Here is a 144,179-nt window from a genome sequence, read left to right on the forward strand (position 1 = left end):
AATAAACAGGGAAATTTGGACCCAGGTTGGGAAAGAGCCTTGTCATTGAAGTAGGAGTGCTCAATATGCCAAACACACAATCTCTGAGAAGGAATAGCAGAAAAAAGTCTCCAATTTTAATGAAAGTCTTCTCTAAGAAGTCATTGGCTGAATAGTGTGGAGGTTTGAACACAGCCAGCAGCCAAATGCCACATGGCTGGCCCTTCACCTCTCCCTTTCCCCTTTGATAAGATAGGGAGGGGGACAAAAGAAGAGAATTCATGGCTTGAATAAAAAAAAGAATTTACTAAATATAACAAGAGAACAACAGTAACAAAATAGTGAGTTCAAAAAGAAAAAGGGTAAAAAGCAACAGTGGCTTACCAAACGCTGCAGCTGGCATTACATCACATGGTACTAAATACACCAATGAAAATTAACTCCATCCTGGTCAAAACCAGGACAATGGACACAAATCTGTGACTAGGACACAGCACCACTCACTCGTGCCTGGAAAGAGAGGCCCTGGGAGGCACTTGTCTCCTTGTCTGAATTAGAGCCCTGCAGGGGTGAGGAGCACTCCATTCATACAAACCTACTCCAGCAAGAAGGATTAATCACTGTGGCTCACTGTGCTTAAATTCTGATGACTCTTACAGCATCTTTAAGTGTCCAGGAATTGTATTATATGTAGATAGATATATGCGTCTGTATAAAAGATGCTTCCATAAATGCTAGAGGAAACTGCTTCCATTTGCATAGAGGAAGAAAAATGTTCTTGCCCTGCAGTCTGATAAAACTTGTAAAAGCTATAGGAGATTATTTCTCTTCCTCATTGCAGTTCATGTTTCCTAAACCATTACATTTTCGTCCATGAGCAAAACCCTGCTAATAGGATACTACTGCTGTTTGGTAGCAAACCACATGGTTTACATCCTGCATATGGTCTTAGCGGTGTTTGGTCCATCCCTGGCACACCTCAGGGAGGTTAGAAGAGAGGACACAGCTTGCAGCACCTGGCAGAATCTGGAAGGGATCAATGGCACCTGATGGACACCTGGGCTGTCTGCAGGAGGTGCTGAGAGACTTGAAGCACGCAAGAACCTGAGGCATCTCCACAGAGCTGCCTCGTTTATTACCTGCCCCACTGCCCACCCAGGCTTCACACCAGGAAAGGGAGATGGGTCAAGACAAAAGTCTTATGCACCCATGGACACTGCACACACTCATCTTTTTGTCTTGCTCGGGATGATTAAAGCCTGGTCTTTCCTAGCTTTCCACAAAGCTGGCTTTGCAAAATACCAAATATACACAATTCTCTCCTTTTAAAGATAGCTAATCTACAAAAGAGATGCAGAAGGCTCAGCAATAGTGTCCTTTCCAGTGCTGAGGCTGCTGGAAAAATCCTTAGTGGCAGCCACAGCTTAGGGCAGTTTTGCTCAGAACACACACCGGGGAGATTTACTGCATGGTATGGAGCAGTGTTCAAGGCAGGCTGTGTGGGTGCAGCACTCATCCTGCTGGCATCAACTGCCTCCTTTGTTACAACTTCAAAATAACTCAGAAATTAAAACAACCTCATTGTTACTTTGTTACATGGCTGGAGCAGGTAGGGACAGCCTTAATTAGGGTAGATAATGCCACAAGAATAAAATCCTGACATAACATAATGTCTCTTGGTGGTACATAAATGTCAAGACATTCATGGAAGACAAGTGCTGCAGCAAAACAAATGCCTGTATTTTCATTATACTGAGTGATGGATGAAGATGCAAATGTCACCATATGGCTGAAGGGTGCTGTGCAGATGAGTGGAGGTGGCTCACTCGCAGCGTGCTGCCCGAGCTGCTGTGCACCACTGCTCCCGGGAACGGGCCACCCTGGGCAATTTGTGCCAGAGCTGCCCAGGAGGGTGTGCCACCACTGGGCTTTGGTCGTGTATGCTGTGGGGTGCACCTCTGCAGCTCTTCCCTCAGTGCTGGCTCCACCTGATGCAATATCTGCCTTGCTCAAAAAGCATGCATAAGTAAGAGAAAAGCACAGCTCCTCAGAGGAAGAAATAAGGAAAGAGAGGCAGACTGGACCCTCTTCCGTAAGACCTTCACACAATGAGTATCTGGACTCCAAGGCACATTGATGGTAACAGGATATAACCTAGACACAGATTCAGTTTGAAGATAATATGACTTTAAATAAAATTAGCCTTTATGTTCCATTCAAATCATATTCTAATTTCACATTTTCAGAAGTCTCCAACACTACACACAGCAGTAATACATTAAAAACACAAATGATGAGCTAATAAATGAAGAACTTCTTTCTCCTTTTTGCCTCATTTTCACTGTTGGCTTTGAAAGATACTTGTTATTTCAGGGTTTTTAAACATGGGCTCAGGTTTCGTCAGCACATGTAGCTCCAGCCACTGAACACTGCAGGGCCTCTAGGTCCTTGGCATGGCCCTGTGCAGCCTCCCAGCACCCTGCCAGAACAGGAACAGCCAGAGCCCCGGTCCTAAGTCTGCTAGACACAGCACACAAACACAAACATGTGTGAAAGAGGTTCACATGCTCTATTTTCTGTTTGGCTGAGGCCAATTTTCTTTCACTTCCCATCTGCTAAATGAGAACCCAATATCAGTATGAAGACCCTACTAAGATCTTGCAGTTGGAAGATCTTACAGTTTTATATAGCTGCTGAATCCCTCAGACAGTATCCTGGAGTAGGAAAAAACGTATGTACCTTTTCTTCAGCCACAAAGGGATTCACATGAGAGATGCTACAACAGAGGAATACCCACCCTCCTGATGATGCCAAGAAAACTGTTGAGATATAACTTAAACAGACTACAATCCCACATTATTCAAAACCAATTCCTGTGAAAAGCAGAGGTTTTAGGAGCAGCCAGCTTAGGCAATAAATGAATGATTAAAAACACCAGTTAATGGGTTTCTGCTAAGAAATGACAGATTAGACTGGAAGACACTGTAACTTAGACATGTTAAAACAGACTCTAGAAAAAAATCAATCGAACGTTTTCTTGCTACACATTAATGACATCCATTCCTTCAGCAGGATTTTTCAGCAGTGCCCCACACCGTGGTGAAACTGCAATATATGAATCTATTTTCCAAGTAGGTGATTTAAAAGCAGTATTAAAGTAAGACAGAGCCAAATAGTTACATTTCTTTCCTCTAAAGGACCAGAGGTCAATCTTCCTTACTGTCAACATCTTCATCTTTAACGCATTTATCTTCTTAAGATCTTTTTCCTTTTTAAATCAGATAAACCTTTAGATAGAATAGTCTGATATTTGCAGATAATGCTGCTCCAGAAGGCAAGAATTTTTTATTCCTTTCTCCTGTCTCTGTACGTCTCCTACAGCAAGCACCCTCCCGCAGGACCTGCACATGAGCATGCCTGTGAGCTGCGGGTGGGAGAGAAAAGTGATTAATGAAATGCAGTCTGTGTGCAAATGCACACACCCAGCCAGGTGGGAATACAGCTCCAGTTTTGCCCACTTCCAAGAACCTGAGTTTATCTGAAGACAGTCCTGTCCCATGCACAGCAGAAATGTGTTTGTCAAGCTGATCATGTCCCATTGAAGAGAAGGGCAGGCCACATTTTGGGGATACAGCCATCACTCGCTCAAGAGCACAGGAGGCTGTAGGAAACTGGTAAAACCAGTACAGTGAACAAAGCCTGGAAAGAAAGGACCAGCCTGCAGGGTGCAGTAGGGAGCAAAGGGGGTCTTTGGTGAGTTTTTTGTTCTCTGGTGGGGTTTTTTTGTTATTAAGCTCTTATTTCTTTCTGTCTCACTTCGAGGTTTTTCTTCAGTTTTCAGAGTTTGTTGCTCAAGCTCTTAGATTCAAAGCCTTTTGGTGTCCTTAGCAGCCATGGAAAGAGAGAAATGCTGCAGCTACCCTCAGAGCTGCCACTGGCTGGAGGACCACCACAGCCATTCACCAGGGAGAAAGGGGGACCAAGCCATAGACCATTTCATTTTTGCTCAAAGAAAATATGAAGGAGCTTAAGAGATAAAAAGAATGCTTACCTTTCTAAAAGCTCATCATTTGTAATATCACAGGACGGGTGTAGTGGGAAGGCATCTCTGGAGGTCAAGTCAAACCCCCCTGCTCAAACAGGTCACTCAGAGCAGGTTGCTCACAGCAGCATCCAGTCAGCTTTTGAACCTCTCCAAGGATGGAGACTGCACACCCTCTCTGGGCTGCCCAAGGCATCGGGCATGATATCACCACCACAGGTAGTTCAGTTTCAGCTTTTCTAACATGTGGCAATGTAAAAAGTATCTCTGTCTAGATCATTGAGTCCAACTCAAGAGACACAGATGAAAGAATACAAAGAACTGGAAAGTGTCTGCTCCTGTGTGTAACCCATAATTCCTCTTGCACGAAAATACTTTCAGCAGCAGCCAACCCCTCTCTGAAGCCCTGGGGCAAGCAGGGCAGGTTGCCCTTTGCATGCACAGATTCTGTGGTGCCCAAGCACATCACCATGACCTGTTGAGATCCTACACATAAGTTTATTAGGCCAAGCAGACCACACACACACACACACCACATTTTGTCTTTTGCTCAGGCTTGCCCTTTCCAAATATTAATGCCTCCATTATTCACTGAATTAGCTTACAATGAGACTTAAACATCAGCAAACACTACATGGTACCAACCAGGGAGGACCAGTTATCCCCTGCCGCATGCGTGGTGGCTGCAGCCTTGCTGGTCTCCCCATTAAATCCGTGCCTGCAGTAGACCAAATCCTGCCAGCTTCCCTGCAGCACCCAGCCACCCCTGCTGCCACACAGAGCAGCCACAGGGGGAACTACCAGCTGATATTTCACAGTCTGTTGCAGGAGCACTGCCCCAAACACTGGGAAAGGCGTTTAACAGTGTTCCTGGCAGATGCCCAGTACTGTGCTGCATCCCCAATGGTTCAGGCCAGCCCCTGGGAGCAGCTGCTCAGACAGAGCAGTCTGGGAGGTTTGCAGCCTGGGCATCAGTGCAGAGCCTGGGCAGAGCCCTTGCAGTGGATATCACCCAGTAAAGGCAAGGCCCTAGGTCTGTGAGTTTAGGATCATCTTTCCTTATCTTTTCCTTGGCTTCTTCACCTGCAGGGGAAGGGATGCTTGAAGCAAGCACAGCAGGGGCTAACACATCCATCCTTCTACTGCTCTCCCCAGAGCCATCCCAAACACACCAGCTCTGCTGCATCTGATCAGTGTCATCACTACCCTTATATTACCTAATGCAGCTGGTCTGCTTAGAATCCTCTTTGGTGTTCATTTAGTTCACTAATACTATCTAAATTCCCAGGGCTGACATGTGAGCACTTCCAGGTGAATACCAGGGGAGAAGACAAACTTCTCAGTGTTTTACTGCTCATTGGCACATCTTTGCCACACCTGATGGATGTGCAGGAGTATGTGACTCCTGAAAAAAGCTTCTGAGGCTTAGTTCTGAGTTAAAAGAAGGGTCTTTCTGCCTGGCATGGGGGGCAGGTGCCTTCTCTGAGAGACCCCTGACGGGCCTAGTGCAGCTGCTGCTCTTTTAGCTTGCAGAACAGCCCCTTCCAGGGACTGGAGTGCAGAAGCTGGTGGGGAGCAGTAACATTTAGGACAGTTTGCCTCCTGCTTCACAGGATGCTGAGTCTGGAGCAGGCACAGCACCTCCATCAGATCCCAGTATGCTTCAAGCTCCAGCTGGTGCCTTATCATTTGCTGTGGTTTTATTTGCTCCCCCCCCCCCCCCCCGGGATCTTTTAATTTAGTGTTTTTACAAAGAGGAGGAAGGGAGAAACAAAAGCCACAGAAAGGAGTTATGCCCTTGCCTTCAAATTTGGACAAGGCAGTACCTGAGCCTCGAGTTATTTATGTACCTGTCCTGATTCCTGCTTCCCTGAGATGTTCTACCACATCCCTTTGTAGAAAGCTATTTGGACTTATTAAAATAACAAGAGCATCTGCCCTGTCCCCCCTGCTCTAACATATCCAGCAATTATAGGTCAGAGATGGGTTTGAGCTCCCCTGGATATAAAAATCATGGTCTCAGTTTCTACTTTTACAAACCCAGTGCTACAACATTCTCTTGCTGTGCAATAACTCACATTGTGGATGAGGTAGCCCATATTTATGTGGAGAAAAATCAATTAATTTCTTACTGCATGCAGATATGCAACACCACAGCTTTAACTTACTTCTTTTAGAAACATTTCTGAGTACATGAAGGGAGTGAAAGAACAGGTAACCCTTATGACTGTTGCTTTTTATGACCCAAATCCCAAGTATCAAGAATCACCAATTATCCCAGAGGAAAATGAAGAGGCAAGGTTTAAAGAGGAACTGAAGATGCACCACCTGATCTTGTTCTTCACCGAATAGTGCACAGTTGCAGTAAATAAAGGGAAATTTGTCTTAAAGAAAAGGGCAGCAAGGGGCAGCAGGTAAGTGCATCAGGGCCCTGTAGTGAGGGCAAGTCTCACTTAGCAAATATTCAGTGGGAAGCAGCCAGTTACCTTCACCAGGTGTCTGGGAGGTTGCACCCATGCCGGCAGGATTAGTGCCTAGCTCATCTTGTGCCTCAGAACATCCTTACAACATCTCAAAGTTGAGCCCAATCTTCAGTGTGATTTTCAGAAGTGCAGAGATCCTGCAGCTTTGTTTCTCTGGAGGTTGCATTGTGTTTCAAGTTTGAGTGCTCACCTACACTCTTTAGCACAATCCCTGTTTCAGCTGCCCCCTTTCCCGTTTTGTAAGTATGATCATCATTTGAAAATGCATGTGCTTTTGTTGTTTAGTTGCATAGAGTGAACAAATTCAACCCTATTGAAATTGTGCATAATGCTTTCAGATAAGTTCTCCAGAAATCAAGGAATATTAAACAATAACATGTTTTAAAACATTTCTGTGCATTCATTATTGTTTTGTTAACTCTTGTCACTCAGCCAATAACATATATATCTTAAAGTTCAACTTATAATTGAGTTTCAGTGAGGTTTTTTAATACTTTTTATCACACCACTTTTTTCTTATTGTATTGTGGCCCCAATAATACTGTTCAGAGTTCTCTTACAGATTTGCATGGTTTGTAGGAAGATTCATGATACACACTTTTTTTAAAAAAAAAAAAAAACTAAAAAAAACAAACCCACAAAAACACAGGGTCAGACAGCCAAAGCTTCAGCAAATCTTAATAACTGGGCAAAAATTTTTGGCTTCCTGTTTCTCACTGGTACTTCCTATTTTCTCTTGAAATATCCAAATTTGGATCATTGCACATTAGAAACTTAATGGGAAGCGCCAACCCCACCAGTTTTGGATACACAGAAAATAATCTCAAAAGCTAACAAAAAATAACTCTTCCAATCACTCAAACTAAATAGACATCCCTCAGAAAATGAGAAAGAGCTGTTGTGGAGCCAGAGGGAAGAGCAGGTGAAATTCAACAGCAAAAACTGGAAAGGAGTGAAACCAACACAAGAAAATAAGCCCAGTACATCAGGGGATCCTCTCATGGCAGGAGGGTAGTTAAGAAAACTGAATATTGCATAGAAATTTCATTTACTTCCATCAGTCATTGTTACAGCGGATGACTACCCATCACATCACACCACATCATCAGCACATCACTGGCACCTAGGAGTTGAGATGGCAATTTTTGTGCTCTGTCTGTAGCATGCACCACTGTAGGATGGTACCTGTCACCATGACATGCTGGTAAGCTGTGTTGAACCTTGTCTACCTTTAAATGACAAACCAGAAGAGCAGGCACTCACTGTGCTTAGAAGAGCTTTACCCCGAGTGCTTCACACCCCTCCATGGTGCCCATCAGTAGGCACGTCCCTCCCGGATTTCAGGTTTCCTCGAGTCCTGAGTCATGCTAACTCGATCTTCTGAAAGTGCACCAAGCTTCCCCAGGCAATCATGGCTCTTCTCAATTTATTTCACTGTTATTGTGATAAAAATACTTCCTTTTTCTCCAAACATCACCCATGAACCAGGTATTCACAGGCATAGGTGAATGATGGCCACAGACACATCTGCTCTCCATCCTGGTGGTGATTACCAACAAAACAGTCTGTTGCTGTAAGCAGAAAGTTTGGTTCATGCCAACCTTACCCTGGCTAATATGTTAAGAGATAGATAAACATGAGTTCGGTGAAGATATCCAGTGGATTGCAATGATTTCCTCACACCAGTGAGTAAACAGGTTGGCAGCATATTCCCAAGTTCTTTTCCATCAGTGTCAGGTGATGACACTGCTCCCAAGAGGGAAAATCTTAGAAGGAATATCAAGTGTGGAAGAAAAAGGCAAATAGTGTCTGTGGGATTTCCTAGCATCTAGAGAGCTGATGCCCAGTGTGGCTGGGAAAAACCCTGAAAAAGGTGAACAGTGAAGCGCTGATGTTTGTAGTGACACCAGTCAGTCATGGCTGAGGAGGTCATTGGGGCTGAGAAAACCAAGGGGCTGGCCAAACTCTGCCAGCTGCAGGGACACCTGTGCCCAGGACCCACAGCTGCACCCTGGACTGCCATGAGAAGCTCAGCAAAAACCTTTGTGGTGTGTGCAAAAGGGAATACATCTCCTCAAATGATGTTTGTATAGAAAGTCTCCTGCTTTGTGGGATATATCAGTCAGTGGTTGAGGGAGGTTTAGGGAGTCGCTGGGCATGTTATTGCAAGTTTATAGCCATAGAAATTTTGTGTATGTGGGAAGTAGTACTATTTCAACAAAAATCAGTTTCAAAACACAATTTAGTGCAAAACCCCAACAGGGGTGCTCTCATAGAAATGTATTCTAGATATAATAATTTAGCTGAAATGGACTCCTTACCAAACTGAACAAGGCGTGTTATGGTTTTGATGCAGAAGTTACAAAAGAAAGTGGAGTTCACACATATGAAATGGTGTCAACCCTTTTTGATCTCCAAACGCTATGCATGGTGTCCAAACCTGATTTCAGAGTGCTCAGCTGGGACCTCAAACTTCTGAACACATCACTTTTGAAAGTGTTACACTGAGTGGGGTGCACATTTGCAGAGAGGCCAGGTAAAGCACTGGTGTCTTGGGAAGGCAAGAGACCAGGTAACAGTGGGGAGCGCCAGCAATTTGTCTGTCCCACCACCTCAGTACACTGTCCAGCATAGGCTGTCCAGAAAGCCCCTGTGTCCAAGGCTAAACTGTGCTTTTCAGGTTCAAAACCTCAGCTACTGAATCGTTACTTTAAAAAAAAAAAAAAAGCCAGAGTTTTTTCAATGTGGAAAGAAAATTTTAAAAATCCGTTTGTTCCCCTGCCTTTTGGAAGTTGATCAAAATCTCTCCAGCACTGGGGAGGGAGAACTTCAGCATTTTTTGCTTGAGTGTCTGAAACAATTTGCTGCCTGCCTTTGCCTTCTGGTTTGCCTGAGGAGGTAGCCTACAAGAAGGTGCCAGGAACTTGGCTGGGGAGAAGGCAGCTTGAAAGCCAGTCAGCCTGTGAAAACAAAACTTTCCAGAGAATACCTAGAAGCTCCTTATTTTATTTTGCTGAAAATACACTGAAAATAGATGTTTCAGTTGCAGTGAGAAGGAACATTTAGATATTTTTTATTCTTAAGTAGCTTTTCATTCTGAAGTGTTTTATTTTGTATTGCACATTATTGAAAACAGAAAAATGATTTCACTAAAACAAAATGTTTTAAATGGTTGATTTGAAATTAATTGGTTTTTTATCTTGTTTTGTAGAGGAAACTTCGATGCTTTGGGCTTTCTTTTCATTTTGCTATGAAAAAAAATAGCAATGTCTTGGAGATTTCCCAGGAAAAGAAATACTGAATTTCAACCAGATGTTAAAAATCTCAGTTGTTATATTCACAAGCACATGAATTGCAGAGTTTTGTCTGTATCTTTAAAAACAAAATTATTTTTTAATTCCATTTTTCCTGGAGTTAACAAAGATTTGTGAGCTAGAGAAGAGGATGGGGAAGAGTCTAATTTGTTGATTCTTAATAATATTAATGTAAAACATTATCTACATCCCTATTTACAGCTAATAGCAAGATAACATACCCTAGAGACAAATCATAGGCTCTTTAAAGTGCTTGTTAGCTCAGAAACACAGCACCCCACAGTATTCAGCAAATAACAAAGGTTTGCATTGTTGATTTTATTGTTAGAGAGTAAAGATGATGTGAATGGACACAGGACTATAAAAAATATCATTTCATGAAAGGCCACAGAGAAAAAAAAAAATAAACTGGCACCTTTGCGACCACAGCAGCAAACAGGGGTGAAGCCCTGCAGAGGGTGACAGAGGAGGGTCCTGGACCAGCTTCTTTGAAAGTTGGTGGGAGGCGCTCAATCACTCCAGTGACCTTCACTAAAAGGAAGAAAACAGTCTGAAATCCCCATCGTTTGTCTTCAGTATTTGTTCCCTGGCTTTTACCAGGGTTGCAGTTTCCCTGGGAATTATTTCTTTGTTGCTGAACCACGTGCTGGAGACGCATGAGATTCCAGGCATGGCTGAGGAGGGTCAGTACCCAAAATGAGGCAACGCAACTTCAGCAGGGCTGAAGTCTTTTGGCTTTGTTAAGGAAAAAATCACGAATTTTTTACATTTCCTGCTGAGATCAGTCCTGATTTGACAGACTAGAGCCCTTCCCTCTCATGTTATCTTGAGGCAGAGCAGGTCCCTTCTCTGCAAGAAACTGCCCTTGCTGAGAATTCAGAAACATGTGCCTCTCCCCGTGTTTCATGCAGCACTTCCCTCTGGCCCTACAGTACTCTTCGCAGCATGATGAATTCCAAAAACTAGTTGTGTAATAGCCTCATCTTTTTCCAGGGTTACTTGAGGACTTCATCATGAGCAGCCTGGGAAATTGTCTCAAACAATGCTATCCTTTTGCCGTAAACATCAGAGAAATGATCCCATTATAGGGACATGGGTGAAGGCTGAACCATCTCTCATGGCTGCTATCTTGGAACAGGTTTACTCTCATCAAAACAATGGTTGCCTTGGAATGAACAGCTACTGTGCCAGACCTACCACCCCTGGGAGAGTTACTGTATAATTTCTTACGGAAAAAGCATTTAATAGGGGGTATATACAGAAGGTTAAACCTTCTTTACACTCATGAAGAGCTGAAGTGAAGGCTGAGAGAGAGGATGAACTTTTAATGATGCTGTCAGATAGGAGGTAAAAAAAATAACTTTTCTGGTAACAGGAAAACTACCACTATTGGCCAAAAATTTCCTTTAAAACTAGTTTCACAAGACTTCTTCCAGCCACAGGCAATGAACAAACCATTCTCCTGGCCTTAGGAGTATGGCAACTGCTCCTCTCCAAAACTTCATCTAAATTTTAAAATTAGCTGGTTGTCCTAGATATTCTCACATTATCCTTTGTTTTTTAGTGTACCAAGGTCCTCTGGAATAGTTATTCCAGAGCCTGATTAAAAGCTAAAGCCCTCTAAGTGCACACAGAGAAAGCATCCTTGCCCCAGCCCCACAGCAGGTCCCTGCCTGCATGCAGGCTCAGCTGGCCCAAGGGCAGCAGGGGCCTCAAGCTCATATCAGTAGCCCCAGCCCTGGCATCACACACATTCCCCATTTTGCAAACAGCAATTACTTTCACCTGTCCAAAAACAACCTGTGGTGCATAATGCACATCTCCACTACTAAAACCAGATCTTGTCCTGCCATCACTTCACATGCTCTGTCAGCCCTACCATTGTCCAAAACACTAATTGGCAAATTTTATGCTCTTTGGCTATCTAAATACTCTGAGACTCTGAAAGTTGAATATGGACCTGCTGCCTTGCTGTTCCCTCATTTCAAGTGGCTTCAACAGCAAAGCACAGGATTTTCAGGCACTACGGCTCATAACATGTGCAGTCCCTTTTCCAGGACCCGTAACAGGACAGTGAACTGGACAAAGAGATTTTAAATTATCCTTAAACCACAGCATTGCTAGCCCCATGCCACTTAGTATCACTGTAACATATTTGACTGCCATCTTCTCCCTCTTTATCTTACGCTCAAACCGATGCACACATGCTGAGGATCCCAATACTATTCTGTCAGCATCTGAGGAAGAAAAGGTACCAAAAAAACATGTTTCTCTTATTCCAAGAAAATTTTTTCTTTTTTTTTTCTTTTTTTTTTTTTTTTCCCCCACATAGGGTAAAGGATGAAAAAGAAATATTGGTTTTGAACATGACTGTGAGGGAAGAAAAACTGTGGGGAACGGTGTGGGAAAGCCAATTCTGCCTGTGCTTTCTCAAGATGGTTCTCAGCTTTTTGTTTTCTGGGACTAGCAAACATCTCTGCAATCTTTCTTTGAACCACTCGAATAGAAGAGCACTCTGCTTTGAATAATATCTCTGCCACGGCTGCATTTCATGCTTAAAGTCCTCCATTGTTTTGTGATGCCTTAAAAGATAGTAATGGCAACAAAAGTGGCAGAAAGGTACTGATGGGAGTGGGCTGGTTATCTGCAACCGAGACACTCACAACTGAGGGCAGTGACCAAATCCCAGAGCACACACCACCCCAGCACACCATGCTTTGGAGAGGAATTAATGCTCATTTTAGACTGCCAACTTAATTACCTAAGAGGACACAGCAGCTTTCCTACTCTGTGGTCCTGGGCTTTTGTGCAAGAAACCAGCTAAAAATTGACTTTTTTTTCTGTCATTTCAGCCCATATGGATATCACCCCTCTGTGGGTGAGGTTGTGCCCAGTGCACCATTTCCAGCCATCTTTGCAGCCCCCCCACTGCTCACCTGGGTGATTACACAGGCCTGGTCATGGGACACCAACTTCCTCCTCCTGCCATAATACAGGTAACCATATTCCCCAGCAGAGATGACAGTGCTGATTTATTCAGCAAACCCAGTTATCTTTCTTTCATTTTCCACCTTAAAGGTTCAATATAATTAGTGAGACTCAAATTATACTCATTTTTGTCAAAAGCTTCACTTGCAAATAGGGGTGGCAGAATTAGAGCTTGTTTCCTCTTATCTAGCCCCCAGTAATTATGCATATGAATGGCTGCTGCTGGGTTTGATTTGCCCAAGTTCTCTTAAACTGTAAAGCACTGTGTGAATGTTTGAAGTTTTGAGTGCTAAGTGGCAAGAAAGTCATGGGAAAGCTCTTCTTCTGCACTCTTTATTTACTAGATTTTTACAGAAACTCTCAAATATAGTTGTTAGACTGTATTATTATTAGATTATTTCTAGATTTTAGTGCAGCCTGTCTCAATACTTGAAAGCCACAGGCTTAAAACATTTACTGTGACTCGATGGTGAGAGCCCACACCTGGGAGCACTAATTCTGGGATTCTTAGGCCACAATCACACTAAATGAATACGTGTTTAGTAGTTAATGCTTAACTAGCTAAAACTGTGCTGGGCAACCTCCACACACATGCCCAAACATGCCTGCCCCAGCCAGAGCATCATGCTGTGCATAGAATTGTCTTGTACTAGGAACTGATCTCCCTTTGGGGTAAAAGTGTCAGCTCCTGCCAAAATTTGTCACGTTAGAAGAACTGTTCTGTATATGATAGCCCTCAGATGTGCACCATGCAAACCAGGGTTCAGCACTCGGCACTTCAGGGAAAAGATGCAAAATCTCTGCAAAACAGGCTGAAGTGCCTCCCCTTTACGTGCACAGCATCGATCAGACTTTGAGAAGGGGATTAACAGCAGGCAGGCAGGCGGCTGTTGCACTTACCCGCTCTCCCGACCCACCCACACTTGCTCTGCGGTGAGCACAGCAGCATGTCCTGCACACACTGCAAACAAACGCCCCGGCCTCTGGCAGGTCCCGCCTGGCCACACTCTGCTGGAGGCAAGAAGCCCTTTCAGGTCAGGATACCTGTTGTCCGCCTTAAGTCTGTGCCCCCGAAGGTCCCCAAGCACAGTTTAAATCTGATGAGATCTGAAGCTGTGCATAAAATAACATGTAGAGTTCACCCAAAAGAGGATCTCATCCAAAATGAGTAGCCACAAGCAGTGGCTGCAGCGGGTGGGTTTGTTGTCCCGGGACCCTCTGTGCCACGATGCGATGCGTGGGGCCATTTGTCTGCGAGCTCCCTGTCCGCTGCACCCGGTTTACTGCTCCCTGATCCCTCTAGCCCTTTGAGCTCCGCTGTAAAAATAATCTGCTGCACAGTTAAAATCCCCATAGAAACAAGCTCTCAGGTTGGTGTGTTCTCAAAGTGACTGTTTTGCGAAGGGCCAAACAGCTTGTTAGGTAGAGACATACAACAGTGGTGATTTGGATAATTACCAGCCATGACCTCTCCCACTTTTGAAGTGAAACCATAGGTGATTCTCACCATTTCTCTGTGACAATATAGATTACCTCTAGGTTTTTTCCTCGTTTAACATATGGAGATTTTTTTTTCCCCATTGGATGAGTTTTGCAGCCTCACATCCAAACAAGTCTGTGATGTTTTCTTTGTAACTATTGACCTGCCAAAGTACCCAGAATGACTTTAATGACTTTCCTGCACAACTTCGGGTAAGTACTTTGGAAATTATGAATGGCATTCTGCGAGGCTGTGGTTTTCTTTGTATTGATCTGCATCCTCTTCTCCTCACTGCAGCAGTTAACATGTCCTAAAAATGCTGAATTGCTCTTGATGAGAACCTGGATATACTGTTGCAGACTAATTTCACCATCCTTCAGTTTTATAGCTAGCAGATTTATGCAGTTGCCTTTGCCTTTTTTTTTTTTTTTTTTTTTTTTTCCCACCCCAGGCTGTAGGTTGCCTGGAGAAGAATCTGAAAATGTCAGTATTAATCGATACAGCAGCAGAGAATCAGCAAATACCAGCCTGTAAACGCAGAGAAGAAGGAAGTATTAGCAATACTATGAGAAGCATCTCTTCATGGAACTGAACTTTTCAGGACCAGTTCTGTCATGCAGGACAGAGAAGTGGTTTTGTGCCATTTCAGTCCCAGATCTCAGCCCTGTGTTTTGCTCCTAATAAGCCCTGAGCCATTCTCTGCCAAGGCTGAGACGTGGTACTACAGCCCTGTCTGCCACCACTGTAAGCATGGCCCATGTAATGAGCATCTACAGTCTGAGGAGAGCCGTTCCCAAACCTATTGTCTGTCCTAGCCCCGGTGGGTGTGGCAGCCAGGAGCATGCTCGGGGCTTGGGCTAGACAATAGAATTCATTCCATCATAGAATCATTTAGGTTGACCTTTAAGATCATGAAGTCCAACCATTAACCTAACACTGCCAAGTCCACCACTAAACCACATCCCTAAGCACCACAGCTACATGTCTTTTAAAATATCTCCAGGTATGGTAACTGAATCACTTTCCTGGGCAGCCTGTTCCAGTGCTTGACAACCCTTTCAGTGAATAAATTCTTCCTAATATCCAATCTAAACCTTCCCTGCTGCAACTTTAGGCCATTTCCTCTCATCCTATCACTTGCTACTTGGGAAAAGAGACCAACACTCACCTCGCTACTAAGTGATAGGACAAGAGGGAATGGCCTCAAGTTGCACCAGGGAAGGTTTAGACTGGATATCAGGAAGCATTTCTTTCCAGAAGGGGTTGTCAGGCGTTGGAATGGGCTGCCCAGGGCAGTGGTGGAGTCCCCATCCCTGGAGGTGTTTAAGAGTTGAGTCAACATAGTGCTGAGGGATATGGTGTAGTTGGGAACTGTTAATGTTGGGTTGATGGTTGGACTGGGTGATCTTCAAGATCTTTTCCAACCTAGACAGTTCTGTGATTCTGTGAAGACATGTCCACTTCACAGGGATGCATAATTTTCATTTTTCAAACACAAGCATCCATGTGATCTCCAAATTAAAATGAAATTAAAAACAAAGAGAAGAACATGCCATGCATTTTTTTTTTGCCCAGCAGGAAGTGCATGAGTATCAGTGCATTAGAAACAGGCCAGCAAACCAGACGTGGTGATGCTCACCAGTTGCTCAGCAGTAGCTCTGTAACTGTGCCATTCCCCAGCACCATCTCTGCCCACACCATCCATCACAGCCACATTTTGGCTGAGAGGAGCCAGATCGAGCAGTGCTCCCCCGCAGCCACCAGCAGAGCGTAGTGCACACCAGCTCTGCTCTTCTGGTCTCAGTTCCCCTGCTGCCATGGCTCAGCCAACACATGGACACACACTTCTATCTCCTCGTCTTCACCCAGTAACAAGCCCAGGCAAGAGGAAAACTGCTGAAATTTGAGCAGTCTTCCTTGGGAAGGGGTGTTACTCCTCTAGGATCAGCAGGATGCCAGGAGGACAGCACAGGTTATGGGTTTTATTGGAACAAATACAAGATGGAACTAGACGGCAATGACTAGCAAGCCAGAGTGCCAGGTTATAGCTTTAAAGTTTGTATTTTTAGGGATATTTATTGGACAAGACAACTTTGTCTGCTATAGGCTCACAGAACTTTCTTTATTCTTGGACAGATCTGAGAGAAAGCACTAATTGCTCATGCAGACAGATTTTCCAAAGGGATGGGGGAAGCACAACTTTGCAGGATATGCCACCAGACCCAATTTACGGTCTTTATGCACTCACTGCCTAAACAGATGAGATTGAATTAGTCCTGGAATGAATGTATACTTTCTGTAGGTGGTACCAATGTGTTTTTTCTTTGGCTTGCCTTTCTTTTTTTGGGGTAATGTCTAAATTTGCTTTTCACATTGCTTTTGCTCAGATTATGAAAACTGATTTTCCTCCTGGCTGCAGTTTTTGTTTTTCCTGTAACATGTTTTCCCTGCATTTACAAAAGTTTTTAATTCCCTTTTAATTTAATTAAAAAGATTTTCTACCTATGTGTTACATACTTTCCAGCTAAAAAGGTTTTCTACCTATGTGTTACATACTTTCCAGCTGACAGAACCAAAGAGAATATTCAGAAACTTATCCAAAAATTAAAAGAAATTGACATAGGCACCTACAACAGAATGTTATTTAGACAATCCAATTTTAAAAGGGAAAATCCCACTTTGTACCCCACTGAGGTGCCAGAGCACCATACTGCCTGATCTGCCAGTTCTCTAGGTGCCTACGTTTTTGTTGGTCAGTAGCACTTAGGGATATGGTGTAGTTGAGAACTGTCAGTGCTAGGTTAACGGTTAGACAAGATGATCCTCAAGATCCTTTCCAACCTAGTTGATTCTGTGATTCTGTGCCCAGAAACACCTGGCTTAATGCAGGTAGCTGCCTACATGCAGGGGAGCCAGCAAGGAGGGGAAGCAAGTTGCTTACATAGTTTAAAGTCTGTGTTAAAAAAGCACCATTCTTCAAAGGATAATTCAGACCTTGCAGCTGCTGGGTGAATGACTTACATGGTATCTGACCGTCTCCTGCTCCTTCTTGACTTCTTTATTCACAGCCTTGCAGGCCTTGCGATCCTTTCAGATTTCCCCCCAAAACAGCGGTCTCTCCCAGCTCACCCCACAGTGTGGTGGGTTAGGTGCTTTCCTGGAACACGGAAATGTGCTTTGAATCTTCCTGGACAGAGCCAGGGACTGAAACTTCACACTCTCCTTGCTGAGTTAATACAGGGAAAGAAGCATCGTTGCCACTGTTTGAAGGAGCTGCGGCTGTGCCACTTCTGTGTTGAAAACTGCACAAACCTACACACTTGGTGAGACCTTTCAGCAGTCAGGTGGATGGAGACCAGCTTGAGAATGTCAAACAGGCACAGGCCTGTGACAAACGAAGTGATCTGCAGTGCACTGAGGGCAGCACTTCTCACCCTGTGCAACAGCAGCAGCGTCAGTGCCCGAAAGCAGCAGCTGCAGTCTAAACATCTACCACAGCTTTCTCTGATTGCATGCTCAGGGAACAGCTTTAAGAGCATGAAAATAGAAATTCTTGATTTAGACTCTACTATGCCCACAAACAAGTAATGTCCTACTTGCTTTTGCAAGCCAGTACAATAATAAAATACAGTAAATAAAATCTACATACTGTGGGGCAGATGGAGAACCCATTGGCCTTGAAGGCAAGAATTTCTTCCAAGCTCTCACTTCTTCTAAATATGTACATAAAATATGTGAACCACGCACAACACAAACACAATAGCTACTTTTACCATTGCTGGAGCCTCAAAAATCTGATGTTTTGTAAATACAATCAGGAAAGGAATTTCTTTACAATCCCACTAAGTGTCCCTTGAAGTTCTTCCATTAAAACTGCCACACATCATGCGGTGTAGGTATATTTAAAGCTAAGACTGTGGCCTACAGTAGCAGACAGATAGGGACAGAAGAGCTCAGAATATTGCAGTGCATCAAAGAAACAATGGAATATTGTAACACAGGCAACAACAGAAGATACACAAGATATAACAAAACTGCTCAGATATGCCTGCAACCAACTCTCTCCTCTTGTCAGAGAAAAACTTTACCTTCTACCTTTGTATGAGTGGATTTTAGAGCTGCAAGACGGATGTATTATCTCAGTGGTTTTAGAACTTACCTTGTACTCCCCTTCACACGGGTGACAGACTGTTGGATTTTGACCGTGCATATGAATTACTGCAGAGTTTAATCTCAGAGCAAATCATCAAAGCTTTTTTCTGAGGCTAAACATTTTTCTTCACATTTATCAACCTGCTTTACAATGATACGGAAGATAAAATGATACTATGACATATTTACTCATAACCTTATGACATGTATGGAAGGATGACCCTACTACCCACAGACAAGCATTTTCATCACTTTGCAATCATCTACTTTATCATTCACCAGGTGGTTAATGGAATTTGTCTTCATGTGTCATCTAGTACTATTTTCAGAGTGCAGCCACACACTAACATCAATGATTAACATCTCAAATGCTATCATTTCTACAGCAGTTTTAATCAAAAGGTAAAAAAATCAGTTCTCTAAGGACTACATATGTAGTCCATTATTTGACTTGACTGAAAAACAAGTAATTATGAAAATGAATGTGATAATTATGTTTGAGATTGACCCAACAGAGACATCAGTGAGAAGAGAGAACATGGAGAATCCAGCTGTTAGCTGAGTTCTGTGCTTCATTATTTCTGTTTATCAAGTCCCTTCCACCTTCAGCCAAGACCTTGAGTTTTTCGCGTGTGCTGAGGTGTGACATGCTGGTGTGAATGTGAGCTAATCTTTTACTGCTCCTAATGGCAGAACAGAACACCATGAAAAATGGTAATAATAGATGAAATTTGAGATTTTTAATCTTAACTTTATTGTTTTGCAAATACATAGAAGGACTTTGACATTTAGTTTGCAGAGCTTACAGTACAACTACATTTTCTATAGTATTTCATTTTTTTGCTTTTTCAGGGACAAAAGTCAGTAAAATATAAAGTGAAATAAGTCCAATGTGATAATATTGAAGACTCATCATCTTATTCGGGAGAAAGAGTATCAACTGTCCTTGTCTTGTGAAGTGCTGTCAAACAGAGGATAATCTCAGCAATGTCCCAATAAACCTTCACACATACCATCAACCACCAAAGAGGAACGAGAAGCTCTCGTCCCTGTAATACCAACCATTGCAACTAGTGCTCAGAGTATACCTTACCTGTGAACAACGCTTGCGTCCACAGAGAGGGAAATACTTAGGAGTGCTTTAATTTCTAATCCTACTTTACTAATCAGTTTAAAAATTGGAGTCACACCTTGTTGCAAATAGCTTGTGTGGACATGTTATGTTTCATAACAATACCAATATTTTACCACAATACAGTCCTCATGATAAAAATATTCAAGTGTGACATATAGACATTTGCACCACTGTTGTATACGGAGAGAGCCTGTTCTCCTTTATTCCCCAGTTTTCAGCACCATATTGACTTTTGCTCTCTTGCATTAACACTGATACAAATAAGAGAAGACACAGAACTCAAATATCCAGCATGTATGACAGTCTTCAAGTACTCTTCCACACTCTTGATCAAGTGTGATCTCCAAGCTAAAGAGAAAAAATCACCTGTTGCACAGACCTTAGCTGGTTACTCCTCACAACATCTCTGTGAGGTAGCAAGAAAACAAGAAAAACATCCCCTTTTTCAGCAACAGGAGACAAGGCAGAGGGCACAGATGACATTTCTCAAAACAGTAAGTGGAGACCTGGAAAAGCTGAAACTCAGGAGTACTTGGCTTCTAATTCTTTGCTTCAGAAACCAAGGTGCTGAACTCCCAGACATTACCAGGTCATTAGTCTTTTTACAGCCATATGTTAATGACAACAATGGCTTCTGTGCGTACTCCAGCAAAGCATAGTTCTATGGCAGAAGCAGAATAAACCTGATGCTGCCCTCAGACACTTCTCTACTTTATATATGTCAACAAATGATCAATGTAATTAACTAATCAATCCTACAACTAATGTAGCATAAGTAATAGCAACAGATCAACATTTCATTTTAGATTTGTTTAAGACTTCCAGAGCTATTTATATATCTATTTTTTTTCCTCTGGATAAGTTAATAGTAACTCCCTTCACCTGTTTTACTTTTTATACTCCTCTCCTAAAACCAGCATCCATTCTGGGTACTCTCTATGGGAGCTTTGAGTGATGATGAACAAGACACCTTCAGGCATCACACCTATCCCCTCAGAGTAGCTTTTCACCCATCGTTGGCCCTGAAGGCAAAGATAGGCACTTTTTGCTGTGTACAGCACCACAAGGGTCAGAAATGTCACTGAAGTGCCTTTATGGACTGAGTAAGAGGTCTCTGGGCTGCTCTATCTGAAACCAAAACTGTTCCATTCTGTGCCAAAATAAGAGTCAACTTTTATCATGTAGAGACTTTTTAATCTGCAAAACCTCTGTGAGCAGAACTTCAGTCCACCTCCACAGCAATAGAAATGGCCAAACTTTAAAAAAGTAACTTGTCTGGAATGAGTGAATAACATAGGGAATACACCTAAACAGAGAAAACAGGCAAAAACTAAAGCCAGGTAAAAATGAACTTGTGCTAATCCTAGGTTAAGATACCACTTTGATCAATGTAGTCTCAAATCTTGCCTGCAAATTACTTGTCAACCAAATCACTTGTATATGTTTAATTACAAAATTAGCACTAGTTTTCGTACAACATGTTTCTTTCCCATGGGCTCAGCATCAGATCTTGCCTACACATCCAGGCTACAGAACGGCCTACCACCCATAAATTCAGGTCACACAAGTCAGTATTATGGGAGTACTTTTGTACCAGCATAAAGGTACTTACAAAGGCATTTTGTTTATTCCTTTGTGGGAAGAAAGATCACCTACACTGGTTTTGGCAAAAGATTTTAAAAATTGTTTAGAATAAGTGCAGCTAAACAAAATAATCTATAATCGAACCAGTTTTACTTCTATAAAACCCATACGCGGATCAAGACAAATTTTGTAACTGTCCCATGAAAGAGAAGCATTTCTTATTTTAGAGTGGAAAAATGCAGTACAAGGACTATTGCAGAAGATAAATACTGCAGGATTTTCCTATCTGGTTCCCTAGAAATGTGTTACATTCCTTCCACAGCACACACTGACTATGGTGAATACCTCATCCACCTATTATTAGAATGCCTTTCCATAACCATATTCCAACACTGTTTATCACATGTATGATAGGTACATATATATATATATTTATTTATGCACCTACATTTTTGCATGTTTTTCATCACTTAATCTGCTCTAGTCCTGATGTTAAACATGTCAGGAATAATTTCAACTGAAGTGTTTTATGTGTTCCTATTTATATGAATGACAGAAAACATTATACTTGGAGAGAACACTGTATTTTGGTAAATGTGGATTTCCAGTCAATTCATGCTCTGTATAATAAATATTGTGCTGATTTGGGATGTGAGATCCAATGTTGTCATATTAACTATCTGCAAAAATAACAGTCATTTTGTAATTAATAACAGGGAAAGGAAGATCTTTATCAAATAGCAGAACCAGTATGAGAGAACGACTTCATTTTGATTGTCTCATGGCATTCATTCTAGTTATGGTATCATGAGTTTGGGTTCCAAACGCTAATTTTTGCCGATGCCTTGATCAGTAAATGGTGCAAACTTACAGCTTTAACCCTAAACCAACTGTATTCTCTTCAGAAGGAATCTTCCAAGTGTCTGTAACATTCTCCCTGTTTCTCTATGTTAACACTGGAAGGACAGATCTCACTCCAGAAACAATCTTCACTTGCCTTTGAATATGGGCTGGGGAAAAGGATTGTATCTGGAGAGTAAAAGCAGTTCATGCAGGACAACTGTACAGATATCACCTGTCTGTACAGGGACAGAGACTTTCTAATCTTCCTCCTTCATACTAGCCCCATTCTAGTTTGTATGATTTAAACAGAAGGGGTCAGAGTTGGACTTTGGGAAGTGTAGGCTTCTTAATGCCAACGGAGAGCCCAGCATTCTGGGCTAAGGACACAGTTATTTCCACTGGTAAAAAGTTTTCTCACAGATTCATTAAAAGGTTTGAGAAAATGGAAGTCCGTATTTCTGATGTCTCTCTACAGCTGCATACATTTGCTATAGAGCACTCCAGAAACAAACCCCACACCTTTACAGGAGAATAGACATGGTAAGTGCTGTAGTTCCAGAGCAATGGAGTGGTTTGTAAGTTTAATGACATAAGGAAAAGCAGAGGCAATCATAAGTTTTGCATGGTCATTTTCTGAATCTCTGTAAAAGATGTATTTGGCAGACAGAATACAAGGCATTTTTTTGACAACGTTCATTAACATTTTAGTATAACATTATTCACTATTTAGGGAATAAATTCACCCTTCCATTAAAATTGGTAATGTTATGAAAGTAAAATGCAATTTAGGCTGATAGTCACAGTATGAATTTAACTATCTGGAAACTACTTACAAAGCCCTTTGAAAAAAAAAAAAAAAGAGAGCAGGAAAATTGCAAAACTGTCACTGATTCCTCTTCACTGAGCTTCATCTGGAAGCAAGCCTTCTGGCAAGTTAAGCCCAGTCTGTATTTCACTTTAAATCTGCCTCATAGGCATCAGTTTTGGCGAAACCTGGTAAAAAGGAGGGAAAAAACACAACAGCTGGCATACAGATATAGCAGTACAGCCCAACATTCACTTCCACCTCTATCAACTGTGCCACCGAAGACTAGAGACACTGTATTTATATAAGCTGATATGTTTGCAGTATTTCAGAGATAAACACTGCCACAACTAAATTTTGTGATACAAGAATACAGTGTATGTGTGGTGCTAGTACCCAGCCTCTAAACTTAATTTATTTTGAGTTTGATTATTTATTTAAGAATGCAAGCAGATTAAACTTGGACAGCTGAACCTGTACTTGCTACTGCTAATTGCATGGTCTTCTATGGGTCCCGATGCCAGCAGAAGGGATAGCTGAACTCAATCGAAGCAGCTCCTCAATTATACGCTGTACAAGATGGCACACAAATGTAACTCAAAAATAGAGCATGGCTTAGTTAATACACTGGCCCATAAATAGTCATAGCTTGTGTACAGTGGGGTTGTACTTTCCATGGAAGCAAGAGGAGAGATAGCTGCAGATCGACAACAGCTTCAGCCATCACCTTCTAATCCACTTGCATTCACACACCAATACACTGAATGATGTAGAGGCAACAAAACAGATTATATTCAACACATGATTTAATTGCCACTGCAGTACTGAAATAAGTATACCAAGGAATCTTAAACTGATGATTTCCCTTCTTTGCTCAATAGCCGAGTTCATTCTGCTTTTCCTCCCTACGCACCAGGAGATAGGATGCTGTCTGTCAATGCTGGAGCAGTCAACTGAATTTTGCAACACATACTGTACCTATAGTTGTCCTGGTTTCAGCTGGGATAGAGTGAATTTTTCTACTTAGTATCTAGAATGGTGATATACTTTGGATTCAGTATGGGATTTGGTATGAGAGATAACACACTGATGTTTTTGGTTGTTGCTAAGAGATCAAGGACTTTTCAACTTCCCATGTCGTGTTCGTGTGCAGGTACACAAGAAGCTGGGAGGGAGCAGAGCCAGAGCACTGGACCCAAATCAGCCAATGTAATATTCCATATCATGTAAGGTCATGCTCAGTATATAGAGGAGGGTCAGCTGGGAAGGACAGCGTTCTTCTTTTCAAGATTGTGGTTTCAGGATCTTAGCTTCTCCAGGACTGCTAGCTGGGAATGGGCTGGGCATCAGCTGGCAGGTTGTGAGCAACCACATTGTGCATTTGTACTTTCTATTACTGTTATTAGTCGTTTATTTTATTTCAATTCAATTATTAAACTGTTTTTATCTCAACCTATGAGTCTCCCTACCTCTACTTCTCCAATTCTCTTCCCCATCCCCCAGGTAGGGGAAGGTGAACAAGCGGCTGCTGGTATTTGGCTGCCAGACAGGTTTAAACCACAAAACCAGTATATGTATATATTTGTTTTGATGATTTGTTTGATGATTATATAATTCAACACTTCTAATTTTACCTTTTTTAATTTAAATTTGCCTTTTTCCATTCACATTCATTTTTGTGTGAGGACTTACTTATGTATTTTTTTGGGGGGTTTTAACTCCATATACTGATAAAAATCGATTAGTGATATTATATTATGAGACCAAAAATAAAACACAGTAAGCCTAAATAGGAAACTAGATGAGGAAAGAAGGTGTAAATGGGAACAATACAGAAAAGACTTTGAAGAGTAGCAATGGTTAACACTTGATTGAACCTTGACTACAGTTCTGCACAAGCACCCTGAGTATAAGCTCTCCACAGAAGATCCAAGCGTCTTCAAATATCTCCTGTTCCCAGTCCTACTTAAATAGGTGCCCCAGGATGAAGATCAAAAATAACTCATGTGATCTTACTTGTTCAGGATGAAAACAGTTCCACAAATAATCGGGCTCCTAGTTGATTAATGTGTCCCACTGAAACATCATATACTGCACTCCTGCCTCCTTATCCCATCTTTTTCACTTAACAGTACTGAACAAGCTAACTCATGGAAGAATGATATATAAGGGCCTTTCCAAGCATTAAAGCCTCTTTCTTTTAGAGGTACAGGGCTGTATTTCCTGTACTAGTTACATTTCTGTTATCCTTCCTCCAGCCACTATATATCATCATTTATAAGCTTATGAGAATAGCCACCAAGGAAAGCTTAGTTCATGAAGAATGTGTTTACTGTATGAAATGCTAATGAAATGTTTCCAGTGGATGGAAACTGTTCATTGATTTTTCAAAGTTGTGTATGAAGTAGGATAATAAATAGATGTAATAGTACAAGTGTAGAGGAGCTGAAGAAACTCCCTGAGTGCACCAGAATTCCTGGACTAGTTCCAGAAATGTTTCAACATTTCTGAGTCCAAGTGCCTATGTGCCTCACTTAATTTAGGCCTATTTCTGCCTTACGCAGGGATGGTTCCATTGAAGTAAAAGCAAAAACTGGAGGACGAAGATAGCACCATTAAAATACGTATTCTCCAAATAATGACAAAAGGCAATTACGGGAGGAGATTATTGTTTTTCTGCTGTTGTAGATTTTGGTGCCATCAAAACCTCCAGTGTTTTATATTTGAATGAGCATATTACTTTAAATGTAATTTCTGCACATCTGATGCTAACAGCTGTCATTTGTGTGTACCACTATCTGCCTCAGAAAGGGTCTGATCCCCATGAGTGCTGAAACGCCACAATGCCTGCTGAAGATAACAGAGGTGGCAAGAGTCCAGCACCACTCAGAACTGGACCAAAATAAAACTGTTTGCTCTAAATAAAATGTGATTAAATAAGCAGAAAAATGCTAACGTAACAAAGGAGATGGTTTGTGCTTGGAAAACAAGGAGCAATCAAGTCTGAAATGCAGAAAGCCCCCTGAGGCCACTGCTTTAAACCACACTAGAGTCAGTCAATCTGGTAATGCCCTGTGCTAAGAGTGCAGCATTCGGTAAGGGCTGAATGTGCTTAATGAAAACTATTTTACAGTACACAACCACAGAGTTGCTACTTTCTTACAGCACCTCCTGAACAATACATTAATAATATTATTTCATTTACAGGACGAATATCTTATCTTGGAAGTTTCAAAATACTCTGCTAACATTGAACAGGTAAGCATACCGAGAGGAGTTTGCCTGGACAGGACTGTATGCAATCTCTTAACTGGTAAGAGGACACATGGCCTCAGGGACTCCATGCAACTCAAGCTGGTTGACTCTCTCATTTCCAAACCTAAACCACCCTTTTCAGCTATACAAACAGCCCTATGCTTATTTCATTATGTTTCTTTATGGCAAGCAGTTCTTTCAAAGCCTGATTCCAAAAGATGTTGAGTCCTAATAACTTCTAATGACCTTATCAGGTGTGCAAAAGCAAGTTAAGTTCAAAAATGTAAAAACAGCCCCTTAAAAAAAATGATGACCAGTGTTAGTAAATTTGTTAAAATAACAGAAGTTGCTTATACATTATTAACGCCCAATTATCTGAAACTGCACATAAAAGCAAACCACAATTACATCAGCTTTTGTACAGAAATCTGTTCCTAATGTGGCTCTTCAGTGGGGGTGATTGACCAGGAAAACACAACACCCATTTAAAAATGGACTTAATCCTGTAACAACAACCTGCTTCCTCAAAGTAAAATGTACTTCCAGAAAATAAAACCATATCCTCTGTTATTTTGTACTCACTAGCTTGAACTTGGACAATTTCTTTTTAAACACACACTAGTCAATTGCTATTCAACTACCTAATGTTTTCTTAACATGCTTTTCTTAAAATCCATGTTATCTTTTAAGATAATTTTGTAAAACTGAGCTTTTACATTAAGGAAAAAAAAAAAGGAGGGGATGGAGACTTTTTACCCAGACAGACTTCTCCTGATTATTTTTATAATGAAATACATCTGCAAAAGTATGGTTCTCAATCTGTTCCGTCATGGTCTCATCAACAGCATAAACCAGTATTAGCCCAAACAGATTACCTGCCAAGGTGATCTATATGCTAGGTTACAGCAAAACTGATTTAAACATGGAAGATAAGCCAACACTTTGTCTTCACAACATAGTAAAATCAAGGGTGAATTGTTTATTTTTGATATGATGCTAGTCTATAATGAAGATTGTTGACTCTAAATCACGTTTTCCTTGGCATTTTGTTGTTGCAAATGTCCTTTAGGAGATGTTTCTCCAAATAAGCAGGCTGTGAAAATGGGTCTGTATAACCAAATGTGTCTCAAAGAAAGCCATACAGGCAATAAAGTTCTCTCCAAAAAGGAGCAGTCTGCATGAGGATAGTTATACATAAAGGTACAGACATCCCATAAAATCTCATTTGTAATGAACCTAGAGAGATGTTTGTTTTAGTTCAGATCATTCATTGCATCCACTGAAAAATGCTGCCAGAAAAGGGTCAGCTCCTCATTTTCCACCCATTAGTTCTGTTTCAAACTAGCAAAACATATAATCCAAAAAACCTGCTTTTACTGTAGCAATGCAGTATCACTAAAGTTCCTGTCACCGATATAAACAAGAACAAGATGTCTCATTCAGTGAACATAAATAATCACAAGCACACCTGTTAATCTTGCAAGGAAACCTGAGGCAGAGTCTTGAAATGTGGGGAAAAAAAGGGATCAAGGATGCTGCTTTCTGAACAAATGCCTATCACACACTCAAATCTCTATATTCTGAACTCCAAAACTAAGTAAAAAAGCTGCAGGTGTTCACTGTGTATGAAAATCAGGCCATCAAGGGTCCAATATGACACAACACTGACCCAGTCTTTCTGTCACAGATGTCAGTAGAAGTCTGGATAAGGATTTCAGTGAGAGGAGGACTGGGTCACTGTGGCCTGGAAACATTCTTTAGAGAAGGAAAAAAAAGAAGAGCTAGTACTCTTCCATGCCACAGATTTAATAAACAAATCATTGTGGTTCATGTCTTCCATCTGCAGCGCTATAAAGATTTCAGGCACTACCAATCAGTAGGTAGCACTGACCCCCACGCATACTTGGCAGAGGTACATGCTTTGCAAGCAAGCACAGCTTTGCAAGCATTTATTCAAGCCGCATTATTTCAAGGTAAGTATATGAAAGTGCATAAACCAAGCAGCATCCACATCTTTCATGTCCATGGGTCCTTTAGTGCAGCTTGTGATTTCATGACCATGGCAGCCATACAAAGCAGGCTGCACTGGAGTTTGCTTTCAGGAGAACTAGGAAATGGTGCCTGTTAAGTGTCCCTTCCTCATCCTAGTAGGACAGATCCTAGGAATCTAGACTGTGGATGGACTGTTGCAATATCTCTCATCAACTGCTCACTTCAGGCTATCCTGAAGATTTAAAATTTATACCATTCCTTTATGACATTTACAGGAAGGCACTAAGGGACAGCGAGTGGTGCTTTTACTTGGTCCTAATAGTCTTGCCCTATCATATCCACTGTGCTGCTGCAGAACTTAATCTTGTAGTCCATAATTTTAAGCTTATCATTTCTCTCTCTGAATTCTTTGGTCACTTCTGCTTTCACTGCCTTGAGCACAGACTGCTGGACTTCACTTTGAGTAATACAAGCTCAATTAAATGCATACATATTGGTCACCTGAATCAAAAAGAAACCAACTCTTCGCAAACAAGCAGGTTTGGAACATGTAAGGACTGGTGTCTTCTGACAACAAAAGTCTTTTCCTGTAGTTTCAGTCTATCTAAATGCTTACTAAACATGGCACCTTCAAACTAATCATGAAGTTAATCCTCAAATTAAATATGCAAGAACAAACTGAAGTGACTGACTGCAGTAGATACAAATGTACAAGGTCCTATTTATGTTTTAATTTTGGATGCTAGCTGTTTGACAGGCTGATCAGCCAAACAAAAAGAAGTCTTGACATTATCAAGTTTTTAAAAATTTAAAATTTTTTTCCTAAATCACAGTCATAAACTGAATGAATAATTTATTTTGCACACAGAACTGCTGAGTATGAAAGATTGCTTTGACTGTATATTAAAAAGTAATAATGGCTTCCATAAAATTTTACATGGGAAATTAATAATGGAGTAAAGTGATTTTGTGGCAGTTTCCTGCACTCTGCAGTTGCAGGTCACCCATCTTTAACTGAAAAATTTTTCTCAGATAAATGAAAGCATTTTCAGAAGTGAACAGCTCTTTGTTTAAAATACTCAAAACTCCACAAGAAAAACATACACTATCATATTTAGTTATCAGAAATGCTCTCTTATAGACACAAGAAATTAATGAAACTCCACAGGTTCATTGCTCATGAAGTTTTACTTAATGCCAATAGTATGCTCAAAGCCTTAATAACAAACTCTTTCACATACTAACTTCTCTGCAGTCTTTCAATTATGTGCCCTAGCCCTACCATCAAACTCTGCGAAGAGGAAGATAACTGCATTTCATTACCAAATACTCCCCAACTATTTTTACAGCACAATTTGTACACTGTCATACTCCATGTCCTCACCAAAGTCTTGCCCCAAAAGACTTCACAACACAGAAGAAAATATTTTGTAACGAGCACGTAGGAGAAGGCCATGAAGAAACTCTATGTTATCAACTACGTATATGGAATGAGTTACAATCTAGTGCACTACAGCTTTACACTAATAAGTTAGTTTTGTGTTATCATTAATGAGACTTAAGAATGAATGTGAAGGTCAAAAGGCAGTGGCTTCTGGATTAATGCAGAGCATAAGTTTCATTCGTACAAGACAAAGGGAGACAAAAAGCAAAGAAATCAACAGTAGAGCATTTGATTGGCACTAGTAACACAGAGTGGACACTACAATACAGCATGAAAACTTAGGAACAGAGAATTAGGCAAACTATCTTATACAGTGGGAAAAAAATATTTGTCTACCTCTCAGGTATGAATCAGCTCCTCTCTTCAAAACATTATAAAAGTTCCCTTTCCACACTGTCCTTTTACTCTTAGTCATTTCTCCATCTCTCCTGTTTCTCCCAGCTTCTAATGCTTCCAATATAACCACACTACATCAGCCCTAAATTATCTTATTTTCATTGTAAATTCCACAAGTAATCTACACAGCCTTCATCTATAAGGAGGAAACTTACTGCGTCTGCAAGTCTTCATGGGACAAGTATTTGTGAAAAATACTTGTTCTGACACCAGACTAAATATATTTGTTTGTAAAATGACTTACTGTGAAGTCACAGCCAGTGCTTTTCTTGATATCATCCACTGTCAGTCCTTCCCAGATTTCCACAAGGGTCAATCCCTTCTTCTTGTCCACATCAAACACAGCCTGGGAGGTTCAAATAACACATATTTTTTTATTATCACAGCAGAAAATGAGGGTGTAAGAAGTAATATTGTACAAAATGGTGTGCTGAAGTAGGTAGCATTATCTCAGTATCAAAAGGTGCCATTATCAATTGGTTTCACTCTTCACTTTTCTGACTGACAAAGATTTCTGCTACATTTATGTGTACCTGAAAGAATCTAAAATACAAGATGTGTTAATTTTTGGGGAAAAAAGTGCAGCTGTTCTTCACTGAATGAAATGAGGACCATGACTTGTGGTCCAGCCTGGTGTGAACTGGGAGGTCCAAAGGAAACGGCTGAGATGTTACTTGCTTAAGACAATGTTCACCATCACCAAGAGATCATGAAGGAAAACAGAAAAAGGCAATGTCTCCCTCATTCTTGTATTTCATTTTACGGCCAGTAGAAAATTGAGTGGTTGATCACCTTCACCAGATTATAAGCTTCCAACAGTCACACACACCCAGTGCAAATTTTAGTATTTTCAGAAGCTAGTGATGAAAGACAAGATTTCTTGTATTTTTAATAGAAAGCCTGTGAGGAAGTGTCTGAAGCACCAAAGGCTGTTCTCTCTGATGTCTTCATAAAATATGCTTTCCAATTTCAAGGCTCACAAGCACATCAAATAAAACCACCTGTAAAACAATGCACTTTAATGGTGCCTACTAGAGGGGGAGATACACAGGTCACATGATAGCTGACAGGTAAACCCTAAGGTCTATAGTAATTTTCCTTAAAAAAAAAAAAAAAAGTAGCAAAAGACCACTGAAACTTGAACTTGAAACGTGAAGTCTTAAGCTGATCGCAGAAGTGCACTAAGTTCAGCTGTCCTCTGGGCACATGAGACTGGTTTACGGGACTGAAAAGCCATAGCTCCTCTAAGTCTTAAAAGAGAAGCTGGCATAAGGAACATACATACTAGGAAGGCTAGTGTGGAATCAGCATTTGAAACACTGTCTAAGTACTGTTGTACATTTGTGTCATCTCCTAATAAAGCAATGAGATCTGACAAGTGGTGACTGTTAGTAGAAATTTGCTTGTTGTTTCTTTTCTGTCAGTTCTTGTTCACTTCCATTTTTTATACCTTACATTTGTATGTGATCATTTAGTAGAAGGCTGAAAAAACTTCCATGTTTCCATTTATTTTCGCTTATTTTGTGAAGAAAAAACCCCTTCAAATTACAATAGCAATATATCACCAAGAGAAAGCAAATTCTACATCAGCACCTTTGATGCATTCTACTTAGTATGATAGATGGCTCACACGGGGACTACTCTAAGCCCTTAAAAATGTAAACACTGACAATAAAAGAAGTATGATTACAGCAAAAACCTTAAGTCACTTATCCTTCGCTGAGAAGATCCACTAATGTACTTTGAGCACCAGCAGTATCAGGTACCCACAGAGAGTAAATTGCCTCACAAATGGAATCAAGTAAGGACAAAAGAACTAAATCCTTTCTACAGCTACTGGTTGTGTTTCTCCAAAAGAGTCTGCAGTATATGCCAAAGAAGAAGCCAACTGTCTGACATACACATGCTACACAGTTGTTGCTCTGCTGGAAAAAACAACGAGCTGTGATGACAGCTGTATTTGAAGATTTGCATCTCACACAGCAAATTTTCAGAAATACCTTGGGAAAAATAAGGAGATACACACTCTGCATACTTCTCATGCATGGCACCTTTGTTCTGAAGGTGTCTAAGAATATGGTCCAGTATGCTAAATGTCAACGGTGAAAGCTTTAAAAGGAAAAATATGAGCCCCCAGACCTCTGGAACTGACCTCCAAGGGAAGCTCTGACCTTCACTGGCAACAGGTACTGAATATAGTCTTCATTTTTATGAAGCTTTAGTACTTCTACGGGTTGTCCCTTCTTAGGGATAGAGGAGGAAAGTATTGTCAAGGATTCAAGAAAAGTACTTTACCTTCTCAGTAATGATGCGGTTTACACATTGTTTCCCAGTAAGTGGTAAATTGCACTTTTCCAAGATTTTATGGACGTTGCCCTGTGTTTAACAATACACAGACAAACATTAATTTTCAAAACCAACACAACTTACTCAGATTTCAAATACGTACATGAAAATCACAGATGTAGCCATTCACTACTATTGAAACATTCACTGTACTCAGAACGCTCTTTGAATTAACTTCTTTGGCAGATTACATCTCAGGCAATTTGGGACAGTTATTATTTAAATCCCACATATAGGGAGATGACTAATAAGAATCTCACTGTACCACTGAGTGGGCTCCTGAGTTTAGAAGTTCTGCATACTTCTGCTTAATAATCTGTCTTTCCTGCTGCAATGTGAGAATAAGAGATACATGGAACATCACTGATGACACATAAAGGACAAAAATTAGGGAAGGACATTGCAGGCATGACATTTCTCTGTCTTCTACTTTATCAAAAACAGTATGTGCAACATCAGCCATACACACAGGCATTTCAAAGCCCCAGGGCTCAAGTGCATAGTCATACTCTGAAAATAATAAATCCAGTTTCTTTACCCACATTGAATTCCCATTCCCTCCATCTCTCTAGGAAAGCCCAAAAGCAGACTAAGAGATGAGTGCAATATGCTCATCCTCAAGTGCTACACAGAAGTTACATTATCTCTGGTTTAGATAGGACAAATTAGCATGCAAATATAGTAGAAAAGAATGTATACACAGAAAATAGGATTTGCTTTAAGGCACTTCATTTTTCTGGGGCATCAAGCTGCTCTAAATCCTGGGAAAAATATTACCTAATGAGAAGACATAGCTTCTGACATGAAGCTGGACAGGTAAGGTTTGGGTGGTGAGGGTTTCTTTTTTCTTCTTTTTTTTCTTTCTTTTATTCCTTCAATTTTTTTAATACGAATTCACAAATAGCTTTAGATCCCGCTAAATGAATGTAGGCTGCAAGAGCTCTGAATGGGCATAAAAGAGATGGATAACTACATTTTTAGACAGTATTTGTAGGCGTTTTACAGAGGTAGCATTAAGTGAACATTTCTCCCATTATCACATGCTTTTGTTTTTTCTCTAATTATCAATTTTTAGTTATACATTTCAAAACTCTCAGAGTATTACATGTCTCATTTAACCACTTGAACACAATACTTTTAAAATTTACAATCATCAGTTTGCCTTAAGGCTTAATATAAACCCAGGAACCATCTCTCAGCCAGTTTGACTCCTGACTGATAACAAAAAGAGCAATACACGTGCTTTAGAATTTATCTTTTTCTGTGAAGAACTATTTCTTCATTCTAATTCTAATTATACTGGCAAGATCCACATCTGGTATCAAGGCAACTACTCTGATGAAACTCACTCACTCTTAATGAAAATAATGACTTGCGACAGTGTTACTTTCAGTTGATCTATTTGTATCGTGTCCACCTGGAGGACCTTCCCGCATAGTTTGCCCAAGAGCCAAGATTAATCTGTGCTGTTTGTAATATCTGCAGCAACATATCAGGTATACTTCTCAGCTGTATGAAATGAAGTGTCTCTTCTTGGTACCCAATTGAGATGAAAATACATAGACTTGCAGAGGTGACAGCTTGAATGGCTCCTGTGTCCCTAAGAACTGATACTTTCCAGCTTCTTAACACTTGGGCTGAAAAATTATTGTATTACCAGTTAGCATTACAGGCAACTTTTTGAAGACATCCATCAGGGCACTATCAGAACAAGAATCAAAATGGAACTGCATGAATTCTTACCATCTGAGTTTATACGGGATTTGTTCAGATAAACAAAAAGACTGTTGTGTAGATACATAAAACCTTAAGGTGTTTCAGACTGTTTTAAGTAAAAAAATCTGTTGTTGAGGAACAAAAATGTCCTTAATCTTCAACAACACTTTAAAATTAAAACTATTCACAATGATAGAAAGGACTTTTTAATTCAGTGCTCCATGTTTCAGTCACATCCAAATCAAATGCTTAAAACTAGTTTCCATTCTATTTTTCTGAATGGTGTAGACAACTCATTTCACAACACAGAACAATTACCAGCCATTACTTTAATATGTTTTGCAAAACATGTCAGTGATGGTATGGGGGTAAGAACTTGACTTTTATTTCTCTTAGGCATCATTTAGCAGATTAGGCACAGATGAACAGTAGCTATTTAGAGATTAAATAACAACCTTACATTCTTTTTTTTCTTTTTCATGTTTATAAACAAAAAAGTAATTTAGCAAAAAATACACTAAGAAATGCCATAATGAATACCATAAGAAATACCATAGACTTAAGGTCCATTTGCCAAGTGTTTCACAGCAGCTTAAGCATATGGAGCAAAAATTGAGCCATCCTTCCACAGGTGTGCCCTCCTTCTTCCTGACATGCTGTGATGTATAGATTTCCTGAGCTAGAGACTGCTTCTGGGCAATGCTATTTAATCGTCACTGATTAACTTAACCTCATAAAACAGTTTAGTCACTTTTATGTAGACTTAATTCTTTGAACTTCTGCATCATCCTGCCGATCATCCACAACTTCATTAGCTGGCTGTGAAAAATGGTTCTTGCCGTTTTAAACATTCTGGTTCTAAGTTCAGTTGGCTTCTCCTACTTCTTTTATAAGGCCGTGACCCACCATTCTGCATTCATCTTCTCCATGCCCTTATTATTTTGCATATTTCTATGTTACCCTTCCTCAACAGCATTTCTTAAGCTGAAGACTCTTCTACAAAACTCATTTCATGTTCTGTCATCTTCTTTCTGTACCTTTTGGTTTTCATTACATGTAAAAATTTAAGTAATTAAAAATGTAAATAATTCTGGGCACAGCATATTTAGTTTCATTTGTAATATACTTCATATCATAGTTTTAAAAGAGGATAATTCTTTGAGTATTTGAGAGTTAAGATGCTAGTTTCATCCTCATAATCAAGTGTAAATTATATTTTGCCTGTACAGCAAGGACTCAGCCTACTACATTTAAAAACTGCAACAAGTGCACTGAAAGGACAATGCACTTTTAAACTCTTACAAAACTTGATGTTCAACAAACTATTACTACTATACAAAAATACTTAAAAGGGATTAAAATATCCTTCATAAGATCATAAACCAGACAAAACTGACTGCAAGAACTACCTATTACAGCAACTCTTTAATATGTCCATTGAAGGTACTGCATGCCTTTCACTGTATTTCCATCCATCAAACCTTGACAGCTGTTGATTTACAGGAGACTTTGGCATCTAATGACAGATTTCTTATTTATTTGGAGAATAAGATGACAAAAATATCCCTATACTAAAAATCCAGCAGACACAACAGACTGTCAGAGTACATGCAGACATTTCTTTCATTCAGTGGCACACTGGGCTTTGAGCAGGATGAAAGATTGCACCTCTGATGCACAGATACAGATAAAATAAGTTTGTGAGAAAATCTTTGGTGTAAAGAATTTAAAAGCTGTGAAAATAAAATCAGATCTGTAAGAAGCAGTCACCCCAATAAAAGACTTCTGACTTTCAGCACTGGTCTCATGTGTCCTCTATTTGCTTGTGTATTAAAAAAAAAAAAAAAAAAAAAGGAAAAAATAAAAGAGGAACAACTGAAAACTGTAACACCAGTGTTTGATTTCCAAACATTAGACCTCCATATTTCATCATCTTCACTTTTGAGCAAACAAGGAGTAGTAGTTGGAAGACCTCAAAAAGAGGCTAGGTAAGAGATAAGAGTGACAAGAATACCCTCCATTTTAAAACAAGAATAAAATGAAAAATCACGTACATAGTTTAGTTTTGGAATGCCTTCTCACAAAAGCAGAAGAAATAATTTATGAAAGCCTATAAGTGGCTCTCTAGAAGTGCACACCAGGCATCCCATGTACATAAGAGTCCAAGTTCTGCATACATATGCCAAAATAAGTCCATGCCTGGACTGTTTGTAACAATGAACCTATCTGTGTATCCACCTTTTTCAGGTTTCAGTACTCCTATTGACAAAAACAACATGCAAACAGCTCCCCCACTCTGTGCTGAAAAAAGATATTGGAGAAAAACTGGCATGAACAATTACACTGTGTGTGGACTCTGAGCCTTAACCAATTTTCACAGTAACTAAAAATTTAGCATAAAAATTTACTCAGGTCATATTAATACCTTAAGTATGTGTCTAAGCAAATGGGTCATTACGTATGCAGTTTTGGGGAGGCTGTGATAGGGATGAGAGTCTTACAGATGAATTTACTTTCTACTTTCATTTACTTACACACATGCACACAGAAACTACTGGGTCAGGCTCAGCTCTAACTGAAAATGTGCCCCTTGAGATCACAGCTAGGTATAAACTCTGAAACTACTGTATTTTTCAACATTTTAAGGTGAAAATTCGTTCTTCAAATTGCATTTAAAAACACACAATATATTTAGCTTTCATATTCACATATTTACTATTGTTTACCATGCAAATTCCTTATGCTTGCCCATATGCATTCTAACAGGGATATTATCCTGAATGATACACAACTAATTCTTACTGCAGACACAACATATAGTTCCCTGAAAACAGAGATTTTTGTCCTTCAGTACATTTTCCCATAGTTTGGACAGCTCAGTTCTAGGAGTTTCAAAAGTCAAGTTTCCTATGACCTTCTGTGGTGTGAGACTGTTTAGATCTATAATCTCCCACCACAAAGAAGTCTCTGGATTAACCTCTGTCACATAGTGATGTAAGGCAGCTTGCATCTCATTATGCCCAAAAGCTCTATTCTATTAAGCTCTCAGAACCAATTTGACTGGCAACTTCAAAGGTAAATATTTTTCCATCATAGCAAGTATCTAACCATGGGGAACCTCATTTTTCAAATTATTCTGAGGCGAAGAGTAAAACCTCTGGGGCAGCATTTACTATAGCTCTGGCAATTGTCACACATTAAATTTGCATGAAGCAACTAAAAAATGTGTGCAGCTTTTAAACATCAAGTTAATATTTCATTTTTTTCCATGGTAAATGATTCACTTACAAAAGGAAAGGAACCACACTAACCTAGCCCTCTGTTGTACCTCCACAATAACCAACAGCAAAACTGTCAAAATCTCACAAAGTAGCAGAATGAATGTAAGTTGTCCTACTTTTTCCTTCTGTTTTTGGTACAAAACACTTATTTAGAAAGAAGCAGCAGAGCCTTACCTTGGCTGAGTGCTCCATGGTGACAACCACTTTGGTCTGCGCACTGGATACGAGGTCCATGGCACCCCCCATTCCTTTCACCATCTTACCCTAAAAATAGATTTTTAATAGAAATGTAACATTTTTACAATTTTTTTTTTTTTTAAAGAATATATTGGCTGCAATGACAGCACAAGATATTCACCTTTCCTGCACAGAAAGCCCACCTATTTCATCGCTACTGTATTCAAATGCTAACATAGCTTCACCAGAGCAAAACCAGCTGTCTCATTCCAGGCTTTGTATGATGTAAATAGGAGAAGAATGATGAGTAGAATAAGGATCCACTGCCATGTCTGGTGCCCTGGGGTGTAACTTAAACCTGAGTAGTACCATTGGGTTAATGGAAGCCCCTACACTGAGGAGTGATGAATTTAGTTCTAGTTATTCTGACATTAGAAAAGCAAAGTGTTCATTCCACTGATAGAGATGTCATTACTTCCTCAAAAGAAACTCTGCTTATGAAATGCAGCAACAAGAACATCTAAGCATTCTCTATCTGCCAGTTTATAAAGCCATGGCTCATATCACTGTATCAGCACAAACCTAACTTTCTGTTCTATTCTAGATGTCTGCAGATGTAATTTCAGAACACGGGCAAATAAATTAAGGTGGATCAGTATTCACTTCTGATAGTCCCTCAAACCAAGCAATAATTTCTGCCTCTGTGGCTCTCTGTTCTCTTAAAGAGTGTCAGAATTACACCTGTTATCACTGCAGCTATATTACGGCTTGGTGTTCAGCTACCTCTGTTCTTACTTTCCATAATGCTACAGCATTCAACCCCTGCCTGCTCCCACCACCTCTAACAGGATGCATCTGATCCTGAAAGGTAAGAGGTCCAGACTTGGCACACTTCTGATGGGAAATGACCTTAAGTACAAAGTTCTATCAGTATGAGCAGAGTAAACATTTTTAGACAGCAATCACTAGACCCCAAAAAACCAAACAAGGCAACAACCTCATATGCTACTCCAGAGTTGCTGAGGAGGGCAGAAGGGGGACCTGAATGATACAAGAGGTTAGTAGGAGACGTGAGGCAAGGAAATGTATAGATTAAATTAATTTCTGTCTCAAGTGTTTTGTATTTGCTGTCTTTTGACTAGGTATTATCTGTAATTAAAATAAATTATGGACAGTAATACAATGTATGATATTTTATATATAAAACCTAAAAGTATATGGTTAAATGACTGGAAAACTTTCTAGTATAAAGCTTTTCTATTATGCTTCCTCTTATTAGCTATGTGATTCAGTACCTTTGCTACTATCAGTACTATGGTCCATGATATAAAACATATGGAAAAGACTTGTTTCATTTAACCTGCCAGGCCAGCAACTTATTGGTCTCACAATCACTGTGGTCTCTTGATCATAATGAAGGAAATATACACACCCCACCCCAAAACCTGTATTTTCTTGCATTTGCACAGTGAAGAATAAAACACATCTTCCTCTATCTATAAACAACCACTTTGGAATTTCTCAGGTCAGATTAATATTTAATACTAATCACATTAATTAACATTACCACTAAATATTTCTTTGCACTTACAAACCTGAAAGGGATGAGAGGACTTACCTCTGTCCTTAACTTCCTTGCACTGCTCAGAACATTCTCCATCCTATCTGGAAATACAGAGCTCTTACAGAGACTGCAGTGACCTCTCAACTGCCTGACAGAAGCTCACTGACCAGATAACGCAGAGTAGCTGAAGGCAATGGATTATCTCCCTAATAACTCAGTATATGTTTGAATTGAGGATTATGCTATCAATACACCTGTTCTGGCAATGCCAATAGTTCATTTATCAGGCCTTTTAGTTCTATTAACTAGTGAAGACCTATAACAACTAGGAAATACCTGAAGAAGTGCTGATGAAGGACAACGACAAATCTGCTGGAGAAGCTGTCATACAGTACTGAAAGAAAACACTCCATCCCCTTGTATACACAGAAGCAGGAAAATGCAAGTTAAGCTGAAGAGAAGGACTTGGGGACCTTTAAACTGCTACATCTGCTCCTCCTCTTTAGGCAGACATATTCTGGTAAAGCAAGTCAATTAAGCATTAACTCCAACTAGCCAAGTAACTACATGCTTTTATTTTGAGGAATATTCAAAGCATAAGAGCCTTACATCGCTCTCAGCGCATCTACCAAATTCCCACAACTTCTACTTTCTACCATACTGCCACAGGGGACAGGTGCTTTCTAAATCTGAATTAAAATGCTTGAGACTAAAAGGTGATTTCCAAAAGACATTTTGTCCCTTTTTGTCTCGGATAAGCATGCAGATCAAAACAGTTCTGATATTTATAAAAACTGCATATTTGCATGCAACAAGCAATTTCTGTTTCTCCTAAATTTTAATAGCATATTTAACTGCACCTGACATAAATCAGACTGTTTTATTGGAACAATTTGCATGCAATATGCAGTCTGTCATGAAAATAAACATTTTCTCCTGAAGACCTCTTGCAACAGCCATGTCTGCTGTGAAATCTCTGAAAAAACCTAGATTGGGTTTATAGTGACAGATATTAGCTGAAGTGGGAACTATACATTTCACTTCAAAAACCATGTTTTTATTTATTTTGACTGATCAGGGCAAATTGCAGACAGTAAAACCGTTAACTTTTGGTTACTTGACAAGGCATTTAGGTGTAATGTAATAGCCTGTACCGATATATGAAATGTTAAGAAATTTGGTACATAACTAGTAAGATGGTTGTAGTAGGCCTAAGAGTTGTCTGTTTAAGCTAAGGAGTTTCTGAGCTGTAGGAATGAAGAAAGAAACTCGCATAAACACAGACAAAGGTCCCAAGGACAGAAGATGTGGAACCATGGCGACAGAAGATAATGTGCATTGTATGACACAAAGGATTAGGCCCAGGCCCTGGCAACAAAAGATAACGGACATCACACGAGGTAAGGTGGGCAACAAAGGATTTAGTCAGAGGGGTCTGGCTTTTAGGGGTTGGCGATTTCGAAACTGGGGAAAAGGTGACAAGGAAGACTACTGGCCTTCCTTCTGAAGACCCCCGAAGACCACCACCTGGAGGCGATGCGCAGGCGCAAGAGTGACATGGTTGTTTTAAAACTGCTGATAAAGTTTTTTTGACTAACCACACCTTAATAGTAAATATGTATGTTTGTGTTGTGCAATCCTATGATTATGTATAAGGTACCTGCATTTAAGTGGTAAATCTAAGGGGCTTGGTGTGCACGCTTGTGGAGGAGTGATACCCCGTGCACCCAGCGCTGCAATAAAGAATGCCTGCTTTCTAAAGCTCTGAGTCTTAGAGAGTTTTTCTTCAACCGGCTTTCCGGTATCAGTACAAAGCTTAATTGTTTTAAACATAAATTCATTTTCAGGTTTCCTGTTCCTTCCTATCATGTTGGGAAGGTCTAGGGTTTGCACACACCCCCCCATTAATTTATTTGAGATTATTTTTGTTAGTTCCCAGTTACATTGGTATTGCTAGCTTAGGAAACCAGAAGGAAAGACTTAGTTCAGTGGTAGTGCACTGGTAATTTGAAGCACTATTATAAAGCCCACTTCATCAGAAAGAGCTTGAAGTTAGAAGAAAAGTTTTTTGAATTAGCCATGTACTTCCTGGAAGGTCCAATGTTGGCAATATTTACATAAAGGGTTAGGTAGAGGACAGAAACAAGCTGACAGTTTCCTTGCAGCTTCTGAGTTACCAAAAAAGGTCCATATTGCAGGGAGGAATTCTGCTTTTCCCATTTTGCTTCATCAACAGTTCTTGCTAAATCAGACCAGATATATCTTGGGTTATGAGAGGTGGAAATTCATGGACCTGACGGATTTTATTTTTTTTTTTAATTAAGATATTAATCTCTTTTGCTTCTTGACAGCCATAAAATAATAAAAAATTCTCATAATGCCTAATCATTGCAAAAGAAATTATTTTGTTGTTGTGGTGATGGGACATCTTAAAGAAAGTAGGAGAGAATGGTATATACATATTCTCATCTGACTTCTTCGTATCTGAACAGAATCTGAGTGGTAAAAATACAATATTGAAGAGCCTCAGAAAGTAATTTAGCCTAATAGTAATTCCTAAACAGAAACCTTCCTGTTGATTTGGTCACTTGTGGTATCCAAGACAATCTGTAGCATTCCAGCAGAAGCTTGTGAGTACTCCAAGGTGGGCAAGACAGTAAAGATATTTTTCAAGAGAATGTGAAGTTTTTCCACAATGATATTGTAAGCCAGAAGGATGCTACTGCAAGCAGGAAGCAATTTATAAGGAACTTTAAACAGGTTAAAAAACAGGTGGCTGAGAATAAAGAGCTAAATTCAGGAAACTTCAAACAATATTAAGGTCTTGATCCATGCTGGTGTCTTAACCTTCCCTCTGTATTCCCAGGGGGAAGGACTTTTCTTCCATAACTGAATTTTATAGCTACTCCCAACACTAAAGGTAAGGTAAAATGCATCTGAACTGATCTGTTTATGTTAAAAGAACATAATCTTTTGAGACAAACACATATCACATCAACAGCACAGCAAAGCAGATGCTAATGACATGTTCAAGAAACCATGAAAACTTATTAGTGGTAAATGCAGAGTCTGAAGGATTAGAATGCAGATGAAAAGAAAAGCTTGAATAATTTAATTTAAAATTGAATATCAAAGGACAGATGAGGTGAAAATGTATACCCATTTGAAATGAAACTGAGCTACTTCCCTATCAAGAGTCCTTGACCATGTTGCCAAATGCCCTCATACTATATTAAATAAATAGCATTTAATCTGAAATTTCTCCTTCCTTCCATTAAATAAGAGAATACATATGCCTCACACTATGCTCAAAGTTAGTAAAACTACGATTTCAAAAACTCTTACAGAAGATAATGAATGCTTCTAGTTTAAATTACAGTCCTCATGCAGGCTTCCCATTCAATCTGAATTTTCAAGCATCCCCCTGGAAGACCTTCAACAAGCTTCTGACAATGAGAGAGTAAAAATTTTAAGAATGTCAGTATGATCTCTGACGGCCGCAGATGCAGAGTAGGTGGCAGGTACAGAATCCACTGCCAATCTCAGCTTCCTTATGAAAAGAAATAATTGTATTGTGCCAGAGCAACTGGAACAGTATGAACTCTACACAGAAAAGCAGAAATGAAGGTAATGCAGTGGATACAAGACAGTTCCATCACCACCATTAATGGTGTGCAGCTGCAGTCAAAGGGAAAAATTTAGGACCCCTTTGAAGTTTTCTGCTCTGCCCCTCTGTGTAGTGGTATGTATGCACTACTAACATGTATCAGTCACACAGGTCTCCCCCTCCCTCTGTACAGGTACTGTCTATCTTCACAGATGTGCCAGCTTCAAATGACATTCACAGCACAAGTAAGGAGGTCATCAGAATCATATATATAACTATCTGACAAAAATACCTCATCAATTGTGGTAATGTTACACGAGGTTTTTTGTTTGTTTGCGGGGATGCATTTAGCACAGAATTTAGCTTTGTACAAAAAAGATACAAATCAGAAGGTAAAATTTAAAAAAATTACATATGCATAAATCTAACGTATGAAGATGATAATCCTTTGCCCATTGATAACAGTCCTGTCCAGTGTTTAAAGGAAAGAAAGGTACATTTATACTTGATTCTAAAATGAAAGTCACAACTTCCAGATTTCACTTCTAATTTTTTCAGCGAAAAAGTGTGATGAAGACTATAGCAAAAAAGATGAATAAAGCTGAATAAAGATGTAAGGAAGAAATGCTTCCCTGTGGGGGTGGTGAGACACTGGAAGATGTTGCCCAGAGCAGCTGTGGCTGCCCCCTCCCTGGCAGTGTTCCAGGCCAGGCTGGACGGGGCTTGGAGCAACCTGGTCTAGTGGAAGGTGTCCCTGCCCATGGCAGGGGGGTTGGGACTAGGTGATCTTTAATGTCCCTTCCAAGCCAAACCATTCTATGATTCTATGACACCTAGATGAGATTTTATTCCAAGAATATAGCTGAATAAACATTACCAAGAAACACTGGGAAATCATTAACAGGGTTTTTAAATTAGTGAAGTTGATAATGCAAGAACACAACAAAGACTGGACACTGGCTGAATGCAACAAAGCTAAGCACACTCTACATGCGCAACAAGGTGAAGATTTTTTTAAAGGACGTCCAAAATAAAGATTTAGTTGTATGGCTTAGCCATGCAGAAAATGACCTGATTTTCAAGAGTGATAACCAGATATCTAAGACACATCTAATGAAAATCAAAATTTAAAAGTAAGCATAATTTTTGAAAGAATAGAACATAAGTTCTCAAGTGACTGATGCCTCTTGGCAAAATTTATTAGTAACTCTTCCCTAAAATGTAGCATACACAAATATGTGCACTAACTATATTTACATTTTTACTATCCATGAACAGAAAAATAAGACAGCATAAGATATATAAAAAGAAAGATGGTTATTCCTTTATTCTCCCATAATACTAACTTGAAATAACCATTGGCAACAGATTTGAATGACTGAGTGAAATTCAAATGAATACATTGAGAAATTGCATCTCAGGGGCAATTCAAAAGAGTCTGTGACATGCTTCATTGAAATGGATTTGCTGTACAGTGATGAATGTTATTTCAGCCTAATGTTACAGTCAACCCTTCCATTTACCTTCGCATACCATTTCGAAAACACACAGCATATCATGCAATAATTAAATATTATTGCCAACACAATACTAGTCTCACTTGAAAGTGATGGTTCCATATCGTAGTCACAGTTGTTACCACTAACCCACAGATCAGGAGTCTTTTGACATATGCTTGTATTTTCGAGACCGGCAGAATTTCTTCAGCTACTCTCATTATACAGATGCCTAATGCATAGCTGCCACTTCCCACATTGAAAATTTAAGAGCGTATGAATAAAATACCAAGTGAGCTCCTACATTCCTTCCATGCAGTCTGAAGAGAAGTAAACACAAACAAAATTGATAGAAAAAGCTGTCAAAAAGGTGGAAGTAGAGCTAACACAATATGCTCTGTTTCTCCTTTGAGGCTCCAGGACTCTTCCAATGGCAGTAATTATATGCTGCAAGGGTTCTGCAGGGCTTCCAGGCATGTGTTTGTTGGGAGAGAACCAGTAAGCTGGTATACTAGTGTAGGCTTCATTACAAGAAACGTGCACAAAAACCTAGTATCTCTTCATATTAAAATAATATCCCATTGAAATGTAGATTTCCAAGGAAACTCAAAGTAACTGCAGGCCCTGTCCTTTTCATTTGTTCAGCTACTGCTGTATAAACACTACTCAGTCATGTCCTAGACATCAGACAACTTCACATTTCTAGTAAGGGAAACCCAGTTACTGAACATAATTAACCTGCATGTTTTCTACTCATACAGAATTTAGCTAATTTGTAGTGTTTAATTCATTTTACAGTTAATAAATGTGCCTCAAAAATTCTTGCAATGATGTACAACTTGAAACAAAACACTAAGTATGATGCACTCAGTGCAATAGAAATACTAGAAGGGAGTTACCAGTCAGCGTGCTTGGACTCAAAATGAAAATACACCTTGTGCAAAGACACTCCTATTCAAGCAAAGTGGTGAAGACCTGCAACAGGTCTCCTTGAGAAGGCTTACCATGTTCTCAGGCATTCAGTTACGTGTCCTTTCTCCCATCATTAAAAAAAGTATTTTCAAGTCAGAAAAGCTCTTGTGTGAAGCCCTCTACTCTCAGGTTTGGCACTACAAATAATACTTTAAACCAAAACTAAAAACCCTTCCCTCAGTCACATACTCAGCTGGCCTCTGCCAACTTAGTTTCACTTTAAAAATGTCTCTACAAATTAACATGCAGCTTACCTCATGGTCAAAGTGTCCAAACCTGTGCAAAAGATGTACGCTGAAGCTCTGTAAAATAACTCCCAATAATCTACAAAATTATATTCCTAATGCCTTAGGTTATACTGACCTCTACAGATGGTAAATTAAAAGATTTATCAGGAAATTTGAATTGGGTTTCCTTGTATCTTCTCTTCAGATAATCTTTGATTAATCTTAGAATTTTTCTGTATTTTCCTTTCAATTTATTTCATTATTAACACTTTAATCCTTTAGGTTTGGCTACTCCAAGTCAGAGCATTAAAAATTAACCCTGCTTGTTCTAAAATTCAAGGATTTATTTTTTTTTTTTCCAAGAACAACCCAGATTTATGTATCCAAACTGGATCACCCTGCACAAATTACATCACCCTCTTCCTCAGCCCCCTAATTGCATTACCTTAGATATCAAAACATAAATGTTGTATTTCATCAGAATATACAAAGCTAGAGTTAATTTTCTTCCTCAAGATTTTATTTGGTTTCTATTGTTTGTAGGGAATACAGATGTTAAATACTATCAGCCCTGGTATCATCCCTGAGGCTGCTGCTTGTTAACTAAACTGGTTAACCAGTCCTCAGTCCTCTTCTATGGTGGGTACTACCCACCCTTCCCCAAATTCTACCAGTAGCCATAGAGACCATACCACTAAAGTCTAAGGCAAAGATGTTAAGTACCTCAGCCTTCATCCAAATTCACAGAATAATTTAGGTTGGAAAAGACCTTTAAGATCACTGAGACCAATCTTAAACATAACACTTGCCAAGTCCACCACTAAACCATGTCTCTAAGTGCCACATCTACACATCTTTTAAATAACTTGAGGGATGGTGACTGCACCACTTTCCTGGGCAGCCTGTTCCAATGTTTGAAAACCCTTTCAGTGAAGAAATTGTTCCTAATATTCAATCTAAACCTTTCCTGATGCAACTTGAGGTTGTTTCCTCTTGTTACTTGGGAGAAGATACTGACCCCCACCTCACTACAAACTCCTTTCAGGTAGTTGTAGAAAGCAATAAGGTCTCCCCTCAGCCTCCTTTTCTCCCGGCTTAGCAAACCCAGTTCCTTCAGCCGCTCCTGGTAACACTTGTGCTTTAGACCCTTCACCAGCTTTGATGCCCTTCTCTGGACATGCTGCAGCACCTCAATGTCTTTCTTGTAGTGAGGGGCCCAAAACATGGTATTCAAGGTGCAGGCTCACCAGTGCCAAATGCAGGGGGACAATCACTTCCCTAGTCCTGATGGCCACACTGATACAAGCCAGGATGCTGGTGGCCTTCTTGGCTACCCGGGCACACTGCTGGCTGATATTCAGCCAGCTGTTGACCAACACCCCCAGGTCCTTTTCCACCAGGCACCTTTCCAGTCACTCTTCTCCAAGCCTGTAGATTCACATGGGATTGTTGTGACCCAAGTGCAGGACTTGGCACTGAGCCTTGTTGATACAATTTTATACAATTGTCATACAATTGGCCTCAGCCCATTGATCCAGCCTGTCCAGATCCCTCTGTAGAGCTTTCCTACCTTCAAGCAGATGAACACTCCCACCCAACTTGGTGTCCTCTGCGAATCTATTGAGAGTGCACTCAATCCCCTCATTGAGACCATTGATCAAAGGTATTAATCAGAACTGACCCCAATACTGAGCCTTGGGGAACACCTCTTGTGACTGGCTGCCAACTGGATTTAACCCCATTCACCACCAGTCTTTAGGTCTGGTTATTCAGCCAATTTTTACCCAGTGAACAGTATATCCATCCAAGCCATGAAGAGCCAGTTTCTCCAACAGAAGGCTGTGGGAAATGGTGTCAAAGGCCTTACTAAAGTAAACAACAATCCCAGCCTCACCCTTACCCTCTAAGCAGATCACCTTGTCATAGAAGGAGATCAGGTTAGTCAAGCAGGACCTGCCTTTCATAAACCCATGCTGACTGGGCCTGATCACCTGGTTCTCCTGTACATGTGATGACACTCAAGATGGTCTGCTCCATAACCTTCTCCAGCACTGAGGTCAGACTGACAGGCCTGTAGTTCCCTGGGATCCTCCTTCCAGCCCTTCTGGTAGAGAGATGTCACGTTTGCTAAGCTCCAGTCAACTGGGACCTCCCCAGTCTGTCAGGACTGCTGATAAATGATGGGAAGTGGCTTGGTGAGCACCTCCACCAGCTCCCTCAGTATCCTTGGGTGGATCCCATCTGGCCCCACAGACTTGTGTGTTTAACTGGTGTAGCAGGTGGATTATGGGGTCTTCATTCTGCTCTTCATCCCTGTCTTCCCACTCAGGGCGCTGGGTACCCTGAACAATTGGTCTTACTATTAAAGACTGAGGCAAGGAAGGCATTAAGTATCTCAGCCTTCTCCTCATTCGTTGTCATGATGTTTCCCCCTGCATCCACTAAAGGATGGAGATTCTCCTTAGCCCTCGCTTCACTGCTGATGTATTTATAGAAACATTTTTTATTGTCTTTTATGGCAGTAGCTGAATTAAGTTCTAGTTGGGCTTTGGCCCTTCTCATTTTCTCATACATAACCTTGCAACATCCTTGTAGTCTTCCTATGTTACCTTCTCATTAATGACATGCTTCATAGTTACACTTTTTACCTGTAATAAATTTCTGCGTACTGAAATGTGATGTCACAGACATTTCATCAATTCTGCTCTTTCAGATTCATCAACTTCCAGCTGCAGGGCTCGTCCACCAGTGTTTCAATGGTTCTTCTGCTGGTACAGCATGTCAGTCATATCAGCAGTTATATTATTTGCGCTTTTTAATGGCTAAGGGATGTTCAGAAACACAGATTAAGAAGACAGAGGACCTGGTGTCACAGGGAAACATTTCAGAAGTTCTGGTGTTTTGTTTTGACCTATGCTCAGCCTCTGATACCTGTCACAACAGCACCCAGAGTCAGGTACCTTCCATTAGAAAGCCTGTAGAAAATAAAGCAGTACTTTATAGTAAGGTGTAGCCACCAGAAGTGCAGCAGAAACTGATTCATAAAATTATTCTATTCTGAGGGTCTCAAAAAGTCAGCAGTAGAAAGGAACTATAAACAAAGCAAATACAGGCGAGAGATGTGCAGTCAATCCCACAATTTTTAAAATCCCAAGTGAGACAATTTAAACTGCCACAGGAGCCAGGATTGCTGCTACAGTGCATGCTCCTGACACTGCTCTGCAGATGCAGTGAAGTTGCCCTGCTAGCAACAATTTCTGACAGTAGCTTGAAAGGCACAGATAGGTCAGATACTGTGTTCTTCACTCACAAAGTGAAACATGGCTCCATCCACGGGCTCCCATCTGTTCTGGCCTGTCTGCCCTATTCCATGGCCATGTCTTCAGTGTTTCTCTTCCACCCTTCTCAGTCACCTTCTCTCAGCTGCACTCTGTTTCCAGGGACTCCCCAGAAATTTGCCACCTCCTTCTCCTTTCCCTCCCCAGAAACCCTCATGTTAGTTGGAGAAATACCAAAGAAAGGAAAACAAAAAGCCATTAAGGAGTAGTGCTTAATGGAATAAAACCACCAGTAAATGCCCAGTGTTTAGGAAGTAACTTCTGCCTAAGCAAACAACATTGTTTACTGCATGTGCTTAAAATATTCTCACCCTCTTCTTCCTTTGCTCACAGGATTTTCCTCTCCATTAGAAATCAGCAGATAAGAGCAAAGAAAGGGCTGTAATTATTGCAATGAGGCTTCCTTAGCCCAGTTCCTAATAATAAGTAAGTGCTAGTAAGTACAAACATGTATGCACTAGGGCTCAAATGTTATCAAGCTCTTATGGGACACAAAGGACAGCTTCATGATGGTACTTACTCAAAACACAAAATTTAAGAGGTATTACTTGCCTCTGAAATAACAGCAAATACCATCAATCCAAGAGCCCAAAAGCTACAGCTTATAAGAAATACTTAAACCAAGACTAAATGCAAAGCAAAGTGAAGTATTTTACAATAAAATATAGCTTAAAGTTTCCTTACACTATGAGCTTTCAGCAAAGTCAATCTTTGTGTCACTCCACACAAATCTTGTGACTGAAAGAAGATACAACTTGCTCATAATTCAACTTGATTGACAATAACATAAAATTTTATTTATAGGAAAAGCAGGAAGATCTGAATGTCTACATGCTGGTTAGTTCTGTTTCAGAAATCTGTACTGTAGAACAGTAATATGACATCAGTAAAGCAGATGAAGAATCGTTTGACCAATGGATCTCAGAGTAACCAAAGGGAAGCGACTGCTGGCTGGAAAGGCTCCTGGCTGGATTTATGGACTATCGTCAGGCATATTTACTCACAAGTAAAAACAAATTCATGGCAAAATAAATTTGCAGACAAAGGTTAGTAAGAGTGGCAAATGAGGACAGTCAAAAGTCACAGGGACTGATGCAGTGTACACTAGTAAAAAGGTATACCTCAAAAGTAACAAAAAGACAGAAGTTTCACAAAACTGTATTTTACTCTTCCATATTCTGAAAATGTACCTTTAATTCAGAAATTTGGGGCTGCACAGAATGGAGAGACACCTTTGTAAGTAAAATAAGAAATTTCAGATATGGAAAATAATGCCCTTGATACGGATGCAAAACTAAAATCAGCATCTTCTAGAGAAAATAAACCACTGAAGGAAGAAATATATAAATCTACAGTTTTGAGAAAAATGTAGAATCATAGAATGGGTTGGGTTGGATGAGATCTTAAAGATGATCTAGTTCCAACCCCCCTGCCATGGGTAAGGACACCTTCCATTACACGAGGTTGCTCCAAGCCCCGTCCAGCCTGGCCTGGAACACTGCCAGGGAGGGGGCAGCCACAGCTTCTCTGGGAAACCTGTGCCAGTGTCTCACCACCCTCACAGGGAAGAATTCTTTCCTCATAGCTAATCTAAAAGCTACCTGCTTTAGTTTAAAACCATTACCACTTATCCTATCACTACATGCCCTGGTAAAAAATCCCTCTCCATCCTTCCTGTAGACGTCCTTCAGGTACTGGGAGGTTCTATACGGTCTCCCCAGAGCCTTCTCTTCTCCAGGCTGAACAACCCCAACTCTCTCAGCCTGCCCTCATAGGGGAGGTGCTCCAGCCCCCTGATCATCTTCATGGCCTCCTCTAAATCCGCTCCAGCAGGTCTATGTCCTTCTTATGTTGGGGGCCCCAGAACTAGACACGGTACTCTACATGGGGTCTCATGAGAGCACAGTAGAGGGGCTGAAAACTCCTCCCTCAACCTGCTAGCCACGCTTTTCTTGATGCAGCCCAGGATAAGGTTGGCTTTCTGGTTTGTGAGCACACATTGCTGGCTGATAGTCAGTTTTCCATCTGCCAGTACCTCCAATTTCTCTCCTCAGGGCTTCTCTCAATCCACTCATCCCCCAGCCTGTATTTGTGCCAGGGATTGCCCTGACCCATGTGCAGGACCTTGCACTTGGCCTTGTTGAACTCCATGAAGTTTGCACAGGCCCACCTCTCCAGCCTGTCCAGGTCCCTCGGGATGGCACATCCCTTCCCTCCAGCACATTGACCGCACCACACAGCTTGGTGTCATCAGCAAACTTGCTGAGGGTGCACTCGATCCCACTGTCCATGTCTCCAACCAAGATGTTAAACAGTGCCAGTCCCCACACTGACCCCTGAGGAACACCACTTGTCACTGCTCTCCACTTGGACATCGAGCTGTTGACTGTAACTCTCTGAGTTCAACCATCCAGCCAGTTCCTTATTCACTGAGTGGTCCATTTGTGAAATCCATGTCTCTCCAATTTAGAGACAAGGATGTCATGTGGGAGAGTGTCAAATGCTTTGCACAAGTCCAGGTAGATGACATCAGTTGCTCTTCCCTTACCCACCAACACTGTAACCCCATCATAGAAGGCCACGAGATTCATCAGGCTCAATTTGCCCTTAGTGAAGCCATGTTGGCTGTCACCAATCACCTCCTTATTTTCCATGTGCCCTAGCATAGTTTCCAGGGCGATCAGCTCCATGATCTTGCTGGGCACAGAGGTGCGACTGGCTGGCCTGTAGTTCCCTGGGTCTTCTCTTAAATTCCTTTTTTAAAATGGGGTTATGTTTCCCCTTTTCCTGTCAGGGGGACCTTCACTGGACTGCCATGACTTCTCAGATATGATGGATAGTGGCTTAGACACTTAATTCACCAGTTCCCTCAGGACCCGCTGTGCTGGGTTTAAGTGGCAGGGTTTTGGCAGCAGGGGAAGGGGTTACAGCAGTGGTCCCGTGTGAGAAGCTTCCAGAAAGCTCCCCTAGTTCCAAGTCAGACCCACCTTTGGGCAAGGTCGGGCCAATTAGCTGCACCTCTGCAATAACATATTTAAAAAGGAAAACCTGAGGGAGGGACAACTTGTGAGGAGGTGTTACAAGAAGGATACCTGTGCAAACACTGAGGTCAGTGGAAGGAAGGTGGAGGAGTTGCACTTGAGCCAAGTGCCCCCCCTGACACCCATGGAGGTCACCAGAGGAGCAGAGATTTGCCTGCAGCTTGTGGAAGACCCCTGGGACTGTGTGGGAAGCTCCCACTGTTGTAGTTTACCGCTGGGAGAACTGCAGCATGTGGAGGTGACCCATGCTGGAGCATCTCAAGTATAATGCATCCTGTGGGGATGACTCACAACAGAGTTTGTGAAGGACTGTCTCCTGTAAGAGGGATGCCATGTGGAGCAGGGGAAAGAATGCAGAAGACTGCTTCTCCCCTGCCGTGGAGGAAAAAGTGGTGGACTGACTGCACCCTGCATCTCCTGCCCCCTGTACTGCTGGGGGAGGTATGGGGAACAAAACTGAGTCTGGGAAAAAGTGAGGGGTGGGGGAGGTGTTTTAAGCTATGGTAATGTTTCCCACTGTCTCATTTTGTCTGTTAAGTGTTGCTTTTGTTAGTGTTTGAATTAGAATCATAGAATCATTCCTTCAGGTTGGAAAAGACCCTTGGGATCATTGAGTCCAACCCTCAGCCCTACTCTACAGAGTTCTCCCCTACACCATATCTCCCAACATCACATCCAAACGACCGTTAAACACATCCAGAGATGGTGACTCCATCACCTCCCTGGGCAGCCTATTCCACTGTCTGACCACTCTTTCTGTGAAAATTTTTTTCTTAATGTCCAGTCTAAACCTCCCCTGCTGCAGTTTAAAGCCTCTTGTTCTATCGTTAAACACCTGTGAGAAGAGACCAGCACCAGTCTCTCTACAATGTCCTTTCAGGAGGTTGTAGAGAGTGATGAGGTCTCCCCCCAGCCTTCTCTTCTTCAAACTAAACAGTCCCAGCTCCTTCAATCACTCCTCACAGGATTTGTTCTCCAGGCCCTTCACCAGCCCCGTTGCCCTCCTCTGCACTCGCTCCAGCACCTCGAGATCTCTCTCGTATTGAGGTGCCCCAAACTGGACACAATACTCCAGGTGTGGCCTCACCAGTGCAGAGCACAGGGGGACTGTCACCTCCCTACTTCTGCTGGTCACACTGTTTCTGATACAAGCCAGGATGCCATTGGCTTTCTTGGCCACCCGGGCACACTGCCGGCTCATGTTCAGCTGCTTGTCAATTAGAACCCCCAGATCCTTCTCTCCCACACAGCTCTCCAGCCACACCTCCCCAAGCCTGTAGCCATGCAGGGGGTTGTTGTGGCCCAAGTGCAGGACCTGGCACTTGGCCTTGTTGAAACTCATCCCATTAATGTTGGCCACCGATCCAATCTATCCAAGTCTCTCTGTAGAGCCTCCCTGTCCTCATGCAGATTGACACTTCCGCTTAACTTGGTGTCATCTGCGAATCTACTGATGATACTCTATGTCCTTATCAAGATCATCAATAAAGATGTTAAACAGAAATGGTCCCAACACCGAGCCCTGAGGAACACCACTTGTGACCGGACACCAGCTGGATTTAACACCATTGACCACCACTCTCTGGGACCATCCATCCAGTCAGTGCTTGACCCTGCAGACCATTTACTCATCCAGGCCATGAGCAGCCAGTTTTTCCATGAGAATTCTATGGGGAACTGTGTCGAATGCTTTTCAAAAGAAATCAAAGAGTTATTGTTTTGCTTCACCTAACAAGTCTGTCATTTGCCTGTCATCATTTAATGAGTGAGCTATCCCTTCCTGTCCTTATCCAGATTCCTGAGCCTTTTGATTTATTTTTCTCCTTCCTAGCGTTTGGAGGGGAAGGTGGGGGGGAGAGAAGGGGTGAGTGAACAGCTGTATGGTGTGCAGTTGTCTCTGGGTTCAAACCACAACACCCACAGATGCATCTCATCAGGTCCATGGACTTGTGCACCTTCTGGTTCCTCAGACGGTCTCAAACCTGATCTTCTCCTACAGTGGGCAGTTCTTCACTCTCCCAGTCCCCACATTTGTCTTCTGCAACTTGGACAGTGTGGCTGGAGCCCTTGCCAGATAAAACTGAGGCAAAAAAATCACCGAGTACCTCAGCCTTCTCTGTACCCTGGGCAACCAGGTCTCCTGCTTCCTTCTCAAGATGGCCCACATTTTCCCTAGTCTTCCTTTCATCACCAAAGTACCTATAAAAGCTTGTCTTGTTGCCCTTGATGTCCCTGACCAGATTAAGTTCAAACAGGGCTTTGGCCTTCCTAATCTGATCCCCTGGCTGCTCAGACAGTTTCTCTTTATTCCTTCCAGGCTACCTGTCCTTGCTTCCACCCTCTGTAGGCGTCTTTTTGTGTTTGAGCTTGTCCAAGAGCTCCTGGTTCATCCATGCAGGTCTCCTGGTGTTCTTGCCTGGCTTCCTCTTTGTCGGCATGCCTTGCTCCTAAACTTGGAGGAGGTGATCCTTGAATATCAACCACCTTTCATGGGCTGCTCTTCCCTCCAGGGCTTTTACCCCATGCTACTCTGTCGAGCAGATCCCTCAAGAGGCCAAAGTCTGCTCTCCTGGAGTCCAGGGTAACGAGCTCGCTGTGCTCCCTCCTCACCACCCCAAGGAACTTGAACTCCACCATTTCATGGTCACTGCAGCCAAGGCTGCTCTTGAGCTTCACACTCCCCACCAGCCCCTCCTTTTTGGTGAGAACAAGGTCCAGCATAGCATCTCTCTTCGTTGGCTCCTCTACCACTTGGAGAAGGAATTTATCATTAATGCATCCCAGGAACCTTCTGGATTGCTTATGCCCTGTTGTGTTGCCCCTCCAACAGGAAATCGGGGTGGTTGAAGTCCCCCATGAGGACCAGGGCCTGTGAACATGAGGCTGCTCCTGCCTGTCTACAGGGGACATCATCTGCTCGGTCTTCCTGGTCAGGTTGCCTGTAGCAGACCCCCACTCTAATGTCTCCTGTCCCTGCCTTTCCTTTAATCCTGACCCATAAACTCATGGTCAGCTCCTCATCCATCCCCAGGCAGAGCTCCATGCACTCCAGCTGGTCACTGACATAGATAGAGGGTGACATCCCCTCCTCCTCTCCCCTGCCTGTCCTAAAGAGCCTGTATCCTTCTATTCCAACACTCCAGTCACAGGAGTCATCTCACCACGTCTCTGTGATGCCAACAACATCACAGCCCTGCAGGCAGCGCGTGTCTTAACTTCTCATGAATAATTATAACAATTATCACATTATTATTATTATTATGAAACATACATGTTAGTGTGTTTGCATAGAGACATTTAAGTTGAGCCCCTGATGAAGCTGACCTACTGGCTGGAATTCCTTTGTGCTGTTCTTCAGGTGCTCTCCTGCTGACCTGTGATCCCTCTCCAGGCTCTGGGCATCTATTGCTGGCACTGGCATCAAAATGATATGAGTAGGATGGACTGAAGTTCCCCTCCTCTGTAAACTTTAGTTTAAAGCCCTCTTCATCAGCTTGGCAAGCTGATAGCCAAAGATGCTCTTTCCCTTCCCTGACAGATGGAACCTATCATTTCCCTGCAGACCAGGTTTCTCAGAGTCCCATGGTCTAAGTAGTTGAACGCCTGTATGTGGCTCTAGTCCTGTAACCAACTGTTGATTCACCTGATGCAACTGGCCCTTTCAAATTCCTTCCCTTTGACCTGGAGGACTGTTAAAAAAAATCTAAGCTTCAATGTTTCAACAAGTATCTTTGTAAATGAATCTGTTTTATTAATGCAGAATAATGGTTTCATCTTTTGATAGTTCTGATTTTGAAAGATAAGTCACAAAAACTGTCAGTGAAAGATTTTCAACATCATGATTTTACATCAAATACCATTTAAACTTCTATATGTCAAAAACTATTCTGAAAGAAAGTAAAAAGTGCACAAAGCTACTGGAAAAGTGAGTATTACTTAGTCCCTGAAAAGAGTATGTGGTACTGTAAGTATTAATTGTGCCTGCAGTGTATGTGAATGCCATGCTTTTGTTCAGCCTAAGTCTAGGTCAAAGGTTAAAGTTGTTTGAGTAAACATAAGTTTGTTGTATAAAATATAAATACATGTAGTTTATCAAGTTTAGAAAATGCTTGTTAAGCATGACTGATTTTTTAAAACATAGAAAAAAAGAGAATTATGAAAAAATCAAAAGATGGCATAAGAAAATGGCAATACATGTTTATTTTAACTGCAAGTTTTAATTTAAAAAGAAAGAGTCCTGCAACTCTATTTACAAATACTATCATGAATAACAACCGTGAACACTGCTTGCTAAAAGGTTTGGAACATAGCAGGAAAGTCCTAGGAAAAGCCAGCATGAGTGGAGGTCAAAATAAAAATAAAACCGGAAAAACAGCACAATGGTCATTTTTTTTTTAAAAAAAAGGAAACAAAAAAACCTACCCGAAGTAAACCAAAACCAGCAAAAAAACAAGTGGTAAATTGCTCTAGCTCATGACATTGCTTTTCAAGAATGAACGCTCTAGTGAATAGCTTTTAGATTCAGCACAGGTGCTAACTGCATATAATTTTATATCCTGAGACACCAATATGGTCAGTTGAAATTACTGGGATTCTTTGGTATTAAGATCTATTCACTGATGATTACAGCTTTGTGAGCTATCACTAGAGATGCATTTTTGATGATTTACTTGGAATAATTTACAGCAGGAATCTTTATTCATTACTTGTTCACTTGGGCATTTTTAAGATTACTTCTCTTGCCACTTCAGTTTATAAAAGCAACAAAAAAGCAAACAAAGCAATTCTTCCTACCCATCCCCTTCTGTTTTCCAATAGGCCTTTCAGAAACAGCTTGAGTAAACAGAAGACTTTATCATGTGCAGGAACATTTAACATTGCTTTTGCAGGACTAAAAGATTGTCAAAAATAAAATCTCAGGACTTAAGTCATTTTGAACATAAAGGACACATTTATACAGTGACTTCCATTTTTTAAAAGTATAAAGGGAACATCAGCCAAAGGCAACCCATCCAAAGAAAACCTAAAATTTATCTGACAATTGAAATAAAAATATGTATAGATTAAAATCACCTTGAACTGCACCTATAAGAAAATCTCTAAATACTACTTACATATAAAAACTGAGTTTATACTGTAACAACCTGCCTTTCAATATTTTTTCTAATCTAACTTCAAAATTTTGACAGAGAATGTAATAATTCTGAATAATTTTTAGGACCCACTACGTAAGCAAGTAATTTCTACTTGTATAAGACATCACAGCCACCACAAGATAATGCGAAGGAAGTGATTTCACAAAACCAAAGCTACTTCATCCAGTAAAAGAATAGTCCTTAAGACTGACATGAAGGAAAAAATATCCCGCTCAGCTTCTCAGTGACACACACCTGCAGTACCAGACTAACAGTGCAGACTAATTATATTTAGTTATATCAATCATCTGAAAAAAACCCAGTTTACTAATTGTAAGTTTTTTAAAGTTAGCTATTTTAAATATGTAATTAGTGTAAAAAACCCCTTTGAGATACAGAGCCACGGATAAATCAGGTGAAGTCCTATTTTAGTTACCTGAGGTTTCAACTCCCTGAAAACTCACACTATCATACTTTTGTATTGGCTCGAACAGCAAACCCAGGGTTAAAAAAGTAATTAGGTTTACCCTTTATATTTCAAAGTGTGTGTGTTCCTCTGTAGAGGTTGGTTTCATTATTCTGGATTCCAGTGACAAGTTCATGTAATTTAAGACAAAAAAAGAACCTGGAATTGGACACTGCAAAGCTAACCAGTATTACCTTAATGGATCTCATACTTGGACTCCTACAGTCTATCTGACCATCAGATTATGTTTAGAACACAGAGTTCTTTAAAAAGACATAAAACAGCAATGCAAGATCACACAAAAGATCCCAGGGTGATGCACTAACAGTGGCATTATTTTTCAGACCCCATGTTTCACACTGTTAACTGGATGACACTGGAAGTAGGAAAGAGCCTAGAAAAAGCGAGCATTTGTATCACTGGGGTCTGAAAAGATCTAGCCAGCACTAGTCTGTCTGTTCTCAGTTGTGTGACCATAAAACCAGGTTGTGCTGGGAGAACATCTAAGGAAGACTGTTTTCTTATGGATTTATCTTCTATGTGCTATATTCCAACCTAGTCATAACTCCTTCACATCCCCTACAGTTGCTCACACAGACACCTGGAATAGCCCTTTAGATAACCCCTTCTCCCACGTCTGCCTGTACAGACCCCATCTTCATTCCTTCTCACTAAAAGTAGCTTGTGCTCCGGCTACTGATCCATGACTTGAGTGCTCCCAGGCCTGACACTGAGTTATACAGACTGCTCAGTTAAAGTAACACTTCTCCAACAGACAGGACATTCATTCAGGTTCTTTTCCTCCTCTGCCGAGCTTTCAGTTTTTAAAGACTTTCCTGAGACCTTTAGCACTGCTCAGACAGATAGAAATATGCCTCATTACCTTACATCTGGCTAAACTGTATCAGAAGATACCATATGGATAGCTGTTGAAAATATCAAACTTGTAAACCATGTGAAAGATACATATGTTGTTTAATGTTAAAACATAAACTGTGTTCAAAGAATAGCTTCATGCCATCAGCTGCTTAAATAATACTGGGATTAGTTTATATTTCTATGGTTGAAACCTGTAGGACTATTTGGGTCAATATGATAGTATTGCCTCCTTCTAGATGTATTCAAAATGGCAACACTGTGATCTCTGACAGGAACACTGAGAAAAATAATTCAGACATTTTTTTATAATTTTATGAAGAGCTACATGCTATTTTACGCCTTCAAGTTCTTGCTCCAGGTACAACTATACAAGAGGTGTCACTCTCAAGGAAAAACATCAGTCCTCAGCAAAAAAAGTGACTTTTGGAGGGCACAGACCCAAGAGGAAGGAAAAAGGCTTACATAAATCATCTTAGCTTTTCACAATGCTTAGCACAAGCATCATTTTAGAGGGCTGACTCCTGATAATTGATTGGTTGGTGCCAGCAATATTCAAGAAAACCTGTTAACCTTAAAGCTGTATATATTCTCTGTTTTAATGCTTAGAGCTTCACAACTCCCCCTTCTGCTTCAGCAATTTTCTCCTTTGACCTTCAACTACATTTATATTATCCTAAACACAGTCCACTGACAGTAGCACAAACACCTACTTACAGGAATCATCCAGTTGGCCAGGTCACCGTACTTAGACACCTGCATAGCTCCAAGCATTGTCAAATCAACATGGCCTCTGGCAACAGAAAGTGTGTAATTAGCATATCATGTTCAAGTAACAGCCCAGAAATCTTAACAAGCTTTTATTCATATTCCCGTTACATCAATACAATAACAATGGCATATCACAAAGGTAGCAACCATTTTGTCACACATGTAGTTGGGTTTTTTTTCCTCTCTAGACGTATTGCTGATGTAAATTTTTCTGTCTGCCTAGTGACCCTCAAAGACTTTACTACTTTTGCTTGGTTTTGGCTAATTGCATGCACAGTCAATCAGCTCTGAACTCATACTTTTAAGTGCACTCCTTCACATATTTACATGCACTCATTATCTTTTCAGAGCCATTAGGATTTAGTGTTTGTTTGCATCCAACCTCCTTCCCGAAAAACAAACAAAAAACAGGTGCAGATGGTGAATTTCCATTAGGGAGGTGGAATGAGGACCATAGTTGCAAGCTGAGCAAAGAGAATATACTGAGTGCAAGTACAGATTAGATACTTGGAAATGACCAAAAAGTAGTTGTTAAAACATAGTTATAAATGTGTTTATATATGGCCAGGTGGTGGTAGACACGAACATCACTACTGTATCTACTAGTTACAGTGTTTTTCTGTTTCCAATAGCTAGACCTAATCCTCTGTAAACCATCACTGATTAAGTCCATGACCAATTTACAGGTTGTTAAATGTGAACCACATTTCAAAAAATTATTAGTCAGTTCAGTCACTGATTCAGTTTACTCTTTTCATGTTTCAAAAGATCAGGGTTTGTGTTGTTACGTACCCTCTTATCATTGCAAATGATTCATCACTAGAGAAATAGGAAGAACCTGGAAGAACAGTGACTGTCTCCTTACCTGTAAAAGAAATAAGCTATAGTATGTATACATTTTGTCTCTTTGACAAATGAAGTCACAGCTATTAACCAAAAAATAAATTCCTTTGCAATGTGTACAGCTATGGACCTGATTACACATACTATGTCACCTGTAAACTTAATCAATCATAATGAATTCTGAAGCAGTTTGTTATAGTTTTTAATGATAGGCTTGCCTGAGCTCTGACCACCAGCAGTTCCAAATAAGACATTGCTGACACCAGAATCTCTGTGGATTTCAGCTTTACGCTCTATCCACAAAAAAAAAAAAAAAAAAAAAAAAAGACAGGTAACTCCTTTGAAATAGAAAAGGGCATTTTTAGGACAGTTTGCAAGGAAGAGCAAGCATACCAGACTGAACAGTCTAGAGTGATACTGATGTAGAATACAGAAAAACAAATGACAGATCTAGTCCACTCTTGCTTTGTTAAAAGTGCACAAGAAAATGTGCTTCTGTCTGCTCTCTGTACAGTGGTTGGGTCAATTAATGGACCACACATGGAAGTGTCTTATTTTCACTCTGTCCAGAGCCTTCTCTTTCCTCTCCTGCCAGCACTAAGCAACACCATGTGTACAGAGTGCCTCTGGAAAAGCATAAGAAACACAGCCAAAGGTGAAATTACAGACCAGGTATGAGAAACTTGAGAAAGAAGACTTTAGCACCAGATGACATTGTGAAGAAAAATTCAGTGTAACAACAAAGGGGAAGAGGAATGAGACATCATTAAAAAGTTTCCAGAGAACATGGAAAATGAGTCAATGAGATTAACTAAGAGGATGCCAAAAGTGAAGGAATCACTGTAGGAAAGTTAAAACAGAGACCTAAGTTACCTGCTTTAACTTATTGAGTTTACTTGATGTATATTACATGCCAAGATATGGTACGGAAATTAAATTTTGACACACAAAATAGTATAGAATTAAGGTCATACAAGTGGTCTTGCAGGCAGATCACCAGAATTCACCATGCTAACATCCCCACCTGCAGAGACTGCCTGAAATGTCTCTCCCTATCAGGCACCCACCGAAGGTAGTGAAAGAGACAACATAGCCTGCAAGCAACAACATAGAACAAGAACCCTGGAATAAAGTGACAAGCTAAGGCAATGATGACAAGAAACAGACATAGGCTGAGGACCACAGAATAATGTAACAAGAGCACTGTGTATTACTCACTTCTTGAAAATGCTCTCAGGAAGTCAGTACTTGTAAATATTTCTGCTGCAAGACAGAAGTCTACCTTTCAATTACAGTGGGTATAAACCATGTGAGATACTTAGAAAGTGTGACAAACAAAAACCCCATATTTATTTCAGAGAAATACAATCACATTTGCAAATAAAAATTTGGCAAAAGGTTGAACTGGGAGTGTATTCTGAGTATGATACTGGACCATTACAGTCGACGAATGTGAACAGAAAACCTACTTCCCTTTGCCATTTAGCTTCCGTTTTCTTTACATGGTTTTATAGATTTGGTTGGAAAGCATCTAGAATAGTCTCAATCCAACTGTCAGTGGGATTTAGCAGCTTCTGAATGTTTCAGCAATGATAACAATAATAATTTTGGTGGTAGAGCTGAGGTTCACCTGTCCTGTGTCCTGTCTACTGCAGCTTCAGAGGAAGATGGGAAGGTGCTTAACACTGGATTACCAATGCTGGCATAATCTGATTTCCATGTTGCATTCTGACATTCCATGTTAGCTTCATCTCTGCAGGATTATCTCTTCAAAAATATTTATCAAGAATAAATAAAAATTCAAGGTAATCTTGATATCCATATAAAAGCACAATGATTTTTCAGAGTATTTATCAAGTTCTTGGGTATTTTCTTCCATTGTCACTCTGTTAACATGTTCATTTCTAATGCACCCATATTAGAATTAAAGTTCTAATGTGCATGTATACAATTTCACCTTTTATAGTAAATGTTTTTCATTCTATACGGTTTTCCCTTCCAGTGACACCTTCCAAAATTTACCTTTTTTTTTTAAAAAAAAAAGACCTCAATTTCAGTTCAAGCATTAATACAGCTCTCAAGTGCCTCTGACATTTTCCTTCATACAGTGTATCACAACAGTTACCTAGCTACTGGTGAAATGCTGGATTCAATTCCTTAATAATTTCTTATTCTGAATCAGAAGATGGCCTTAAATAACTCCTTATTAAAAACATAATACTGAAATAGGGGCAATAACATAGCAGTATGATAATGGTATCAATTAGTTAAACTAGGTAGCAAATGTTTCAAGTCAGTGAACAATTGCTGGACTGCACCCTGATATTAAATTAAAAGCTTGTTTGATGTCAGTTCTTTTATCTCCTTTGACTTTTCAGAGTTTAATTGTGCTTGCTAACAGCCACTGAGAAGGGTACTGACTACACAGACACATACATACACACCCATGCATATATGTGCATGTATGTATATGTATACATAAATAAAAAATATAAAATGCATAGGTTGTCCATATGAAAAAACAACTCTAAAATGTCAGCTATGGTTCTATAACCTATACTGTTAACATCAATAAGAATTTATAAGGTGCCAAGTTTGGCACTTCTGTTTGTCACAATGCAATATATAGGTGTAATTTTACAAGGGAACAGAACAGTGAGTGGCACAACTTTCCATGAAGAAAATAGAAATCAGACAGACTCACAAAACCATAAAAAGCTTAGATTTTTACACTGCATGGCTGCTTCTGAGGTTAAATGTCCAAAACCAGCTGGGCTAAAACAGTACGTGAGGGTTGGCATTCTCCTGCTAAAGCAGCAAAAGCAGCAGAGCCCTCCGGTGTGCCAAGTTCTGTATAGGGAGCTCTTTTCCCCTGTCTTGGCTACAGCTCCCTCTCCAAATGCAAATGAGTTGCATTCCTGGCAACTCGCTAGTCAGGAACAAACCAGGATATTATACATGCGATGTTTTAAAACATGTCCCAAACGTAAATCATTGAAAACTGTTTTCTAGAAGATAGAAGGAGAAAAGTAGCAGGTTAACAAATCCATGTTCGCATATAGGCTTCATAAACAATCTCACTTCTGAAATGAAATATTTGACCCTCTATCGCCTGGCCCAAAAGAAAGCTTCATTCAGTAGCTACTAAAATGCTTGAAAGCATAAGCTCTCTAACTAGAACATTAAACACCTCCATTGATAAAAAACCAACCTTCAGTTAGAAGTATATTAATATTTATAAGTAAATAAAACAGGAGTCTAGGTTCAAATACTGAATCAAAAGAAAATGTTTAGAATAATAATAAATAATATTTTCCATAAAGTACATTTATTTAAAAGATTTTACCTGCATTAATCAGGTCTGGATCGACTTCATTTTCAAGTGGATAAGGACCCTGGCAACAACACAGACATATGTAAGCTTTATATTAAAATACCTTTGAGATACAATTCATAACTGTTTTATTGCTTCTAATGCTTATTACTGAAAAAAAGATCATTACGGGCATGGGTTTTTTAATCTTTAGCAGAACAACAATGCTGATGATACAAGTCGCAGTTTACATCAACTAACATATGAGGACTCATGGGCATATTGTTAGAGGCTGTTAGAATTACTAAATAACCATAAAGTGGGGGTTTTGTTTGGTTTGTTTTTTTGGGTTTTTGTTTTTAGCCAAAGTGACAAACATTTTTCAGAAAAAGGTATGTAGGTGCAACTTGGTAAAGCCATACAACAGTAAAAATAATATTAACTTTAATCTTTACTTAAAATTATGTTTGATAAGGCTTAGAAGGCTTTGTCTTGCAAACTATTGAAGGTTCTGTCTCCTCCCAGCAAAACATGTACTTAAGAACAAAGTAGCACTAAAATCCTGAAATTAGCATTTCCTTCAAGACTTCCCTGCCCTACAATAAGAATTTTATTATCATGCAATAAAGCATATATTTGAATATGATTTTTAGTGAAATAATAATTAAGTTGGGTGTGGGCTGGGAATAAAACCCAGTCACTGCAAGGTAAACTCACTGCAATAAGTGACCAAGATACATTCTTACCAAACCCAGGACTCCATTTTCACTCTGTAAGTGAACAGTTATGTCTGGACTGATGAAGTTACTGGCCAACAGTGGGATTCCAATACCCAGATTAGCTGAAGAGAATTGGTTAAGGCACGAACAGGAACATGCTTACAGCAAACTAGTAAATAAAAAAAGTTATCATTGTACTATGATTAGATTAGAGCTATTCTCCTCACAAGCACTTTCATTTTCAGTTAGATTCCTCATATTTGTGATTAATTATTTTGCCTTTTAGACTAACTGCATTGTCAAATGTTTTACATGATTAAAAACAAACAGTGCAAGTAAGCTTCATTTCCAATGTACGTAAAGTTTTCAAGAAATGCCTGCAAAACATTCAACTGCTAGCAAACTCTCCAGATATGCCTGGATAAAAACTCCAGATGCCCTATATTTTAACATCCCACCTATTTCAACAGGATGTTAAAAAAATGAGAAAATTCCAGGCTCTGGGAAAGACAATGAGCATGGCAATTAATATGTCTTAAACAAAACAGCTGCGGTTGTTATTCTAGTGAGTTGTGATTTTAACCTACAGCACAGCTGAAGGATACCATACATGCCATCCTCAAATTCTAAAGCAGCTCGTCTGATGATCCTCTCCCTCACATTGTCTCCTTGCTTTTGTTTGGCTTTTGAGTCTTCAGGCTTTCGGATTGATAAGCGCTGCAAAAGAAGTAATCATAAGTAAAGATTAGAATCCAGATTCTTGCTTCTCAAGACACAAAAGCCTGACTCATGATTGCACTGAGATACATGGTCTAAGAATAATGTTATTTATCCATCTTATACAAAAAAAAGACCTTTTATTCCATCAGTTCAAGCTGATCTAAACTAATGAAGTCATCAAATATCCCCAACGATAGCCTTAGAGCAAAATGTTATTTCTTTATATTACCAAGGCTGAGAGAGTACATGATACACAGACAACTGGTTAAGAAGGCATGAAGCATTAGTGCAAATACTAGCAAGTCTGAGATTCATTACCCCAGAGATACCTAAATAGATTTGTAAAATGTCAGCCTAAAATACAAATGCTCTCTTTCTACGTTCATTCAATTCAGTGGTGCTACTCTAGATTTATACGCATGAGACAGACAAATGCCAGTCATCTAAAGATACTGGGAGCTAAGCAACAAAGTTTTCAAATATAAATCTGTATAATCTTGCATAAATCTCCCTGAAGTTGTTTCCTGAGATTTCCTGGCTTTAAATTGATGCTTTCTAAATCCCATGTAGGTGAAAATGCCATGACATTCAAGAAGTTTGTAACACCTTTTTTGTAAATAATTGCTTACAGAGATTATGTTCTTTGCACATCTCTCCCATGCACATAAAACTGCTCTGGGCAACATTATGTCCTGCACCCCCATATGTCTTCACATCCTCTCCTACTTCAGGCCATAACTAACACCTCAGGTAAAATTATCCTCTGTTCCTTTTCATCACCACAAAAGAATTTTTGCAGTGTCTTTTTTCCCCATGCTGGGAGTCACTTTCATATTAGGCAGCCAGTATCAATCCTGTTGAATTTCCCAGCAACCTTCTTTTTATGCCTTAGCTGTCTTCCCTAGAACTGCTTCACTTGTGAGTTACGGAAAAGTTAAGAAGAATCACAAAGGGTTTCTCTGAAGCAAAGAGAAGGTTGAGGAGAAAGTACAACTTGCACTAGAGGGACCGGAAGGACTAGAAGGGCTGGTGGACAATGTGGATGTTGGAGGCCGACTAGGGTACAGTCATGATGAAATAATAGAGTTCTCTATTCTTAGAGAGGTCAGGAGAGAGCTAAGCAGGACTGACATCCTGGACTTCAGAAGGGCTGACTTTGTCTTGTTTAGGCACCTGCTTGAAAGGATACCCTGGGAGACTCTCCTGAAGGGTATAGGGGCCCAGTAAGGCTGGGCGCTCTTTAAGAAGGAAGTGTTAAATGGCTCAGGAGCAGGCTGTCCCCAGGTGATCTAAGAGAAGCCAACGTCAGAGAAGACCACCCTGGCTGAACAGGGAGCTTTGGCTGCAACTTGGGGAGAAAAGGAGAGTTTACAGCCTTTGGAAGAAGGGGCTAGCCACACACAGTGATTACAAAGACGCTGTGAGGCTATGCAGGGTGGAAATCAGGAGGGCTAAAGCCCAACTGGAAATTAATTTGGCCTCAGCAATCAAGGATAACAAGAAAAGTTTCTATAAGTATATCAGTAGCAAAAGAAAGTCCAGGGAGAGTCTCCATCCTCTGCTAGATGCAGGAGGAAATTTGGTAACAAGTGACGAGGAGAAGGCTGAGGTGCTTAATGCCTTCTTTGCCTCAGTCTTTAATAACAAGTTTAGTGTATTGATGAAATCCAGCCTCCACAGCCTGAAGACAGAGACTGGAGAAGGACCCCCCTGCAACCCAGGAGACATTCAGTGACCTGCTGCATCACACAGACACACACAAGTCCATGGGACCAGACGAGATACACCCAAGGGTGCTGAAGGAGCTGGCTGGGGTGCTCGCCAGGCCACTTTCCATCATTTACGAGCAGTCCTGGCTGACTGGGGAGGTCCCAACAGATTGGAAATTGGCCAATGTGACGCCCATCTATAAGAAGGGTCAGAAGGATGATAGGGAAATTACAGGGCTGTCAGCTTGACTTTGGTGCCTGGGAAGCTGATGGAGCAGCTCATCCTGAGTACCATCACACAACGCATGAGGGACAACCAGATGCTCAGGCCCAGTCAGCATGGGTTTATGAAAGGCAGGTCCTGCCTGACAAACCTGATCTCCTTCTATGACAGAGCGACCTGCTTATTAGATGAGGGAAAGACTGTGGATGTAATTTACCCTGACATTAGCAAGCCTTTTGACACCGTTTCCCACAGCATTCTCCTGGGAAAAATGGCTGCTTGTGGCTTGGACAGTTGCACGGTTTGCTGGGTAAAAAACTGTCAGGGTGGCCGGGCCCAAAGAATTGTGGTGGACGGAGTTAAATCCAGCTGGCAGCCGGTCACGAGTGGTGTCTCCCAGGGCTTGGTTTTGGGGCCACTCCTGTTTAACATCTTTATTGATGATCTAGACGAGGGGATCGAGTGCACCCTCAGTCAGTTTGCAGATGACCCCAGGTTGGGTGGGAGTGTTGATCTGCTCGAGGGCAGGGAGGCTCTGCAGAGAGACCTGGACAGGCTGGAGCCATGGGCTGAGGCCACCTGGAGGAGTTTCACTGAGGTCAAATGCCGGGGGCTGCCCTTGGGCCACAACAACCCCCAGCAGCGCTACAGGCTTGGGGAGGAGTGCCTGGAGAGCTGCCAGTCAGAGAGGGACCTGGGGGTGTTGATTGACAGCTGGCTGAACAGGAGCCAGCATTGTGCCCAGGTGGCCAAGAAGGCCAATGGCATCCTGGCTTGTGTCAGCAATAGCGTGGCCAGCAGGGACAGGGAAGGGATCTTGCCCCTGTACTCGGCACTGGGGAGGCCGCCCCTCAATTCCTGTGTTCAGTTTTGGGCCCCTCACTACAAAAAGGACATTGAATGACTCAAACATGTCCACAGAAGGGCTACAAAGCTGGTGCAGGGTCTGGAACACATGTCCTATGAGGAGCAGCTGAGGGAACTGGGATTGTTTAGTCTGGAGTAGAGGAGGCTGAGGGGAGACCTTATCACCCTCTACAACTACCTGAAAGGAGGCTGCAGAGAGCTGGGTTTGAGCCTCTTTAGCCTAGTAGAAAGCGAAAGGACAAGAGGGAATGGCCTCAAGTTGCACCAGGGAAAGTTCAGACCAGATATTAGGAAGCATTTCTTTACAGGACGGGTTGTTAGGCGTTGGAATGGGTTGCCCAGGGAGGTGGTGGAGTCCCCATCCCTGGAGGTGTTCAAGAGTAGGTGGATTTAGAGCTTAAGGATATGCTGTAGGTGGGAACTGTGCTAGGAGAATGGTTGGACTAGATGATCTCCAGGGTCCTTTCCAATCTAGATGATTCTGTGATTCTGTGACCACATCTGAGCCAAATTAGACAGGAACTGCTATTTAAAGCCAGTAAGAATTATGACAGACTAGCTTCTCGTTATTCTCTTTATTCCTCATCTCTTCTCTTACCACTTATCATACTCCATGCTTTCATGTGTACAGTCACTTCCTTTATATATAATCTTTTATGGAAGACTAAATAAACCTGCCATTTCCTTCATATACTTCTGTTAATGAGAGGCACCACTGCCAGAGTTAAAAAATTACACAAACAAAATGAATCTCTGTTACAACTATGCTGTACAGTTTATAGAACCTTTTTTTTCCTCCCCTTCTCATTTCCTATTTTTCTTAAGCATATAGGAAAGGGGACAGTTGGCTAGGTAGATGTATTCACTTATGCAGGCAAGCCAAAGAAAATCAGGAGTATAAAGGTGTCCCCGGACAGAGTCACCTCTTCATCCACTGACAAACTGCAATAAGAATAGCAGTTTAATAAATTCAAAATTAATTTATCTCATGAAAGGTAAAGCTTTTCTGTGAGATATTACATCAGTTCAGAAGAAGGAAACAGGCCATTAACTGCAGTCTAACACAACATGCCCAAAGGGGGGGGGGGGGAAGGTTTGACACAACTGTTTCCAGTCAATACTCAACAATATGCAATATGCTTCCACAGAATGAACAGATAGAAGAGAAAAAAAAGGGGTTTTAACCTTAACATTCATAAAAGAGTCTACTCAGAGAAAAGGTCTTGTGTGACTTGTTAGGACTTTGTGACTTGGTTTTAATAATAAAAGTTTAATTATTACAATTCCTTTCTGCACTTTTTTTTTCTCAAGATGTTTTTTTCCTTTGTGTCATATATCTCCCCCTCCACCAGCTCTTCTGATGAAATTTTGAATAATTCCCACCTCCGGACTATGGAGACACAGGAGAAACACAGAATTTTCAATGCACTTTAAGAGCATTGTCACATCACCAAAATGAACACAGGGACATAGCTTGAGTGAGGCAAAGTCACAGAAACAAAGAAAATTACATAATCATTTTTTTTCTTGGATGTTTTCAGTGACAGAATATTATTGCTGCGGTTTTTAATACTTACTGACATCTTTTATTCAGATCAGAAATGCCACTGGCTAAAAAAGTTCCCGATTAAAGAAAAGAAAAGGAAAGGAAGGTTCTAGGACCTTTGCAATGTAATGTAATTCAATACAAGGCACAAAAGGGGCTGAGAATGGCCCTACATGCCCATGTCAAAAGCTCTCCGGTAGAAAAGAAAGTATCTAATTGTCAATGCTTGCTCTTAGTCTAGGTGTTCCCCTTGTGTCCACAGAAGATGAACCCAGAAAAGAAAGGAGAATGAATTGGTATTTTCCATCAAATTTTCAACTGCCTTAAAGCCATCCAGGACTACAGGCAGTTGCTCTAAATTATTCAGGGACTGAACTCGAGAGACTGAGGTGTAAGAAACAAGGCTCAATTCTCAGGCCCCCACCTAACTAATAACTACCTAAATACCTACCTAAACTCCAGTACTTAGCAAAACTTGACAGGTCTTTCTCTCACTATTTTCCCAGTGCCAAGACTTGGTGGCTAGAGCAAAAACCCTGCATATTCTAAAATACACCCCAAGCTGAAATGTGACCAAAAAGCTCAGCTACTTACTTCAATTCTCTTCTCAAACTTCTCTCCTTGTATAAGACGATCAACATAGATTTTGGGAACATGAATGTCTTCTGGGGCAAATGCTCCTATATCAACAATTTCTTCCACCTACAGAGAGAAAAGGTAAAGTGAATATATTTAGAGAAAAGTATTCACAGGGAGATTTTATTAGCAATGAAGTTTTAATATCCAATATACAGTGGACAAAATACATACACTCTTTAAAACAGGCTATTTTAGAAGCTGATCTTTCCTCTTCTTTCAAATTATACTTCTACATACAAATGGAAAGCAGTTATGTTTTAACAGCCTAATTTGTACAGCCACCTTGAAGATATATACCATGTAGTTACATCAATTGTTTGTACCTACAAGTAGCTTCTATTCAAGTAGAAGGAAACAATATGGTGCTAACAAAATGTCAGAGTACAAAGCAGAGGTATGAATTTTAAGGATACAAACACTGAAGCTGGCTTGAAGTTTCTCCACAGTGTACTCAAAAATAAAACTGAAAACACCAATTTGTGTAAAATTGAAAGCAGCCATCACAAGTGAAGCAACATTAAAGAGCTTAAAATTCAATTTGACATCCTACTGTTACTGCACGATATGATCAATAATAAAATCTATAGTACATCTGATAGACAATTACCCTCCTACTGTACCTTACAGTTTGACAATAAACAAACAAACAAATCCACCCTAAAAGCAGCAGAGGGAGAGGAAAAAATAACAAACTAAAGATCACAGGATCAGTCTCAGATGATACTTAAAAAAACCCCTGGGAGTAAACAGACAGGAAGAGACAAGTAATGAAAACTGTAAGGCAAAGGTGGAAGGAAGAGGCAATAACAGCCACAGTGACACCAACCTCAAGCGTCCACAGAAAGCAGTCACACATCCAGAAAGTCCTTATCCACAAGATAAGGAGAGACAATCACATCGATATTTTAAAAGTTCAGACTACTGTATTCACAAAAAAAATTGTGCAATTGCATCCATGCCCTATCTTACCTGAACATTATTATTTTATATATTAATTTTAAAATTAAGATGGAGACCAAGTCAAACACTGGGTAAAACGAAAAAATCGTGAAGCACACAGCTGAAGCACACTGCACTTTTGGTGCTGTGACTACTATCAGAACACGCTCAAAAGGGAGAAGAAGCAGAAGACAAGACTTTTCAATGAAGCCAATACACAAGCAAATGACCTGCTACCAGCAGAATTCCCAAATTCATCTTTTCTAATTAAATTTGTCTTTACTTATTAGGTGGAAAATTAGGTCTGGAGAATACTAATTGCTATTGGTTTGAGCTTTCTCATAAAAAACCTACAATTATTTGCTGCAGTAGGTGAGATTATAAAACCAAAATCTTTGCTGGCACAATTCAACCAACTTCAACAGAATTACGCTGTCAGAAAACTTGACACACTATCTCTCTTCCCCCACAGAATACACAGAATAAATATCAGTCACCCAATTCCCTTAATTGATTAGTATTTTGTCTCTTTGGAAACAGCAGTCAGTATTATTTCTGTATATTATCCTAAATGAACACAGACAAACTATTTTGTCCTGGGGATTTCAAATGAGCCTAAGGATCCCTGCAGACCGGAGCACCTTTGTATTCACAGTCAGCCCTCCATTACTCTTACTGGTGTTTCGCAGTTTCCATGTTCTACCATTATGTGACATAAGCATCAAACATAAATAAAATTAAGTATGTTAAAATATCCATATAGCAATAAAATTGAATTCTGAAAAGGGATTAAAAATTTGCATGTAATGTCTGCAAGAATACACATCATCCAGTTCTGCAAGTAAAATTAATCAGCATGTTTATATGAAAATGAAAGAATTCACACGGGGGAAGTACAAATGTCATTCAATTGCTCCAACTCTCTCTCCCAGCTCTGCTAACAGGGCACTAGATGATACTACAGATGAGACACAGTAGAAAGGCTGCCAGCAGCCTCTATCAGTATTGCCAACACTGCTACCACAAATGAAGCTGGGCCAACGAAAGTGAAACTGGGAAATCTGATGGCTATGAGAATCAGCAACTTAACTTTCTGTGACCACTGCAAGACATAACCCAAGCATCTTTCTAGATAAAAATGATAATGCAAAAATAAATAGTACCATGGCTGGGCATATTCACTTCCCTTTCAGGTTCCATTCCTTTATGAGTCTTTCCTGTAACACATCCACAGACTAAGCCTCAACGAGACATGCAGGAGAGCATTCATATTAATGATTACAAGGATGTGTGTGAGTTTTCTTCCTGTTCTGCTCTCCATCTTATCTATCCTCCTTTCTTCTCGCTACTTACCTTGCCTCAGGCTTTATTTTGTCATGTACAGAATCCTGTAAACATCAAAAATCATTATGTGGCTTCCCACCCAAGAGACACAAAATCTGGCGAAGCATACAGAAGGAACTAACTAGGGCAGACCACCTCCTCCTTTTTTTTTAATTAGCAAATCAAAATACTCTGGTACAATGCCTTGATCACATGTGTTCATTTTAAATCTTAACTTCATCAATGTGACAGAAGACCTTTGCTACACAGGGAAAGCTAAAGAGTAACTTCAAGAGATCATATGGGCTGAGTTCCTTCACCTGGGAAGGTTCTGATGCATGATTCAAAAATCTTTTCATTGTTTCAACAGTTTCACAGTATTGGTTTTCTTCCTAGGGATAAAAGGTCTTGCAAATCTTGTCTGATTGCTGACAATGGGAGCAGAATGAATAAATTCAATCATTTCTGAACACTGGTTTATCTGCAAGTACACCCAGAACATGAAAGCTGTTCTCTGCTATGATTCACAAGAGCCTTCTGCCACTCCTTTTGGTATCAACACTCATAGAATCAATGGTCATTTGTTTCACAATACCATTTCCTTCTGTAATCTACATCTACTTTCCCCTTTTTAAAGTAGTTTTGGGTTATTTTTGCTTATGGAAATTCAGCTACTCTTCTACAGTTTTAACTCAGAATTTCTGAAAGCTTCCAGAGAGAGAAAGGGATCCTCAAAGGTCACGGACTTCCAGTAAGAAAGATACAGAACTCTGGTTCTTGACCAATTCTTGGCATGGAAATTACAATGACACAACTATTCATACCAAATCACTTGAAAATAAAAAGGTCCTTCCTTTAAGTATGTACCTTTTAACCTATTTCTGCAGCCTAATTAGGTCCTTTATGATACATTAAATGTTTTCAGCTGTTTCAGTTATAAATCTCAGTTTTCATAAAAGTAAGCTATAACGAGAAATGACAATGTAATTCCTTATTATGGAAAAAAAATTGAAAACGTGCATGTGTGGGTAGGTGAGAGAGAGATTGGGGGAGAGAGAGCTTAACAAAACCTATCAAATTTTAAGTAGCTTATTTTTACATTGGTTTTATTAAATCTCTCTATCACTATCTTAATTATCCTAGTACACTCCAGTTCTTCAAACTGAAATAATAAAAATACTCAGCAGACCATAAATAGAATAAAACATTACAACTGGTCATACGTCCAAAACAGCAGAAGAATGAAATCATATTTAGCCCCTTAGATGCTCAAGACAAACTCATTAGAGCACTTGTCGGTTACTGGAAGAGTCAGGATGTCACTGCAAAATTCACTGTAACACTTACAAAATCCTAAGAAGCTAAAAAAATATAATTTAAAAAACACAGTAAGGGCTACGAGGAAAAGTTGTATGTGCCTAGTTCACTCGAGATCACAGAAATGGTAATGAACCACTCCTCATGGCTAATGACGAGAAAAAAAAAAAAGTATTAATTTTAACTGTTTACACTGAATTTCACAAAAAACTTTGATATTGTAAACTAATGGAATACACTCTGAAAATAGGTCACTGGAAATTAAGAACACACTATACAAACTGATTGAGCTACAGGAAAAGAACAAAGCATGTTAATATTTACTCAGTTCTGCCTGCATGCAGGGACATGAAACAGAAGATCTTCTGAGTTGAATTCTGTCCTTTTCTGACTCTAAGATCAGCCAGACCACATGAAATTTCTACTACTGCCAAACTCCCATGGTAATGAAATGACAGTCAATAGCCATCCTGAAGAAAAGACTTTTACAAATTTAAAAAGCAAGCAACTACCAAGTAGTCTGATAAAGGCATCTTGGTCAATAATCACGTTACACGTACATCAGATTTGGAAAAAATGTTTTCATAAGCATACTGAGGGGCAGGGGAACAGTAAAAATTTGTAGAGTTCAGATTTATCAGAGAATCTTTACCCTAATGAGACTGATCTGGGTCACTCTGAAGGTCCATTTAGTCCCATAACCCTCCTTCTTGGGAAAGAAGGGAAGCTTAAAAGACAGCGTGGTGTTTCTGGTTATATTCTCTAGCTTTTAGCAACGTGTAGTTTAAGGACATCCTCAGTCTGAGGCTGGACATAGACCACCTTGTTTCATAGCTTCTGATGGACCATGAATTTGTCTAATGGTTTTCCTGGAACCCAAAAGACTTTATCATTTCTATAATGTAACTAGTATGAAAAACATTTCTTATTATCTTTTGTAATTTCACTGTGTGCTTTTGTGCGCTCTCTCTGCAATACAGGAATAGCCCACAGCAGTTCATTTGCTTGTTCCATACCAGTGAAGATCCTATGCACCTTTACGTTTTTTCTTGGTTTCTAGTAGACTCTTACCCTCTGTGAACACCACAGAGAAAAACAGTGAGATGTGTTGCCAGTATGTCATATCTGATCATTAGGGAAGCAAAGCTGACATAAATCTCTTAGGTTTGTCTTCAGAGTTTTCATCGTGTAGCTACAGATCCTCATAAACTAGAAGCCCATGCTAGATTATACTCATTTCACCTTTGTTTTCTCTATTCTAAATCTCAATCACCTCCACTTTCAGTTACCCCAGGCTTAATTTCTCACACTTCTCTGCACCTGCTGCCTGTTTCCTCCAACTGCCCCTTACCATTCCATGCATTTAACCTCTTCCTCCATTCTGCACTGCTGACAGCAAAGGAGATAGACTACACTAAATTATCTGCTCTAGGTACTCACACATAGCAGTTCTGGGATGCCAACCGCAAAGAAGTGAGGAAGCGTACTTGATTATCTGAAAAAGCTATCTGTATGTAAAACTGTGTGCATGCATGAAAGAATGTAAAAAATTTAACCAGCAGGCTCTGAAAAAGTTCTATCATATACACAGAACTATACTTCAGAAATTTTTAAGCTAGTCACATTTCAAGAACATGTTCAAAGGCAGAAGATACTGAAATTTCTCAAAAGAATAATCCTAAAAAAATATCATTCTCAAAACAATGTATTTTCACCTTTTTTTTTCTTATAACTTGTAATTTTTACACAAAATAAAAACTCACTTATGCAGACTCACTTAAATCACAACAGAAGCGATTTTATAAAGGGTAGCTACTTCAACAATAAATGTCTGCTATCAGCCATGCCTATAAATATGTACTGTAAAAATATACTCTGTAAGTATAAACTGAAACTTGCAGGTTTTTCCTCAAGCAAAGTAGATAATGAATTAAAAAGCAAAGCTTGCTGACTATTATTGGTTACTGAAGTCACTCTATTAAACTGATGGAATTGCTTGTTTGACAACTTGCACAAGTAGGTCTACATAATTCTGTATGGATCAAAAATCAAAAGTGATAAATGATAGCCGTTTTCTTGATTCCTTAAATTCATTCATTTGGATTTTACACTGGTCTTCTAATGTAAAATTACCTGCAATTAAAGAGAATTCTTTAAGATCCAGCAACCTACCAATCCTGGTACTACCAACCAACCCAGACTCCTTCTGCAGGCACACCTAAGGAGTGATTACTTCCTAAACCCTTCTTAAAATCTGGTTGTTTTGATATAAGCCATTTAAGAACTCATGCTGTTAGTGATCATGTTTTGTGACTTGTGCTTTCTTGATAAAATGAGGTGATTTCATAGTGCTCAGTAATTATTTTTACTATACTCAACTGGATGATAGCAGTAACAACAAAAATGGGAACATAATTATGTTCTTACCTTTTAATTGTAAAGTTCCCAATTTGTATTTAAGTACCTAAGTTCTTAAGACAAAATGAAACATAATCATCCACATGAAATACATGTAAAATTGCCTCCTTGGATCCAGAAAAGGCAATTTCAGGAAATATTATTTTAGATTACATTATGTAATTATTTTTCAAGCAAATAATGAGAATAACGGGAGAAGAGCCAGAAGAAAACAAACAAAAGCCCCACTGGTGAACACAGTCTTAATTTATTAGGGGCTAGCTAATGGCAAAAGAACCTGCTTAAGCTGTACTAGGTACCTCTGCTGAATAAGGTAATCGACCACATCCCAAATCTTTCCACTCCAGAACAGAACAGCTTCTAACAACATTAACTCTACTGGAATTATAGCATTCAACTCTCTTTGCAAACAAACTGTAAGTTACTTTAAATACATTATTTCTGTACTTCGTTACTTATTTTCAAAATACATTAGGTTGAAAGCTTTTGAACTGATTAGAAGGCAAAAATAAGTAACTGACATTTTTTATTCACATTTTATTCAAGAAGAATTGAAATCTAAAAAAAAATTAGCTTTAATCTCAACAGAAGATTTTATTTTCTTTTCTATTATTCATATCAGAGAAATGACAAATGAAAAGAGACTGAAAGAGATCTTGTCTCCTACACATTCAAAGAAATGTAACTTAAAAGGTCAGGAGATAAATTTAAGCTTTACTTTCAAAAATTAACTAACAGGAATTTAAGTACTGAAGGGAGAGGTAGAAAAGTAAAAAAAAAAAAAAAAAAAAAAAAATCAGAAATCAGATCTTTAATTGCACTATCCAAGAAGGACTTCTTTGTATTTTCCAGGCTATGAAAGACCAACTAAACCACCCACAAATTCAAGGAATACCTCTAAGGATCAGACCAGAGCACACTAAGCAGGAGACATATAGGAAGGAAAACAGGGTAAAACCATCTATTAGCAGCTAGTTTGTAACAAATTATGTTGCTGGTTCTCTCTGGTAAGAAAAAGAAACCCCTTAGATATCTCACTAAAGGCAAGAAAAAACACATCATCTGAAAATGGCACTTTATGTGCACACATGTATTAGTTATCCTCCTTATTACAGACAATCATTATAGACAGTGGTAATTCACAAAGATTTCTGAAAACTACATGCTACTACTTTCTTTCTCAGTGAGGGATCAGTGTGGTTCATTTCACCTTCAAAATCATAGCAGATATTCTAACACCCCCCATTCCGCCCCCCCCCCCCCCCCCCCCCAACATTCAGTATCTGTAAAAGTTTTCCACAGAGTTAAGGAAGAAAGTAGTCAAGAATATTTTTCAAGGAAAGGATTGGAAGAAAGAAAATTGACATGCATCTTAAAAACTTTCAACAGATAAATCAGAAACCACAGGAATGTGTGTTATGAAGAGATTCTAAGTAACAAATTTTAAGAAGAATAAAACTTTTCTTATACTTAATCATTACCCTTCCTGAAAGCTGCCTGGAAAGGAGAACACTAAACACACATGGAAATAAAAAACAAGAATAAAGTGTTTCACAGAATCAAAACCATTATTTCATACTGAAACAGGCAGAAACATCAGTCCTTCATATCATGAAAGCAAGTTTTTGCTTATCACAGCCTAATGAGAAGATTCTCATTTCTTTCCCTCTAGCAATGGTGGAAATTGTCTTTAGAATCGTAAGATAATAGAATGTTTTGGGTTGGAAGGGACCTCAAAGATTATCTAGTCCCAACCCCCCTGCCATGGGCAGGGACACCTTCCACTAGCCCAGGTTGCTCCAAGCCCCGTCCAGCCTGGCCTGGAACACTGCCAGGGAGGGGGCAGCCACAGCTTCTCTGGGAAACCTGTGCCAGTGTCTCACCACCCTCACAGGGAAGAATTTCGTCCTTATATCTAATCTAAATCTACCCTCTTTCAGTTTAAAACCACTGCCCCTCATCCTATCACTACACTCCATGATGGAGTCCCTCCCCACCTTTCCTGTAGCCCCTTTAAGTACTGGAAGGCCACTATAAGGTCTCCCCAGAGCCTTCTCTTCTCCAGGCTGAACAACCCCAACTCTCTCAGCTTGTCCTCATAGGGGAGGTGCTCCAGCACCCTCATCATCTTTGTGGCCTCCTCTGGACTTGATGGAACACGTCCATGTTCTTCTTAAGTTGGGGGCCCCAGAGCTGGACACAGCACTGCAGGCGGGATCTCACAAGAGTGAAGTAGAGGGGGAGAATCCCCTCCTCAACCTGCTGGCCACACTTCTCTTGGTGCAGTTGGCTTTCTGGTTTGAAAGCGCACATTGCTTGCTCATAGTCAGTTTTCCATCCACCAATACCCCCAAATCCTTCTCCTCAGGGCTGCTCTCAATCCACTCATCACCCAGCCTATATTTATGTCAGGGATTGCACTTGGCCTTGTTGAACTCCATGAAGTTTGCACAGGCCCACCTCTCCAGCCTGTCCAGGTCCCTCGGGATGGCACATCCCTTCCCTCCAGCACATTGACCGCACCACACAGCTTGGTGTCATCAGCAAACTTGCTGAGGGTGCACTCGATCCCACTGTCCATGTCTCCAACCAAGATGTTAAACAGTGCCAGTCCCCACACTGACCCCTGAGGAACACCACTTGTCACTGCTCTCCACTTGGACATCGAGCTGTTGCCTGTAACTCAACCATTCAGCCGGTTCCTTATTCACTGAGTGGTCCATTTGTGAAATCCATGTCTCTCCAATTTAGAGACAAGGATGTCATGTGGGAGAGTGTCAAATGCTTTGCAAAGTCCAGGTAGATGACATCAGTTGCTCTTCCCTTGCCCACCAACACTGTAACCCCATCACAGAAGGCCACCAGACTCATCAGGCTCGATTTGCCCTTAGTGAAGCCATGTTGGCTGTCACCAATCACCTCCTTATTTTCCATGTGCCCTAGCATAGTTTCCAGGTGGATGGAACAAGTGATATCCAAAGCCATAACAAGTATGACGTCTAGTCTGATCATACCACAATTTCTACTCTGTCTCTGTATCTCTTATCAGGCAGAATAACCACCAAAGCAGATCAGGGCACTATCAACTGGCTTAAAATTCCCAACAGAATGCTTACACAACTAATTTAAACTCTTTTTATATATAAACTGTTTGTGTTTTTAACCATTTCCTCCCCAGCCCAATCAAAATAGAAATACATTAAGGATAGGTTTCTTCTGTCTCTGATTCCTCTGAATTGCTGAAAGAAAAATTCATCACTCTCAGAAACCTTCACATTCATTCACTACTTTTTCTTCTTCTTGTGTCTGAACATCCAGACAAGGTTTTTAAGTGGGTGGTTGGTGCCCAACTTCTTACAACTCATCTGATTCTCCTCTTTCCCATAAACCTTCTGGCAGACATCTAAATCAGACACCTTTGGTTAGCTTATATTCAACCTTGATGGAATCTGATGGAATTCACTGCAAACAGCAGTTAATTTCAACTTGTATGATGGCTCAATTTAGTCCCTTAAATCTGGAGTTTCTTAAAATCCCTAATTAGTTCATTGCATGAACACAAGGAGAAACTGAGTGTATACACAGCTCAGGAAAATTAAGGGACAGTCTGCTTTGGCATGCATGGGGTACAGGAGTCTCTTCTTATTGCTGGTGGCAAAGGCAAACACAAATCACATAGCCACTCCTAATGCCTTACAGGAGGTGACCAAATACGACAGCATCAAGAATGTGCCGCTGTCTGAGCTAGGAAGTCTGTTTCTCAGCTGGCCTCATCTCAAGATCTTCCAAAAGCTACAGGACTTTTCAAAACACACAATTAAAAAAAAAAAAACCAACCAAAAAACCAAAAATCCCAACAGTGCAAAGCAACAGATATAAAGGTGCATTACAACTTGCCTAGTTCACTTAAAAGAACAAGGGGAACCGTGAAACGTAAGTATAACTTCCACTGCTCTGGAATGCAAATAAGCAAAAATGTTGGCATAAAAATGCAAGTGTCTATTTTGAAGGTACTGTGGGGAAAAAAATTGGTATTTGAAACTATTGTTATTGAGAAAAAAATAGCTTATAAAAAACTAAATGATGGATACATTTGTACTTTTATTTGCAGCTTTTGCTGCTCGGTGTTTGAGAGATCCAGCACTTTGAGAGCCTGGGGAAGCAAAAGTGCTCCTCCTTAGCGTATCGCTTACAGAAACTGGCTACACACCTCACCAATTTTGATCAGGAGTATATCCCGGCTCTCCCTGCTTCTTTCAACAAGAAGGAAAAAACTGAAATAATACATTTGACTTACTGCAAAGTTTGACAAAAAGGGAGAAGAAATATATCTGAATTAAAAAAAAACAACCAACCACCACCTGTTTGAACATGAAGTTATTTTAAGACTTTTTTAGCTATCACTTTCTCCAGCTTCATCACAAGTGGCAAACTGAAGAACTTAGTATGTAATTCATGGGAATATCAATGGAAGTGCATTTCCACACACTGTACTTCCAAGAGTGCAGGTTTTCTATAAAGCAATTAAACATAGTTCTGGTAAAAAATGGAAGACTAGGCGACTTTCAAATAAACACCAGGAAACTGTTTGAGAGACAGAAATAGAAAACTACTCCATGGTCCTCATCCATTCTTTTATCATCTTCTGCATCCTGAAAAATCAGCATGATTTGAAGTCAAGACAGTCCTGGTATCTCAACCATTTACTTCTCTTTAAATCCTCACTTTCTTCACTGAATAATTCTATTCTATAGCATTTGCAGGGAAGGATGCTGCAAGAGAAGTCTAAAATCTGAGCTACCGATTCAAACAATTACTCCGACACTGCAGCTTTTCTAATCTCAATGTTTTGACCACCTGAAAAAATGCATTTGTTTCTTATCATTGGGCAATTACTCGCATTGTGAAATTTTTCTAAGATTTTCAGTTTGAATGTTCAATCTTTCTCATTTTGTACTAGAAAACTCCATCAGAAATGTAATAGCCAGAAAAAGAATTATTGCTTTAAGACATAAATGAATGTATGTATGCATATAAATTCTTTGAGTCATGCCTAAAACTTTCTCTGCATCATCTTTGCAGTGATATAATAATTTGCGATTTCAAATGTAAAGATTGATAAATCATTGATTGACTGATTAATGGATCTTACACACAGAGCAGTGCATAAGAATTATCAATTTATTATACATATTAGCACATACAATGAAAAGTTAAATCTATGGTAATTTAAATTCTATTAATTTTCAAATTCTCGTTATTCAGAATATGAGTACTGTTAATGAAAGGTACTTCAAATGCACAGTATATCAGGCTTTCTACAAACTGTTATTAAAAAACTCTAGATTTAGCATTAGGAGAAAATAGAGGCTTTCCACCATTTTCTCCAGCACATGGACTTCCTGGCAATCTGCAGTATCTACTGATCAACCATGGACTTGCTTTAGTTTGTTCTTTTTGAATGTCACATTTGTTCTTAACATATGTGACAAGGATAAAAGGGTTTCTTTCACTGAATATTATATTCACATCTGCAGTTAACTTCTGAAGCTGAATGCTGAGAAAGCTCATGATATTCATTCAAGAAAGTATCAATTTAGAAAGGAATAAAATTTAAGAGACAGATAAAAACAAATTCAAATCTTCTAGCACAATGTTGCGTGTAGGTTTAACTATCTGAACAGCAGTCAGCAACAATATGATCTGCTATGAATTTTAACCACTTAACATTCACTAATCCAGCAATGAAGTGCCAAATCTGAACCCACATAATTAGAGGTTATATATAAAAGAAATCACAGGAAAAAAAACAAAAACAACCAAACAACCCAAAACCAGCATAGCTAAATTAACTATTAAAGAAGTAGATTCCCCTGAAAATCAGTAACATGTTAACTAAACATAAAAAGAACTCCCTTTTGAACTCCCTTCTAGCCCAGTCTATTCCAGCGCTTCTCAAACCATCTAAGATGGTCTGCACAACAATGTAAAAATATTAGGGGTTTCTGTTCTGTCTTTTAATAAACACTTGCACACACAGAAGCAAGGAATCAAATACAATGAAGGGAAATAAAAACAACAAAAGAGCATCCCAGTCTGGGGCTGGGCTTCTTGTTGGCAAACTAAAATTACTGTGGCAACAGTGTGCAAACACTTCTAGGAGTTGCTTTTCGAAATCAGCACTAGTAGTCCCTGGATTTCAATCCCTACCCTTCTCTGACTTGTTCTTTAACCTTCCATGAATGGCACCAAACTGCTTTTTAACATTGCTGAACATTGAAGCAGAAAAGGCATTAAACACTTCAGCCTTCTTTGTACTCTGCATTAGTAATTTTACTCTCCTCATTGAGCAGTGAAGTATCAATGCCCTTGGTCTCCCAGTCCAATATGTATGTACTCTTAGGAAGATTTCTTGCTACTTTCAAGTCTTATTTTGTACTGGGATGGAGATTTCTGAGTTTGCTTCTATGTGCTTAAGCACTTTCGTCTGTTTGGGTTTTGGAATGCTTAGCCTCAGACATCTGACATCTCATTTTCTGTCATTTTTCTTTTCTGTGTTTGAGATTGCAACAATTGTGATACAGATCAAACTCCTACTGCTTTTCCAATGCTTTCTCCATGCTAGAAGAGTTTATTCTCAAGTTCTTAACACACTCTTCCTGTACTTCAATTCTTCTTAGCTATACCTCCCAGGAGCCTTCATCTATCAAGTCTTTGAGCTCACAAAATGAGACTTCCTAAGAGGCATTCCTGATATTTTGCCGTTTTCCCTTCTGTGTTTTCTAAAGATAATGTACTTGCATTACATGGTTACTGTCTCACAAGTGTTCACTCAAATCTTTCATCTAAGGTTCCTTTGGGAAAGGATATTGTAATGTTTATACTCTGTAACTGGGTTATCTAAATTCAGATCCACAAGCGTTTCTGATTCAAGATTTAGCCAAAACCTAAGCATGCAAATCCAATCATGCAGTCAAAAGTCCTGACTAACCACCTAGATGTTTAAGATGTAAATACTTCCATACCTGTATTTATACTAATAATATATAATACATAATACATATATTTTGCATATATTACACTAAGACATTATGGTAACTAGAATTCTACTGTCATTTGTGCCAAAAGCTGCTGGTAAGGTGGCAGGACTAATCAGCTCAGTGTCCATCCTGTGCCAGATGACATTCTCAGACAAAACATTCCCCCACTGCAGATCCCTGGGACACACACTCAGCAAACATCCCCTAAGCACACACAGAGTCAACACTGAGCAATTAAACAATATTGAAAAAGGCTATAGCAACACAACAGCTTAGTAGTTACAGCATTTGCACAAAAGAACCCCAATTCTGTATTCTTCTTCGCCTCAAATCCTGTTCTGTTGTTTCCCAGAAGCACAGCCTAATGCAAAGTCTGTGCCCATCCCAAATCCAGAACCATTTCCTGTAGCAGGGTTCAGTTTCAAGTTCCATGGCTGGGGCATACAGGTAAGGAAAAAGATTCTTTTAGATTATTTTTCCACTTTAAAGTAGTACTTACAGGCTTTTTACAGTAAACTGTCACTGTGCAAAAACCTTGAAGAATTCCTCAGAACAATGCTACGCATCTGAGGAAAGTTTTGACATTGTTAAAGAATTTGGAGGAACGGACACCAAAAAAAGGTTCATTTTCCAGTTTCCTCAATAAAACACAATGCCATGATTTAGCACAGATAAGAGGATACAAATAGCTTATTTCAGTTTGCTTGTCCCTTAGCGCAGCACAGTTCATTGTACCTGAGATAATGGCGCTCACTGACGTGGCTGTGTTGTTACTAGGCAACCAGAGATAAAACGCAGGGTTTAATGATTTTTATTTAATGCATTTTTATGAGAAAGTACACTCTCTTTTTTCCTCCCCTGGTATTATTTGAGGTGGAAATGCTGTTTACACAGGGAGATATATTTAGCCATCCCATGCAATCTGAACAAGAAAATTATTCAAACTGGATATTCAAACAGCCAGTCAATAAATATTTCTAAACATATTGACCATTACCACTATCAAACACTTACATCATGGCAGTGGCTGAGGAGATCTCAAACCACTTCACCAGGGTCAAGTAGTCAGCAGGTCTCATAGCAGAGAGTAACAGTGGCAAGAAAACAGACAACAGCTTAGGGATGTTTGGGGCTGTTATGGATGTTCATGTACACCTCCACGGCAAACAGCAAGAGCCCAAGCCAGTATCACCCTTCACCTCTCCCACGCTGTCACAACACCCAGACTTGGCAAGGTCACACTATGTTTTTTCCTGTGGCTTTGAGTTGCCTCAATTCTCTGCAAAAAAGAAGCATCATCACCAAAAGCTGTCCCTCCCAGTCGGGTCCTGCTTACAGAAGGCTCTACAGGAAGATGCACATTTTAGGAAGCATCCTACCCTCACAGCCCTTGCCTGAGCAGTCCAGGCACACATCCAGGAGGTCTCCCTGTAACTTCAAGCGGCTACACATTTAATTTCCCATCACAAAATTCAGTGGGTCTGTTGAAGGGTCTGACAGCACTGCTGCCTGATGAATTCAGCAGACTTGTCCTTCATTCAACAGAGAGTGTTTGCCACATACATAAGCCCACACAAGCCCTCAAGTTTCTTCACATGTCAAGCCCTTCCTCTGCACCTTTACAAGGGCTGGTAGCTTGTATATTACCTGTGGCTGCTGAGTTCCTTTTAGATGAGCTGATTTCCAAACTCTCCCATCTTTGCAGTAGCAGCAGAAAAGTGTTTATTAGATCTGAAAATCACCTGAAAGCCTCAGCTGAGGGCATGTGTCAGGGCTCAGGTCCAAACAAAGCTACAGTTCTGACTGCATACTTAACTCCTGCAAGTTCTGCAAGATGAAGTGAGAAGCAGATGAACAGAGAACTTTTTTTTTAAATGCAACACTGTAGAAGAACTAAAAAACAAACTCCTGCATCATTTTGCTTTCACAAATAAAGCCAAACTAACTAATGCTGCCAATACCAGACTCTTTAACATTTTTATCTGCAAAGGTTACCTCCAAGTAACAGGAATCATGGAATTCAGTTGAAAACTTCTTTTTGACCCTTAATATTGGTCACCTTTAAATTGAAGTAGAAATTCCACTAGACTCTGCAGTTGGATCTCTACAGACAGTTATCTGTGCTGAGGTATGCATACTTATTATCATGAATGTTAGAAGGTTCTACTTCCCATCACTTAAATAAGCAAAAGAAATGCATATAGTGGTCCAAAATACTTGTACAGGTTAGTAAACATCTCCTGCATTTCATTAGAAATCTACAATCAATGTTTTGCTGATCCCAGCAAGGGTACTGAACAGCTACTTCTGACCATTTCCATAGTCAAAAGAAACAAGGCTGAGGGTCAGACACTTTCATCTGAAATTTGTTCTAGGGGAATATTAAAAATCAGTAACTCTACACTGTGTACCACAGACATAATTGGTAATGGTACAGACTGACTTCCTCCTTCTTCAGAAACCTTTCCACACACAGTCAGCCTTACTCCTCACAACATAGGGGAGTTTTAAAGCAAGCAATAGCTATGTGGGTCTGTGAGATGGAGTTTTTTTGTCTTCACTCTTACCCTCCACATCCACAAATGCTGTCAAGCTCTTCCGCTTCTGAATTGTTACAAAATTTAAGTGTCTGTCTGTACGTCAACTAAGAGAGTGTAAAATGCCACACTGACATTGGAGAACTTTAATACATTAAAGAAAAAAGTGTCTTTTACTGTGTATGATTGTCAGGAGATTTCACAGCTCCTTGGGTTAATTTAGAAGGACAGGTTAACAAATGCAATTGATTCTGAGTGTACTTCCCACTTTCAGCAAGTTCACAGATATCTTGCAATTGGATTTCTAGTAATTTATATTTCCATTGGTATGGATCTTACTATGCCAATTGCCATTCCATATTTTTATCAATGCTTAGAAACTAAAATAAATCTGTGCAAAGATTGATGAAATAATAAATCCTAGTTACCAAACACAACAGGTAAACTGGATCTGTTCAAACATAACACGTTTCATTAAAAAACAGAAAGACATCTGTGATCAAGAAATACCTGCCATGCTTACAGAATGCATGCTGAAAAACACTGATTACATTCTCCTTGAAGTATGCCAGAAATGGATCAACATGGTGCAGCTAACACTGCAAGAACCCCTTGTATAATGACCCCCAAAGACTACAGGTATGCAAAGAAGGAAGCAGCAGCACCAAAGAATAGCTCTAGTTTTCATGTGACATTAGTGGGAGCAGTGTTACAGTGCTGCAGATGCTTCAGTTGGCCATATTTGTAAAGTATCAGAAAAAAACATAGGGAGAAGGAGATGGTCAGGAAAAGGATAGGAATGCTGAAGAAAATGTTTTACAGATAGAATTATTAAAACCTCAATCTGTTCATCATATCAACAGCACTGAGAAGTCACTCAGTGGGAAGGATATGCCAGCTTCAGAAAGGTTTTTAATCTAGCAGAAGGGAATAAAAGCACTGGATGGAACCTAAAGCCAAGCTATTTAAAGCAAAAAGACATATTTATACCAATGAGGGTGATTAACCACTGGAACATGCACAACCAGAAGGATGGGTTTTCTATTTCTTGTTTTATTTGTATCAAAGCAGGATAACTTTCTGATTAAACCTATCTTTCAAAATTCAAGTTATACACCGATTGAAAGTACTTACTGAACTTAATAATGATATAAGCAAATGGCCTACAACCCACCCTTCTAATGTAAAGCTTAACAAAATAAGTTCTGTTGCTGAAAAAAGAGATTGCTTCTAAAGGACTGGATAAAACTGCCTTTAGACAGTTACGTTTATGTTATGTATGCATAAATAACCCATTAGAGTAGCTACAAGAACAACTCTCCTCTTCTGTGTATTTATAGCATTCATTTAAAAAAAAAAAAAATTAGCAACCCAAAAATCAGAAACACAGAGGGATATGCCTCTAATTTTTGCTAGTTACCTGCCTCAGCTTGGTGCTTTTTTCTAGACAAGCAGATGTTGGTAGCCTAAGTCTGGTTGCGTAACAGGTACAAAGCTTCACATTCAAAATTGGGATGGGAGTGCCAGACTGAGAAACTACAGTCTTGCAAATCCAGAACAATCACTGTATGACTCTGAAATCAAGCCTGATCTGTAGCTAGTTTGATAGAAAGGAGCAGGAATAGCTTCAAATCTGTACTTCTACGTGTCTGCTTAAATTCAGTTAAATGGCCACTGTGTGAAAAACAGAAACAGAGCTGGGAACAGATACCAGAATGCAGAAATCCCTGCTGCCAAGACAGTATGTGAATTACTAGTCTACACAAACTTCTTTCTGCTCCCTGTAAGTGGGACTGAGAATTTCACCCTTCAGCCTTGAACAACATAAAATAAGGAGCCAAGCAAAACTCTTTTCAGCTATCTCAGTTTCCTAGTGATTAGTTTGAGACATCAGATGTACTAGATGCCATATTGAGATACGCCCTTCCAATTCCCTGGGTTTGAACTCTGAAATCCAAACACAACATTCTGAATTCTGCTTTGGAAGAAAGACACTTAAGCCAACGAGGCACTGCATTTGGCTCAAATTTTCTATTTGTTCTAAATCTCTGCTTATGCTTCTGCACCCATTAATTTGTCTGTAAAGAATTAGAGTTGTAAACTAACAATGTACCATCTTGCAAAAAGCTTGTCAGTTTTTAAATGCTATTGAAAAAGCAACAAGACTCATGGTGGACACAGTTCACAGCAGATCTACTAAAGACTGTTAAGTGGAATTAGAACAAGAAGGATCTCACATAATTGCTGCTCACTGACAAGAAAATTCTACCCTATCATATGTGGATAGAAGAGCAGAAAGAGAGAATGAGATGGAATGTAGGTGGAAGGCTCTGATCTACTTAAATTCTCTAAACGCCAGACTGAACAAAGTATGAAGGGCAAGTGACTAGAAGAAAAGGGAATAATGAAAGATTCTTTATTTCATTTTTAAATGGAAAAATATTTTAAACCTTTCTTGAAAACCAACCGTGAAAATTCATGGACTGTTGCTGTACTGTAAGTCATGTGACAAATTCTATGGTGTTTTTTGAAATAGTTCTGTATAACACAAAAAAAATAACTCAAGTTTCAAAATATATTATCTGGAGATGTTTAGGTAATGAATATATTTTCCAGGTAAGATTTTACAAAAAAAACCCCCAAAAGCCCAAACAAAACCCAAACTTCAAACAAAACCCAAAGACCCTGAAGAAACACAAACCACTTTCATGTACAATTTACTACAAATAGTCTAGAGGGATTTGTCTTGATTTTACTGTCAAACCATATTTAGTTTTTATTAGGCATATAAAAGGTGTGATATAAAAGGTTTATTATGCATACCAGAGTGTGATGAAAAAGCTAACAGACTCTATCTTTTAGATATTGCTATGGCTTAGGAACTCTCCAATCACCAATGTACTTCCAGTGTTGGCTGCTCCATGTTTTTAAACATTATCATTTTAGAGAACAAGGAAAAATGACAGAAAGATTCGAATAAACCTACATCATCTAGTCTATCCTCTTTCTCAAGGCGTAATCAAATGTCCGCTTCTCATTCTGGACTGATATTTATGTAATTTATTACATTTTGGAGACCACAAATGTGATAGCTCCACAATTTACCAAATCTAACTTGTTATATACTTATTATCACTAAATTTTGCATAAGGTCTTATGTGAACCTTCTTAAGCACAGCCTAAGCCTACTGTTTATTCTTTCATCCACATATTATTTTATTTAACAAATTATTTTATTTAACAAAAGGACAGGCAGGGGAGAGGAGGAGGGGATGTCACCCTCTATCTATGTCAGTGACCAGCTGGAGTGCATGGAGCTCTGCCTGGGGATGGATGAGGAGCTGACCATGAGTTTATGGGTCAGGATTAAAGGAAAGGCAGGGACAGGAGACATTAGAGTGGGGGTCTGCTACAGGCAACCTGACCAGGAAGACAGAGCAGATGATGTCCCCTGTAGACAGGCAGGAGCAGCCTCATGTTCACAGGCCCTGGTCCTCATGGGGGACTTCAACCACCCCGATTTCCTGTTGGAGGGGCAACACAACAGGGCATAAGCAATCCAGAAGGTTCCTGGGATGCATTAATGATAAATTCCTTCTCCAAGTGGTAGAGGAGCCAACGAAGAGAGGTGCTATGCTGGACCTTGTTCTCACCAAAAAGGAGGGGCTGGTGGGGAGTGTGAAGCTCAAGAGCAGCCTTGGCTGCAGTGACCATGAAATGGTGGAGTTCAAGTTCCTTGGGGTGGTGAGGAGGGAGCACAGCGAGCTCGTTACCCTGGACTCCAGGAGAGCAGACTTTGGCCTCTTGAGGGATCTGCTCGACAGAGTAGCATGGGGTAAAAGCCCTGGAGGGAAGAGCAGCCCATGAAAGGTGGTTGATATTCAAGGATCACCTCCTCCAAGTTTAGGAGCAAGGCATGCCGACAAAGAGGAAGCCAGGCAAGAACACCAGGAGACCTGCATGGATGAACCAGGAGCTCTTGGACAAGCTCAAACACAAAAAGAAGCCTACAGAGGGCGGAAGCAAGGACAGGTAGCCTGGAAGGAATAAAGAGAAACTGTCTGAGCAGCCAGGGGATCAGATTAGGAAGGCCAAAGCCCTGTTTGAACTTAATCTGGTCAGGGACATCAAGGGCAACAAGACAAGCTTTTATAGGTACTTTGGTGATGAAAGGAAGACTAGGGAAAATGTGGGCCATCTTGAGAAGGAAGCAGGAGACCTGGTTGCCCAGGGTACAGAGAAGGCTGAGGTACTCGGTGATTTTTTTGCCTCAGTTTTATCTGGCAAGGGCTCCAGCCACACTGTCCAAGTTGCAGAAGACAAATGTGGGGACTGGGAGAGTGAAGAACTGCCCACTGTAGGAGAAGATCAGGTTTGAGACCGTCTGAGGAACCAGAAGGTGCACAAGTCCATGGACCTGATGAGATGCATCTGTGGGTCCTGAAGCAACTGGCAGATGAAGTGGTGCGAGAGATGACTTGTAAAAACAGGACCTGAAAGAAACAGGCCTGCAAGAAACAAGCACTGAGAAAAACAGCCTGAGAAAAAGGTCAGCAGGGGGAGTGGAGGCACTTTGAGCTAAGGAATGTCTCAAACGCTTGCAAGTAATGAAACTATAGTCACAGGGTGGATAGTGTGGAGGTTGCAGCTGATAAGGCTGCCCGAATACCACAGGATGCAGCTGGAGCGGGGAGCCATGTGAAGACAGGGCAGCCCTGCTCTGGTGCACCTGGTCAAATTCCAAGGTACCTTTGCTTCAATATCCATGAAATGCGTATTAATGTTAACATCCTTGAATATGTTAATGAAGACTAACTGATCATGCTAATTACATCATCCCATGAAACACCTTAGCTCTCCAAATACATGGGATGCATAGGTATGTGGGTCGACCTAGGGACAGACCCCAGGAAAGTATGTATAAACGGAGGGGGGCAAGGGTCGGGGGAAGCCAAACAGTGAACTGAAGCGAAGATGACGGATGCTTCCTGGAGCACTCACTAGAGGGATCGATGCAGGAACCCAGACTGGTGATGTCTGTTCCTCTATTCTCTCCATCTCCCTCCTTTCCTTTTTCCCCTTTTCCTTCACTGCCATTAAGATATGAAAGGCATATTGTATCGCTTGCCACAACTCATTATATACTTAGCCAATTATCATGTATCCAATTAGTACATTGTGGGAAGTCAATAAATGGTTGGACTTTGAGACTTGTCTCACCATTGTCCACTCTGTTGGGGATTTATGAATCTGAGTCACTTGTCTCCCTCATCTGAGCGGGACGTGACAAGTGTCTAAGCCACTATCCATCATATCTGAGAAGTCATGGCAGTCCAGTGAAGGTCCCCCTGACAGGAAAAGGGGAAACATAACCCCATTTTTAAAAAGGAATTTAAGAGAAGACCCAGGGAACTACAGGCCAGCCAGTCGCACCTCTGTGCCCAGCAAGATCATGGACCTGATCGCCCTGGAATCTACGCTAAGGCACATGGAAAATAAGGAGGTGATTGGTGACAGCCAACATGGCTTCACTAAGGGCAAATCGAGCCTGATGAGTCTGGTGGCCTTCTATGATGGGGTTACAGTGTTGGTGGGCAAGGGAAGAGCAACTGATGTCATCTACCTGGACTTTGCAAAGCATTTGACACTCTCCCACATGACATCCTTGTCTCTAAATTGGAGAGACATGGGTTTCACAAATGGACCACTCAGTGAATAAGGAACCGGCTGGATGGTTGAACTCAAAGAGTTACAGGCAACAGCTCGATGTCCAAGTGGAGAGCAGTGACAAGTGGTGTTCCTCAGGGGTCAGTGTGGGGACTGGCACTGTTTAACATCTTGGTTGGAGACATGGACAGTGGGATCGAGTGCACCCTCAGCAAGTTTGCTGATGACACCAAGCTGTGTGGTGCGGTCAGTGTGCTGGAGGGAAGGGATGTGCCATCCAGAGGGACCTGGACAGGCTGGAGAGGTGGGCCTGTGCAAACTTCATGGAGTTCAACAAGGCCAAGTGCAAGGTCCTGCACATGGGTCAGGGCAATCCCTGGCACAAATACAGGCTGGGGGATGAGTGGATTGAGAGAAGCCCTGAGGAGAGAAATTCGAGGTACTGGCAGATGGAAAACTGACTATCAGCCAGCAATGTGTGCTCACAAACCAGAAAGCCAACCTTATCCTGGGCTGCATCAAGAAAAGCGTGGCTAGCAGGTTGAGGGAGCGGATTCTCCTCCTCTGCTCTGCTCTCATGAGACCCCGCCTGCAGTGCTGTGTCCAGCTCTGGGGCCCCCAACATACAGAGGACACGGACCTGTCCAGCAAGTCCAGAGGAGGCCACAAAGATGATGAGGGTGCTGGAGCACCTCCCCTATTAGGACAAGCTGAGAGAGTTGGGGTTGTTCAGCCTGGAGAAGAGAAGGCTCCAGGGGACCTTATAGGGGACTTCCTGTACCTGGAGGGCACCTACAGAAAAGATGGGGAGGGACTCTTTATCAGGGAGTGGAGTGATAGGACAAGGGGTGATGGTTTTAAACTGAAGGAGAGTATATTTGTATTACATACAAGGAAGAAAATCTTCACTGTGAGGGTGGTGAGGCACTGGAACAGGCTGCCCAGAGAAGCTGTGGCTGCCCCCTCCCTGAAAGTGTGCAAGACCAGGTTGGATGGGGCTTTGGGCAACCTGGTCTACTAGAAGGGGTTGGAACTAGATGTTCTTTAAGGTCCCTTCCAACCAAACTATTCTACGATTCCATGAGATTTGAGGGCTGTAGCCTTTCAGAGGCTGGTCACAGTAAACATCAAGTCCTGGCCAGGATTACAACAGTAATAAACTGAGGAATCATGGTGAACTAACCACTAAAACATAGCATTAGGAGTAGGCAATCCAAGGAGTTTAGACCACTGTCTCTGACATGAAATCCCCCAGTAAGTCAAGAGAAGAGGAACTCTGTCCCTAGAATACCATGCAAAACAAAGGGGTTTCTTGATTGTAGAGGTAAAGAGCTTACTATGTTTCAGTTCCTTACCTCTACCACAGTTGTCTGGGCAGCTTTACACATAGGTTGATTGAAGTTTCTTGCAGTTTTCCTGCGAAAGAGAAGAAAATTAATAAATATTAAAAGCTGTAATAGTACAAGGAAAGACTTTTCAGAGATAGGCTACAGGTATGTCTGTAATACAAACACCACAAATAGCTAGAGGATTAATAAAAAAAAAAAAGGAGGAAGTAAAAAGTATTACGTAATTGTGTAAGATGTCTATGAAATTAAGTATCTTGCTACATTAGAAAATATTTACTACAGCTCTTTTGACTTTTAACCAGCACACTGTTCAACTGAAATTGAGTATGCTACTGATATCTTCATTTATTAGATCCAAGAGCAGCAGCAGCAATCTGGGCTTTGTACAATGTACCTTCCCATTATTTCACTGCACAAAGAATAAAATTAATCTCCACAGGGGGCCCAGTTACAGGTCCTAACAGCCTCTCAAGTCCCACATATGCCTTCATAATTCAGACTAGGACTTGGGATAGCACTTTGCATAGTAGTCAATTTAATCTAGTTCTCTTGATTAAAAAAGCTATGCCAGTTCTGGCACTCACTGCAAGACTCTGGCATTCATCCTAATGATTCCTGCACAGTATTTCTGTAACAAGGAAGAACTACCTCTAGGGAATAAAAGTAATACATGACATGTATACCATGCTGGGATCTGCACTGAGATCCTAGTAGGTACAGGGAAAAACAACGAACCTTTGTCAGCCCCTCTCTATATTTTTCAGAAAGCATATAAAACTGTGCAGCATAATATTTAAGAGAAATTGTGTATATTTTAGTGGGGTTCCACTGATGGATTGTCATTTTTCTCTTTGTAGATTTCTTGAAATTTCCTCATCAAAATGCATGAAACTAGGGTTTAAAACAAGTGAAAACTTCCTTTCCCCCTTTTCCCTTTTCACAGAAGCATTTTTTTTCTGACCATCCTCATTTCCCAATGCCTTTTCCTCTTTCCTTTGCCCTTCAGCGCAATGACCTTGCCTAGTGGTATGGCCATACTGAACTTTGGGATGCTGCCGCCACCTCGTGGCTTTGGGGGAGGTTGAGAATTGACATGGTCAAATCTTAAAACTACCACGCAGTTTCAACAGGATTTCTAGTGCAGAGATCTACAGAATCAAAGCTATTCGCAATGACACATAACTTGGGGAAATACTGTTTTACTGGAAATACACAGCAGCTGTGAAGGTACAGTATCTTTTGTCCATGGGTCTCCTCTGTGGCTGTATAAACACAAAAGGATGTAAGAAGAGGAAACCAAAAAAACCCCAACCAACCCTTGAATTTATATCCTTCTCTTAGTGAACAAATACAATACTAGCTGCCAGTGATTTAGGTAAAACTACCCTGCACTAGGTAGAGTATAAAATGAGGAGAAAACCAGAGTTACAAAAGCTGAATTAAAATAACAGGAGAACGGATATAGACAGGGGAAGGCAGATGGTGAAACAAAGAATTCAGTATTTCTTCCCAAGCGACTACTTTTCTGAGCCAAAGACTTTCTCAAGATCGTAGGTCTGCCAGTAAAAGAAACTGATATAAAATTATTTTTACATAGGGGAAAAAGTTACAAGAAAACATTTCAATGACAAATTATTAAGAGTTAAAGGGCTTGATTGTGACCCTATTAATAAAAGCTTATGCAATTTAGAATGTTCTTGGGTTGGTAAAGTTTTTTCAAAAGCAGCAGTCTTTTATAAGATCAAAGGTCTTATTTCTAAAGAACACATTATACAGAAGAAGAAAAACCAGAAACTCTACGCTTATTTTCCAGCACAGAATAATGTTCAGGTTTTTGGAGTATGAAATGCAGAAACTAGCTAGCTAAGTCTGCCTTTTTATTTTTAGATAGTTTTCTGGACATCTCGACTCAGCAATGTCTGCAAAGTCCACTGTTCCAGCAATGGATTCCTAGACTAACCCAAAGGTTTTGCAACAGCTTTTGTCCCAAAGGAAAAAGGTAGCAAACTAGCTTACAGTGGACTAAACCAATGATCTACATCCACTATGGACCTAATGGTGCAGAGATGAAGGGACACCTCAGATATAAACTGAATTTATGTATTGCAGAACCACTTGAAGCGTGAACCTGACATGACTGTCTGTGATAGCAGGGGCCCTGACTCAGGTTGTCCCTTCAGCACCTCTGTTCCTTTGTCAAGAGCATACTTTCATCGGCACCAAACCACACCTCCACTTGTAAACTGGAAGTATATTGGGCTAGAACAACTCCAAAGCAGATGGTACCAGATGAAACGGGAGGGGATCCAAAGGAGGTAGAATGTCCACAAAAGCAGTGGCACTCCCTGCTGTTGTCCCTAATAAGCAAAGCTGCAAAGAAGCTTAAGACCTGGAGACACTCTGTTCTACTAAATAGAACTAGTACCTGCATCAGACTAACAAAGCTAAAGGCCCATATACACACCCTTTCAGCTATCACAGGAACATGGTGGGATTACTTCATTATGGTCGAGGAAGTCTTGGATTATTTGTCTTAGTAATGGTGCAGCAATTTTTGCTAAGAATTATCATCTACTGGGCCCGATACAGGTCTTGTTAGGCAAAAGCTGTGGTGCAGGACAGTCCACTCAGCATAAAGATGCCTGGAAGGAAAGCAGACATGGCATGCTGTATGGAACAAAAGAGCTACGTGACATGAAGTATCATGTAGAAAACCTTGTTTAAAAAAATGCCTTCTAAAGGAGCTGGTGCCATTCTGGATTCCCAAGAAAATAGTATAGCTTCATGTATGAAAACAGGCAAAAAAACTCATGCTGGCCTGTCGTCCAAATAAGTCTACCTAAAGTACATCCTTCAAATTTAAAAAAGCTCTTAGCTTGACGGTCTGGCAGACACTTACTCCATTCTTATTGGCTCCACAGATACCAGAGTCATGGGATACACACTATAAATAGTACCACACTGCCATGAAAGCAGTGGCAGATGTGAGTAAACACAGAGCCTATGTCTATACAGGCTATGCAAAATATTTCAGCAAACAAAAACAGAAGTCATATTAAAACAGTACAGAGGCGTCCCACTGGCAGTCAATACATACTCAGTATGTTGCATGATGTCAAAAATACATTTTCCTTTTCATCAGTCCTGTAGATCACAGAGATATTGCTGTTACATTTGAATGTACAACAGTTTCCTCCTCTGATCCCTCCCATAGGCTATGAGATGAGCCCATGTTTCTCTGTTCTAGGCCATCAGGTAATCTGCACCTCATCTAAAGCCAGAAAAGGTCACTGCTGATTATGAGCAAATTCTTTTAAGCTAGAAATACTCTACATGAAATAAGATACTGGATGATGATGTTTCCATTTTTGATTAGTTACACTTGAAAGAAGGACTCAAGATTTTTAGGTCTCCACTCCAGATGGAAGTAGTATCTGGTATCAACTGTACTGTGTGAATGTGAGAGACATATGAAGACTTCTGAAAGGAACAGAAGGGAGAGGAAAAGCCATAAAGAGAGACCAACAGGCCATAAAGGGGGGGAGAATGCAACCAGTCTGTTTCTGTGGAGAATGAAAGAATTTTTCTGAGTGAGTGAGCATCACTACATAGATACGGGGTAAAAGCACAGACAATAGAGGCTTAAGGTCAAACAAAGACAAGCGCAAGGGTGAAGACTGTTTCCTGTATTCCGTGTCCCAAAGTCTAAGGAAAGGAGTTTAGCAGCCATCAAATTCATGTGCACACACAGGAAAGTTCAGTTTTCAATCAGAAACCATCATGTCTTGCCAGTGGGCAAGCCAGGATGTCAAGAGTTGAGTAAAATAAAAACTTCTTTTTTAATTTTCAAGTATTTTTATTTAATATTATTATTATTATTTCCATAAGTTACATAGATAAAAATTTATGTGAATATATGCATAAATATATAAAGAAAAACATTATCAGTATTATTTTATCCACATATTTTTCAGTTGCTTTTTCAACTCCTTGTTTAATGTATACAAATACAGACTGCATCATTCAACATCTTCTTGTAGTAACCTGCAGCTGATTACCATAACACTTACCTTTTCATCTGATAGCCATAAAACAAACAAATGAAAACCAGATGTTAAAGATAAGCAAACCTCTCCTGCTTCAGTTCAGGACATACCAGACCACAAATATAGCAACTCAAATAAATGATGTTATCTCTAGTACAACGCCCAAACTTTTTACTACAAAAGTATTTCATATGATACTTCTTTCTACGCCAGCGAGATCAAATTGACTTGACATACTTTTCTGGGGACAGAATCAAGTTTTCGCATCACTGACTGGCCAGGAGACTGAATCAGCTCCCTTCTCTTCTGATATGTATGAACCATCACTTCTTGGGTCAGCCTTCAATTGCACAAGGAAAAGGACCCAAACTAACATGAAAATTGAACCAAACAGAATGACACTACATCTCTCCACAGTCATCATAATGACTTCGGTCTGCCATGTCTCATTTTTAACTACCAATGTTTTATTTCACAGCTATGTTTGAATTCTCAAAAGTCATTAAAAAAAGCAATTATACTTTGTTTTTTATAGCAGTGTAATCTGACAGTAGGGAAAGGCAATACGAAAGAAAGTGAAATCAAGAAAACATTATTTTGCCATCAGACAGAAGACAGGATTCTCCTCTCTTTCATTATCTAAACCATTAAAGAATCTTTTCCCACTGGCAAACAAATCATACCTGAAAATTATGTTTCCTGCACGATCAGCCTTCCATGCCTTCACAAGAGCAAAGTCTCCTGTAATCGACTTCTCCAGAATAAAGTGACGGCCATCAAACTCTCTCACCTACGGAGAAAAGAACTGAATAAATCAGAGAAGCACAGAAAGGCTGTAAACCCCAGTTTTATCATAGTGTCACTATTTAATAAAACAGAACGAGAATCAGATCCATATTCCTGCTGCTCCATCTACCGGAAATAGACATGTTTTTTCCTGCACATCTACCAATTAACCAAAAACTGAAATGCTAAAGCAGAACTGTTGAAAAAGATCATCATCACTGTCCACCACCAGAAACTCCAAATCTAAACCAAAGATGATTTGAGACAGAGTACTCAAATCACATCATCTGAGAGGCTGAATTTAATTTGGTTTTCTCCACATTTATGATCAAAATCTATAATGATATTGTGCCTGAAGACGGAACATGTAAGTGACAAACAGCTAGTACTTTAATCCTATATAGAAACATGAAACAGCACTTCTCTTAATGTCAAAGGCTAGAGTATACATAAATACTATTTGAGAGTATTTAAAATTTCTGGGAGGGGAAGGAATTATTGACAAAAGTGTATCAGAAGTCAGTTTTTCAGTCTGTAAAAGGAGATCTGAGCTTTTATGAAATGACACTTGCATTTGAAATGGATTTGGAGAATGGATTTCATCAAATCATGCTAGTCATGTTATTAGCCTCCCAAAAGACTGAGGGGAGTGAGAGAGACTTTTCCACAAATCTTAAAAGTAGAAGAAAAGCGTTGTCAAAATTATAAGCTATTTTATAAACAAAACATTCCTTCAAAAGGTAAAACATCATAATGACATATTCAGTAAGAAAATTAAGAGAAAAAAAGACTAAGTTAATGATTAGATACTGAAAATAGCCATGTATAAAATACACGGAAACCATGGCAGGGGAAATTAACTTTACCCCAGAGATGTTATTGAGGTAGAATTTAATCCCATTTGCAACCTAATGGGAGCAGAGATCATCAGGGTCCATCCATTTCTTCAAGTACAATTATGGCAATGAAATCTCTCTCCTTCTCCAAATTCTACATCCAACTTGAGTATGAAGCCCTCATTTCTCACTCGGAAGCCACACTTTTTATTTCTTTGCAATTTCAGATACTCAGACTAAATTGCATTTCAACTGCTGACAAACGCATTTCCTAAAAGTTTGTGTCAACTGAGCTCTTCCCTCTTTAACTGGAAAATGTCCCATCTCTTCTAATGCTAAAGCTTTTATGTACAGCTGCAGGGCTGCTTACTCCATACCACAGTATTTATGAAGCACCTGCCCCACTAATAGGAGGTTGTTCTCAATCCGTACTGTGCACTTCAGTGGCCTGGTTTTGTTGTAATACACAGTAAATCTGCTCAGAAAGCTGTCAAGTGAAGAGTACTCAGCGGCTTGGACCAGTTCTTGATACTACGTCACCCTAAAGCTGTAAAAACTTTTCTAACACATCACATAGGACAAAACTAAGCAGTGAGAGAAAAACTAATGTGTCTGGTGCCACAGATATCCTGTTAATTCAACATAGCAAGGTTAAACTTGGTCACGAGGTGTTTAAACTACTATCTTAGAAATAGGTAAGAAATTCAGTTTTCAATGCAGAAGGCTTCCTAATAACAAACTGATGTCTTACCTCTCTTGGCTGGCTGGCAATGGCAATGGTGCCATCTGTGTTGTATTTGATAGGCGCACCCCCTTCCTGCACCAGCGTCCCATAGCCAGTACTGGTGTAAAATGCTGGAATTCCTGCTCCTCCTGCTCTGATACGTTCAGCAAGAGTACCCTATGGGAAAACATATTTAACTAGTCATTTGGGAACAACAAAGCAAATTTTGATGAATGGCTTCCATGAACTTATTTTTAAATCCTGTCATCTGGAGATTTTCTTTCTGAACTCAGCTATTTCTCCCTCCCATTTTAGCTCTACTTTGTGGGACTAGTACTGGATATGACAAGAAATGCTTCACACATGGCCATAAATTGCTCAAGAGCATTACACAACTCCCTGTCAACTCCCAAGCCCCAGCACATTGCTGTGCCGACTCTCCTTCAGCTTGTTTCCCAGTCCACTACTCTGCGAAAAGTACAGAGGTTTTTTTTCTCCTTCCCACCTGGCTACATATACTAGGTTTTTCTTTTATAACAGTCCTACATATTTATGTTTCATTTTCTAACATTTTAAGAAAAACTTCATACCCTACTCCAAGTTGAAACAGCCATGCAGTAGAAGATTGAGAAAGGAAGAGGGAGTCCAGTGATCTGGGTTGCCCATGCAAAGAATACCAAGACGTTGACAAAACAGCATTTCTACTCTATTTGACCACTCCATCTGCACTCTGTTCTGTGTTCAGCTGTACCATGGATATTAACATCCCAAATTCCTCCTCACTTAATTACAGATTTATGGCCAAAGATATGTCTGCCTGTTTTTCATTAGTGTCCTTTCTCTCTCTCTTATTTTTTTTTTTTTTTTTTTAAAATATTTTTCTGTATTCAAAGCAAGACAAGACCATAATGGACAATTATCTAGCTTGATGGCCTCCAAACCCTAGGCTGCATTTTACCCACTTATCCTGCAAGAAACACAATGACTTCTGGTAAGTTTACAAAATGGTGGCAAGAATCAGATGTGAATCAGATGCAATAATACAAAGTCCTGTGTTCCAAGCAGCATTTCAAGACCCCTCCCTTACTGTGTTAACAACAACACAACAGTTCCCTATTTTGCCTAAAGTCATACAAACTTGAAGAGCATTTCCAAAAGACAAAAATATTTCAAATTCCTCTATCTCTTAGGAAGTCATTAATTCACCTTACTGTTTACTATTGCACAGTATTTTCATGCTGGACCTACAGAGCTTGTCTGTGCAGTCCACTAAGCCAATTACGTGTCAAAGCAGTTCAAGGTTTTCTAGATGAAAGCACTGAACATTAAGTAGAAAGAAGGAAAAAATGACTTTTTAAACATGAGAAGTGGCAAATGCCTCGATATTTCCATGTCAGCTGACTGGGTATAAAAAGAGTTTTTCTGCCCATCTCTGGATTCTAAGAGACATTACTAAGAGAGGGAGCCCAAGATGCTCTCTTCCAAAAAACTTATGGCTGGTGCTTTTCCCAGAGACTTAAATCAATAGCTGTTTAAAGCCCAAAGATGATATGTCACCTTTGGAAATGCAACACGCTAACATGCTGTAGGCTTTAGAGTAGTTAATTTCACAAAACTCAATGTCAACATAATGTAACTGATATTCAGAATTTTAGGATCTCATTGCATTAAGATCTGGGCAGCTTGGCAGTGCTAAATAATTAAAACTATGGTGCTAACAAGTAAAGCTGTAAATATTGGCTCATAACACTGTGCAGAGATTAATTTAGTTAAGATTTAATGAACAAGCCCAAAAGAGTTTTCACAATAAACTGAAATATCCTAATTTGATTCCTACCCACTAGATGGCAGACACTGCACATGCAACATCCGTAAGAGCACATGAAAGCTGCCACTAATACTGGAATTCAGCAACTCCTTGACTTTTTTCCCCTTATATGGGCCACAATATTGAGCCTGCATCATGTGTTTTTCTACAGTCTGGGAGGAACGACAAAAAAAAAGCTAACAGCATATTGGGCCATCTTGTTTAGACCATGCTTTTGCCAAGAAAGGTTGGATAAGATGATCTTTGAGGTCCCTTCCAACCTGATATTCTACAATTCTATGAAAATCAAACATTGCAAAATAAAATACACACACACATATATATATATATATATATATACACTTAAAATGAATATAATGTAACAAGCCATAAGAGGAATTCACACATAATGACCATTAAGTTCTGCAACATACCAGTTGGAGCATACAGCCCATGAGCCTAAAATGGTATACTGCGTTTGCATGGCAGGGTTTTGGTAGGGGAGGGCTACAAGAGGGGCTACAGAGATGGCTTCTGTGAGCAGCTACTAGAAGCCTCCCTTATGTTCAGGGAAGCCAGTGTCAACTGGCACCAAGATGGACTCGCCACTGGCCAAGGCTGAGCCTATCAGTAATGGCAGTAGTGCCTCTGTGGCAACGTATTTAAGAAGGGGGAAAAACACCACAACCTGCATAACACCAGCAGAAGTCAGAAGAGTGAGAAGTGAGAATGTGTGAGAGAAACAACTCTGCAGACACCAAGGGCCCAAAAGAAGGAGGTGGAGGAGGTGCTCCAGGTGCCAGAGTGGATATTCCCCTGCTGCCCATGATGAGGCAGGCCATGCCCCTGCAGGCCATGGAAGTCCATGGTGGAGCAGCCCATGGAGAAACCCACACTGGAGCAGGTGGATGACCAAAGGAGGCTGTGACCCTGTGGGAAGCCCACACCAGAGCAGGCTCCCAGTAGGACCTGTGGACCTCTGCAGAGAGGAGCCCACACTGGAGCAGGTTTGCTGGCAGGACTTGTGACCCCGTGGGGGACCCACACTGGAGCAGCCTGTGCCTGAAGGACTGCACCCTGAGGGAGAGACTCACACTGGAGCAGTGGAAGGGTGTGAGGAGTCCTCCCCCTGAGGAGGAAGGAGCAGCAGAAACAACGGGTGATGAACTGACAACAACCCCCATCCCCTGTGCCACTGCCATGGAGGAGGTAGAGAAATTGGGAGTAAAGTTAAGCCCAGGAATAAGGCAGGGGTGGGGGGAAGGTGGTCTTTCAAAGGCTTGATTTTATTTCTCATTATCCTACTCTGATTTCACTGGTAATAAGTTAAACTAATTTTCCAAAGGTGAGTCTGTTTTGTCCATGACAGTAATCAGTGAGTGATTTCTCCTTCTCATTATCTGGACCCACAAGCATTTAATTGTATTTTCTCTCTCCTGTCCAGCTGAGGAGGGGAGTTATAGAGCAGCTTTGGAGGGCACCTGGCATCCAGCCAGGGTCAATCCACCACAGATGGCAAATTCCATGTGTCTTTACTGCACACTTGCACACAGGCAAAACATTTGGATTGCAAAATAATTTTAAAAGAGCACTTAAGCATTATTTTACCAGTATTTTAGATGAAATCAATGGCCTCCTAGAGACACTCCTTACCTGAGGTGTAAGCTCAACTTCAAGCTCACCAGATAAATACTGGCGTTCAAATTCAGCGTTCTCTCCAACATATGATGACACCATGCGTTTTATCTGCTTACTCTGAAGTAGAAGACCAAGTCCAAAATTGTCAACACTGTGTAGAAAAAGCCAGATAATAATCGGCATTTAGAACAGAGTTTTGTTGTATTCAAAGCACTTAATAAACTTTAATGACTTAGATAGAAAAAAATTATCATCTCCCCCAACTTTAGACATAAGGAATTGGAGACAAAAGTAAAATTCCAGCTTTCAAGGGCAAACATCAAGGCTACAATTAAAATTTAGGAGTCTAGTGCTCAGACCTCATTTCCTCCAAGGCACTGAATACATGCAAAACTTCCTTTTTAAGACATTTTACAGGTAACAGCTACAAATACCAGCCTAACAAGTGGTGTTGTTTTACATTATCTGCTCATTTAAAAAGCCTTACTAATTAACAAAAAGTCACACATGGCACAACCTGGCTTTGAGCGAACAAAGACATGATCCAGAAGCACCTCACAAAAAGTGATGTATATCTGCAACTAGTTGTCTCAATCCAGTATGATGTAATTATCCACAAAATGGCTTCAGATTTCAGGATAAGAAATATTGAAGAATATTAAAATAATCCTTTAAGAAGCCAAACCAGTATCCAGCATTCTGCAATTCACATACACATGTGGTTACAATATATGCATCCTATTGAAAACATCACTCCTGAGGAGCTCCAAAAAGGTTGTCTGTACTTTCTAAGTCTATCGATTGCTTTAATGAAATATATCCCTTTCCTATGCAAATCTCACTCTTTTGGTATTCTTACACCACCACGTTTGCCATACTGCTTCCTTCTCTAGGTAGTCAGAAATGAACTGTCTTTCCACTAATGATCAGATGAAGAAAGTAATGTATCATACTGCTTTCCCTCTATTCTTTCTCTTTACACTGTACCCAAATTATCAGTAAGTGTATCCCCTAACCCTGGCTTTATAAGCTATGGTGATGGGGATAAAAAGAATGTAAAGTATATATAAGTACGGTAATACAAATCTATACTCCCCCCACAAAAAAATACTACTATCTTACTCAAAAAAGGGAAAAAAACCCAACTTAAAAATCAAGATATGATGCTGAGTGAGCCAAGAAGTATTTGTTTTGCACAATAAATAAATGTAGATGAGAGGAGATAACCACTGAGTCACAGCCAAACCTCACTTAATGGATGTTACTACTCCATCACATTAGGATCCATGTCAGACTCCAGCTGGGACCTCCTGGCATCCTTTCAAAAGGCCAGATTCAAAAAGCTACTACTATACAGTATCCATTTTCAAGTACTAAAGCGGAAATGATGAACCCACTTTTACAACAGCACCACTGTCCTCTTCCTTGCCAGCCCCAATGTGCCATAGCACATGCTGCAGTGCTACATGTGAAGGGAGAGGGGCTGAGCAGAGCATTGCTGGCACCAGCTCTTCACCTACCACAATACTCACAACAGCTGCATGGACAGACATGCAGTCAGAAAGACTGCTCAACTGCATGCCTAATGAGGACTATTTTAAGGTTAGGACTATTTTAAGAAGATACCCCAGTTCTATGCATACTCAGGCATTTTGGAAACTGCATGAGAGGAAGTGAAACAAGCTTCTCTGATCTAGTTCTCTGAATTTATACTCTAGATGTTAAGAACTTGACTTATTGTAAAAGTTTGCTCCACTCTCCAACTCTGACCTACTAAAAAAAATTAAAAATCTAATTCTGATGCAACCTTTTAAGTGTTGTAGTGCCAGAGCCTTGAGAATAAAATGTGTTCTGCCTGGAAACAACCTGTATTTCTCACTCTCCATAGGAAAAAATTCCACCAGTTTTAAACTAAAAGAGCTTGGAACAGAATAGAAAGAGGAGTCCTGTGGGCAAAGGAAGGGATTAAAAAAAGAATAAAAGTACAAATGCCACAATTTCCTGTATAGGATCACTCAAAGCAGGATAATCCCATCTCACAACCCCCTCTGAGGGAAAATCCCTCTCAAAACCATCAGATCCTGACCTCTCATTTTAAAAGGTAATAAACAAATGTAACAGACCAGCCAATATCTAATGGCAGTTTAATGGATTTGTATAACTAGAGTATTGTGTAGTTAAAGTACTGGAGTTAAACAAAACTGTGCAGTGCTTTGTAGTGCAAGAACAAGCAGGGGCAGCTTGAGCTGCTTTCAAACCAGGGTTTGATACTTCTGTGTATCACTCAGGTGGTTGGCACTGCTCTTACCATTTCAAAACTTGAAGGCTATCAAATAGAAACAGGGAGACACAAGATTTCTGCATGCAGACACCAGAATTCTGAGTAAGCATTCACATGAGAAAGGGATGTCAACAGAAGGTCAAGAGCAGATTTGTAATGGTTAAAGCTATTTCTGCCTCATTTCATCAAGATCTATAATCCTTCCTCTTACAGCCTCAGAAGCAGCTACTGGAGCACATTGTCCTTAACAGGATTTTGCATACTGTCCTGCAGAATCGCATGCAGGATCCCATACAGGTACACTTGGCTCCCTTATCTACTACAGTCATGTATCTTCTCTCAAACAAAACTTAGTAGTTACAAAGTTCCCTATAGAAACTATATAGAAAGTTGCATAAAATTTATTCTGTCACACTCATCCCAAACTGTACTTCACTTCTTAAGTCACTCTTTCTCCTCACCTCAAAAGCAGTCAATTTATTCAAAAATAAAATTGCAGTGAGGATCAGTCACTGAGCACACAGATCATACAACCTTATTTCCCTAGCACAATGAGAAGAGGAATTTCACCTTCAGGAAGTCATGCACCAGGAGGCTCTGCCTGTCTGATAACACAAAATTACTTTAATTCCCTGGTGCATTTCAACTTCAGAGCAGCATCAGAAAATCCAATTGCTGTTACTGATCTTATATATTTATTTTAAATGTAAATTTCTTAAAAGAAATATAGTGCTACACATCTTTTTTAAGGATTCAATCTCCATTCATGTTTCCAGCTAAAATAACCCTTTTGCTCTCTACACACATCAGTCCTTTCATCTCACTCCAAAAAGTCATTTGGAACATCTCAGACTATTTTATATTTTCTATGTTTTTTTCTTATATTTGAATGTCCTAAGAAACCAACATTTCACACCGCAGTGAAAATGCTGTTCTCACTCCTCTTCACCGTTTGCTTTTTACCTGACATCTCTATCCCAGAATAAAAATAAAACCCAATTTCTGATTTAGGGAAATTTCTTTCAATATAACGTTTTTATGGCAATTGTTAGTTACTTGTACTTCCTTTCCATCTTTTGCTGCTTTCTTGGTTGTTTTAGGTGCAAAAGTTTCTTTGAACTTCTCAGCTTAAATTATGTTTATGCTGAAAATGTTACCCCTAAAGTATCTGTCTTGCAGGCAATGCCCTTCCTAACAAATAGTAACAATAATAATAATAATTAAAAAAAAAAGATTCTTCACTGAGGGCATCAAAAGAATACATCCTGTGTATCTATTTCAAAAGCTTAACACAGTCCTTTAATAATTTAAACAAAGGTGAGTGCAATAAAAATATGTTGCCCTAGATAGGAAGGAAAACGGTGTGGTGGAAGTTGATATAGCTGTTACGTGTGTTGTCAGAAGAGAGAAAGTACACACTAATGATAGACAGAGAATGCATTCTTTTGCCCTCAAACTTGTTAAGATTTCTAAAAGTTTCCCCATGCTGTATTAGGGTGAAATATGAATCAACAGAATACATGAAACACATACAGGAAAACAGATCTAATGTGGCACTCATCAAGAACATATGTTACCCAAGCTCCCCATTCTACTGATGCATACAAGAAACATTAAGGCAGCCTCATTGTTTAGCAACACATTCCTCCTATTGTTTTGTCCTCTCAGACCTATGAAACCTTCCTGTCAAAAACTAATGTCTGCCTAATAAAAAAAATTAGCCAACAATGACTCCCAGCCAGATCTAGACCACATATCTCAAGTATACTGGAATTAGTCAAAATGACATGTTACACTCCAGATAAATGGTAATTTGCAGCTCCGACCTCTCTCTTCAGTGGCTCAAGCAAAATACATTCTACAGCATTACAGGGAAGAGATTACTCACATTTCCAATCTGCTAAAAGCTTCCCACACAAACAAGCCCTACACAGCCTGATGAAGTAGGGAATAAAAATCTGCATTCTAACACAGAAAAAACAGGAGACTTGGAATGTCACACTGCTCTGGCAAGAGACTTAAGATGGCTTTTAGGGTTTTTTTGAGTAAAAGGAGATAATTACATTCTCCTCTCTCTCTGCCTTTCTAGACATTTGTAGGTGTCTAAGAAAAGAGGGGGGAGTGTGGTCAGGACAGACTGGCTGCTCTTACTGGGAACACTGGAAAACAATGGTGAGCAGCATCAATTAGCATAAGGGCTTCATTCTACATCTCTTAGTGAGAAATCCTCCTCTATACTTGTTTTTCAGAGATCCTCCAGAACCTGCAGTGCATATTCCTGAGAGACACCACTGAGACCAGAAGTCACTGCTTATGAAAGATTAACATGAATATTTGAGTTTTGAGAAGTTAAAACATGATGGCTAAAGAGGAGCTAACATGAGGCCCTACCTGACCTTTTCGTCCATAATTTGGGGATTGGAAGGATGGGAGGGTAACTGTATCACCCTTAAAGACTACAGATTGAGAAAGAAAAGCATATAGTAAAAATCCTGGGGTAAGACTCAACCGCAGGCAGAAACTAGAGTCTCCTGCAACTTGCTGTAAAAAAGCATATTTATGGTTGGTCCTAATCCTGGAGAATGCATTACGTAAAGACACTAGTCAGCTTCTGGAGATAGACAAGCAATCTCTCTAGGCAGTTGGCACGTCCAAGTGTCACACAACTCTGTATGAAACTTGGTAACAAATGGACCTGTTCCAGAGCAATAAATTTTCCTGGCAAGAGGCTAGGAGTAGAATAAGAAACACTTTCCTCTATCATTCTCCACTTAAAAGAGGCTTCATCTTGACTGTTTTACTTTGTAACATCAGCTTTTCATCTTAACAAGGACCTGCTCCAAGTTACATGCAAACATCTCCCAGTAGGTCCACACTTCTTAGGGAAGCCCAGACGTGGTTCCCATCTAAAAGGAATGTATCAATCACTACCTGTTTGGCATCTCTTACTAACACAGCCTTAAGCTTTCAGGCTCATATGGGTGCCTAAGCATAGCATGAAAACTTTATCAACATGAAAGAAAGTATGTGGCTGAAGATACCATCCAAGCTCTTAGTGATGAACATTCACAGGTCCACAATCATAGATTACAATCCTGGCAGCACCAGAAAGTGACCCTTTACAGTCTCTGGGCAGAAAATTAGTAGATGCCTACAGATTATATTTGCCAGAAGACACTAAACAAAACCGGAGGAACACAAAGGGTAAAAAAAATGTGGACTATCACCCACATAACAATTCTTGATGAGTCATCTTCCCCAGTCTTCCAGCTGGCTCTAGTGATACTAGTCCCACAATAATCCCCCAGCATTACACTGAGTCAACTCAGATGATAGTCTTTCCTCTTTTTCTGTCCCCAACTTCCACCAGGGTACACAGAATGAGGGCAAGATGCGGTATGGGAGTCAACTAACAGGAAGAGGAAAAGAGACTCAGTTCACAGGGAGGCAAACTAGATAGAGCCATAATGTTTATTTGCCTTACTGATTCCTGAGACACTGTCTTCAGTCACGTTTTTTCTTTTTCCTAGGACATGTTCCCATCTGTCCTAATGCAAACTGCTTAATGTAAAGCAGAAAAGAGACATAGAAGCTCTTTGAGGGAAGGTGACCAAGAAAAGAGGAAGAGAAAAGCATGGGTACTGCCACATGCTAAGGCAGTCCTGGTCAGAAGGAAGAGGTAGGACAGAAAAGAAGGCAGTGGGCCACAGCTCCCAGAAACCGTCTCATCACCTTTTCAGCCCACGGCAAAGGACAAAAGAAACAGTGCACTGAATCTCTCTCAGCTCAGTAGCCTGTGACTTCTTCCACTTTGAGGGGACAAAGAAGAAAGTAAGTATGGGAGGCCACAGTTGATGGGAATCACAAAGCCCTGCATGCAAGTGTGCATGACTCAGCCTTAAACTCCCTCTGCTCCTTCTCTGCAATGTTTGCACTGCAGTCTTCTCCTTCTACTACTGAAGTCTTCTTAGGGGAACTCTGTCCTCTCTGCACCGATAACTTCATCTCAGTTCCAGCCTTACAGCAAAATGGCAGTATTCTTCCTCCACCATCCTCTTCCAAAAATGATGCTCCACTCCTATAAAAATGATGGATGCAGGCAAATAGGCCAAGCTCATTGTAAGGCTGCAAAGGCAGGTAATTTTTGACAAGAACACATGTACTGTACATTGCATGGTTACGTCAGTGGCAAGGTCTCCTCCTTCCACATTCCTTCCTGCTATGAAATGGCATATTGTGTTTTTATTACAATAAATAAAATTTTAAATTTTAAAATTTACTGTATTTTTCCTTCACAGTGAAGCTATATGGTACAGACTTAATCTGATAAATATTTCAATTTCTTCATGAATGCATCATACTTCAAAAGCCTCCTGGCTGAAAGCTAGGTTTAACTTTTATTGTCCGTTTTCTAAAATCAAGTTGACACAGTTCCTCAACCATGCTGAGTTCTATACCTATTTTGTCTTTGTAATCACAACCAGAAAATCATCTGCACAGCTGATTTCTCAATAGTTCCATGTAATGCAAAGTTTAGTGCAATTTGCCCTGCCAAAACCCTAAGTAGCCACTACACTAAAATTAGGAAGATGACCTGGTCAGATTTTCAAGGATTTGCAGTTCACAGTTTCACCAATTTAACACCTGTAATAAATCATCTGATTAGATTATTTACAAAAAAATGGAGATGATTAAAAAAAAGTAAACTGCTTCAAATAATTAGTTTAACACTGGAAATGTCTTGTATACTTTGTCTCATTATTTTGGGAACTTGCCAAATGCAGGACTTTACCTCATTGATGCCCTTCTATTTCACTTCCGAAAGTATACTTTAGGATGTTTAAAGAATTTCTTACACAAAAATGACACACACAATGTAAGATAATGTGAGCATTACCTTGATCATATCTTTTTGCATATACAAGCTTTCTTTCCAGTCCCTCATAGACTTTTTCAGTTACATTTGAGCTCTCTGAGTCAAGGGATTGTCAAATTCATGCCATTAAAACCAACTGACACCTTATACTATGTGAAAAAACTTCTCAACTTTTTGTGAATTTGGAATGCAAGTTCTACCTAACGATATATTTTAATACATTTTAAATAAACATGAGTAATATAAACATATATATGTAACATACATATATAAAAGTAAGGATTGTATGTAACATTATACATATATATACATATATATATATATATATAAAAAAAGTAATAATAAGGATGGAATTAAGCCATAGGAGCTACATAGGAAAGAACAAACAGGGAGGCTGTGGAAAAGATGGCAGACATCTTTTTTTTAACAGAAACATAAATTCAAAGCAATGACTGAAAAATTAGATAATCTTAAACCTTTACATAGATAACATTTAACAATCCTGCCTTAAATTCAAAATGTTCAATTGCTAAGAACTTAAAAGTACGTTTGGTGCTTTAGAATATGGGGTGCAGTAAGTTTACCATCGCATCTGATGCCAAAGTAGTGCCTTATCTGGAGATTTGGCAACTACAAATAGCCCATTAGGATAACAAGAGTACTATGTTCCACAGAACTAAATAACAGTGCACTCAGGCATCATGAATAACAGTTCAAATGCTTACCTCAATGCTATTTTCTCCCTACTAATATATAATTACATTGTAACAGAAAAATAACTTCTTCACAAAGAGCACAGAGACAAAAGGTTCGAAAAGGCTGGTAATGCCTTTCAGTCTGAATCTGTGATAATCTGACAGTGTGATGTCAGTCTCGTTTTAGATGATGATCCAGGTGATTAGTAATTAAGATATTAACTGTGACTTCTCTATTTTTACTGTAAGTGAAACCCTACTGTTCAAAACTACTGCATTCAAAAAGAATGCATATTTAAGTCTCAAAAGCTGACAAAGCCCAGAAGAAGTAGCTCATTTGATACGTCAGACTGCGTGTGCAGCTACTACAGATAATGGACTTAATTTTTACCAAGTACTTATTCAGACTATTGAGGTGGTAGAGACAGAATGAAAGTGTTGATCTCAGAATGTGATTATAGCCAAAATTAGTTATTCATTTCATTAAGCAAAATTAATTAAAATAATAATTTGGTGCCAATTTCTTAAACTTTCATTTTAAATATCTGGCTATGTTGACAAGGGCACAGTTTTTGTTGCAGATCCTGAAACAACAGATCTGATAGCCTGCATTAGGGAAGTCTTAGTGTAAGCCAACCTGAAACGTCCGAGTCCACTGTAACTTGAAATCGGTATGCAACAAGATACCAAAAAGTCACAATCAGATGAAAAAAACAGCCATGTGCAAGAAGGTACTGTGTACTAATCACAACTATGTTGGGAATTTACTGAATTAAGGTTTAAAATAAGGACCTACTGACACATGGAGTGAACAAAATTTAAATAATGCAGCAAAAATTTAATAAAATGGATCTTAGTAGCTTACTGAGGCAAAATCCTCTAAATTTAAAGGACTTATAAATAACATCAAGAAAGTATGTAAAATACAAACAACACTGGCAAAACAAGTTATAAGGGAAGGTGTGAGAGGTTCTATTTTAGAAGCACACCCACTCACCATAGTATCTTTCACTATCTCCCTGGTTCATAAGCTCCAGTTTCCCTTGCAGCAAGTTGTGCAAATACCAGAGATACTGGATATTTGCACTGCTTCTCTTTCAAACACTTTGCCATGTTTGGGTTGGCAAAAGAGTAACTACTCTTAAAGGTGCCATTTCAGCAGCTAGCACACAGTGTACGCACCACCATAATGCACCGCAACAGACTAAGTTCAGCAGTACGGTGTTTCCAATTGGGGTGCCTAAGAGCACCCATACACTACTGTACAACCTGTCCTTGGCAAGCCTTTCAAAGGCCAAAATAAGAACTTTACTTGCCAGCAACTACATGATTTCGAGGAGAATCTGCAGGAGGAATCTCCCTCCTGCTACACTGCAGCACAGAACAGTAAAGTGTGAACTTGTGAACATCCAACTCCTTTAAAGTTATTTCCAGACATTGCCAAGCGTTTCTAGGCTTTGCTGAACCTTCTTTCCAGCTAAAAGGGTTGGTAAGAGCAGTTCAGAACATCCTAATTAATGCCTTCCCCTTGATGAAAGTGAAGCACTGTCTCCATTGCTGCTATTTTAGTTTATTAAATAGATAGCTCTGTAACACATTTTGTGGTTCAGTCATATTCTCCAGAATAGGTTGTCTGTCCATGTACTTCCCTGCTCCAATTACAAGCTCCCTGCTAACCCCACTGCAGCATGAGAACACCTAACCACAACCAATTACCCCTTGTTTGCTGGAAGAGCTGGAGAAAACAGCTGCACTCAGGAAGATGAAACACAGCAAGACATCAACTGTAGCAGAAAAGCACCAAGGCAAAACATACTGAATCCTTGGGCAACTTGGAAAGTGAAAAATTACTCATTCCACAAAGTAACTGACATCTCAAGATTACAGGAACAATTCACCCCTTAAATACTAGTGCCGCGGGTATATGATTGCTGTGCTACTTTCAGTTTTTAAAACAATTTATTAATATTGCAAGAGTTGATAATATCACTATACTTTTTGACATGGAAACAGAAGATGATTAAATAGTATCAATCACTGTGATGAGGATTCTGACTTTATTAATGACAACATCTGTGCTTTAACCTGGTTCCCAAACCCTACCAAACTACAGTGGCCTAAGTTCCACATAATTGCAATATAGTAAATAAAAACAACAAATGAGACTATATTTTATTATTAATTTAACTTCAAAATAAATGATACTGTTCAACACGAGGACAAAACCAGGATTTTTGAAAACCAGACTTCATGAAAATCCTAGATGCCCTCAAGCATTTTCAAATCACACTATTCTCTAAGGAGTTTACCAGATTTCCATGAATGTTCATGGAAAACTAATTTCAAGAAAAAACAAACTAAATTTTGCTTTCCTGCCAACAACCAAACGTTTTATAGTAATCACTCCAGCCTCAAAGTCTAAAGAATTTTCAGGAGTAAGTATTATTTCAAGTAAAATTAATTCTAACCTGTAACACCACCAACTATATGCAGAATACAATACAAAATGTCGTCTTCTCCATTCTACACTGTTTCTCACATTCAAACCCTCATCTCCCTCCCAGAAGCATCTGTGCAATCTATCTACATATATGTGTGTTGTTCAGAAATAGGTGAGGAAAATGGAGGATCTTTAAGTGAAATGATCTTTAAGTGACTGAACTTTCCATACAAAATTATTTGTCTCTTTCTCCTTTTTCTCATCCAGCAGGAATTGTTTCCTACAAGAGTCTAAGGAGCTTGAGTTTGACTGTGTATGTACCAAGTACCAATACAAATCATATCTGTTATCCAGTGAAAGACAGGCAAGCATGAAGCACTGAAAAAAAAAAAAAGATCAAAATATTGTAAACTTCAGCCTCAGAAGCATGGACTAATACATATATATGTATTAGAAACTAAATATATGGTTTTTGAATGGTGTTCTGGTTTTAACTTACATTAAATACAGTCAGGTTAAAACCAAAACAGATTAGGATGCAAATTTAGGGACAAAGTATATGGGAGATGTAACAATGTAGCTGAAAATAGCATAAAGCATTATTAGATAAATCCCACCTAATTCACTTCTTTGGCAAGGCTGGAGGAATTGAAGGAGCAAGATTTAATATCTGTTTTCGTTTTGTATGAAGACTAAAGTTTTTTATACCCAAACAACCTTTCTGGCTCACATAAACTTGTCTCTTTTACTCTAACATAGGTACAGAAGAAAACAGTTTCCCAGTGATCTTTTTTTTCCCCCCACAGCTCTTGTTCTGCAGTTGGATAAAGGCTGAGCTCCTATAGAACAGATGGGAGACTTTCAACCTAAGGAAGTGGTTCATAATTGCAAACATTAATGAAGTTCCATGAAAACAATAAAAATTTCTCATTATTATTATTATTATTTCACCGCAAATACAGCATTCAAAAGCAAAAAGTTCACAGAAAAATGTAGTAACACAGATACTACCATTTGCTGAAAGTAAGAAACATTATAAAATAATTGAAACCCCCCCCAAACAACAAACTGAAAGAATGCTTACAAACTATCTTCCATACCAACTGGGGTGTGTAACCTCAGTATGTCTAGCTGTGAGAAGATCCCTATTTCACAATACAATACATTTTAGGATTAATTCCCTAATCAAAGAAAATCTGCTAAAGGGACACATCAGCCTTCCAGTATTCTTTGAATGTACAATGAACTAAATTACACTTGAATTATTATGTTGCTGAGCTGACATTTAATAGGATAAGTCACTGAACCACGGTTAGAGTCACCTGCAGATGCTAGTCATCCAGTAACACTGCAAGGAACAGACTACAAGACTTACTGACCAGGCTGATTTCAAATACAAATCATTACATTCTGCATATCAGTATTTTTATTTCATTTCATTTCTATTTTATTGATGCCCTTCAACAGAAGTGATTGCAGTTATTTGCTTATATGAAGATTGTTAGGTATTGTGGAGTCTACTACAATGAACAGCCTGTGTAAAAATTAGCCCTAATAAGAAGCTGAGAAATTATATGTAAAAGAATTACCCTCACTGTCAACCCCACATGAACTTCTCAATAGGAAAACATTTTTAAAAATAAACGAAAACTTCCAACACCCATTAGAGAGGCTCTCCATGCTTTTATTATAAATATTCTCCACTGTTGTGTTTGGGGTTTTTGTAAAGTAACAGAATTACAATACGATGGTCAGAAAACATCAAACTGTAGTTAGAAAAAAAAAACCACAACTATTTAGAACTTCACACACACAAAAAAATCACTGATATTACATTTAAAGCATCTAAGTCAGAATTTTCAGTTACAGTCAACCAGTTAAATATATATAAATACACATAATTGCAACCATCTACAACAGTGACAATTGCTCCCTGACAAAGCAGAGTATACATACAGTATACATATTGTACTTTCTGGGCTCATTTCAAAATAACACTTTCAAAGCAAAGCTGTGTGGTTAGTATGAAAATTCTTATGATGAAAAGTAAGACAGACTTTTCATGGATGGAATATTTAGTCTGTACTTATTAAACCACAGACATATGAATACCTACCCTGCATTATTACTGACTGCTGTTAGTCCCTTTACTCCAGTCTTCAGTAAACCCCCAATGAGGTTTTCAGGAATCCCACACAATCCAAAACCTACATAAAAGAAAATTGAATATGTAACAAGTGTTTGAAGGAACACAGACTAGTCAGAAGTCTGACAATGTGTACTGTTTAATTAAAAATCTTCTCTGAGTAGAACAAGCTCCTCAGTTGGCTAAATAAACCAACACTTCTGGAAAGAGTTGCATCCTAGTACTGGAGTCTCCCAGGCACTAGACGCTACTCAGTTTGGGTGAAAGCCATTTAACCATCAGAGGTCTGCTCACACACAAATGGCCTCTGGGGAAGGGCTCCAGGACCTTGACTGTCCTGAGGCATGTCCTAACCACTATATCCACTATTCCTTCTTCTCTTTCTACCCAGCTAACCTTCAGTTCTTTGCTGCACATAACAATGTCAAACAGGAGGAGGAAGGAGTTCTCACATACAGGTTAGCCTATAGTTAGCTGATAGAAATCTGTGAATTTTAAGAATCTCAGGAAAACCTATAACTGGAAGTGCAGTAACCCAGATCTCCACCCAGGCTGCCTCATGCTCCTACCTGTTATGCAAGAACCCAGTGTGCCTAAAATGAAATACCATGCCACATTTGAGGGCCTCAGTCTTAAGCCACTACAACTACTACCACTTCCTTCCCAATCACTTAGCCTCAGGTCCTTTGTTCCAACAACAACAACAAAATAATTCTTCCTAGAAAGCATTTTGCCTCATTACACATCTGCAGTGAGGTTTCCCATGTTTTGCAACATTAAATTCACTATTTCAATACTAAAAATTGATTGTAACCTATTAAATAAAGACATAACTTTTCTTTCAGTAGATTGAACAGGATGAAATTGTGGAAATCATCTAGAATATTCAAAAGCTCAAGTCACAGTGAAACTCGGTATTGATTTGCGGAAACGGACTCTACAACTCAGTTATAAAGCAGGTATGTGTACTCTGGCGCCGGGGTGCAAGAGGTTTTCTCCAGAAAGCTTGCACACCCACCGCACATTTTACCAGAAACTCATAGAGTGTGGATATACATATTCAATGGATTACACAACACAAATATCCATATACACATGAGTAAGGCTGGGTTAGTTCTAGAGGCTGGTGTCAGCAGTTTCTGTTATCTTTGCATCTGCGCATTGCCTCCTGGTGGGCGTCTTTGGGGGTCTTTGGGAGGAAGGCTCACAGCCTTTCTCACCTTGTACCCTTCCTCAGAGTATGTGCAGATTCTCTTGGCCAATTTCTTGAACAACAAGAGTGGTTCCCACTGGTTTACCACCTCTATCTTACCTAAAGCACCAGTCTATTAATTTCTACCGTCCGTATATGGCTATCTATCCATTACAAAGCCTAAACTTGCTAGACCATATCTGCTTTCCAAAGACATGTCTCTTATTTTTGCCGAACATAGTAGTTCTTGGTAAGTTTCCACAGAAAACTGCTTTGTTTAGATGAACACAGTAGTTCTTGATAAGCTTCCACAGAACAGTCAGGGCAAGCAGGATTATTGAGCAATACTCAGAAATTATTATAAGTTGCTGTAAGTTGCTATAAGTAAATAAATTGCAAAGTAGGTGATCATTTCCTTGTCTTAGTATGACACAACTTTTTGACTCTTTTGCAAATACTACATAAGACTATTTAGTGTAATGCAGATAAGTATTATCTTCACTTCTTACAGCCAGAAACAGGTTAGGTAGGCAATTTCTCCAAGGTCACAGAGACCCAGCAACTAGGCAGATACAGGACACAGAGAATGCTACCACAAAAATAATCAAACCCAATTTTACTTCTTCACCATCTGAGATAACAGTGCTAACTTGAAAAAGCCCAAGTTGATTTTCTGCATTCAAACCGGCACAAGTAAAGTCTTACAGTTCACTCAGTCGGGCTCTTTCCCTCCCCTAAGAAACAAACTGCGATTTTCTCACTGAAAGAGCCTGCCCCTCATTAGCAGAGTAGGAAATCCCTTGTTTAAATCCCATTCAAGTATAAGGATTCTCAAATTAGTTATTATTAAAAGAAACACAGTAAAACAGTAAAAAGTATCTCATTAACAGAACATGTGATTTAATCCATAAAGAATTTAAATATTTACCACCAACAAGTATAGTTGCCCCATTGGGTATATCTTTTACAGCTTCAACAGGATCAGTATAAAATTTGGTGTTGCGATGACAGCTGGTAGAAAAATAGCATCCGCAAATCTGGAACAACATTAAAAGAAACAAGTGAATGAATAAAAGCATTACATAGTAGTTTTATAATGATGACCTCTGGCTAGATAAGGGAGAAAATAGATATTGCTGCTGTAAACACTAAACATGGAGGGGGGTGACAGAGAAGGGTTCAAGTCTCCAAAACAAGGACTCCATTGTCTCTTTATCCCCCACACCACCCCTATTTTAGAGCATCCATACATATTATGAAGGCTTTAGTCTTAATGTAAGCTGCATCAATTTGACAGTACCCAAACAGATTTTAGATTTCTGAATTCCATCATAAACTACTGACAAATTGTGATTTACTGTGAACAAATACACAAATGCAATTCTTCAGCATGCGTTAGAGCAACCCAAAGACTGCTCTAATCTATATATTGCTAACGTAGCCTCAATGGTATCCAGACATTAAACATAAACAGAAATTACTGAAGCAGAGAGCCAACACCACTACAAAATTTGAGAAGAGGCAAAGGAACAATATGAAACACAGCGTCGTGCTGGCAGCATAGTAAGCAGAGACTCTCTTCAACGGAGTGAACCTTTCTAACACAACCTCAGAGCTCTCGTGTTGTTGAAGAACAGCCCAGAATCAGGAAAAATAAGGAGGGCAAGAGGGAACTCAATACAAATCTCACCTCAATACTAGACTTCCATTCTAAGCCGTTCCATACTAAGCCATTCCACAGTAACCACTGTAACTCATCTATCATATTCTTAGGTCATGGTCACCTTTATTTTTTTTGATTCTGTAAATAATTCCCACTAATATTACCATGCATTAATATCAATCAAGTACTGTCAAGGCACCAGGAGCAATTTACTTTTACGTCATTACATTGACACAGTCTCCATAAATTGAGAGTATGTGGAAGTTAAAATACTACCTACTGGTTTTGATAGCAGGAGTGAGAAATTCTGATCTGGGAAAGAGGGAGAAGAATGACTAAATATATCATAAACAAACTCATCTACACACATTTTAAAGACAATACCCTAATTCTTTGCTAAAGACTTGCCTTAGGGTCCAGTTACAACCAGGGCAATATTTTTTTGCCTCACAAATTGCCATTTTTATAACTGCCTTTTTTAAATTAAGGCTGCAAGAGTTTGTACCAAATATTAAGAAAACCTTTCTGAATGGAGGATTATCTCTTTCCCAATGGACATACTGATGTTCCTCTGCTCTGATGGGCAAAAAAAAAAAAAAATTCGGTATGTGGGTCATAAGGAACAGTGCTAGGTGAAAAAAGACTCTTCCCCATGTTCAATTATACCATGACTATTTCTTTCAGAAACATTTTTTCATAATGACAGTAAGGCTGAAAAGACCATCTCTTCTGGTTGCACTCGGTAGGCAAGTGATAAAACGAGTACTAAGGGCCAGCAGCCTTGTGATCCCTGGTACAACAGGGCTGCAAGCAGGCATGAAGGCCAGGGCTGGAGGGAGGCCAGGCCACTACTGTGTCCCCATACCCACATAGAGAATAATATTTTAAAGAGGCCCCATGGTACCTTTTCTTTAATCTTCCCAACTGCCTGTAACAGTGGGGAACAGAGTGGCGTGCTTTACGTGTGTTACGTATGTGTGCATTCCCAAGACGGATGTCTCTAATGCAGTTATCTGCCCTTCTATAGTAAGTATGTTCTTTTCAGTCCCTTTCGCACTCACTCTGCAGTTGGGCTGAAGTCGGGCAGAAAGCAGTGGGCTTTCCAGGAGCAGAGGAGCCAGCGATCATCCCACACTTGCCCTGTACACCAGGGCAGCAAGCTAAGACCTCCAGAGCTGGCTGCAATTTTGGCAGCCCAGGTTTAAGAGAGAAGTAATGTGGGGATATATGAGCTCCTAGAATGAACAACAAAATCAAAGTTTATAGAAGAGCAAAATATAACAACAAAACAAAGACTGAAAGAGCTATGATTATTTGTCCATAAAGACTCAGGAAGAGTAAACACAGACATGAGAAGGAGAGATGAGCTGTTTCAGCTAAAATAAAATAAGAAAAGCCACAGAAACAATTCTGGCTGAAGAGACAAAAAATTAACGTATCTATGGTTACACGTGGGCTGGAAACCATTAGATCTGTGAGGTTTGGCAAAAGCTTCCCCAGGAAACGCAAAGCAAGCACGGGAGCTAGCTGCACGGCTGAACTCCACACGTTTATGAGTGGTAAAACACGGCGGGGCGGCCGGGGAGCCGCCCTCGCCCACCTGGACTCTCCCTGCCCACACCTCTAGGAAAGACCGACGCGGCGAGAGCAAGATTCAAATATAGAGGAACACGCTGTAACTGTGCTGCGGCTTCAAACTCAGGGGAAACAAAAGTGTATCTCAAAGCCAAACCTCCGGGTTGGCCCCTCAAGGTCACCGCATCCCAAGCCGCCGCCGGGGCCGGGCCTGCCCGGGGCCGCGCTCTGCCCTCCTCTCCGACGCCCGCCTTCCGCAGCGCCCGCGGCCCTCCCTCGGGCCAAAACCGTCACGTTAATGCGGAAAAAAAAAAAAAAAAAAAAAAAAGCGCCCCACAACCAAGCAAAAACCCAACCAAAACGAAGCCCATCACTTCCCCGCGGGGGCTCCGGCCGCCCGGCCCCGCCCGCCCGCCGCAGACGTCGAGCCCCGGCGGAGGTGGCCCCTCGGCGGGGGGTTCCTTGACAAGGTCGCCGCGGACAGGGCTCGGGTCACCGGCGGAGCCGCCCGCCGTGGGGGTGCGCGGCGGAGCGGCTGCCCCGGGGCTCTGGCTGTCCCCGCCGCCTCGCCTTACCTCAGCGGCGGCGGCCCGCGCCCGCGCGGCGGGAAGGAGGATGCGGCGGCTGAGCCGCGGCAAGAGGAATTTGTACGCCGCCATCTTCGCGCTGCGCGGCTCTCGGGGAGGGGAGCGGAGGGGCGGCGGGCCGGGCCGAGGCGACGGCGGCGGCTGCTGCTGCTGTCCAACGCCGGGCGTGGGGCCGGGGGCGGGCGCGGGCGGGCCGGGCCGGGCCGGGCCGGCGGATCCCGCGTGCGGAGGGAGGGTGGGGGGCTCGGCTCTGACGCCCACTGACGTCGGCGGCGTCCGAGGCGGGGCCGACGCCTGACGGGGGGCCGACGCCTGAGGGCGGGCGGCAGCCGCACGCTGCCGCGTCCCCGGCGGCGGCGGCCCAGGCCGGGGCGCGGGAGAGCTGTCCAGCCGTCCAGCCTGCCCGCGGCTGCCGAGCCCGGGGAGCCCGGCCCGGCGCTGTCCCGCGGGGGGGCCGGCGGCGGGGCCAGGCGGGGCAGCAGCCCCCGCGCCGGGAGCCTCGGGGAGCAGAAGCAGCCCGCTGGTAGCCCCGACCCAGCAGTAGTGGTGGTGGTGTTAAAAACCCTCAGACCCACGGAAAACGCACGTCAAACCCGTCAGTGTTACAGCCACTTAAGTCATAAGGAGCAGGGTTTTTTCCTGTTTTCCTTCCAGTGCTCCACTGCTTCCACAGACCGACAACTGGCTGCGCCATGGCACGTGTCTCCCTGTGAAGTTAAGGTGGCTGAAATTTCTGTCCTGTCCCTTGGTGACCAAGGACTAACATCACGAGGATTAAAGGACGGAGGCTCTGAATGGTTAAGTTTCCAATGCGTAGCCCTCGGGGCGAGCCAGGCTCCAGTAAGCACGTGGTCTCCACAGGGCGCTTGGATGCTATGTTTGGGTGGGAAAATGTTACTAGAATAGACGTATACTTGTTTAAGCAGCCGCGTGATGTGAACTGCTGGCATTTCTGCCGCTGCTAGAAGGGAAATTTAAAGCATGCCTCTGTGATTATTTACGCTTTCTAAAAATACTCTATATGATCAGTGCATGCCCTGACAATGCCTGATTGAACTGAAGGGTTCACAGAAAAATGTGAGAAGCTGTTTAGATGCAGGAAAAGAGAAATTCCCCTCGCACGCTTGACAGGAGGTCACACTTCTTGCAGGTCATGATGCTCCTCATCTTGTTTCCAGGCTGTCTCCAACACAGTTGCTGGCCTCACTATACTTAACCACTGCAGTATGAACACGCAGCAGGACACTTTACAACAAGGAAGCCAAGGTTTTAAGAGTGTGCTGCCAGTCTCCAAAGTGTGCACAAATAGTCAGAGTGCTGGTCCAGCCTTGCAGATGCTGGTCTGTGGTCCCTGCCATGCCACTCATTTTAAAAGGTGGTGGTAACTGTAGTTACAGTTCACGTAACAGACAAACCTTGCAGATGACAGTGAAGCTGCTGGAGACACCTCCTGAAGCTACATAATAAGGGAAACATGCTGGGAATGTTTTGGGTTGGGTTTTCTTCCAGATATTCACCCTATTTAGCCAGTCAGTTAAGTCTGGGGCAGTTCCAGGCAGTTCCAGATATAAATTACAGGGGCTTAGTGAACTGAAAAACAAAGTAACGGCACAGCTTGTATTCTTCCAGGTCAAAGCACCAGCAGAGAACTTTTACAGAACTTGATTTCTGAACAACAGTTCTATCTAAATTTCATATAGATATGTAAATTCCTTAAGTCACATTTCCTTTCATGAAAAAATTTCTCTAAGCATTAAAAAACTTGTCTAAAAGAAGTTTATTCTCCCCAGTTCAATAAATATCTTCCTTTAAACCAATAGTGTGCATTCTCAGACTTAGCAGTGTTAACTCGATGACGTGTTACATACCAGCTAGCACCTATTTTGCACTGCTCTGGACTCCAGTTTGGGACTCCAACAGCATTTCTCCTTGCATACTGGAAGAGAGCTAACTGCATGCAGTGGGTATAGTGCATGAGTATTAATTAATCCTTGGAATATCTATTATGCAAAGCTGGTAATTCTGATTATTTAAATTACAGTTTCTGATCTAGGAAATTAGAGAAATGTAACTTTTCCTTATCAGGTGCCATGGATTATCTAAACCCACAATTAGTCAAAAAAAAAATGTGTGAAGTCCACATGCTTTGGACTACAAGCCCCTGCTTTTGGCTTAGAACAGCTTCAAACATAACAAATAGATAAAATAATTTATTCTGGAGTAGTTTATAAACAGTAGTGGATCACCTACCTTGTCTTAATTTTTAAGATGTCTTAAAGCTATTCACACAACAAGGACTGCAACTAAGCAGCCAACATGAAACTAGTCTCTAAAATGATCAAGAATATTTTTAATACAGTCTTATTTTGTTCACTGAAGTTAATCACCTAACTGGTAGCATGCAAGTCAAACACTTCAACAGCACTTATAAATGAGTAGTGGGAGAGCTTTGAGCCCTTGGTGCCAAAAACAAGTCAGCAGGTAGGCATTCTGGAGCTACCACAGGTTAATCATTATGTACACCATATAAAACCAGCTTACTTACACTACTACTAAGCATAATAAGATGTCAAAGTCAGCACTCCAATACAGTGAATAATATTTCCCAGAGAAACCACTAAAGAGTTAGCAGATAGGCAGGCTATTTTTATGTTTGGCTTACTTGTACAGGGGGAGGAACCAGAACTCTGAGATGAATGACTTTGGTTTTAAACAAATTTTTTTAAATGTCCATATTTTAGCTAATTAAAAATTAGCAATTTGTGTTTCTTTCAGATCCACTTGAATTTCACAAGAAAGTTCAGTTACAGAGGCATGAAAATCATATGTGGAACCACACAAAAGGGAAAGCTCATTAAACTATGCAGCAACTGGAACACATACAGAACATCTAATCTCCAACATGTTAATAAGTCCCAGTTCTGAAACAAGAGGTTGGTGTTTAAGTAATTTTGAGTATTACTCAAAATACTAAAGTATTTTTTTTTATTAATCATTTAAGAGCAGTTGAAACACATCTTTGGATAAAGTGGGATAAACCTGATTCCCTTGATATGGGATGGAAAGGCAAAGAAAATTGAAAGATTATTTTGTAGCATGTACATGTTCCTGCAAAAATGGAGTACTACAGGGAAAACAAATAAAAGGATATAAAACTTATGATACAGACCTAAAGGCATTAGATAATTATAAATATTTTCCAACTAAGACCATAAAAAGAATTACAAGCTTCTGTGGAATATGTTTAACAATTTTAAGATCAACTCACAGCGTTGATAGGAAATATATTTAACTAGGGGAAGACAAAAGAGCTGTCACCTGCATCACCAATGATTATACTAGTAAGCCATGTGAACTTAAATATTCAACTTATTAACAAGGTTCCACTGAAAGGAAGGTCATTACAAAGAAAAATGGATATTTACAGGTCTAGTGAAAACTATACATGTTAAAAATTTGCAGGGATTTGGCATAAGAAAGTTCATATATAAATATAAATACCAAAGGGAAAATTAAATTGGAAAACAAATTTTTAAAAAACAAAAAATCCATCTTCTAGACAGTTATGGAAATGCAAAGCTAATGTAAGAACCACAGAGCCTAGATTTTTGAAGGAAACAACCTGTGGAGCTGTTGAGGAATCCCTTTGCCAACTAACACTGGTAACATTTTCTCTTCACAGTCTTGATACTAAGATCAAAAGGGCTACCAAAGTTATGAAAGGATCCTGAAACTACATAATAAGGAAGAACCAACAACCCTTTGGTAAGAGCAGTTCTTTATCCCTGAAGGACCTCTTGAGCAGAGAATAGAAAGTCAAATATTTTTGTTAAAATAAATGTCATAGCAGAGTATAGACGCTCAACTAATTAAGAAAATTTTTTAAAAACTAATTGGATGAGGAGGTCCATATTGTGAAAAACAATCTGTGAGGATATTTTTTTTGTCTCATACTAGTCCAGTTTCCATGACAGCAGTCTCAAATTTTAGGCAGGATGCCCTACTTTCATGTATAGACAATCCAGAATTTTCTATATCATGTCAGACTATCATACCATTATTACAAGCTAAGATAAGCAACTATGTAGAACTTCTCAGAAGCCACTGAACATTTTATTCTTGGTCAAAATAGGAGAATTAAAAGTTTCTGCAGCAAATTATTCACTTATTAACCTCGACAGCACTGAGGAATACACACTGAAATATCAGCAGTTAAATCTATAATTAAATAGTTACTTCAGTTTGGTAGTCTTAAAAATACAGAACTTCTTTCTGACTACTGCAAATACTGCACCTCAATTCAAACCCACAGTACTTACAAGGTGTAATTATACTGTACTTATGGTGTCATTTTTGTTTAATGAGAACCACAAAGTCTGTTACTCAGCATGATCCCTGGCACTTCTATTCATGTTCTTATATTGCATATTTAGTAACTGTCATCAATACTGTCTAAATCAGTTAAGTGTAATAACCTTCAGCAATGACAGTCAGTATGTCTACTAGTTCTGGAGAAAGGATAAGTGACTTATCATTCCTTTACAGCAGGAATGAGGCAAAAAACAAATGCCTATACAGCAGATATTTGCAGACATCAGCTACACAAGTTCCATGTGTTTGTGTATTGACACTTATGCAGGCTGGTTTAAATTCTTACTCAGAAAACGCTACTAATCTCTTCTAACTTTTGTCAGGAATTTTTGCTGCAAGAATGCAACAGAAGAGGAAAGTTGTTTTTTTTCCTGCTCTGGCCAAGCTGAAAGAATGAGGTTATTTTACATGCCATACCAATAGTGTTGTAAAAGAGTAAAGGTAAATGTAACAAAAGAAACAGAAAAAGAAACAATAAACTAAACAGGAATTCTGAGAAGCTGTCACGCTGCAAGTCAGTTCATGTTTGGTAGCACTACTGTAACAGGCTTTTCTGGATTCTGCAGTGCAACATTACATTAATAAGCTGCAAAGGGTACTTTCACACAAACCTCATCAGCAACAGAATGTACTTTAAACTCAGAACCTACGAGGCCTACTGGTGAAGAAATCTTCTTCCTTGTGCTTGATACACAACTTAGAAAAACAAATACTTAAGAGCCTTAAGATAATAATGTAGAACTTTGTTTATAGATGGCATACACAGCAAACAGATCACACACAAACATACCCTACCCCATACCTCCCTGCGGCTACTGCTGTACAGTAAGACTACAGGACAGCTGCCAGAGTTGCAAATTAAGAAATGCAACACCTGCCTGGCCTGCAAGTTTCGCCTCTAACTCTGGTTTCCTCTTTGAAACTTGGACTTTGCCATCCATTTCATGGGTGTGAAGCTTAATTGGCAAGCACCATTTCTTAGCTACAAGACTCTAGCATGCAAACTCACGCATGCAGTCCAAGCCCTTGTCATTAATTTATCATCCACTGACTAAGGAGCCAGTTCCCTCTGTGCACTGATAAAACCAAGTGCTGGTCCATTCTCATGTGAAATGTTTTGCCTAGTTCTTCTAGTCCATGCAGCTCTTGGAGGAACAGCTGTCTGGAGTTCAGAACAGCTTCCTCCCTACAGTGAGCAGCTTATCAATGGCTTGGTTAATATTCTCAGTGGTCTAAAACTTACACATCTAATACAAAAATCAGATAGCCATTTCATGTGACATTTCATTTCTCAGTCACAATCAAATGAATAGAAGAATTAGTAAGGAAGGTAACAAATTTTACATGGGATATATGCCAAAATCTGAAACTTTTGTTAATTTTTTTGTAAGGTGATTTAAAATGAACACCTACCATTCACTTGTCCATCTTTTTAAAAGGCCTCTTAGAATCAGTTAGTCTTACCTTATGGGGTTTTCCTTCAGCTCTCCCCTGTTTTTTGGTGAAGTACCTCCGTCTGATTTTAAACCTGGTTCTACAAATACATACTCAAAAGGAGTTTGGACGCCTAAGCAGAAGGTTCCCTCCATTTACAAGCACACAGCTGCTTGTTGCAAAGCTCTCAGGCCTCTTGCTCTCAATTTCACCAGCTCCAAATGTCTCGTCAAAGATCCAGATGGTTTGTTTCAGGGGCCACTTTGAAGCCATACCCTAATCGTTCACTGAAGACGTCTGTAATCTCCTTTTGGGGTTTTGCAGATCTTCAGGAAACACAGTCATTTCAGACTGACATCAGTACCATGAAACATCCCTGTTAAAAACTGGCCTATGCTGAGCACACTGGTGACAGTACATGGCATCCTGCTGAGCTCTCAAACTGGAAGGGCTTCAAGGTGTTTGACATTTGTCTTCCTCCAGCACAAATGTCCCTCCTCACTTAAGACTAGTAGGCGCCAATGAGGTGCTACTTCTGTAGTGAGTTTGGCATAGAGATCTTTAAGTAGAAGTTGTAAGCAGAAAGATGGGGTTGGAACTAATTCCTATGAAAATGGCTAAAAGGGTCTCAGATTCCCACATAATTTTGAAGTACCTTTAGAGTATAATTCACATGATTCTAGATTATTTATCCAAGTGGTAAACATGATGATTTTTGGCTGTAGTGATTTATATTGTTAGTAAATTGAAGCAAGCACGTCCAGAATTTAACTCAGCTCTCAAGTTATCCACAGAAATTTATTTTTATAGATTTTTTAAATAAATATATTTTCATATATTTTTATATAAATAAATATATTTTCATATATTTATATATATATTTATCTGTTATAACAGAAATTAAAGTTTATCAACAGTCTTGGATTTCCTGCTTACCTCACAGGGTAAAACCTTCATTACTCTTACCATGGTTTGCCACTCCAGCAGTTGTCCACTGTAACAGGAATTACCTCTGACAAGAACAGGTCTTCCAAATCAGTATGCTTATACTTATTTTCTTATGCCTTTGAAAGATACAGTACTTGGTTGAATATAGGATCAAGAGGGTACTCTCAGTCGTCACACTCCCAGTTAGCAGCTTTATAGCAAGCCAGCCAGAACGCTGCAGACACTTCACATCCCACTGCATGCTTACAAGAAACATGGACTTCTTGCCCTAGCAAGGACAATACATGCATGGTTGAATATTCAACCATAGTACAGGAAAAGGGCCGGGGAGGCTTTTAACACAGATGAAGTTCTCAGCCATGTTAATCTGAAAGATACAATTACACAAGCACAACTTAAAAGGCAGTGTCATAAAGAGTGGGAAGAAATGGCATGAGAGCAGAGCAGCTGTTTAAACTTGTATTCTTCCAAGAGAAATGCTTGCCAAACTAGGACAGGACACCTTTGCTTTGCATTCTCAAGTACACGTTGCTTCTTATCCATCTCATGAAACTTTTGGGAATGTTTGTTTGGGTTTTTTTCTCTCAGGAGAAACCCCAGAAGAACCGGAAAAGCTTTAATGCTAAGTGCTACATAAATACAATACCTTAATTAGTAGATTTAATTTTGCTATAATCCAGTGGAATTAACTGTATAAAACCTCTTACAGTGGCATAAAACCTTACTAAAAGTCAGATGAATGTTGTCTGAGAGTACATTACACATTACAGTTTTGGAAGAAAGTTACAGTCTCATAGCCATCAAGATCAGCTTGGTGATTCAGCTGCAGACTAGGTCTGTGGAAAAAATGGCCAGCATTCAGTCAGATAAGTGAGCTGACCTTACACACCAAACCATTGCATGACTCTAGGATTAATACAAAGTTGGGAACATGCAGTTAGGGTTATGAGTCTCGTCACTTGTTTGACCAAATGATATTACTTCTGCATTAGCTAGAAGTCGACTGTGAAGTAATACCCTAAATTACATACACAGTAATCTGTAACAGTTGGGGACTGGGGTGAAAATTGCTGTAAGCAAGTTCTCCCAGACCGACACATACAGGAGCCCATTAATGAGATGTGACAGGCACAAGCATTCTCCTGGATGAAGGCATCCACAGTACATACCATTCTTTGATCATTAACCATATAATAGAAAAACACAGGTTTCCTTGCCTGTTGCAAGTAAACTGTTTCATTCCATTACAGAAGACTGTACACTTTATACTTGCTTTTTAAAAAGAAACTACTTGAGCTCTCCCTCGAGCAGCAAGAAGCAATTCCTATTTGTCAGTCTCTCATTCTCCTTTCTTCTAGGGAGTTCACTTTAGAAGACAGCAGTTCCAACATCAAGTTCAGTGCATGCCACTTCTAATAACCAAAAATAAAACTCCTAAATCATCTTATATGTTCAGAAACTATTTAAATGAGAATTGAGTACCATGTTGCCCCAGTTGCAGGTGACCACATTGTAAGAAAGCAGCTGGTTTATATTTTGTCAGGGCACTACCTGAACTACACAGAATAGAAAGCAGGTAGAACAAAGAACGGTCATGCAAGACTAGGCAAACAATGACACACCTACAATGTCTACTAATATTTGGAACTCACATGCCTCTCCAGAATAAATATATTTTACATCTACTGACACAAAGGTAAAATTCCATTACAGATCAGCCTTATGTCCCGATTTAACATTTGGCATCCATAGGATGAATACCAAATGCTCTGACTTGGATATATTTCAGAGTAAATACATTTTAAGTATTTTATTTTAAGAGACCTGACTGAATTTGCTACTTCCTTATATGTTCAATGCCATGACATTATCCACTATGACACCAAATTCTGGAAATCAATTCATAGCACTTAATCCTGTGAAGATGGAGGAAATATCTAGTAACTATCTTCCACTTTCTTAGCTAATATCCGAGAAATTTTAGTTTTACACCCCCTTCCCTGGTAATTGCAAAGCCACACAGTAGAAGAGAGAGAGAACATGTGCCTTCTTTTGTGAATCCGAGGAACATTTGAAAGCTAATACCATAATATTGACCATCTTTCTTACAGATATTATTAGATACAACAAACTCATGAAGCTCACACACAACAGATAAAGACCCTCATTTAATAGTTTCTGTGCATAAACACAAATATTTTTTTGCTTATTTTCAAGAGCAGAAATATTTGCTTCAAAGAATACAGTGATGAAAGACATGTGGACCAAATATTCTATTACACATTTTAATAAATTCAGTTTCCCTCAAGTATTTATATAAACAACATTTCTTATAATCCTCAACTAACACAGTTTATGGCACAAGTCTGACATCTAAGACAGAGTGCAACAATCCAGTTGTTACTGAGGCAGCTCTGATCAGGTGAGTTAGAAAACTGACTGAAACCGGCACATCTCCTCAGTTCACCTCCTTCCTCACTAAAGCTCATACAAAATGAAACAAGATGGATATGAAGCAGACTTCAAATTTATTTTGAGCAAACTTCTATTACTCAAACCCACAGGAGACAAGCATGACTAAATGTCGTTAATACATATAAATAAGTAAAAAGAGCAAGTTCCTTGGATCAATTTTTATAAAGTGCTTGTTAGTTACTAGAGGTACTCTAACATAACAGCTTCATTTCTAAGATATCTAAATCAGCATAATGCCCATCACATGCACACAAATTCTGATCAAATCCTGAATTCACACTAACACCCAATAAAATGGAATTTGTCCCTAATTTAGGTAGTTAGGCTTTTGTACACTATCAAAATTTGTAATTTTCTTAAACAAAAAAACACCAGATAAATCAATTCTCATTTCTTTGCCAACAAAAATATACCATTACTACTTAACATTTTACAAACATATCCCTCATTTAAGTAATTTACCAGAGATTAAATAAATCTGTGAAATCTATTGCACAGCTGAATAAACCCATCTCATCTTTTCTACGTCAACTCATATCTGTCTCAGTTATAATTACCATCTTAAATTCAGAGACAGCTGTCTAACACTTAAAATACCTACAAAAATTTATGAGGATCACACATTATTCATGCTTGCAAAATAAGGGCATACATTTATTCCTGAAATCATAGTAAGTCAGTGTCATTCTAAGATGCTGTACCAAACACAGTATTATAATCTATCCATGGTTCTACAGGACTTGAAGCAAGCTGCCAAGTACATCTGTATTAATATCCATGATGTCTTCTCTGTTCATTTCAAAGACAAATTTTGACCACAGACCATAAAACTGTTAGAAATCTGCTATATAAGGTATAATGTCTGACATATTTTGAGTTCTGTTTGATCAGGTCTAATCTAGTTATCCCATCTCTGTCTTTCCATTCAATTTTTCCATTACTAACTACTTCCACCTCCACACTATTCCCAAAAGAATATATTTTTTCCCTTTCTTATTTTCCTTTTTTTCCCTCTTTTATTTTAAACATTAATAAGGCTTAGTAACTTCTGATCAGAGGACTAATTTGCTGAAAAGTAAGCCTCTTTCTTCCAGATTTCTCCCTAGAGATCAAAACGGCACACAATCAGAAGGCTGAGGGGCACCCTCATGGCAGTCTACACCTTCCTCGGGGGTGGGTGGGGGTGGGTTAGGCAGCAGAGTGGGCGCTGCTAATCTCTGGTGACCAGCAACAGGACACGCAGAAACAGAACAAAGCTGCATCAGGGGAAGTTCAGGTTGGACATCAGGAAAAGGCTCTTCACCGAGGGTGGTCGGTCCCTGGACAGTCTCCCAGGGAAGCGGTCATGGCACCAAATCTGTCAGAGTTCAAGGAGCGTCTGCACAATGCTCTTAGTCATGTGGTTTAGCTTCAGGTGGTCCTACAAGGAGCAGGGAGTTGGTCTTGATGATCCTGATGGATCCCTGACAACTCAAGATACTCTGTAATTCTGCAAACATACCCAGTTCTCTTGAACCCCCCAAAACTGCTCTTGGCTACTTTCTCCAAGAATTAGTATGAGTTCATTATCACCCCACTTAGGTTCAAGAAAATCTGCACAACCTGCACAATTTAAAAGTTCTTGAAGCTGCTAATAATGATAAAAATGTATCAATCATTGTTGTGCAAAGCTGCTTTCTCTAGACAATTCTATATTTTCAATCAAAGCTAAAAACATTTTACTACTTTGGATAATATTAAATATACAGAGGAACAACACACCTGTGCTTAAGTATTGTTTCTTTAGCTTTCAGAAATAAAAGATGCCACGGAACTTGTAAAGCAAGGTAGATTATCTATATCCAAGACATTACCTGTTCTAATAGTTCAAAGTTTTCAGATATTCCGAGATGTCAGGCTAGCCCAGTTTCACAGTTACATAGATCAAGACAGTGAGTGTTGACAGAATACCACAGGGCAAAAATAATTGCAAAGTGTATAGTTGCAACCAGTCTGTTCTCTAGCAGCATGCAAATTTACACACACAGATCTCAGAAGGCCAGAAAGAGTATGTGGTTTGGAATGAAAGAAGCAGCAGAATCTACTGTAGCAATCTACAGAATCTACCTTACACCATGTATACATACATGCACATACACACAGAGATATATTTATGTATAAACCCAAAATAACAGCACAGTTGTGGCAATGCCATATTCTTGTCTCTGAAGGGCAAAATCATCACAGCTTTCCCCCTTCCACCAACCACAACTGTTTACACACCACAACACTTTTCCTGTTGCGCTTGCACCAATTTAGAAACAGAGCCTGTCCCTAAACAGCCAACACCTTACGCCTTCCCTTATTAGTAACAATAACCTTAAAACCAGGTCTTGATAGGCACTGAAAGATCACAAATCCCTTCACGTGAGGGTGTACTCTGACTATTCCCTGAAGTAACTCTATGGAGCAAAACTGTTTCTTGCTTCAACAGAATTTATGTTAAGTTTCACCCAGGAAAAGTGTTTCTTCTTAAACATGGAAAATTTTCAGAAAAATACTGGATGAAACTTTATCTTTGAGTGAAGCTCTGAGAATTTGAATTTTAAGGTTTCCCAGCCCTGAAAAGAATGATGAGAGGTAGCAAACCCCGAATCAGGCCATTCTCCTTCAAATAGATCATAATGATATAATCAAAACAGGTTCTGTAATAATCCAAAACCAAAATACAATGCAAATTGAGGTTGCTGTTCCCTCAATCAGACACCCAGTCTTTTACCAGTCTTCAGACCAAAGCACTTTGCAAAGTGTGGGGAGAAGACTAGCACAGTAGCTCCACAAACTACAAAATGCAGGTTGGGGTTTAGTGCCAGAGAGAATACAGCTTGAGGAAGAGGTGGACACGGAGCTGTTCAGAGGCCACTCTAGCCAGGAGCAAGATAGAGCCCAGGGGGAGGCGAGGGGTTGCCTACTGCAGTGAGGAGGCAACACCCCCCCACCCTGGCTCAGCTCTGCTGCTCCTCCAGGCTCTGCAGTCGCTTGGGTGTTTTCCATTAAGTCCTTGTTTTGCTGATTAAGGATACCAATTAAACCCAGACACCAGAGTGAAAAGAGTAGGCGTATTTTACTTGTGATAACCAATGTAACAGTTTAAGACAGAAAACATACAGTAAGAAAAAGCAGAATAGTGCACTTAAAGCAGCAAACAGGAAAAAACAGGGTAATGCATTAAATCATTACTACACGAGAGAGAGAATGGAGATTAAGAAAAATACATCACCACTTGCATGTATTACCATCACCCAGCCCCGCAGTGGCTGGGCAGCCCCGGTTACAGCGAGGGTTTGCAGAGCCTGTCCCGGCAAGGGGGAAATCCTACGCGGTGCGTCCACCCGTAGCTGAGGCTGCCAAAGTCGCTGTGAGCGGGCCCAGCCTTATATACCAGAGATCGACAGGCCAGAAGAGCTGGCACCTTTGTTCTGAGCAGAAAATTTCTGGTTTCATTCTCCTGTTGGATTCCACCCAAAGCCTGGCCAGGGCTCAGGGGGGGAAACCAAGGAGTTTCTAACAAGGCCAGATACTTGGGTTCTCACCCTTGAACAAGGCTAAGCAAGGGAAGTTGGAGACATTCTCTCCTCACCACTGATTGTATTTTGTCTAAGCTGCACCTTTCACTGGCGAGTTTACGTACTTTATTAATGATCACACACTAAGCAGCTTCGGCTTGGGGCCTGTTGTTCAGGCTTCAGTACTTCAATACTTTAGCACTTTTTACATCAGCATAAGTTCGTTGCTATAACTTAGTGTAATACCTGCTAGCACAATGGTTTTCAGTTATAAAATATGCAAGATTCATCTATAGGTCTGGCTTGGGCCGGTTGTCCAAGCCTTAGCACTTCAGTCCTGCTACCCCCATTCCTTGCAAACCAGCTTCCAACAGGGAGTATATAGGGTATAAGACAAGAAAAATGCTTGAAAGCCACTAGAGATGTCTTCTGCTATTTCATGGCAAAATCAGGTTGGGAGGGGGAAACAAATAATTTTAAAAACTCACTAAAAATCTGCCAGGTGCTCTTCCTCAGAGAAGGTGGACATCACCTCCTTTTTTTAACATTTGTAGCAGCTTCTATTTTACCAGCTTGGTATTAACAGAAATACACCTCTTCCATCTTAGCCACTGATGAGAAAGGTCAAAACCAGATTTCACTGTATATTTAAAGAAAGAGTGGATAACAATGTCTGGGAAAAAAAGTCATTCCATAGACATCTAGCATTCGAAACAGATACAGCTAAAGTAAGCTGCAGCAGTGCCTGAAGAACAGGAAGAAAAAAAGATAGCACTTCCTTTATCAAATGAGTCAGAACACAACAGTTGGGGGGGTTGGGTTTATTTGGTTGTTTTTTGTTGGTGGTATTTTTACATTTTTTTACAAGAGACATCTTGAAAGCTGTACGACATCTCTTTCACTATTAACAGCTGACCCACTTGCCCCCTTGACTAGCTCTGAAGAAAGCAACTAAGAAAGCAGCACAAAATCATAGATGGGTATTGAAACAGAGAAGGGCAGGACCAAACAAGCAAAGGATCTGATGAAGGGAACTCATCAGTGCCCAGCCATTCGTCAGTCCCAAAACTGACATCGGAAGTGTTGTACTTCACTTAAATAACAAAGCACCATCTCCTCTACTCTCAGGTATGACATGGTTAATACCCTAATACTTTTTGTATTGTTAACAGAGATGTTCCCAAGATGAAAAAATGTATCTGGCTATGGACTACGCAGGAATAAATGACAATACTTATCCAGCCAAAACATTAAGATATTTCTTCTAGAAATCAAACTGTTTCTGGAAGTAAGCACAATTTTTCCTTTTAGATTTTACTTTTTTGTTGTATTTGATCTGTTTGGTAACTCTTTCCTAAGACATAACACAGGCAACAGCAAAAACATCTGTCTGTAAGTAGACAGCTTTTCAGTACCTAAAGTACTCCAGTAACTTTTTTCCTTTTTTTTTTTTTTTTAAATTATTATTTTTAGGCACTTTTGTGGGACACAGGCTCTAACAAGACGAACACTATATGACTTGAAAAAGGGAAAATGTTTTTAGTGAATTATTAAGATAGTCAAGCTAACAAAATCCAGAATATTGTGTGAGTTCATGCAACGTTACTTCAAAGGACGCTGAGGTATTAGCTTCTTCCAGGCAGGTAAAGAGATGGGGAAAGCTAGAGAAGCAATATAGTGAAATACAGCATTTTTGTTACACGACATAAAATATTTGATGATTTGCTGTGGGGTAGTAGGAAGATTTTGTTAAAGATAAAACTTAGGGGGTTTTTTCCCTCATAACATGTAAGATATTTAGCATTTCTTAGGTTCATGAAATGTGATACTTAAAAGTTGAGCAAGAAATTGGAGCACAACTCTCATTCCTCTAACCAAAGGTATGTGGTTTCAAGATGACTTTAACTGTAATTTCACAGTTGTACCTCTACATGTCAAGTAATTCAATACTAAAATATAAAACCACTAATAAAGATGTATTTATCGATTAAAAATACGGTTTGGGTCTTAAAACACCTCGCTGCCTTTCAGCATGTTTCAGTTCAGTTACGGGCAAGCCCTATTTCACAGTGAGGCTGGAGAGTGCCCTTTGATGGGAGAACACAGGGACAGGCCGGGGACTCTCCCTGGGGACCCTGGCACAGATCTGCAGAAGCCATAAACGTCTGTCATAGAAGAGCTTTCAAGTCCACACAAAACGGAAGCCCCAGCCTGCGCAAGGCTCGCCCCAGCAGGCCCGGCTGCCGCTCCGCTCAGCCCGAGGCAGTACTGGGAGGCTGCGGTGCCCTGCTCCTCCCGCCGCCTGGGCCCGGAGCTCACACGCCGGCAGCGGAGCCGCACCCCGGCTGTGGGGCGCGGGGACGACGGCAGCGGCGGCTGCAGCACGCAGCGCTCCCCGCCGCCCCGCGCCGGCCCGACGGCGCCCCCCGCAGCCGCCCTCCCGGCGCGGCCCCCGCCGCGGTGCCCGGCTCTGCTGCGCCTGCGCGCCTGCCCCGCCGCGGGCGGGCCCGCCCCCGCGGCCGCCCGAGCCGCCGCCGCGTCGCGCGTAGCGGTGCGCGGTGGCGGGCGGCGCGATGGCGGCGGCGATGGCGGCGGCGGGGGGTGCCGCGGCGGGAGGTGCGGTGTCCGCGCTGCGGCCGCGGCTGGCGGCGCTGGGCCGGCGGCTGGCGGCGCCCGGGGGAGCGGGCGGCGACGGTGAGAGGCCGCGGGAGGGAGGGAGGGAGGCAGGGAGGGAGGGAGAGGGGTTGGGCCGGGCCGGGTCCGGTCCTGCCCGGCGTCCCCACGCCGCCCTCTGCTGCCGTCGCGCTGCGCGGCATTTGCCGCGCCGCGGGAGCGGGGCTGGGGCGCGGGCCCCCGCCTCCGGGGCTGGTGCTGAGGGCTCCGCTTCTCCCTCCTCCAGAAAGAGACTCGCCCCTGGGGCAGTGCGGCTGGTGCGGCCCAGGCCGCCGGCCGGAGGCTCCGGCTGGACGAGGCCTTAAGTGCGTACCTGCGCCTTAGGTACACGACTTCTTCACAAGAGGAGTGTGTGGAATTGGTTCTGAAACATCAGACCATAACCATGAATGCCCTAATTCAGTCGTGAAAGGTGTAGTCTAACAGGACAACGGGCCTGTTCAGATGCTGTGTTACTCAGCTGCTCTTGCAGATACCGCAACAATGGATAAAACCATACGAAGTGTAAAGGGAGAGTAAGCAAGGCTCTTGCTGAGTGCTTTTCAGTACTAAGGAAGCGTTGTGTTCTTCCTTCAGATACCTTCTTAGCAAAGGGCTCAGCTACTCTGGATAAATTGAAGGACCTCTGTAACGAAGGGAAAGAACATCCTTCCATGCTTTTGCAGCTCTATACGCAGGTAGTATCTTTAAAGCATTAAAAACTCTCATTGTGTAGGGTATGGGAGAGGATTGGGTGTAGGAAAGAGGATATAGCAGAAAGGGATTTCTGTTATTTGGGGCGTCTCATGAACATCCATGAAGCGCAGGGCTGCTCTTGTCTGGTTTAGAAGAGAACTTGGAGTCGACAGTAATTGTGCTGGTACTGCAAGAACAGGATGGGTTTTGAGTTTACAGTCACTGTCAACAATCTTGCCATACTTCTAACTTGCAGCTTATGTAAACTAAATGTCAAAAATTACCCTAAAAATGTTATGTTTTGTAAACCATAACAAGTTTATATGCTGCTGCACACCATTTGATTATTTTGCTGGTAGCATTTTTACATTGTGTATCATGTTTTCTTAGGCTGTCTTAGACATTACATATTTTGAGGAAAACCAGCTTGTGGATGTAGATTTTCCAGAAGAATCTTCCTTGCAAAAAGTTAAAGAACTTATTAATATTCTTTCAGAACCGGAAGACCTAGTGAAGAAATGCAACATAAATGAAGAAGTGAGTACTAACATTATTCAGCCAGAAAATTAATTATTTCATTATTTAAAAATCAAAAACCTGAACAGGTTAGTAGCAGTTGTATTTTTGATGGGCAGAATTTAAGATCTGAAAAATTTTCAAGTCTTACTTGTATTTAAGCAGTGATTCCTGAAAATACTTTTTCAAATAACTGGTTGGGTGCTCAGAATTCCACATTTCGTGATTCCACATGCTTTTGGCAGTTTAAATCCAAAGTATTATGCTTGTGTCTGTGGCTGTTGCTGTTAAGTACAGCCTCTGAAGTTTGAGACAGTCTTAATACTATTTGCATGTGTGAGTGTGTATATGTGTAGTTCAGATGTTTTACTTTTGGATTAGCCAGTTTGTGGATTTTATTCCAGCCCATCAACATCCTTGGTGCAGAGCTGTTAGAATGTCTTTACTGGAGAAAAGGTGCCCTGCTTTATATGTATTGTCATACAGCAAAAGAAAGGAGCAAATGGCTACGGGAAAACAGTACCATATTTAAAAAGGTAAAGGAGATTAAAAAGTTTTATGAGCATGTGAATACGGTTTTAAAGTTTGATTCTTCACTTCTAAAATGTAACTTGGCGTTTTAAATAGGGTTTTGGGAAAATCAGCAAGAAGTATTTCTGCCTATCATTACTTCATCAGAACTTACCTAAAAGGGTTTTTTTTCTTCCTGTTTTTTTAACTGTACTCAGTGTCTTAATGATGGAGTCCATTACTTGATGAAGATGCTTAGCTTCAGATGCCCTCTTCAGCTAAATGATGATGTCTCACTTCAGGATAAAGATGCAGCTAGATTACTCAGTGAAGGTAAAACCAACTCCAAAACCCTTACAACCCACTCTAAAAAACTGCTCCTCTTATGGAATGCTTTATTACATGTTTTTATTTGACTTCATTTGTATTGAAAAAAACTGGCACTTTTTAGGGGAAAAAAAAAGAGACAGACAAGCTGGCAGCTTTGCCCCCACCCTGCTTCTTTTTGACTCACGGATTTTAGGAGCTGGCAGTGCTCATTTTCTCTTGTTTTTGAGTGCATTGGAAGAAAGGGAACTGAGGTGATGGGTGTTTCAAGCACAGCATGTGTGTTTTACAGCCATCCAGTTGTCAGTTGACAGATGGTGAAACCACAGGTAGGACTGCAGAGAGGGTGTGTGATGTTTGCCTGTTGGTCATCCTGTTTAGATCCAGGAGAGCACAGATAGGAACACAGAATTACTGACTTCACACAGGTAGCAGATATGTGCAGAATTGGTTAGATTTGGCAAACTTATTCTCTCTGTCTGCGCTATATGTAGTTTTATGTAAGTTGCATTACTGTAGGACATTTACATGAGGATCTGAGGCTGCATCAATGTGATGCAGGTAGGGTGGTGCAGCAGGAGGGGATTTGTAAGGTGAAACAGCTGGTGCTGAGGACATGATGTCCATGCTGTTGCACACTCAGAACTATCTCTGCTATGGCTGTGGGGAGTATGGAGCATCTTGCTTAATTTCATCTGAAAGTGGCATTGCTCCAACTTAGCTCCACAGTGGAAAGCCAAGTTCAGTAACTGATGGGTAGATGTATTTAGCAGGATTTCTTTTCAGTGACCATGGACACAGTGGCTTTCTATTCAAATACAAAAGCTGCTGCTGCTTAACCTGAGTTAAGATTATGCTCAAACAATATCTTTTAGGCTTAAATTGTGGGAGGCACAGAAGTATTGTAAAATGATATAAATAAGCATGCTTGCGCTTAATGGATGGTAAAGAAATACTGAAATTATTGGTAAGATAAATACGCAAATGCAATTATCAGAATAGTATTTATATGGCAGTCTTTGAGATTTTAGCATTATGGAGGACGAAGTGGATAGAGTAACTAAGCAAGATCTTGATCCAGATTGTCTTCTGGGCAGTGTCAGTCATCTCATGGTTAAAATTTGTGGGTTTTGGTTTATGTCTTTAATATATATTGCCTTTTTGGAATATATATTATATTGAATATATGAAATAATATTAGACTGCTTTTTTGGATTTTTTTTCAAGTGTTACTAAAAATATATGAAGTTAGCAAGCTGTGTTGCTTAGAGCAATAGGGTACTCGATCTAAATTATTTTTGCAGGTGTATTTAGTGACACTCACTTACTGGCAATGATGTACAGTGGAGAAATGTGCTACTGGGGACTGCGACACGGTGGAGAAAGGAAGCAGGAAAGCCTGGAGACAGTAGCTTCCGTCCCTAGCAGTGACCTGGACTGCAGATCACAGTGCGTGTTGCTGGATTTCCGAGAAACTGGCAAAAACATGTTAACGAAGTATGTGGCTGTATGTGAGGGACCTTTAAAAGGCCAAGGGTGGAACACATCAACAGCCAAACAAATGTTGTGCCACTTCATGAAATCTTACCACTAAAATACGCCGCTTTGGCTGTGCTGGAAGAAACTTTGTGCCCCAAGAGCACGCTTAGGGAGGTGGTTTGTGCTTCAGTGGTCCCACCGTTCTTCCTATCAAAATGTATACTTTTCTTGCATTAAAAACACGCATTCAAAGAACTCCTGGCATACGGGTCCAATCCAGTATTTCTGGGGAGGAAAAAAAAAAAAAAGAAAAAGACAAAAAAACCGTCTCGTAAACTGTCAGGCGAGGTTGACTCTCTCCGCCCAGCCTCCGGCGCCGGCGCGTTAACTCCGAGGGGCGGCGGCCGCGGGGCTCGGCGCCATGGCGGCCGGCGGAGCGGAGGAGCGGAGCGGTTTGGAGGCCGTGGTGCGGGGTCGCCTCCGCCTCCTCCGGGAGCGCTGGACGCGGGGGATCCGCGAACGCGGCGGTACCGCCGCGTTCGCGGATCCCCCGCGTCCAGCGCTCCCGGAGGAGGTGAGCGCCCTGCAAGCGCTGCCGGTGAGCGGGGCCGGTCGCGGGGAACAGGGATGGAGGGGGGGTAGGGGGTGGATAAATCTCGGCATCCCACCTCTAGCATCTTCACTGCTTAATTCCTGAGTCGTTGAACCGCTGCTCTCGACGGTTTTCAGATCGACGTGCAGCTGAACATCATGTCATTCCTCTCGCCCCAAGATTTGTGCCATTTGGGAAGCACGAGTTGTTACTGGAGGGCGGCTGTGCAAGATCCGTTGTTGTGGAGGTATTTTCTCCTCAGGGATCTTCCCTTTTGGACATCCGTTGATTGGAAATCACTCCCAGATGTGGAGATTTTTAATAAAGCCTTTTCAGAGGTCAGCGATAATGCGCTGTACGATTACATGGCAGCGTAAGTATCTTCATACTCTTACACAGCTCTCTCTACAGCAGTAATACTCAGCCCACAAACATGCTTTATATTTACGACAATAATGCTGTGCTGTCAGCCGCTGCTTAAATATTGATGTGTGTCAGATCCACTGTTTATTTTAGAAATACAATTTCCTGTTTGGCAGTTTGGTCAGCTCTTTCTGTTTGGAATTCAACAAGAATGTAAAACATTGTAAAAAAAAGTCAAAGCTTATGTTCTAGAAAACTTAAAGCTTTTTGTAATCTGCGTGTGTACTGTGCCACAGAAGTACAGTCATCTCAGAAGCTGTGTGTACCTTTGATCTTGATAAAAATGTGTTCTTTGCTCTCAGTACAATGGCAAATGATTTCTTATTCTAATAAAAGTACTAAGGAGTCTTCAAACTACAGCAAATTGAATGAATCTTTGTTTTTTTTCATCTTACCTGGAAGACCTAGGGGAAGAAAAAAAAGGGTTTTTTGAATGTGTGCAGAATAACAAGTAGTAGGTAGCTCTGGTGGTCAAAGGCTGTAAAACAAAGACTGGTTTCAGCTACTATAGTTGAAAAACAGCAACATTCACAATATGTTTGGATGACTGAGAAGAACACTTAAGCAGATTATTCTGAGGGGTTTTTTTAAACTTCATTCAATTCTCATAATTAATTTGCAGTATTTTTTTTTTTTAATTTGCAGTTAAATTCTCCAGAGATGATTTCATGATACTGTCGCTTCATATAAGTGCACTAACCCCTGCAATCTCTATACCCTTAATCCCCATTTTACAGATGGGAAGGATGGACCCCGAATTTGAAGTGCAAAATATCTCCTGGTTTTGAACATCGGATTTAAATCACTTTAGGTCTGAATACTTCAGAGCATCAGCTATGTAAAACCACTTGTCACTGGTTTCCATTGTGTCTGTGAGCACTCGATGGTTTTGCTGATCTCGACTGACATGTCTCAGTTTGGGTGTAGAGGAGCACATGTTTAATGTTTCTTTGAAGTGTTCTGTCCAACAGCAGCCTACCGTGACCACCGGAGCAAAGACTGAAGCTGCTTCTCTGGGATGTCTTGTCACTTCTATGACTGTTACTTTTCCTTGGTTCCCAAAGTCTTTTCATGCCTTCTAGCTTCTGCATCAATCAGGCATGTAGCCTTGCAGACACCACTTGTCTCCCTTTGCAACGGCATTCTTGGTGCCTGCAAGGGAAATGGGCCTTTTCAGCACCCACAGCAGAGCTCTAGTGAAGGTTTGAAATGCACTCAAAATTCTCATTTGTATTCTCATATTGTATGTGACTCATAAGCATTGATGTTATTTTACCAGTATTGTGTGTTCAGCAAGGGTGGGGGAATTTGTAATTTTATTTTATTTCGTTTTCTAAGTGAACTAAAAGATCCATAGATAGAAGTTACTAAGGTCCAAAGAGTCGTCAGTATTTGGATTTTGAGAGGACTGATGCCTTTGCTTGCTTTGTACTGGCGCTTGAAACCATGAGTTTGGAACTTCATAATTTTTGACCTGTCCTTGAGTTGTACTGGTAACAGCCTGAGAAGTATGAGACCTAAATCAATTGATGTTGTTTGGTTAATACCTCTTTTGTATTTTGTGTTTAATTTCTAGTTGCGTCTATTTTACACAGATATAAAAAAAGCTGTCCTCAGAGTAGAAGAAGTTTGAAATCAAGCCGTCCCCGGTATGGGACTGTGACTTCCTTTTTGCAATTGCTGGTCACTCAGGCAGAACCTCGCTTTGCTATGTTTGGGCCGGGTTTGGAAGAGCTGGATGACTCTTTAGTGCAAAAGATGATGACGTGCCCAGAAATTCTGCTAGTAGCTGGCCTACCCCAAAGACAAATTCATGGTAATGCTGTTTGGTTTTTGGCTTTTTTATTTCATAAACAGATAGAACACACAAAAAAAATTGGTGGGAGAAATGGAGAAAAGGGACGCTTTTTTCTCCCCTTGAAACTCAGTAGCATAATGGTAAAAAACCCCAACATATATTTTTCTCTCTTTGCATTCAAAGAAATAAATGCAATGGACATTTGGGATAAAATTATATCTGCAGTGAATTTATGACTAAATTTGCACCGTGTCGAAGGGGTCATTTTGCTCCTCATACTTCTATTTTGATCCTAAATTCCATGTCACACCTGCTGTCATAATGGATAAATGCAGACAGAACTTTCCTTAGATACTGCTTGCAGCAAGTGGCTAAAAACTCCTGTGTTTTTATACAGGAAGTCAAGACTGGTCATTTGTATCAGTCAGTCTGGTGGTATCAAATGGTATAAATTACATTTAGAATAGATACAGGAGCAGGGGAAGGATTTTTTTTTCCAATGTTTAAAAACATTTATTATAACTAAAGTTTATTTCAGCCCAGCAGAATTAGAATAATTAAATTGTATTTACAGAAAGTGTGAAAATATGATTTCTCAGTGTTATCTTTTTTCTATTAAGTCCTTTTCAGTGCAGCTTGTCATAAACAGCCTAGAGTCTTCGCTGTGCCAATTTCTAATAAATACAAGTCTCGTTCCTCTCTGACTTGGATTTCAAGGTTCAAGTCTTAAGTATCAGAACTATGGAAATGCCTTGTTTTCTTTTAATACTGTTGAATTGATTTTGATTAAATTAGTAGTCTGATCAATTAGAGCATGTGTAAAATTTCGTTGTAAAAGAATAAATCTGCTACCCCTAACAGGAACACTTGGGCTTGGATATATCCATTGTATAGCACCACTGGAATTTTCAGCCTATCACTTACTTGTATTCAGTAACCAAATAGCTGTAATCTCATATATTCATTTTTTTCCACGTAGGAATTGGATCAGGAGTCAGTTTTCAGTTTAATAACAATCAAAAATTCAATATTCTGACATTGTATTCAACCACCAGGTAAGATTAATTTTCCAGAAAAAAAAATAGTTTCTTGGTTATGTCATACTTTTCTTCATGTTTTTGTCATGTGATTTTTATTTGTTCATTCATATGCATGGATATCCCTTTTAAATTGAAGCTTCAGTGCATCTCTTAACTTTTCTCCAACTGCTGAATTTTCACATGGACGTAATAAACCTTCTCCAGACCTTCTACGTAGGAAGTGTGTGTGACAGATAACAGTATTTTCTGTCCTTCTTGATACCTTGATTGATTCCCTTTTGAAACACTATATAAATTCATCCTGGGGTGTATTTTCATATACATCTTGATGATTGCTAACCATCTGTATATGTACACTATAAAAGAGGGGTGTGTGGGAGGGGTTGGTGGGAAATGAAACACTTTTGCTGACCCAGGCCATTTTCATGTTCCTTTCCTGTGCTGCCTAGACTCAAAATTGAGTTTTTGCATTCTCAATTAAACTGACTACTGAAATAAAATATCTTTCAGTGTGGAAAGGAGGAGAGCAAGGGCAGAGCAAGCTGTTGCTGTGAATAAGATGTTCTACCAAGAAAACAGCATAGTAGGGAATCAGCAGGCCGTACACTACAGTGTAATAGCTCAAGTGAAAAAGGTGTGCGAAGTAGTTGATGGATTCATTTACGTTGCTAATGCGGAAGCTCATAAAAGTAAGGGGTTTATCTTTATTTATTCGTATTTTGTGAGTGATTGGACTGTCATAGAAGATTGCAAAGAATATGCAATACATCAAAATCCACATTCTGATTTTTTAAAAATCTGCTTTATTAGTGCTATTTATTCATGGCTTACCCAGTCAAAGAGGTTCCCGTCCTAGACACTCTCCCTCATCTCCCTTTGAGGGGTTATAGCCCCTTCTTTCATTTATGGTTGGTACTGATAATGGTTGCTGTCTAAACTACATGTGGGAAATGATCTGGATTTACAAAAAACAAAACCCTGGGCATGGGTAGAAGAAGCCGCCTGAAATGCATTGGTGGTTGTATAATAGCCTGGAAATAGAACCTTCACCAGGAAAACTGCAGTAAAAGATGCAATTAGTCCAAATCAGGATAGTTTAATAAGGATAATGCAAATACCTATTACAGTAATTATCTTTATGGTCATCAACTTTAAATGGAGGGAAGGGGCTAGCTCAGAAAAGAAAAGTGTAAATATGTGAAGTGATATACTAAAGAGAAGAGTATGGTCAGTAGGGAAGGGCTGCTGATGGTACAGTGTATTTCTTAATGGCTTGTTGCAGTTTTGATCTCTGTCAAGTACTTGCAAAAATCTCTGATGTTAAGGACTGGAATGGGCTGCCTGTACAATCTACAGAGTTCTTTAAATAACATCTAAGTGTGACATGAATATCTGCGTGACATGAATGCAGATGATCCAGCCTTGTGATAAGCAGAAACAGATAATTTGGCCATGTCCCTTCCAGCCCTCTGTTTCCTCATCTCTGAAATCTTAAATACTGAAAGGTAAAAAAAAAAAAATTCTCTTTGGGATTTGCATGTATTTAATACTAACATCTTAATTTTTGTTTCATAGAGCATGATCGTCAAGAAGAACTAGCTCGTATTTTGGCAATGATTGACCCAGCCCTTGGGCCTCCAAACAGACCTCTGCTAGTTTTGTCTTGTGTCTCTCACGTTGGTGTGAAAAGAATTCCATGTGTTTACGTGGCACATCAGTTGCAACTCAATCTGCTATGTCAGCCTTGGATGGTACTTGCTTTTAAACCTCTATTTTCTATTTCTCTGTGGCTTAAATTTAATTCAGGCATATGGTAGTTCCTGAGCTGTACTTACCTAAGCAAGTGTCCATCTTTCAACACTGGTATGTGAGCTCTCCACCAAAGTGGAGAATTTAGTTTCTCTGCTCCTCTAAGATGATGCATTAGCCTATCTGAACATAGGGGAGTTAAGTGGCTTGCCCAGGAGCACTCAAGAAACTTCAGATGGAGCCAGAATGTCAGGAAGG

General features: G+C 40.4%; 3 protein-coding genes across 4 annotated transcripts in view; 2 read left to right on the forward strand and 1 right to left on the reverse strand.

The window, feature by feature from the left end:
* Positions 1-19,168: 19,168 nt before the first annotated feature.
* OXCT1 (3-oxoacid CoA-transferase 1) lies at positions 19,169-119,599 on the reverse strand. 2 transcript variants are annotated; one of them, XM_074933080.1, is made up of 17 exons: positions 119,361-119,599; positions 116,470-116,578; positions 114,320-114,410; positions 101,927-102,062; positions 98,494-98,643; positions 96,804-96,910; positions 92,081-92,141; positions 69,440-69,547; positions 64,386-64,497; positions 63,808-63,902; positions 63,095-63,143; positions 59,698-59,770; positions 58,852-58,927; positions 37,410-37,499; positions 32,188-32,268; positions 30,137-30,238; positions 19,169-22,993 (listed from the first exon to the last, which is right to left on the reverse strand). In XM_074933080.1, the coding sequence occupies exons 1-17, from the start codon at positions 119,436-119,438 to the stop codon at positions 22,958-22,960; spliced, it is 1,554 nt and encodes a 517-aa protein (XP_074789181.1). In that variant the 5' UTR covers positions 119,439-119,599; the 3' UTR covers positions 19,169-22,957. The 2 variants fall into 2 exon arrangements, with proteins under 2 accessions (XP_074789181.1, XP_074789180.1); XM_074933079.1 differs by having other exon boundaries at positions 119,355-119,599.
* A 15,110-nt stretch (positions 119,600-134,709) lies between these two features.
* RIMOC1 (RAB7A interacting MON1-CCZ1 complex subunit 1) lies at positions 134,710-138,574 on the forward strand. Its single transcript, XM_074931953.1, has 6 exons — positions 134,710-134,833; positions 135,389-135,489; positions 135,878-136,024; positions 136,408-136,539; positions 136,732-136,846; positions 138,145-138,574. The coding sequence occupies exons 1-6, from the start codon at positions 134,713-134,715 to the stop codon at positions 138,432-138,434; spliced, it is 906 nt and encodes a 301-aa protein (XP_074788054.1). The 5' UTR covers positions 134,710-134,712; the 3' UTR covers positions 138,435-138,574.
* Positions 138,575-138,728: 154 nt separating this feature from the next.
* The window catches only part of FBXO4 (F-box protein 4), a 7,977-nt gene continuing 2,526 nt past the window's right edge, over positions 138,729-144,179 (forward strand). Inside the window, exons 1-6 of the mRNA XM_074931952.1 lie at positions 138,729-138,917; positions 139,049-139,284; positions 140,930-141,150; positions 142,112-142,187; positions 142,683-142,861; positions 143,748-143,923. Coding sequence (XP_074788053.1) covers positions 138,741-138,917; positions 139,049-139,284; positions 140,930-141,150; positions 142,112-142,187; positions 142,683-142,861; positions 143,748-143,923 — 1,065 coding nt within the window. The 5' untranslated portion in view covers positions 138,729-138,740. The remainder of the gene's footprint in view (positions 138,918-139,048; positions 139,285-140,929; positions 141,151-142,111; positions 142,188-142,682; positions 142,862-143,747; positions 143,924-144,179) is intronic.

This window comes from Athene noctua, chromosome Z, assembly GCF_965140245.1.
Source record: "Athene noctua chromosome Z, bAthNoc1.hap1.1, whole genome shotgun sequence".
In the NCBI taxonomy this organism is placed as follows: domain Eukaryota; kingdom Metazoa; phylum Chordata; class Aves; order Strigiformes; family Strigidae; genus Athene; species Athene noctua.

Bases quoted from the DNA above. Each gene is read 5' to 3' on its own strand.
- OXCT1 (XM_074933079.1), bottom strand. From the start codon at position 119,438: ATGGCGGCGTACAAATTCCTCTTGCCGCGGCTCAGCCGCCGCATCCTC. The intron at 32,269-37,409 runs GTAAGGCTCTGC...TGTTAAACACAG, and splicing joins CCATGGAGCACTCAGCCAAG to GGCAACGTCCATAAAATCTT. The intron at 22,994-30,136 runs GTAAGTCATTTT...CCTTTTTACCAG, and splicing joins GCACTGGCTGTGACTTCACA to GTTTCGCCAAAACTGATGCC.
- RIMOC1 (XM_074931953.1), top strand. From the start codon at position 134,713: ATGGCGGCGGCGATGGCGGCGGCGGGGGGTGCCGCGGCGGGAGGTGCG. The intron at 134,834-135,388 runs GTGAGAGGCCGC...TTCTTCCTTCAG, and splicing joins CGGGGGAGCGGGCGGCGACG to ATACCTTCTTAGCAAAGGGC. The intron at 136,847-138,144 runs GTAAAACCAACT...TTATTTTTGCAG, and splicing joins AGCTAGATTACTCAGTGAAG to GTGTATTTAGTGACACTCAC.